A 139,739-nucleotide genomic window follows, 5' to 3' on the forward strand; every position below is an offset into this window, starting at 1 on the left:
GGACACTGCCTGGACCACCAAGCAAAGGGAGTGTCTAGGCCCAAATAGATAGGAATGAGCGACAGGGGATGGATCATTTGCTGCTTACCTGTTCTGTTCATTCCCTCTGGGGCACCTGGCATTGGCCACTGCCGGAAGACAGGATACTGGGCCAGATGGACCTTGGTCTGACCCGGTCTGGCCGTTCTTATATAGGCCCTTGTAGATGGCACGATTTGCTAAGTCACATCCTTGGTGCAGCATGATTAGAATCTTCCCGCCAAGCAGCCAACAATTCCCAGAGGCAGCAAGAACCCTAACCCCCGTCACACTGCATGCAAGGGGAGGGGGCATTGCTCTGTGCTCCTTGAGATGTGCCAGCCACCCCCGCAAGCATGCACCCCCCCCCCCTCCCCAAGTGCCTCCATACAAGTTGGCATTGAAGGAGGCTGACAAGCTTAGGACAGGGCTCTGAGGTCACTGCTGCTTGCAGAGCGCTTGGAGATCCTGGAGCAGAAGACACACTTCTCTTGCACTTCAACAGTCTCTTTCCGAAGCTTGGCCACAGTGCACGTGCTGTAGGAATCGCAAGAACGTGGGGCTCCAGCCAGTCCGAGGAAGAGGCAAGAAACCCCAGGTCAGGAAATTCTGGGCTAGCCTATCCCAGAGAAGTTTCTACCGAACCCCCCTCATCAATCAGCCTGGAAGCATCAGTTTACAGCCCATGTTAATGCAACTGTGGCTGCCCTGAGCCATCTAAATCCTTTTCTGAATCCTACCAAGCTCTTGGCTTCAAGGATATCTTGTGGCAGTGAGTTCCACCGGTTAATGGTCTGGCCCGAATGGAGCCCGCCGTTACACATCACTCCTACAGACCATTTATCTCAGACACCCTTCTTGCAGTTACAGTAGTTTTCTGGCGTGGGAAGCATAATTCCCCTGTATTCCAGCAGAGGCCAGCCCTGCACAGCTAGGGAGAGCAACATTTCTCTAAGCAGCTCGGAGGAGCGAAATCCCCCCATGAGGAATGATTTTGATTTCAGTGCCAACCCCGCAGAAGGCAGCCATGAGCCTCGCAGAGCACGAGTGAAGTCTCCCCCTCAGCCCGCAGCTTCAAGCCACCAGGGCGGAGCCTTTTAAGCAGCTCTGATCTTTGCCAAGAGACAAGCTTGTCAGGTGCTTTGGCCGTAGGGGAGTTTGTCCCACTCCCCCCATCCAAGTCGTAACTGCTCACAGCAGCCAGAACAGGCATGTGACCCTGCTGGACAGAAAACCGAGACAGCAAAGCTGCGTTTAAGCCCACAGGAGAACGCGCTGCCCTGCTCGCCATGGCACGTTAACGTAAGCACTGCCACGTAGGCCCAGGGTCGACTTCCGTAAGCAGCCAGCGCTGGAGGTGGGACCCCCAAGAACACGAGAGGGGGTCCCACATCTCCCACATCTGAGGAGCTGCTCGAAAGCTTCTCTCTCACCTGCAGTTGGGCCAATACAAGGTATCACCCTCCCCTACTGTGCGCCCCTAGCACACGTTCATGTGGTAGCCTGCACCCGAGATCCTCAGCGCTTTCCAGATCTCCGCTTCCCCCTGGGAGGCTGGTCACCACCAGGGCCCAGAGAAGGGAGACAGCCTTGTTATGGGGCAGGGCCAGGAAGAGAGTCCGGGACCCCACCGATGCTTCAGCCACTGTGCCCTTGCCCTGTGCAGCATTATCCGGGGGGGGGGGGGGGGGGGGGGCGGGGAGGGTGTCTTATTGACAGTGTGTAACCTGGAGAACATTAACCAACAGCAAAAGGGCTGGAGCATTGGGTGTGAGCTCAGCACAGTCCCTGTACTACTCTGCCCGGGGCACATGAAGGCAGAGTACTTCTGAGAGTAACAGCCCCCTTCCATGCAGGCTACACGAAGGAACAATCCCAGGCCCCTTTGTTCGGAGACAGCCGGACCAATGGAAAACCACCCCCCAAGACCAGTCCGGGTAGCGGCTGGGCCAAGTGGGGGGCGGATGCAGTTCTCTCCCTAGATCCAAAGGGGATGGATCTGAGCGAGCTTCTGGGCCGAACAGCACCATGGCTTTCCAAGCATCGCCCTCACCAGCAGCCTCTGCTCTTGAGCGACCGGCAGAGAGGTGGGAAGTATCCACACGGCTGCAGGGGAGCCCGAGGGCTCAAAGCACAGTTAGCCAGCCAGGGGGACACGTTGCTAGGTCTCTGCAGGACAATTCCCCTCTCCTCTCCCTGCTGGAGAAGGGGTCAAGCGCCATCAATTGGTTCGGTAACAGGATCCTGGAGCCCTTCACCTCTAGGTTGAACCTGATCGGTTCTGGCAAAACTCCCACCGAGCCATGGCTGGCCAGTGGCCTGGAGTGAGCTCAGGGAAGGTCTCCGTTCAGAACCCACAGCACCTGCTTCCCAATAGCAGCGGGCCCCACATGCTCTACGTGGTCTGCGGCCTGATGCTGTTCTCCTCCAGGGCTGGTTTTTTCATCTGCGCTACAGTTAGTTCGTTAAGAAAGTTGTGGCCGCTGGGGATCAAGGAGATGTGACCCCCTCCTACCCGCTGGGCACATAGAGGCAGAGCCCATCTCTGTCACCCGCCCAAGACTGCACAAATGTGCCCATTCAACGCAGTGCCAAGCCGTCACCCCCCCACCCCCATCCCTTCCCACAGCAGAAGGGGCACCATGCCGCAGCTCCAAAGGCACGGCTGGAAGCAGTCTCTGCTCTGTGCTTCACCTGGCCCTGCATCAGTACCTACGCTGGGGACATTGTTCAAGTCCTGCACCCCGTTCTCCGGAGGCCTAGTCCCCTCCCCACAGGCTGCTGCGGGGGGCTTGCCTTTCCAACAGAACAGCAAGGCAAGGCAGTCAATCGAAGGCCAGGGCAGTCCAACCCACAGAGGAGGGTCCTGTATGCTCGAGCCTGCACGCGCCCCTGCTCCGGCTCATTGCCGGGCACGAGGCTGCAGGCAAACAAACCCACCACTGCAGACACTTTTGATGGTTAAAAAAATTTTGGGTTTTATTGTTTTGCTAAACAATACTAAAAAAATTTCCTTTTTTTTTTTTTTTTTTTAAAGGCAGGGCTTGAATTATTTAATTTTGATCCATTTATTTAAAAAAAAGGGGAAGGGGGAAGATCATGGCAAAAAAAAATGATAATAATAAGAGACACTCCTGTAGCTTAGCCGCACCCCTGCCTAGCTTGGGAGGAAGCCAGTTTCACAGGCTCCATAATCTAGCTTGCCGCAGAGCCGATGGCTGCAGTCACCCATGCAGCGTGGATCACCGCGTGACTGACCCCAGCTGGGTCGGGTACAGGACAGGGGAAGGGTTGGGTTTGACAGAAGCCCGCGTGCTCTCTTAGCAAACGGAGCACAGTGCAGCACTGCTGGGCCAGACCCCAGAGCTCTCTGCACGGGCACTCGGACGTATACAAACCGTGTCCCAGCTTGTAAGGATCCCAGGCGCACGCACGTCTGGAGCGGAAACGGGCTGCTATCCAAGATCATTTGGATAATTTTAACCTTGAAAAAGACAGAAGCCTACACACGATCTAACACGCACGGTATTCGGTGGCGTGAGCCAACGCGACGCAAGAGAAAGCCACCGTGTCGCCGGATCTGCCAGCCCACCGCGGACGAGAGACGGCTGTGCGGTACCGGCCCGTGGGAGGCAGGGAGGAGTAAGTTAGCAGCACCATCCTGTGTTATTCCTAGCGCCTGTGTCTTCCCAGAGCGGGCCAACTGGCCTTCAGCACAGGACAGTAAGAAAGCAGTCAGAAGAGGTTTACGATTTAGGGAGCACCACCACCTCCTGGGGCTCTCCTGCCCTCCCAAATCCCCAGTCTCAACGGGTGTGAATTCTCCCGAATGTCACACGCAAAGCCACCAACTCTGCCAGGGCTGATTAGGGGTGGGGAGGGTTGTTTGCTTTTTCTTTTTTTGCCATGATCCCGGTGAAGAGAACTGCTAGAAGCAGAAAATATTTAAAGAACATTTTAATATATATATTCATATATATATTTAAAGATAAGAAAAATAAGACTAATTCAAGCCTTGCCCTGTGCAAACAAAATTAAAACGGGACCATGCCGGTGGCAGAAAGGCCCCGATTCAGTTAACACAGTCAGATTGTTATTTTTATTTTTATCAGGGTGTTGGGGGAAGAGCAGATTCTCCTACGTCAAAGGAGGGAGGGGAGAATGGTGGACCCCCCCTTTACAAAAATAAAAGGGGGGGGGTGTTGTGTGGGGTGGCGGAAGAAGAAAGGAAGTCAAAAATAAAACTAACAAAGTCTGACTGTCCTAGGAGAAAACATGGCGGACAAAAAGAAAGGTTGTTAGTCAAGTAATGGATGATCTTTTAAATTATTCTCTTTTTTTGTTTTAAAGTCTAAAGTTTGGAAGTGGTGAGCTCCCCGTTAAAGAGCTCCCGGGAAATAAAATATAACCCTGGCCCTCCCCCGCCCCGGTCTCCTTTGAAGAAATCATGTCGGCTTCTGCTGGATCTTGGAAGAGTGCCCCTGGTGATCGGAAGGGGGCAGGGCTCAGGATGACAGGGTGGCGTCCTTCTGTGTTTGCTGTGCTTGTGAACCTTGCATTACCTTTTGGCTTTCCACATCTCTAAAATGTTTCTCAACCTGGCCAAGGGGAAGAGAAAAAAGGAGAAGATGGCTCAACATTGCTGGGTTTTAACTGTACCATTTCACATGGCGTGCAAAAAGGGGTGATCGGGTCTCGTGGGTGCCACCAGACGGGGAGGGTGCAGGGCACATGCGCGAAAGTGGTCCCTGGTGACCAGAAGCAATCGTTGTGACCAGCATCGTGGGATTTGCAACAGCTGGGATGGGGATTATGGGCACATGCTCCATCTCCTCCAGCCTGGTGGATGGAGACGGCCAAACTCAATAGCTGCATTTGTCCTACACGTTGGTCTGCAAGGAGGCAGACTCAGGCACAGGCAGTATGGGATGGCAAGGCCAAGTCTTAGACTCTTCCCCAGAGAATGGTCTATGGGGCCTGGGGACGAGTGCCAGGGAGATCACATCTCCCCAGTGGATAAAACTTTAATATCAACCCTTAACTCCTTCCCCAGCCTGACTGCTCCGGCAGTAAAATCGGGACAGGGACCGGAGAGCAGAGTCCAGCCTTGGAAGCGGCTTGGCTCCACAGTGAGGGGTTCCACAGGAAGTGGGTACAGGAGACACCAGGCCCCTTCAGTGAACCATAAGGAGACACCTTTTAAACTATTGCCTGCTTGATTCAAAACCCCACTGCAGGCACTGACGGGAACAGTAGTTGCAACTACTGTCGGCCATAATGCACCATTCCTCGTTGGGAGCAGACAGCGCGGAGCGGGGGAAAGGGGCCTTCCACAGGACCATAATGGGGTCCCACAGGTACCTACGTCAGGGGATTCACCCTCCCTCTACTCACTATTTTGCGTACGTGACTCAGGGCACTTCCCTCCTTGCCTTTACAGTTTTCCACTTGGTACGGAGGAGCGATAACGACGTCTTCCATCACCACTATGTTCTTCTCTTGCCATTTACAGTCTTTAATGCTGGGAGAGACAGAAACAGGGCAGGATTTTACTAATACACCTCTACCCAGACAAAAAAAATCTCACCCCATTATAGGTGAGACAGCGTTATATCGAACTTGCTTTGGCCCCCCCTGTTCCTTGTTCCCTGACTGCCCCCTCCAGAGAACCCTGTCCCTAATCACCCCCAGGACCCCACCCCCTACCCAACCCCCCTGCTCCCTGTCCCCTAACTGCTCCCACCCCTATCCACACACCCCGCCCCCTGACAGGCACTCACCGGCAGCGGCGGGAAACGGAGCAACGTGGCCCCAGCCCGCTCCACTCCGCCACCTCCCAGCTGCGGCGCTCTGCTTCACGCTGCCGGTGAATGTGGGTAGGTTGGGGAAAGGATGCCCCCCGTACTCACCTGCGGCGGGAAGTGGAGCACTGGGGCTGGAAGTTGGTGGAGTAGAGCAGGCTGGGGACGGGCTGCTCCACTTCCTGCCGCCGGCGAGTGCGGGGAGGTTGGGGAAAGGACGACCCCAGCACTCACCTGCGGCGGGAAGTGGAGCGACGTGGCCCCAGCCTGCTCCGCTTTTCTTGCCCCAGCCCCAGCCATGTCATGGGGGCGGGGGGGAAGAGGGAGGGAGTTGGGGAAAGGTCCCGCACTCACCTGCGGCAGGAAGCGGAGCAACGTGGCCCCAGCCCGCGCCACTCCACCACCTCCCAGCCGCGGCGCTCCGCTTCCCGCCGCCGGTGAGTACGGGGAGGTTGGGGAAAAGGACGCCCCCCGTACTCACCGGCGGCGGGAAGCGGAGTGCAGCGGGCTGGGGCCAGGCTGTTCCGCTTCCACCGCTGCCGGTGAGTGCGGGGGGATCCGTTCCCCCAAGCCCCCTCCCCCGAGCGACACGGCTGGGGCCGGGGAAGCAGAGTGGGCTGCTCCTGGCCCCCCGCTAATCCCTCGGGCCACTCTGGGACTGCGGGGCCCCCAAAATTGCCCCTCCACAGCTCCTGCCTCCTAGATCCTGGGGGGGAGTCCCTGACCGCCCCCGAGACCCTCTGCTCCTTATCCAACCCCTCAGCCCAGGCCCGGCACCCTTAACACGCTGCTCAGAGCTTTACTGCGTTGTATGGGAACCCGTGTTATATCGGGTCGCGTTATATCAGGGTAGAGGTGTACTGCCGTGCACTCACCCCATCCACTACTGCCCAGCAGCTCCAGAGCTCTAAGTCGCCCCCTCCCACCGCCAACCTCTCCTCTCATGTGGGTTTCAAAAGGGCCCTGTCAGTTCCCAACACTGGCTGTAGCAGCTCTGAAACCAGATCACTGCAGACAGGAGTGAGCCACTGCCCCGCCCCAATAAACCAGCCTTGGGGGCGTGGTTGGGCCAGCAGCCAGGACATCACTGAAGGCACAGCCGGCACCTCCAGGGAAGGATTACGGGAAGTGGCGTCCTGATGAGAGATCCGTCTAGCGGCAAGAGGTGTACATCACTCAGAGCCGTTGTTGTGGGCTTGGAGTTACAACATCGCCTCTCAGTGACAAGTCGCTCTGCCGGGTTGAGATGCAAAGCCCTCCCGGAAGGGAGCACGTTCAGCGCGCGCTGAGGAACTGCAGATCTGATTGCGTTCCGAAGCGCGGGAGCTCTCCCATGTACCTGTAACACTAGACTGGGCTTTGGGGCTGGCACATCGGCGACTCAAACCCCTTGCACTGCAGCCCAATCGCTCACAAGGCCACAGGCTGCCAGGGTGAGGGTTGAAATGGCACAGCTCCAAGCCGTTAACAGCTCCAGCTGTAATTTAAGAAGGCTAGGCAGGGTTGAGACTCTCAGTCCCATGGGGCCATTTCCACCTACACTACATAGTGAGCGGACGTGCAGCCTAGAAGAGCAGTTGGCAGCTTGGCCAGTCCATCAGCAGCAGACCAGAGTCCATGGAAGGCCAGACAGCACACAGGGCAAAGGGAGAGGGCAGCAACCACGGACGTGGGGCCAGCCCAGAGGAGCCTGGAGGTCCTGTTACACGACTAGATGGAGACCACCAGCGAGAGGGAGGCTCTCCGAATCCATCCCGGGAAGAGTTACCCCGCCCGCTAGAGAACACAGGCGCATGCACGTACCCGAGGGTGAAGGAAACAACAAAGACCTCCCAGCCACCCCCCAGCAGCCAACTTACGTCTTATGTATAGTCTGGAAAAGCTGCTGTCCCTCCAGAGAGACACCAGCACTAATTGCATACGCCTGGCTCATCTTCTCTTCCTTCTCCGTCCGCGCTTTGTTGGCAAGCTGGAGGGAGGGAAACAAAGACCCGGAGCGTTATTGATTTTTGACCACAAACAGCAGAGTCCCGAGTGGGAGAGAGGGAGAGGCAAAGAGAAATTAAGACTGGCCGGCCTGCATTTGACAGAGGTGAATCCTGCCGGTGAAACTGGTTGCATAAAGGCAACCAGTTACAGAAATAAAACCTGGTACATGCCTTACTGAAGTAAACACAGGGGAAATTAAATGCAGCAACGGCAGGGCTCCAGCAGAAAGACTTCAAGACCATGCTAGTGCAAGCAACAACGCTCTAGCCCAGAGTTCAGATAGCCACTGGGCTCCTGAGTGTTCCAAGTATAAAGCTCACTTAGATTGTAAGTTCTCTGGGGCAGGGACCGTCTCCTCTCATGTGGCTGGCACATCTGAAGCTCCATGCATTCCTCCCTGGATTCAGCCCCACTACAAATAGTTCTGACTAGTCAAAGGAGATGTAGTCCTAGTCTCATCGCTTACATTCTGTTTTACAGCTCAGCATTATCCACTCTGCCACTGCAGCCGTAAATCCAATCAGCTGCAGGCAGGGAGCTATAAACAAGCTTTATGCTGCCTGACCTTGGATCATTTAAGTAACTGCCAGGTTTGTGAGACGGTGCCACACGGGCATCTCTGAAGAACCAAGACCTCTGGCCACCTTCGATTGTCACCTCTATGGGGCAAGGCCCATCTTTTGTTGCGTGTTCGCACGGCGCGTCGGGGGCCTGGTCCAGGACTGTCCCTTCCAGGCATGACAGTAACACAGATAATACACACTTGCCCGCTCCCTGAGCCAAGCTGGGCTTTTTGGGGGCAGATGAGTAAGATACAAGTTATTTTCACTGTGAGTTGTCCTGGTAACAGCAAGATGAGTTTTATTATCATAGTGCCCGGAGGCTGCAGCCAGGATCGGGGTCCCATTGGGCCGGGCACTATGCAGAGCTAATGTAAGAGTCCCTGTCTCACGGTGCTCAGTCTAGTAGCTTCTGTGCTGGGGAAAAAAAACATTTTCATGATCATTTTGCAAGCCCGAGTTACAGGTTCCCAGACACTGCCGGCCATCAGTACCTCTCAGGCCTGACAGGGAACCTCCAAGGGCAAGTCTTCCAGCCCATTCAGTGCTTGGCCTCTCAGAGGAGATGGCCAACAAGCCCCACCCAAAACCGTGACACAGAGGTCTACCAACTAGGTATGGGATAGACTGCCAACTCACTTGATGCAAGTCACAGAACAGACAGGTAGTAGCAGCTTGTTTGATCAGGGCTGGATTTGGACTAGCGAGACAAGCAAGAGGCCGTTGCCATCACACAGAGAAAGCCTCCTGGGAAAAAGTGTATGATGCCCGCTTGCATCAGGTACTGCACTGGAAGTTAAGTACTTTAAATGCTCATGCTATGCATGTTTCCCACACGTTAAAAATGCATCTCTGCACTTTATGGTTTAGATCACAGGTTAAGTTAGTTTGATGGTAGCAAAAAGGAGAGGATGCAAACAGGCCTTTGCCCTTCTCATCCAAAGAACTTAAAGACCCTTATGTACCTGTGTATCTGCTTACCCTGCACTAGCCCAGACAGGGTTAAGCCCATGTTATTGACAGCAGAAGTCCCGCCTCCCTGACAAGACTGGGCATGCTCCAAGTGCTCTAGTAGTATAAAGGGAGGGAGCCCAGCTCATTCTGGGCTGGAAGCCACAGGGGAAGGACCTGCCTGGGAAGCTCCGGCGGAGGGCCAGGTGGACGGCTTCAATTCCCGGTGCAATCTGCACCCCGGCGACTGGAGGAACCCTTGGAGACGACTGGCCCAGCCAAACACAGAGGACCAGACATCTCATGGGAAACCCCAGCACAGACTCTAGTAGGAAGTGAGCCAGGGAGGGTGACGGAGTGGTATCTTCCACCCGGGGAAACTCAGCGTGTTTTGGTAGGACCCCCCGCTGAGTCAGTGGCAAGCCGTTACGCCACTGTTAGGGCCCTGGGTCAGGGTCCAGTGGAGTCGGGTGGGCCTGGGCCCCCCTACCGGGGCTGCCACACCCCATAAGGGGCTCCCCAATGCTATAGACTCTGGCCACTAGGCAGCGCTGCCCTGCGCCAAAGGGTTGCTTTATGGACTCCGGCCGTTAGGCCCCGCTGCCCTGCATCAAAGGGCGGCTTTATAGACTAACCGCTAGGCCACACTGCCCTGCACGGAAGGGCTGCTTTATAGACCCCGGCTGTTAGGCCCCGCTGCCCTGCATCAAAGGGCGGCTCTATAGACTCGAACTGCTAGGCCACGCTGATCTGCACGGAAGGGCTGCTTTATAGACTGTGACCGATAGGCCACGCTGCCCTGACCCTAGGGGCGTGGACCATCACACGACTTAAGTTTTAAAAAAAAGTCAGTCTAGTCTTTTTAAGGTGGTTTTAGTAACCACCTCTGCCCTGGAGTCCCCTGACAACTTTGGGGCTTTACAGTCATGTTTTCCTATTTTGTGCCCCTCATTTCTGTGCAAAGCGCACACACGCAGGAGAAATAGATTATATATACTGTGCTGTCAAATACACAGCAGCAGAACTGCCTGTCTCCTAATCTCAGAATCGTGGTCATTTCAGGTACAGGTCTGTCGCATCTTAGGTGCATTTAACATGCGCGATTTCAGCTTTACACGGTCGGCAAAAACAAAAATAATTTAAATACTGTTTCTGTAGTGCGGGCGATTCCGCCCGCCATTACACTCAATGTAATTTTGACTATACGCGATTTTCGCTTTAGACGCTGACTGCGGAACGTAACCCCAGCGTAAGAAGAGACAGACCTGTATTAACAGCAAGTGGGTTATTGGGGTTATGAGGGCTTGTCTACACAGGGAACCAGACCAGTAACTATTCCAACATAGCTACTTCAGGACACACAATCCCACACACACACTGTGGACTCTATTCTAGAATAAGAGCAATTTCATTCTGGAATAGTTACGCCACTCACAAAGCAGAGTAATTATTCCAGAATACAGTGCCCACGTAGGGGGGTTTACTCCAGAGGAGCTAAGTTATACCAGAATAGTTATAGCCGAATAGTTTTTCCACAATAATTCTGCTGGTCAATTTCCCCATGTAGACAAGGCCTTAATGCTTGTGACTTGATGGTTTCCATCTCTCATTTCCTGCACTCTCTGCTCAGAAGTGGGGAGCTGGTCACAAAGCAGGACTATCCTCCCTCCGCTCAGGGTCATTCCCTTTTAAAAAAAAAAAAAAAAAAAAGCCAAACTGACCTCCAGCCCCATAGTCAACCTATGGGACCCAAACCAATCAGAGGTTGCTTTGCTACAAGGCCTTTTACAATGGCCAACTGCAATCAGCAATAACCCACTGCTATACTACCCAGCTGTGTAGGGCATCGGCGTACTGTAAGCCCTGCAAAACTCAAAGCCAACAGCTCTGACTAGAAGAGATCACTGCAGCGTTAGATGTGTGACCTAAAAGCTGCTCAATGTTTCTATGGAAAATGTGGTCATGAGGGGTATTTTAAGAAACAAACAGCAATGCAGTTTTAATCAGTTATGAGGAAAAAAAACCCTGTTACAAGAGGAAGTTTCCTTCCCTCTACGTCAAACTTCAATTATCAGAGTCAGAGGAGATCTGCAGAGCACAAAGCAGGCCCCCCACCCACCCCCGCTCATCCGAGGGCTTGAATGAGTCCCTTTATCAGGTCCAGTTAAACCAGTAAACTAGGATACTTATGATCTCTCTAAAGCACGCTACAGCAGTGGTTCTCAACCAGGGGTCCGGGGCCCCCGTGGGGCTGCTAGCAGGTTTCAGGGGGGTCCACCAAGCAGGGCCAGTGTTAGACTCGCTGGGGCCCAGGGCAGAAAGCTGAATCCCTATCGCATGGGGCTGATGCCCAGGGTCCTGAGCCCTGAAGCTGAAGCCTGAGCAACTTAGTTCTGCGCGGGCCCCTGTGGCATGGGGCCCCAGGCAATTGCCCTGTTTGCTACCCCTAATGCCAGTCCTGGCTTTTATATGCCAAAAACTAGTTGTGGCACAGGTGGGCCATGGAGTTTTTATAGCATGTGGGGGGGGCCCTGAAAGAAAAAGGTTGAGAACCCGTGCTACAGCACAACACAAGCGGATAAAGCAAGCCAACACCCCGCTGAGAGGGATCCATTCCCAACGCATAGAACAGGGATGAAAGGGGGAAAGTTAACAGACTGTCAGCAGAATGCAGCGGCTTCTTTGCCATAAAGGAGAAAGCATCTCATGCCAGCTGATCCCTAGAAAGCATCTTCCATAGATACAAAGCCAACTTGCAAAACAGCCCATCTTCCCAAAGGCTCACCCCAACTATCCCAAGGAAAGTCACCGCGGATGAGCTAGAAATGGCACATTTCACACAGCTATGAGATGCATTATCAAGATTCTCTGCCCCCCTCTTCCCAGTGTGAAAATCCTAAGCCCCACACAGCAGGGGAACTTTGCTACAATTCTCAACACTAGCAAATGATCGATTTCCCCCCTCTCACCCACGGAGGGAGAAAATATCTAGTCAAAAAATAGCCGGTTGTGTCTTGTTTCGGTGCTTAGATGAATGAGACTCATTGGGACACTGTTCCGATTCCTTCTCATGTGCCTCTAATGCCTTTTACTGAAGAACTGTGAAGCTGTAACACCAAGAGAGGGTGGGGGGGGAATCCTCTTGCTCATTAGCAATCCTTCTGGCTGCTGATTGGTGGTTTAGTTAAAGATCACTCAGAACTAATCTCACTTGGTAGCTTGATTAAGAGACTCATTTCAACCTAGTTTTCCCGTAACTTGCATCTAAGCAACAACCACGTTTCTATATGGCTGCTGGAAAACAGTTTCCCTGACTAGTGGAAGCAGAGATTTTTTGCCTGAGGAGTGTTGCTTTAATGGGTTTCTTTAGCAAAGTGTGGTTGGTTCACCTCATCGTCAGCAGAGAGAATGCCCCTGGCGATCGTGGTTCTAGAAGCCGCTTACCCGCCGCATTTAAACAGGATGGTAGCTTGCATGGCCTCGCTCCAGGTGAAGGCTGGACCTGTAATACATCCCCCTCTGTAGCTGAGAGACTGGGCAGCCAACGAAGAGTTCATTCTTATTGCACACAAGCAGCAGTTTATTCCCGGCTTCTTGTGTTTGACAAGACACTGCGAAGCGTTTAGCAGAAGAATCCTCTGCACTGAGAGAGCTGGATGCTCAGACAGGCTCTTTGTCCATTCGGGAGCCGACTTAGCTCAAAACAATGGCTACGTTGGATAAACGTTCCCTGTCCAATGGCCTGGCATGTAAGAGCACATGCAGGAGAGACCAGTCAGGTCTTAGCGGGGACCCTGCCTTTGCAAGAAAGGTAGCAACAATTACACTGTAGGGAGCAAATCTCCTCGGGGAGGGACTGCTACAATGCATCCTACACAGCAGCCCGCAGCGTCAGAACCAAGTGGCCAGTCACACGCACTGCCAGACTGATTGAGGGACTGCCTCTGCTGGTGGAGAGCTCATATCCCGGTCTTCACATAACTAGCCCCCCAGCCTGGAACACAAACACGGTAAATCAAAGCAAAGCACGTCTAAGACTTGTAGACAACATCCAAAGAATGCTTTAGGGATTCCTCCCCGCTAACTTAAACAGCGCTTTAGTCCACCTACAAATAAGGAGGGATCAAGGGGAAACACCTACAACTCCAGCCCTCAGCTTGACCAGAACAATGTACTTAGTCACCCGCTGAAGAATGAAACGAAGGGCAACAAACTCATTTACTGGTGTTCATTAATCCCACATATCAAGCTCCTAATCTGAAGGGTCCTTACAGAACAAGCATACGAGCTCATAGGATGTGCTTTATTACTTATCACTGCTAGCTACGAGAGAAAAATTAATTGCAGCTGCAAAAGCCTCGTTTACACGGTTTCCAATTCAAGCATTCAAAGCAGTTTCACTGTCAAATATACTCTGCTGTTCCAGCTCCCTCAGTCTCCAAAGAGCATCTGAACTTGCTACTATGAGCCTATTAAGCAGATTCAGCTATACACCTTGTGCAATAATTCTATGAATGGATGAGTCACTTCCCTTCCCTATTCACGTATGTATGAATGATACGAATACGTGCAAGACTAGAAGAAAGCCACTGAGTTCCAACAAGCTGCCTGGTCACATTCCTCAGCCGTTGTCCCCCGAGACTCCTCCTGCCCCCCCCTCCCCCCCCCCCAGTACTAAATGGCAACTAAGTTAATTAGACAAACAGACCTGTTGCCGTCTTATCCCAAGAGGACCACTCCCAGGTCAGAGCTATACAGATGCAGAGTGACATCTCATTGCACAGGCTGAAGCAGCTCACATTAGTAATGGTGTCAGTATAAACCAGCGGTCTAGTTACAACAGGCGAGGCAGACGCCAACCTCTAGCTAGCCGTTCACTGAAATGGACTTCGCTGTTTGCAGCCACGTCTCGGCCCCAGGAGCACGCTGAGCCACTGCGCCAGTCCCTGTGGCATCCGCTCTGCAGAGCGGTGCAGCCAGGGAAAAGGATTCTAGGAGGCATCTGAGGTTTACTGGTTGTATGCGGCTGAACACAGGAATCACAACAACAAAGCCCCAAAGCCATCTATTTTAAAGCCTCCCTTCACACCACTGTGTTAGTTTCTAGTGGAAATGCTACCTCCAGTAAGTCTCCATCCAGGCCATGCACAGGCCATCTTATGGCTACCTTCAAGTGTTATTCTAACTCAGGGGTAGGTAACCTATGGCACGTGTGCCAAAGGCGGCACACGAGCTGATTTTCAGTGGCACTCACACTGCCCGGGTCCTGGCCACCGGTCCGGGGGGCTCTGCATTTTAATTTAATTTTAAATGAAGCTTCTCAAACATTTTAAAAACCTTATTTACTTTACATACAACAATAGTTTAGTTATATGTTATAGACTTATAGAAAGAGACCTTCTAAAAAGGTTAAAATGTATGACTGGCCCGCGAAACCTTACATTAGAGTGAATAAATGAAGACTCAGCACACCACTTCTGAAAGGTTGCTGACCCCTGTATCTAGCTCCTTAAACTCATTCCTCAAGCCTTCAGCTTCCCAAGTGGACTGCCACCTCCTGGCTTGAACACACCAGCGAAATTAACACTAAATTAGTCAAAGGACGACAGTCGCACCCAGAGTAATAATGTTTTGTTTCACAGTTCTCCTTTCTCTAACTCCTTTTCTTTGCTCCCAAGGCCATAGATTGAAGAGTCCTCAATTCAGATCCCTTCCAGAACATCTCCCTGGTTTGCCCACCACTGCAACCACAAAGTTGTCTTCGTTCAGCCACATCTTGACCAAACATCCTCATCATCTACCCATCTTAATTCCTGGCAATTCCCTTTTATAATATTTTACAGCCCAGTCCTGTGGGCATCCCAAATACCACAGCTAGACTTTCACTGCAGGAAGCATAAGCATATCACCCTCTCTCCATCCTGCCTTCTAGCAGTATATCCATTTACCAATCCTATTCACAGTTCCCTCCTGGTTTTCAAGTTTCATCTTAACTAAAGTTTTTTCTCCACTTTCCCTGCCTGCTCACTCTGCTCATCTCAGCTCCCCTTCCCAGAGCAGAGCTCTTTCATTTGTGCTGTATCCAGGATTTCTTCTCCACGCTGCCTTAGACTTCCCCCTACAACTGATACTCCAACATCCATTCCCCTGTCCCTCATTCTTCCATTCACACCTGGGCCTGGTGTAGACGAATACTTTCTTTGCTGTTTTAAATGGCAGCTCTCTATTTCCATCTTCATACATCATTCCCCCTCTTCCTATATGAAATCTGTACTCAGTTGAGATCTTCTCTACATCCCCTAGTAGCACGATTTCCTTCCTCTGACACTACAGCTATCAGTTTGCACTATTTTCCAGTCCTGAAGCATCCACACAACACCCTACACCATCCTTTGGAAGAGGAGTTTTGTAAATGCAAGAGGTATGAAATGCTGCAGTTGTCTCAATCAGGCAAAAACAATTTTTTTTTTTTTAAATTATGGGAATACAGACAGATTTCTGGACACTTGAAATTGCCAGTGGAAGTACAATTTGATTTGGGTTTCTTGCACTGAAGAATTTCTATAGAGCCTTCCTGCCAGCAAAATAACTAACCAAATGTTTTTAATTAAATAAAAGTTTGTTAGTTAATACACTTTTAAATGTGTTATGCATACAGTGATTTCCCCCCCCCCCCCCATAGCCACGTAAGGCCTGTACGTCTATTACACCTAACTAGCAGCATTTAAAGTTACAGCAGTTGATGCAGCTACAAGGTGTAATTACATCTCTACAGTAATTGGGTCATTTGATACCTTGTCAACATGATAATCCATCAATAAGCAAAAGGAAACTCACATAAGCCACAGACAATGCCACAAAAGGAGGACACCTATGTTTAGGGACAAAGCCTGTGGTTCCTAGGTACTGTACCATGTTACCTTACTGTGGATGGCTTATATAGTGCAGGTTTGATGCTATACTGCGAACTCCACCCATCACAAATACTATCAGGTCTGTTAGAAATCATCACCATCTAGGTCAGAGATGGGGTTTTTGTTGTGCCTTTTTTTTTTTTTTTTTTTTTAAACAAACAGGAGGTCTGCCTTATCGCCCCTAAAAACTTCCTTAAAGATGGCAGCCACACCCTGCTTAAGATTGCTTCTCTCGACTGCATTTCTTGCCCTGAAACCTCCTTCCACTTTAAAATTAATCAAATAAAGCCAAACCCCAAATTTACCTTGAAGCTTCCAAATCTCTCATTTTGACCGCTTGCCCTCCGATTTTAGCTCGAAAGTATGCTAACCCCCAAAAGTCCCATCAAGCTGAGTCAGCCCTGCCAGAAACGGTGTCCATTCCCTCCCTCACTAAGAGGACACTGAAATGCAGCTGAAGGATGTATTTGTCTACCATGCAGTTACTGGCTAAAGCCTTTCTTCAACACTCCAGTGTGCCATTAGAAGACCAGCACTGATCATGCAAAACCCTAAGCTACACCTTCCCCCACACCGCTCTGTTTTCCCAGCCCAGTTGGCTAGGGCATTTAGCACACGACATCCAACTCAATTGACTGCACAAGATAATTTCCCTTTCCGTTTCTCAGACAGCACCTCCCGAAAACCAGAAATGATCTATTTTAGAGGGGAAGTTACATTCAAGTTACACAGAGATCCCCGAGATACAACTGACTACTCCATGTCTTTCAAGGCTTCTGTGTCTTCCCACCATAGGAACTCTGACCTGCTCACAAGAGCAGGAAAACTCCAATGGATGGGAATCCATTGGAGACTGACTAAAGCAAGGGCACACAGCAAACATGGGCTGGAAGGGTGACAGCTTAAGTGTTAAACTGCCCGTAGCCACTTCTATCCATTAGCATCACCTCCAATATGGGAAGCAAATACAAGCTGTTTTGACCTGTGATTTTGTAGCCAATAACATCAGTTCTTGATTACACCACCTGCCAAAGAAAACCTGGGTGCTGCAAGTAGCAGTGATGGGAGACTCAGCGGATGGCAAGCTCTGTGAGCAATGAATGCACAACCCTATATTAGCACTGTAAGGAGACAGCACTACCAAGCAAGTTATTTTTTGGCTGAGAGATCCTGACCGCTTGTGGTCACCGAAGAGCCTGCTGCACTTTATATAAGACTATGGGTGTTAGCCCTAGTGTCCTGGCTAAATTCCAGCTCAGGTGATCGTAATCCATCTACCTAGATTTCCACTGCACTTAAGACACAGGAAAGTTACTCTTCACTTCCTGCTTTGTTGCAAGGGCAGCACTGTGTCATTTTCTACTGCTGAGATACCGGGGCTTCAGCAGGAAGCAGAGGGATCTACACAGCTGCAGTTTTTCTAGAAGAAGAGATGCTAACAGAACAGTAAAACATTAGTCACTGAGGTACTGAATGCAGGAAGCCTTCGGTCACTGCCACTTCACACACCTTTAATATTTAATATTTAATATTCAGATGCCATTATTAGGCCTGGTCTACACTTAAAAGTTAGGCAGACGTAGTTACAGCACTCAGGATCTGAAAAATCCACACCCAAACACCGTAGCTATGCAGACCTAACCCCCAGCATAGATGCAGCTAGGTGGAGGGTAAGAATGCTTCTGTCACATAGCTACAGTTGCTCAGGGAGGTGGTGCTCCTACAGCAACAGAAAACCCTCTTCTGCATAGTTGGAAAGGTCTACACCATAGGTGTTACAGTGGCTTAGTACGGTGCTGCCGCTGTGGTGTCCATAATGTAGACATGGCCTTAGGCTCATAGGTCCGTATCGCCTATAAGCCTTGCTTGAGTCCAGTCACAACACAGTAAAACCCTGACAGAGTGGGGTCTTATGATGCAGAGTGGCCAACACCATGGTCCCAAATTGCACCTACAGCACTTTAGACGCCAAGGCTGTGGCACACTTCAGGATGATTAAGCCACAGAGCCAGTCTCCATGACAAGGCCATGTTGAAATCAGGTCCAAAAGCCCCCTGGATTTTGACAACGTCAACAGGACCAAAAAGTGTACACATATACAGTACTAACAGTCAACTACTGTCCAGCAACCTAGACAAGCCTGGTGATCAGCACTAAAATCATGGATGCCCTGGCTGAACAGCAAGTTGGACCCAAGACTTAAAAGAAGTTGGTCTCGTCAGTTTCCTTGTAAACTACATTAAGCAGAAGAAATGGACAATAATACATTCCTCCTCTAGCTCCATTCAGCCAGGTATGCTCCATACTATGCTTTGGCAAAACACATGCAGCTAATTAAGCATGGCCACAAGACTCCAGACCATCACATTTTCATCTGCACAATGAAGAACTCACTTGTCCATGGACTAGTTAACTTGGAAAAAAAAACCCTCCACATTCTCTACTTTAGGCCTGAATGATGATCACTAAGTATAAAGATGGCCAGACTGCCCATTAACACAGAAACTTAAATGCACATCTAAGGGCTTCACAGTATACGGGGAACCAGAATAGCACCAAGCACATGATTATTCTGATTTAAATTCATAAAAGCAGTGTCAGCTAAGCAAACATCGTGCAAAGCAGGGTATTTTAACAGTAAGAAATGCAACTGATTTTCAGCTCTTCCTGTCAATCAAATCAAGTGTAAATCCATGAGCACACAAAAGGATAAAGGGTCCTTACCTTGCTAACATTGAGTGAAGCTAAAGGAGGAGGGGTTTCCGTGCGGTCATTAATTATTTCCACTTCTGAAACATACTGTAAGTTTACGAGCAGGATATCTGCGTGGTTGGGCTTTCCACTGGAAGAGGGACATTCTGGAGGAAAACAGCATTAAGGAAAACAAATCCAGGCAGACATACTTAACAAGTCTAAAAAGACGACTGGGTAAGGAGGGCTATTTGATGGAGTTTAGAAAACAAGTCAATAGAAGAGTTAGATTTTCAGCAGATAAGTTCTTCTACCACACTAAACCCTATAACAATGAAATGATTGGTCAGCAGTAAAAACCAGAAACAGTGCTAGCAACAACTATTTAAACTCAGCTGCCGCTAGCATGGTTTCCCTGACCATGGGACAGGATCTTTTCTTTTGCTAATAATTGTTATAACTACATTGTAGACAACCTAGGATGCTAAGTATCAGAGGGGTAGCCGTGTTAGTCTGAATCTGTAAAAAGCAACAGAGGGTCCTGTGGCACCTTTAAGACTAACAGAAGTATTGGGAGCATAAGCTTTCGTGGGTAAGAACCTCACTTCTTCAGATCTACAGCATGCTTTTCAGGGGTACATACAACCTTGCCCATTCTAGTCAAGGAAACTTAGAGGGGTTCATGTCATGGTTTCGACTGTGATGGGGACAAGGCTTTGCTGATCAGCATGGATGTCAGTCAATAAACCTTTGCTTATCTACATGGAGAAACTGACCAAAATAAGGCCGTGGCTACACTTGAAACTCCAAAGCGCTGCTGCGGGAGCGCTCCCGCGGCAGCGCTTTGGAGTGCGAGAGCTCTCCCAGCGCTGCAGGTACTCCACCTCCACGAGGGGATTAGCTCCGAGCGCTGGGGCACTGTTTACATTGGCGCTTTATAGCGCTGTAACTTGCTGCGCTCAGGGGGGTGTTTTTTCACACACCTGAGCGAGAAAGTTGCAGCGCTGTAAAGCGCCAGTGTCATAGCCTAAGACACTGCGGAATAAGCTACTCCAGAACAGCTCTGTGTGGGCACTCATTCTGGAATAAGAGTGTGTGCATGGATAGTTATTGCAGGATAGCTATTGCCCTTTAATTTCATGCCCTACCTTATTCCAGAATTACTTCCTCATGTAGACAAACCTTAACAGACACATACTAGGTCTAGAGTCTCTACCAAGAACATTCCCTTACTGCAGATGCCACCTGATGCAACCTGAACATAAGTTACTCTATTAATGCTTTCACCTAGATAATAATCAGGTGACAAGCTCTAAAGATTCATATAAGAGACTTTCCCATTCATTACCACATTTTCAATAACATAAACCTTACATGCATTTGAGGTAGTTTGACACTTCTAGAATGACAGAAAAGTGTAAATTAGACACCAGTTTACCACCCCCAGAAAAACCTTTATAGAACTGACATTAATTCCTGCGCAATCTGTTCCTGATGAAGAGGGATAGTTAGTCCTCCTCTCCTTCATCTGTCTGCTAGAGTAAGCAGAGAAGAACATATCAAGGCAGAGAGAGATGGTGGGTTTATTAGTGTGAGGAGACTGCATTAGACATATGGCTGGCTCTACACTGCCTCTCCACTCCTAGGAGGGGAGAGAGACTGGCCTCATCCATATAAATGAGACACCTGCAGCTTAAGAGCAAAGAACAATCAGATCTCCCTCCCACCAGACTAAGTTAATACTACAGCTGATATGAAACCCTCACCTGCAGAAACTCACATAAAAAGGGGAGAAACTTAGGAGAGAGAAAACTGGGGAAAGTACATCACTCCCCAGAGCACTGTGTCCAGATCACATCCTTTTCTCTGGAAAAGGATCAAAACCTGGCCCACAAGCTAGAGCATCTGACCCTACTTCTCAACCTCCCTTTGCTGTTCAAATCCACATTCTCATCAAACCCAGATAGCACTGCCTCCTCCATAAAGCCAGAAAGGGAGGAACCATTGTAACATCCCACAAAGCAACCTACTCAGATTGCCTGCTCTTCCTTTTGAAGGGTTCAACACAGCACTCCCAAGGCCAGCTCAGACACTGTCCTGACATTGGCTAGCAGCACCCAGAGGTGGGGAGGTTGGAGACAGAGCTCGCACAGGCAGTGATATGGACTTTGATTCTGGAGTTTCTCTCTCTCTCACAGACCTGAGGCGCCTGAGCACACCGACCTTTGGGGCAGCTTGCAAAGCCTTTCCTGAGCATGTGGCGAGAGGCCTGCATGGCCTGTTTCAGGCTAACTTTTTAAGTGTGTCCAGAGATGAACGATGGGCTCATGTATTGCCAGTGTCTCCATTCCCCGCTTCTACCTCTATATAGCCAGCAGTGGGCCACACAGAGAAGCAAGCACATATCCCTCTTTCTCCAAGCAATCTACCCAGAGCATCTACCTCTTGCCCTTAAATCTCCCCCGCCCCCCCCCCCCCCACACACACACAAACACGTGTCCCAAGGCAAGATCAGACTCAACCTCCCCCGCCCAGCAGCTCCATTTTCCCTCCAAAGCCGGCCAGCATTGCCACCCCCAGCCTCTTCTCTCCCCCCACTGTAGTGCCCCAGGTAGATCAGACACAACACACACACCCCATGCAATCCCCAGGGTAGATCACAGCCCCTCCCCCCACCCCAAAAAATCAGCCACCCCCCTCCCCACACACCAGCCCCCCAACGCTGCTCTCCCCGCTCCGCCAGGCAGCTTTCAGGCCGCAGCAGAGCCACAGGGGCCCCCAAACAGTGACCCCACCTGAGCAGGTTCCCTCGCTCCCCGCCCGGCCCCCATCTAGGCCCGCTCCCAGCCGCGGGCTCTCCCCACCCCGGCCGGCCCGGCCCGGCCCCCCTGGGCGCCGCAGGGCACCTGGCCCGGCAGCCCCGCTCCGGCTCCCCCCGGCCCGGTTCTCCCCTCCGGGCCTCCCCCGGCCCGGTTCTCCTCAGCCCGGTTCTCCCCTCCGGGCCTTCCCCGGCCCCGCTCGGCCCGGCCCGGCTTCCCCCCGGCCCGGTTCTCCCCCGGCACCGCTCTCCTCAGGCCCGCTCCGGCTTCCCCCCAGCCCGGCTCTCCCCCTCCAGGCCTCCCCCGGCCCCGCTCTCCTCGGCCCGGCCCCGCTCGGCCCGGCCCGGCCCCGGTCGGATACTGAGCGCCAGCATCTTGCTGGGGTAGTCGAAGGCCACCACCTCGCCCTGCAGCCGCTGCTCCTGGCAGGTCCGGCACGACACCTGGCTCCCCACACTGAAGTACTCGCCCGGGGCCGCCATCTTGTCTCAGCAGCGGCCGCCGCGGCTCGGCTCGGCTCAGCCACCCAGCCACAGGGAGCCCCACGCCAGGCACGGGGGGGCGGGGCCACGGCCGGGGAAGGGAGGGGGGGCGCTGCCGCGTCGCCCCGCGCAGGCGTCTGGCGTCACGACGCAAGGAGGCGGGGCCGGGGATAGGAAGAGGGTGGGGCCTGAGAGGCAGGGCATGGGGAGGGGCGGAGCCGGCTAGGCGAGGTGGAAATGTGACCTGTGGGTGGGCGTAGCCAGGATAAGTGGGTGGGGCCATCTGGAGGGAGGAGGCGTGGCCAGCCATGCAAGGTGGGATTGTGTGACCTTGGAAAGGGATTTCTCTGTAGGATGCAGCAAAGGTTCCACACTCATCCACCCTATATACACACACACACACACACCCCTTACAGAAATGCATATATTATATATATATATACACACACACACACACTTACAGAAATGCATGTATATTATATATATATATACACACACACACACACACCCTTACAGAAATGCATGTATATTATACACACACACACACACACATTTACAGAAATGCATGTAAACTGATAAGAACAGATAGTAGATAATGTTTTCACCTCCCAGCTCAGCTATACACACACACACACACCCTTACAGAAATGCATGTATATTATATATATACACACACACACACTCAGAGAAATGCATGTATATTATATACACACACACACACACCCTTACAGAAATGCTACATTAAATAAATCCTAAAGTGGGTTCATGCAAATTAACGACAAAAAATAAATCTTGCATTTATTATTTGCCACCTTTTCTGCAGCGCTCCAAAGTAAGTCAAGCCCTTTACCGACAGTTCCCCAACCCAGAAGTGCATCCAGCCTGAACAGAGATCCCCTTCAGACATCCTGCAATGTGGAATGCATGTGATGCAAATAAAGGCCCCAATCCCTGCAAGGAGATTAGATCCTCGCACTTGCGCAAATCTCACTTTAGGATCCAGGCTAAAGTTTGCTGTGTGGCATGTGTGCAAACAAACAAACAAGTCCACAAACAACTAAAAACCAGCACACCCAAATAAAATGTCTCTGATCCTTAAAAAGATGCTATGATGCAGAATAAAATGATCAACTCCCACACAAAAAGAACAGGAGTAGTTGTGGCACCTTAGAGACTAACAAATTTATTTGAGCATAAGCTTTCGTGGGCTACATCCCACTTCTTCGGATGTAGCCCACGAAAGCTTATGCTCAAATAAATTTGTTAGTCTCTAAGGTGCCACAAGTACTCCTGTTCTTTTTGCGGATAAAGACTAACACGGCTGCTACTCTGAAACTCCCACACAGTTTCCTTATCCCTGGTGAAGCACTTTGTACGTCATCATTCCAAAGTAGCCAAGTCTGCAGCAATCTGGGAGAAGCAAATTGCACCATGACAGGATGGATTCCAAACTCAATTGTTTTCTAGATTCTTGTGAAAGTCCCTTGAGGAAGCACCAGGCATCTTCCTTACTTTTCCGTAAAGGGTCAAGAAAGGGTTTTATTTATTCTCCCTTTGTATGCAGCAGTTTAGCAAAAAGAGGATTAGTTTGTTAACACCGATGAAATTAAAGATGACCTACAAAGAATTTTTTGTTTTAAATCGGGTGTGTGCTCCTTTTTGCTTCTTAATCATGGAGAAAGGCAGCCAAAAAGGGTGGAAGGTTTACTCCCCTACCACCCCCCTCCCCGTTTAGCGATATCAAATCTTGTCTAGTTCTTCAGTCATCCACTTACATTTTTAACATAAAGAAGCAGCTGGGAGGACTTTTTTTTTTTTTTGTAAAAAGAGGTGGACCCCCCCACCCCCCCCAAAAAAAAAACTTCTTAAACATCCCAGTCCAGAGCAGCAAACAATGGCATAAACCTACTTCCCTCCTACCCCTTTGCAGGTCACCTTTAAGAGTAAACTTCTCATTGGGGCTACTATGCACTGTAGCAATACATAAATAATAGCATAGACATGCACTTCACCCAAGGTTTCTAGGATCTCCCAGTGGTTTTACAGGTTTCAGAGTGGTAGCCATGTTAGTCTGTATCACCAAAAACAACGGAGTCGTCCTTGGGGCACCTCAGAGACTAACAAATTTATTTGGAAAAAGAACAGGAGTACTTGTGGCACCTTAGAGACTAACAAATTTATTTCAGCATAAGCTTTCGTGGGCTACAGCTCACTTCTTCAGATGCATAGAGTGAAACACACAGACAGAAGATATTTATACATACAGAGGACATGAAAAGGTGGAAGTACGCATACCAATTGTAAGAGGCCAATCAATTGAGATGAGCTATCAGTAGCAGCAGAAGAAAAAACTTTGAAGTGATAATCGAAATGACCCATAGAAGGTGTGAGGAGAAATTAAGATGGGGGGGGGGAATTCAATTAGTGTAATGACCCAACCATTCCCAGTCTCTGTTTAGACCTAAGTTAATTGTGTCTAATTTGCATATTAATTCGAGTTCAGCAGTCTCTCTTTGGAGTCTGTTTTTGAAGTTTTTTTGTTGCAAAACTGACACCTTCAAGTCTGTCACTGAGTGATTAGAGAGGTTGAAGTGTTCTCCCACTGGTTTTTGAATGTTATGATTCCTGATGTCAGATTTGTGTCCATTTATTCTTTTGCGTAGAGACTGTCCGGTTTGGCCAATATACATGGCAGAGGGGCATTGCTGGCACATGATGGCATATATCACGTTGGTAGATGTGCAGGTGAACGAGCCCCTGATGGTGTGGCTGATGTGGTTAGGTCCTATGATGGTGTCACTTGAATAGATATGTGGACAGAGCTGGCATCGGGCTTTGTGCAAGGATAGGTTCCTGGGTTAGTGTTTTTGTTGTATGGTGTGCGGTTGCTGGTGAGTATTTGCTTAAGGTTGGGAGGCTGTCTGTAAGCGAGGACTGGTCTGTCTCCCAAGATCTGTGAGAGTGAGGGATCGTCCTTCAGGGTAGGTTGTAGATCTTTGATGATGCGCTGGAGAGGTTTTAGTTGGGGGCTGAAGGTGACGGCTAGTGGCGTTCTGTTATTTTCTTTGTTGGGCCTGTCCTGTAGTAGGTGGCTTCTGGGTACTCTTCTGGCTCTGTCAATCTGTTTTTTCACTTCAGCAGGTGGGTATTGTAGTTTTAAGAATGCTTGATAGAGATCTTGTAGGTGTTTATCTCTGTCCGAGGGATTGGAGCAAATGCGGTTGTATCTTAGAGCTTGGCTGTAGACAATGGATCGTGTGGTGTGTCCTGGATGGAAGCGTGGTGTGTCTTGTTTAGATTTAATCTACTGTTTTACTGGGTTTGAACCAGGGGTCAGCAATGTGTCCGTGGTAATGTTTCAAGAAACGCTGAATAACATAACCCTCCCCCCCCCCCCCCAATGTCCGTCTCTAAGTATGGTAATTTTGTCAAGGTGCCGACCCCTGGTTTGAACAACGTGAAACTGAAGGCACATAGACTCAGGCATGGGAGTAACTAGAGTGACCAGATGTCCCGATTTTATAGGAACAGTCTGATTTTTGGGTCTTTTTCTTATATAGGCTCCTATTGCCCCCCACCCCCATCCCGATTTTTTCACATTTGCTGTCTGGTCACCCTAGGAGTAACAGCAGGATATATGGGATTGAGGGCCCAGATTAGAGCATGAGATTACAAGTGCAGGAGGTGCATGGTGTGGGATTGGAGGTATGGGAGAGGAGGGAGGATGGGAGTGGGGCACAGGAGGGATATAGGGGCAGGGTTGGGGTGTAGGGCGGGAGACTGGGTGGAGAGGGGTGAGATTTGGGATACAGGTAGGAATGGGGTAGAAGGAGAAAGAGGTCTGCGGGATCTGTGCCAGTTTAGGGGATGCATCTGGAAGGAGAGGGGGCTACAGGGTGGGATGAGTGCATGGGGGGGGCTACAGGTGGAACTGGGGGGGGGCAGGAGTTGGATTTGGGGCCAGGAGCTGATTTAGGAGGCGTGGGACGGGACATCGGGGGCACAGGAGACGAGGACGGGGCGTGGCGAGGGGAAGCAGCAACGCCCAGCGGAGCTGGGGCGAGGCTGGCCACACAGCCGGGCCCTGGGGGGCAGAGCGCGCGCGTGGCGCACCGGTGTGTCCCCGCCTCCTCCCCGTAGGGCCCCGCCGGCCGCTGAGGGCTCTGGGAAATGTAGGCGGAGGGGAGGGAGGAAGGGAGCATCATCATCCGGGAGCTGCCGGTAACGGGGCGGCGGGGAAGGACTCAATGGAGGAGGGGGGTGGGGTGGCGCGCGGGCCGAGGGAAGGAGGAGGGGGAAGCTGCGCGGGCAGAGCGGTAGAATGGCCCCGTGGTTAGAGCACGAGCCGGGGGGGCTCGGGAGAGGCGGGTTCGAGTCCTGCGCCAGCCTCACGCTGTCGGGGGGGGGCAGGCCCAGTGAGCCCCTTAGAGGGGAAAATGCATGACAGGGGACGTCTTGGGAGAGGGATCAGTGATGGGGGGGGGGCTTCCCTGGCTCTCAGGTGCCCCCTGCATTAAAGGGGCAGTCTCGAGGGGCAGTCCCGAGGGGAGGGGGAGGGATCAGTGATGGAGGGGAGGGGCAGTCCCGAGGGGAGGGGGAGGGATCAGTGATGGAGGGGAGGGGCAGTCCCGAGGGGAGGGAGAGGGATCAGTGATGGAGGGGAGGGGTATCAGGCTTCCCTGCCTCTCAGGGGGCACCTGTTTTTTCATCAGCACGGCCTCTTGTTCTGCCTCAGCCCAGACACACACACACACACACTTCACTCACATCGTCACACAAACTCTATGCACAATGGGGGGGTGGGTTTAAAGTTGTGCCCGATGCCACGGCAGGTGCAGCCTTGCAGCTCCGGCGCCTGGTCGCGGGTCCGGGCCCTGCTAACGCTCTCCCCTGTCCTTTCAGCCTGGCCGCCATGGACGCCTTGTACAGCAGCGGAGTTCTGTTTGCCGAGATGCTGCAGGCCGGGCCGCCCTGGCTGGAGCGGTTCTGGCTTTCGGTGACCTTCCTGGCCGATCCCAAATGTATCTTCATCATCTTTTTCCCCCTGGCTTATTTTCTGGACCGGAAGGTTGGGCTGGCAGTGCTGTGGATCGGTTTAGTCTCTGAGTGGCTCAATATAGTGGCTAAATGGTGAGAAAAGGTCTCTTCCGAGACATTCCAATAGACACGTACACAGCTCAGGGGCTGAATCCCCTGCACGCCCCTAGGTAGCAGACTCACTGGACCAAGAAACCCATGTGCTCAGGATGTTATTACTAATGAAACCCATCTTCCCAGTGATCTGTTTTTATGGTGTTCTAGGAAAACTCAGCAAGGCACACGCTGGCTTGCCCAGCATCACTGTCTTTACGTGACGCATGAGTCACTACTCCTGCAATAAGGAAGCAGAGTGAGACAAGGCCACTCCCTCCTGAATCATGTGCTTCCCCTTAAAAAATAAAATCTGCTCACTGCATGGTTTCTTCTTCTGAAGCATCCAGAATTGGCCGCCCTCCGAGGGGGGAAACTGAGCTGGATGGATCCACCAGTCTGATCCGTTGTAGCAGTTCCTACACGCCTATGTTCTGTTGACACTTAAAAGTACCCATTCCCATTAGCCCAACTGTGGGAGAGTGAACTGGAGCCTGTTTCTGCCTCACGACAGATGCATCAGCTAAATCCCAGCCATGGGATCTTTATTACTAGCGACAATGGCAGAGGCAGAAAGATCCCAGCGTGACTCCAGATCCCAGGTGGAAAGTGCTGCAACAGCAGCTGGAAAAGCCATCGTGATTACAGGGCCCTGCTCCTGCCACCTGACCCCACTTTAATACTCGTGGACAGGTGTGTGCTAGCCAAGGAGCAAAGAGTGTGGGGATCCAACAGGCTCAGGACTTCAGTGGCACCTGGCGCTGCCAAGAGCCATGGAAGGTCTGAAGCAGTGTATGCTCCTCCTCACTTTATACATGCTCTTAGAACTGACTCAAAGCCCATAGGAATCAATGGGAGGCTGTCCATTGACTCTGCTGGGCCCGATCCTATGCCCATCAAAGTCAATGAGACACTCCATTGACTTCAGTGGGCTATGGGTCAGACCCACACAGCCCATAAATACACCTCTACCCTGATATAACGCGACCCGATATAACACGAATTCGGCTATAACGCGGTAAAGCAGCACTCCGGGGGGGCGGGGCTGCGCACTCCGGCGGATCAAAGCAAGTTCGATATAACGCGGTTTCACCTATAATGCGGTAAGATTTTTTGGCTCCCGAGGACAGCGTTATATCGGGGTAGAGGTGTATCACCTAGCTCGCCTCTACTTACCTGCGTTCCTCTTTTCTACTCTCTCTCTTTCTGCCTCTTCCTCTGCTCGTCTCCCCTCTCTTCCTACTCCTCTTCTTTTTTAACCTTCAGGCGTTCGCTTCATAACCCAGCAACTAGCAATCGCAGGGACGCCGAGCCAGATCCTGATCTCGGTTACACGGGTGCAGACCGAGTGTCGCACTGCTGCCGTGAGTGGAGTTACTCACGTGTCACTCGGAGCAGACTGGCTCACATGCGGGACCGTGTGCTGCTGGGAGATCCCTGTGCAGTGGTCACAGGCCTGCTGACTGGGCAGACTTAGCAAAACCAGGAACCAGAATCAGCTGACCCACTTCCTCAACCCTCTGGAGGGAGAAAAGGACCTGGCTGGCACTGAGGTCACATGTCAGCCCTGAGGCACCCTAAGTCATGGATCAGGCTTTGCCCTCAACTGCGTCCCACGGGACTATTGGCTCCAGAGAGGATGTGGCTTCTGGGAGACTTGGGCTTTTTGTTTTTTAGCCTTCACAGCTCTGTCTCCTCTTTCTGTCCCTAGGCTCTTGTTTGGTGAACGGCCATTCTGGTGGGTCTATGAATCTGGACTCTCCAGCAAGGAAGAAGTCCTGCTTCGCCAGTTCCCTGTCTCCTGTGAAACAGGGCCAGGTTGGTTATTAAGATGGCTAAAGTTTCAGCTTGTCTGTCTCCAGAAAGTACCACTGCTCTTAACAGCGGTGTCCTATAGTCCCATAGCACCTTCCTCCCAAAGGATTGCAAAGTGCTCTTCAGCACGTGCACATACACAGGAATCACATTACCAACCACTGACGTTCAGTCAGGGGGACGTGGCGGCTGAGTAACATTGCATAGCATTACTACATAAGAGTTCAGGAATGGAAGTGAAGCATGTGGTACTGAATTGAAACTGCAGAAGGAGTTTAGGGAAGCAGAAGGCAACACTCAGCATAGGAATTTGGCCAGGACAGCTGATTGACACTCCTGTACCATCACTGGAAGCCGAGTCCCCACATTACAGAAGGCCTGCCCACTTAAGCTCCCGGTGCGCCAGTTTCCCCATCTGTAAAATGGCTGTGAAGATTCCTACTCTCCTTTTGTAAAGTGCCTTGAGATCCACAGATGAAGAGGGCAATAGATGAGGTCATTGTTGTTGATGGTTTTGTAACAGGCAGCCCTAAAAGGAGGCCAGAGGGGATTTCTAATGGGACACTCACAAGCTCCTTCCCTTCTGGTCTCTCGGGTGGCTAGTTACACAAAGGCAGCCTCAGATCCACCTTGATTTCTAAGGACTAAGCGGAAATGGGCTCTCGGGGCCTGATGCGACTCCCACTTGTCATCAGAGGGAAGTGGCCTGATGCTGTCCGTGAGGACATTGCCAGGCCCTGGGCATTTATAGAATGTGGCCGTCTGCAGGCCCTGTCTGCACTGCTGGACTGACTGTGCTCAGCCCACTTTGTCCGGGCCTTTGGGATGGGACAGTGCGGACAGTGCCTCAACCTTAAGTAACCAGTCAGCTGGGGTCATGGCATGGGAGAGACAGAGCTCAGCTGTAAGGCAATTAATCAGCCTGTGATTCTCAGCAGAACACATTAGTGAACGGTGGGAAGTGAAATCTGTGCCACCGACATTGGCAAGTAATAAATATCACTGCTTGCTTCTAGGCCAGGAAATCCCCGGGAAGGTCGGCTGGCTGACAGCAGGCAGTGGGATGAAGGGGAATCTTGCTTGACCTTTCCAGCCCGGCTTCCCCCTTGCCTTGAAAGTCCAGCCTCCAGCTCCTTTTCCTGGGATCACCATTCCTTCCCCTCTGCCCCGTGACGCCCCAGTCTCCTGCCCTGGTGGCTGAGTGCCAGCCCACGAGGGCAGATGGCTCCAAGGAAGGTTCTGTTTCCTCTCCCTGCATCTGGGGTGTGGATACTCATGCAGTGAGTGCCAGCAACCAGAAGAGCGGGAGCCCCGAGGCCATTCTTGACCACCCCTCTCCCATGATATTATAGTGAGGAGGGCGCAGGGTAATGCACAAGAACCCAGCAGTCCGCCCAGATTGAGGTCATAGAAACAAGGCAACATGAATGCAGCATCTTATAGGACCGTAATCTCCTTGATACTGCCACCCTTCTCTGGGCTCAGTTCCCCTCTCATGCCAGGGTAACGCTAGCCACTTCCCTGAAGCTACTCCCTGTTTACACTGGTGTTAGGTGAACAGAGAATAAGACTGAGGGCCAGCCCCTCTGTTGGGGAGCTACTCCAGTTTTCACCAGCTGAGGATCTGGCCAGGAGTCCCTAGCAGGGGTGGTTTCTGCACAGGCTGATGGATCTTACTGGGGGCCAGACTGGCTGTGACACTTTTGGTTACAAACACTCTTGCCAAACAGGTCAGTAACCCTTCCTTCCACAAGCAGCCGACTAACACTTAGCTCTTTCCTGGCACATGTCATCAGTAGATCTCACAGCACCTTACAAAGGAGGTCAGTGTCATTCTCTCTTGTTTCATAGATGGGGAAACTGAGGCACATGGTCCCCCTGCAGGCCAGTGGCAGAGCTGGAAACAGAATCCAGATCTCCTGGTTCTCAATGCCCTACCCACTAGGCCATGCTATCTCCAGATCCTAACTATCCTCTCACAGAGACAGGCAGGAAAAATATTTAACCCCTCGTGTTCCCTTTACGCAGGTAGCCCCTCCGGCCATTGCATGATCACAGGGGCAGCCTTGTGGCCTATCGTCACTGCTCTCACGGCATTGGCATCCCGCCACTCCACTAGGTAGGTACCGCAGGGGCCCTGGGGCGGACAGTTCCCTGACACCCCATTATTGGTGGGGTGGGCATTTGCATGGAGGCTGTCGTAACACAGCTGAGCCACGCTGCACAGATCTAGCCTGCGGCATGTCCTATTCCAATGGGTACAACTATTACCCTATCGGTTATACTTCTAATTAGTGTTATTGAAGTGCCCTGAGACCCCCGATCAGGATCAGGCCCCCAGGGCCTGAGCTTTCATTGCCCCCAATGTTGTGTCATCCTTTACATATAAGTGCAAAGCAGGTAGAAAGCGCGGCCATTCAGATCTGGTAGCATCTCACACCCAGCTTGTGCTGTGCAGGCCAGTGCCGCCCCCCGGGGTGTCTAAAAATGCGATTGCTGGGGTGAGCGATGCAAAGCGTTGGAAGCACAGAATGGTCAAAGACGATTATCTTGAGATGTGACAGATGGAATATTCCGAACCTGTCGTGTATCTTTATCGGCTGCCTAGCGATTGTTTTCCTGGCCTCACGGGAGAGCGATGGTGCTATATTCCGTGCTTCCGAAGCATTGCATCTGTCACGGCTAGTCATAGTCAAACCCAACATGTCTGAAAGGTGTTAAACCCGGTCTTCACTAGGTGCTAGGAGGGGCTTAATACCATGTTAGCTAATTGTAGTATTCAACTAAGCCCCGATTCAGCAGGCGGTCCCTAGTCAGCAAAGCATTTATACATGTGCCTAGCTGTCCACTGAGCACTTCAATCTACTTAAACGTGCATCTACAGATAAGCATGTGCATAAGAGCTTTGCTGAGCAGGGACGGACTTAACCAAGGGCTTAAGGCCCAGATATTTAACGGTGTTTAGGCATTGCTGCGCTCAGTGGTGCGACGCCCAACTGATTTAGGAGCCTTAAGCCTGGGCGAAGTGCCTAGACCCCCTTTGAAAACGAGACGTAAGGCTCCTAAATCAGTTGGGCATCGCAGCACTGAGCGCAGCATCACCGAAATCCCTTCCAAAGCTGGGCCTTCATGTTTGGCTGGCTTGGGGCCCAAGACAGGGTTTTAGTGAGCGACTGGGAAGCCCCTGGCAAAAATGGGCAGGGTCCCATCTAAATGGGACAATTTCCAGGAAATGTAGCGCTTGGACTTTGGCCACGCGCCCCTGTCCCGCTGTGAGCAACTATTGCAAAAAAGGAAACAATCCTCTGAAAAAATTGGAGGAAGTTCCCACAAACCCAAGAAAAATCTCTGCAAAAAAATTCACCCTATTCTGTTGCAGTTTTCGGCTCCCCTTCGACTATCTTTTTTTGCCTCGCATCTAAGCGTTTTTGCCCCAGTTCTCCAGCGCCCTGTACCTCCCCCGGTCACTCCCGCCAGCACAGAGCGTTCAGACCGGCGGTCACAGTGCAAGTGACTGCTCACGGTGCAGGGCAAAGGGGATCAGACTCGCTGGTGACCAGGACTGAGCCGTGCAGTGCTCAGGTACCCCGGTGGTACGTACCTGGACGGATCAGTAGGGTGGGGTGGCTGGACTGGTAACGCTGAGGTGACAGAGCTGCCCCTTGTGCTTGGCAGGCAGGAGGGCTTGTGTCTTTTCCCACCCAGCTGTATAACTCCCATTCCTTTCCCCCCCCCTAACAGCCGGCTGGTGAAGCTAACCCCCTTCATGGTGTACTTTCTCCTCCTGCTGGCTGTGGGCCTCTCGCGCATCTTCATCCTGGCACACTTCCCCCACCAGGTGCTGGGTGGCATTGTGGCTGGTTAGTAGATCTGGGGGAGGCTGGGAGGGCGGCGGGCCTGGCAGGCAGAGGGAGGAGGCTGTCCGGCTGTCACCCAGAGGAAAGGAGGTGGTGACTGCGTTCAGACACTGGCCCCCATCTGGGCTAGGGGCTGTGCTAGCCGAGCCGCTTGGCAGGCCATCATGGCTGGCCCAGGTCCCAGCACGGCTTCTATACTCGGTTTCCATGTGATCTGGCCCTGGTCGCACTGGTCTGGCCAAGTTAGCCTGCAGCCTTGCCGTGAGCCTGCGTTTAGCCCCAGGGTGGAGGGTAGCCACCGGGGCCTCATGGGAGGGGAGGCAGCCCAGGTGGGAGACTTGTGCCTCTCCCGCTGGGGCGCATCCATCTGCCATCAGGCTCGGGTAGGTCACTGCAATCATCCGCTTGGGGCTGATGGGCCCTAAGTGTCCGCTAACCCTCCCCTCTCCGAGCCCACCCTCTGTGGCCAGCACAGCCCCACCGGCCCTTGCTCCCCATGGCAGGCAGTGGGTTACGGTGACCCCTCCCTGTGTGAGCTGTCAGCTGGAGCCCCAGCTGACCCAGGCAGTGGGAATCCACTCCTCAGGACCTGCGCAGCTGGTGGCGTCGGAGCCCTCTTCCCCCCCTGTGGCCAGCACCCTCCTCCCTCACTGCCGGGCAGCATCAAGCTACAGCCCCTTCCTCACCCTCCCAGTCCTCAGGCTGCTGCCTGCCAAGACTCCCTGCCCCTCTGCCCTGTGTCTCTTTGCTGCCTAGGAGCCGCCCTGGGCTGGATGCTGGAGGCCTGCGTCCCAGCAGAGAGGAAGCTGAGTTTCTACCTTGCCACTTCGCTGGCCCTGCTGCTGAGCGCCACTGGGCTGCACTGGAGCATGGTCGCTCTTGGCGTGGACATCGACTGGTGAGCTTCTCATGGGAAGAGGGTCCCTTTGCACGGCTTCCCGATCGGAGACACCCAGGCCCAGCATGGCCTGACCGGCTGCAGGACCTGAGCAGACAAACGCTCCGGGTTCTCACTCCTCAGGTTACTGGCAACTTCCCATCCTGTGGCATCTTCCTTCCCCTGGGGCTTTATGCACAGGAACCCCACCCTTCCTCTGGGTGGGACACAGCAGATTCTACAGTCACTCCGGCTGAGGGAGGCAGAATTGCCCAAGAGAGAACATGCCCAGGGACCGGGATAACACCCACACTCTTGGAAAGTGCCTTGGGGAGCGGCGACAAGGGGCCCCTGCCCGGGCCACCCCACGGCAGGCGGGCGCACCACCGGTGTGTCTGCCTCAGCATCCCCTTGGGCCAGGCCTGAGAAGAGCACAGCTCTCTCCTGGCCCAGTTCAAGGAGCCACCTCTGGGCATAATTTATTCAGAATACAGACCAACAGCTCAGCCCTTTTCAGCCCTCCAGCTCTGGCTCTTCAGGGCAGCAGGGTCATTCAGCTAGCCACTCCGCTGATCTCCTAGCCCTCAGCCCCCGGCACTGGCTCTGCCGCTCAGGAAGGTCAGCTGGGGGCCCCTCACCTGGTCTCAGCAATTTCTCCCTAGTCCCAGGAAGGGCTGGCAGAGCTTTCCGCTCTCTGTAGCTTCCCTGTCTCTCCCGGGCGGCTCTCCCCTGACCCTTTCCTTGCTCTTCCCTGGCAGCTCTGACTCTCCAGAACTCCACCCTCTGGGGCCCAGGGGCCCCCTTTTAAGCCCATGTGGGAGGCAGCTAATCAGTCATAGGTTCACAGAACCCTGCATCCTCTTAAAGGGCCGGTTACCCTCTGGACCTTTTATGACCCCAGAGCCCCTCCCTAGCACTGCCCTAAGGCCCGGGTTCAATGTGGACTCCAGCGGTCCCCCTCAATCGCTCACAGGAGGGCTGGCCCGTTCCTCAGGGCTGACAAGCTCAGAGCTGGGGCGGCAGGGCCGCTCAGTTACTGCCAGGGCTCTTTGTGAAGAGCTGTCAGGCGCTGACATTTCTCCACCGCTCGTCTAGGTCGATTCACCTGGCCACTAAGTGGTGCTTGAACCCGGAGTGGATCCGCGTAGACACGAGGCCCTTCGCGTCTCTGTGCCGAGACACAGCCTCTGCCGCGGGCCTGGGGCTGGCCACCCACTCCTCCCTCTACACCCAGCTGAGGGACGAGAGACCCGGCTGGAAGCAGCGAGCCGTGGGCGCTGGCCTGGCCCTCGCCGCCCTTCAGGGCCTGAACGACGTGGGGCAGCCGGAGAACATCGTCCTGTGGTACGGCCTGAACTTTCTGAAATACGCCAGCTTCCCGTGGGTGGTGGTGGCGCTTGTTCCATGGCTGGTGCGGTCGCTCCCTCTCACGCAGACCCGGCCACACTCCGAGTAGCACGTCCAGTGCATCAGTGAGCCAGACAGATGGCGGGTCACTCACCCTAGGGGGCATGGCTGGAACTACCCGCATACACGTAAACTAAACCTCCCGGCAAGTAGCAGCATCCATCCTCCCAGCTTCCAACATCACTAGTTGCAACACAGGCCAAATTCTGTTCTCCCGTCTGCTGGTCCAGCCCCCTGCGCGTCAGTGCGGCTGTGCGTGAGAGCAGCTGGCTCTGGGCTAGAGGAGGATTGCATTGGCTAGAACGCCTTGCTGGAAAGCAGTTACTTAGCCCTGCGTTGGCTAACGCAGGTTCTCCTCTGGCTTAGACAGGGGGCCTCACACTAGAAGGATCCAAATAAACCAGTGGCTTGCGTCTGTCCCCTTGAGCATTAGCACCAAGGAGATTTATCTGTGCTGGGAACAAGGGCTCTTGGGTAAGCTCCGGACACAAGGCAGTGTGTTGCAAGGTGGACTGTTTGGAGGACCAGCTGGACCCCTGTAGCTCCAACATTGGTAGCTTCCGGTCCGGACTGCAGAAAAACTGTTCTGCCTGGTACTGAAGACCGTGTCCTGGGCATCACACCATCCCAATGCTTGGGACAGTTGTGTGTGGATGCAGTGGGTGCATCTGCACTAGAAAATGTGGTACTCTATTCTCCAGCTGCACTGCTACTACTATAGGCTCATAGAAATGTGGGTCTGGAAGGGACCTCAAGAGGTCATCTAGTCCAGTATTTCTCAGCCTTTTTGATACCAGGGACCATTTTGCTGCCTTCCTAAAGGCAGAGAGCTCGCAGGGACTGGCACCAGTCCATGGACCGGGCATTGAGAAACACTGATTCTAGTCCAGCCACCTGTGCTCAGAGAGGACCAAGCACATCTAGACCATCTCTGACAGGCATTTGTCCAACCTGTTCTTAAAAACCTCCAGTGATGGGGGCTCCACAACCTGCCTTGGAAGCCTGTTCCAGAGCTTCACTACCCTGAGAGTTCGAAAGCTTTTCCTAATATCTAACGATCTCCCTGGCTGCAGATCAAGCCCATCGCTTCTTGTCCTACCTTCAGTGGACATGGAGAACGATGGATTCCCATCCTCTTTGTAACAGGCCTTAACCTATTTGCAGACTGTTATCAGGTCCCCCTCAGTCTTCTTTTCTCAAGACTAAACTTGCCCAGGTTTTTTTTTTTACCCTTTCCTCACAGGTCAGGTTTTCTAACCTTTGAGCATTTTTGTTGCTCTCCTCTGGATTCTGACCGGTTTAACCACATCTTTCTTAAAGCGTGGCCCCCAAAACGGGACGCAGTGCTCCAGCTGAGACCTCGGCAGCGCTGAGTAGAGCAGGACAGTTACCTCCCGTGTCTTACATACGACTCTCCTGTTCCTACAGCCCAGAATATAGTCGCCTTTTTCACAACTTCAGCAGATTGTTGCTTCATATTCAATTTGTGATTCACTACAGATCCCAGCTGCTTTTCAGCAGTACGACCACCTAGCCAGCTACTCCCCATTTTGTACTTGTGCATTGGCTTTTTTCCGTCCTAAGTGAAGTACTTTGCACTTGTCTTTATTGAATTTCAGCTTGTTGAGTTCAGATCAAGGTCACTGATGTAACAAGGTCCTTTTGAATTCGAAGCCTGTCCTCCAGAGTGCTTGCCGCCCCCCCCCCCCCAGCTTAGTGTCAGCTGCAACTTTTATAAGCATACGCTGCACTCCACTATCAGAGTCATTGGTACTGGCCCCAGGACAGATGCCTGCAGGCCCCCACTATACATCCTCCCAGTTTGACAGCAAGCCATTGATAACTACTCTTTGTCTACAGGTTTTTAACGAGCTTTGCACCCACCGTCTAGTAATTTCATCTAGCCCACATCTCCCTAGTTTGCTTACGAGACTGTCATGCATATCTGTGTCAGAAGCCTTCCTAAAATCAATATGTCTCATGTCCCCTCGCTGTTCACTAGGCCAGGACCCATCGAAGAAGGAAATGAGGTTGGTTTGGCATGATTTGTTCTTGACAAATCCATGCTGGCTAGTCCTCATCCTCTAGCTGCTTCCAATGTGATTGTTTAATACGTTGCGTCTTTCCAGCCATAGTCTCTAGACTAACATCTAGCGCAGGGGTCGGCAACCTTTCAGAAGTGGTGAGCCGAGTCTTCATTTATTCACTCTAATTTAAGGTTTTGCGGGCCAGTCGTACATTTTAACCTTTTTAGAAGGTCTCTTTCTATAAGTCTTTAATATATAACTAAACTATTGTTGTATGTAAAGTAAATAAGGTTTTTAAAATGTTTAAGAAGCTTCATTTAAAATTAAATTAAAATGCAGAGCCCCCCGGACCGGTGGCCAGGACCCGGGCAGTGTGAGTGCCACTGAAAATCAGCTCGTGTGCGGCCTTCGGCACGTGTGCCATAGGTTGCCTACCCCTGATCTAGCGCTTTGCTAGAGCGTTTTATAAAAGGCCAAGTCATCATCCCCATTTTTCGAGCTAGGGAAACTGAGGCCCGGAGCCATGAAGTGACTTGCCCAAGGTTACCCAGCAGACTAGTGGCAGGGCTGGGAATGGAACCCAGGGCTCCTGAATCTCCAGTCACTCTCTAGCCACTAGGCCACACTGCCAGGAAACGAGCAACGTAAGTGCTGGTGCAGACTAGCTGGATACCAGGGATCAGTCGTGCTGGCGGAGACAAGACCAAGGTGTTGGACAAGGTCACGGTGACCCAAGCAACGTCTCATCACTTAGGCGTGACAGGGCCAAAGGCCTTGAGTGACAAGGCCACAGGCCAGCCTCCCTCTGGTGGTAGTGGCACTCCCAGGCTGTAGCTAAAATGCTTCTGTTCACGTACATTGTCCGTGTCATTGCAAATCCTCTGTGACTTGAAACCTTGGGGGGAGGGAGGGAAGATTGTGTGTGGGGAGGGGGGGAGTGATTCAGTCATGTGTTTGTCCAGCACCTAGCACAGCGGGGGCCTGGTCCGTGACTGGGGCGCCCAGGTGCTACAGGGTAACGGCCAAGTGCTGGCGGCGCGTATTTATTCCTGGTGTTGAGACCCAAATAAAGGACCCTGTAACTGCCCGTGTAACCCCCCGGCACCTCATTCAAAGTGAGCCGCCCTTCATCCTCCCCACCGCTGGGCGGGGATTTGAAGGGGCGGGGAGCGTCGCCCCGTCTGGAGGAACTGGCCGTGATGAGGGGCAAAGGCTCCCTGCTACCCCACCGGAACAGGCAGTGCAAAGGGGGCTGGTTTTCTGCTAGCAACGCATCCCATTTCCGGGTCTGGGTCGTTCTCTACAAAACCCTTCTAAAGAACCAGCCCTGGACCATCATGCAGTTCAGGCCCCTGCCAGAGGGCTGGCCCCTCCCATCGAAAACTGGAAACACTTTTAAAGCCTTTCCAGGGCGAGGCGTTTGTGGGTGTGGCTTTGGCACTTCGAAGGCTGCCATCCCTGTAGTGCCTCTACTCATTAACCAAGCCCCAACCCCTGTGGGAGCGAGGGCAGTATCAGGTGGGAAACTGAGGCCCAGCCAGTTGAAGCAACGTGCCCCAGTCCACACGACATCTGGGGCAGAGCTGGGATGAGCACCCAGGTGGCTGGAGTGCCTTCCAGTGTCCTACCGACTAGACCAGCCTTCCGACCCAGCGAGTTGCCCCACAGCCTCTTTCTGACAGCATAAAGGGCCGTCATATCCCCTTTATGCTACGGGAAACCTCTGAAAATCAGGCCAGTAATCAAAATCCAAGGGCGGCCCCCAACTCTGCTGCGGGAGCCTTAACGGAAGTGAAACTCAGGGCTGGTGCGTTCGGGCCCTGGCAGGCTAGGCAGAAAGGTAAAACCCCAAACAAACCCACGCACGCCAGCGCCACCAGCGGGTATTGCCAGAAACAGTTTTATTTACACAAGGACAAACATTGTAACAGATTACAAAATACTCAACTGAAAACCATAGCGAGAGCGAGACAGAGAGCAGGGCAAAAAACCAGAAAACCAAAACCAAACCCTCAGACAGAAACAGTTCCCACCCCGGAGGGGGGTGGTGGCATCTTGCAGCGTCCAGGGGACAGGAACAACAAAAACGGCACAGACCACCCCCAACAACGTAATACTGCCGAGACGGTGTGAAACTCAGAAACGAGACCATGGGACACAATCCACCCATGGACAAACACTTACAGGTGTCCAATGGAGTCATGGCTTGTTTTTTTTTGCAAATGAAGAACAGTGCCCTGGCAGAAACTTGACACCCCCATACTGCAACCGAGACAGACTGCAAAGGGGTGGGGGTGGCTCACTACCCTCCCCCCCCAAAATAAAGAAACTCATTACCATGATGAGGAACAATGTGATCAAGGGGAAAATGCTTTTCTTCTCTCGGTTTCTTTAAGACTGGAGGGTTTTACGAGCAGAAAGGTGAAACATTCCCCCCTCTCTTCCCCCCGATCTCTAGGATCAGTGTTGGATTCCAACACAGTTGAGAACAGAGTTTGGCTTTACTTGGGCAGAGGGGGCTCAGCTGTATTCAGGTGCTGAGATCGAATGGGCCCGACTCCCCCGTGCCAGTCGTTTGCACGAGTGCACTGAGGGTGTGAAACAGGCCTGGTCTGATCCGGTAGCGTTTTACACCCAAATGACTGTGCGAGGTGCAGGGTGAGGGTGAACAGGGCCCTCTGGTTACTGGTACATCAGACAGTCGAAGGGTCCTACCGATACAGCCATGTCCGGGTGACAGTTCCAGATGGCTGGTCCCTGGGCCGGCTACACCCGGACTGCGTTGCGGAGTGGAGATGGGTTTCGGCCAGCGTTTTGGAACTGGGTTAGAGCGGTGCCATAGCGTGGCTAGAAAACAAGCCTGAGGTCCCGTCTACACTCCGGAACGAAACAGGGTTGTAACCGTGGGGGGAGGGGGGGCAGTTGTATCTCTAGAGCAGACGGGGCAGATGAAGGGAACTGTGCTACCATCGTGGCAAGATCAGGGCAACATTTAGCCAAGGTGGGTCGGAGGGGAGGTTCCCCACCCAAAGAAGAGGCAGGAGCAATTGCTGCTGTTGGCCTGTGGGGTCTCCACTGAGCGCGGGATGGCTCCCGGGGGCAGCCTGGTTTAGGGAGGGGCAATTAAGAACCAGCTTGAGCCTTTCAAGGGGCTCAGCTCCCGTGATAGTGCCGTGTTTGGGGCCTGCCACTTGGGAGCCAGCTGTGGTGGCCGAGCTGAGGGCGCCTTGCTTGGTATTGCAAGCGGTTGGGATTAGAGCAGAGAACTCAGGCTCTGCCTGCCCAGCGGGCAAGCCACAGCCAAGCCGTCCCAGGGAAGCGGGGCTCACATTTGGACAGGGGTTCTTGGCAGAACGGACCTAGCGTGGCTTCTAGGTGGGCCTTTAATCAGGAGAGCTAAACCTTGTAAACCACCCTGCTCCCGGATATGCCCCCTGGAAACCTGGCAACGACCTCCGTGCTGGTCTGGGAAGGGGATCTGGGAGCTCAGTGGAGACAGGGCCTCGAAGGGACCACCCATGGCTTCGAATGACCCATCGGGGCCCTTCCTCCAGTGGGTTTGCCCAGCGAGGGGCGAGCAGAGGGCTGAGATCCCTGTTCCAACTCCCTGAGTGCTGAGACGAGCTATACTAGACCCTTCTGTGCCGAACGTCTCCCTGCCTCCGGGCGAGAGCCCAGCCGAGAGCAGCGAGCCCCTAGTCTGGGAAGCCCTGCCGGGGTTTCCACATCTCCTGCCTTGCCAAGAGGAACTGAGCCGCTGAGCATGGGCAAGCTTCCGCAGGGCCAGCTCTGCCCTGAAGGGGGCCACCCTGGCAGGGCAAAGGGGAATTCAGTCCTGGACGTCTCTACCGAGACAGAGGAGTGGCGCCAGGTGGGAAGGTGGGTTTTGTCACATGGGCAAAATCCACCCCCCCGTATTGGCCCCCCGGGGCCGTGCTCGGAGACCCCGCCTCACTGCACGCCCGCCCGACTGGGCGACGTCTCCACTAAGGGTGGGCAGCTCAGAACCGAACGGAGCTTTCCAACGTACAGCACCTGCTTGCTTTGTATGTCACGCCTCAGCGCTGCTCGGTGCCAGGCCGGGCTGGCGAAAGGCGGAGGTGAAGCTCTGAGCCAGGACCCTGGATGACCTGCTCAAAAGGTATTTAGAGACGAATCTGACATCCAGGCCCCGCAGCTAAACCTCCATCACTGGGACCCTATCGAGCACGGCTCTGCCGCAGTGCGTCACTGGGGCCCTACCGAACACGGCTCCGCCGCGGTGCGTCACCGGGGCCCTACCGAGCACGGCTACGCCACGGTGCGTCACCGGGGCCCTACCGAGCACGGCTACGCCACGGTGCGTCACCGGGGCCCTACCGAGCACGGCTACGCCACGGTGCGTCACCGGGGCCCTACCGAGCACGGCTACGCCGCGGTGCGTCACCGGGGCCCTACCGAGCACGGCTCCGCCGCGGTGCGTCACCGGGGCCCTACCGAGCACGGCTACGCCGCGGTGCGTCACCGGGGCCCTACCGAGCACGGCTCCGCCGCGGTGCGTCACCGGGGCCCTACCGAGCACGGCTACGCCGCGGTGCGTCACCGGGGCCCTACCGAGCACGGCTACGCCACGGTGCGTCACCGGGGCCCTACCGAGCACGGCTACGCCGCGGTGCGTCACCGGGGCCCTACCGAGCACGGCTCCGCCGCGGTGCGTCACCGGGGCCCTACCGAGCACGGCTCCGCCGCGGTGCGTCACCGGGGCCCTACCGAGCACGGCTCCGCCGCGGTGCGTCACCGGGGCCCTACCGAGCACGGCTCCGCCGCGGTGCGTCACCAGGCCCTACCGAGCACGGCTACGCCGCGGTGCGTCACTGGGACCCTACTGAGTATGTCTATGCTCCATTGCAAACGCGGGTCTGTGGGACCCAAGGCTTGTGGACTCAAGCCCGTGCTTGTGTGTCCACACTGCGTGGTAAACCTGGGTTTACAAGTGCTGGACCTGGGGCTCACAGCCATGCTAACGGGCCCACACTGCACTGGGCAGGACTTCTCACTCGTGGCTGCAGCTTGAACTGCATCCGCACTGCAAAATGACAGGGCTTGGACCCGAATCGCAGTGGCACTCCAGCTCACACTCCTCCCCCAACCGCCCCAGGTAGGTCCTAGGACCAGGGTCCTGAGTGCTTGCTGACCCACCTCAGACTGATTTGTGTGTGGATGGGCCCAAATGTGAGTCTGAGCCTGGGTTTACAGTCCAGTGTAGACAGACCCATAGTCACGGCCAACCTGAGCTGCATTTGAACCGACAACCAAAGGGAAACACGCTGTACCCTAGAGTCCCTGCTACACGGACCCTGCCACCGCTGCAGGTTTCCTCAAGAAGCCACCAGGGAGAAGCTGCTCAGCTACCAACAAACCAACCCCTCTTGTTTCTACCCCTGCTCCTTCTGCCTTTAACCGCTCCGCAAGAGCCTGACTAGACCATCCGACCTTCGCCACACTGCACTCAAAGCTAATGGCCAGCCCCGTGCTGGAGAGAAGGGATGGGACGGGGAGCCGGATAAGCAGGGACGGAAGAACAACCCGCATAAGTCCCCCCACTACCATCCCATGCTAGGGAGGATCAATGACCCATCTCTCTTTGTTTCACCCGAGTAAACTCCACAGCTCTCTCTAGGGCACTGGTTTTTGGAACAAGAGAGCTGTGTTTCTTACCCACGCGTAGCCAGGCCTGGAGTCCGGCCTACAAGTGAGGTGAGCCGGACAGGCGCTGCCCCTGGCAGGTTTAGCCACATGCCAAACGGCACGGCCCCGGCTAAGGAGCTGTTGCGATCTCGCCAATGGAGCAGCACTGGAGAGGCCTCTGCAATGGGCCAGGATTGGAAATGCCCGGCAGCTTGAATGGCAAGGCAGCTCGGCCCTAGCACGCCCGTCCTTGGGACAAAGCTATCCGAGCACGGAGCTCTTGGGTAACCAGCGCTGTTTGGCTAGGTCTTGCTTTGCTACCCGTCTGCCAGAAGCTGCTGGGGATCCCAGGGGAACTCCCTTCAGAGCCAGCCAGGAGGAGGCCAAGGTGCATAGATCCTTCTCCCCTCGAAAGGTGATCGAGTTGCCCTACAGGGGAAGAACCAGTTTAGTGGCAAACCTGGCGGTACTGAGGGTGATATGTGCAGAGCTCTAGGGAGCAGACCACCATCTAGTGTTCACAAGTATGTATTGCACTAACTCTCCCCAGCTCCGCTCAGTTAGTGTTGGGCACAAGAGACAAGTGGCTGGCTTGCCTCTGTTTCAGTGTCGGGCACAAGAGACAAGTGGCTGGCTTGCCTCTCTGTTTCAGGGGCAGGGTGCTGCAGCTGGGCAGTTCGACGCTCCCTCTCGTCCGCACACCCTTGCGCTGGCCTGGGCTCGTGCCGTTGGGCCTGACGGCTACGAAACAGTTTGGGGGAAGGAGGCAAGTAAGGCCATGAAAGGGGCCCAGCACTCAGCCAGCCACTCGGGGACGCAGGGGCAAAGTCTGATCCCCACACGCAGGCTGGAAGGGGCTTGCACTGGGCTGTGGGAGCCTTGTAGGGGAGGCCACAAAGGGTCTGAAAATCAAGTCTAGCCTGCCCTAAGCACCGCAACCTGCAAAGGGGGGTGATGCGTCCCAGGGGTATCTCTGGGAGGGGCAATTGGCCCTGTCTGCTGTCGGGGCTTGAACCCCAGCGTAGACAGGGCCTTCGTGAGGGGAGTTCAACACAGCTACTCCCACCGCGGTGTCGGGGAGAAGGGATCTGAGCCGGGGAGAGGAAGACAACTGACGACAAAGAAGGGGCCTCTGGCAGCGGGACAGTCCACCCCAAAGCACAGAGCGGGCTGGATCCAGGGCTCAGGTTTGCCTCATCAGAGGGGCCAGCAATTGCCTCTGGGGCTGTTTGGATCTGGGTCTAGTACTGAGAACCCGACGGGAGTGGCAAACTGCAGCCCCCACAGCAGCCAAGGGTTCTAGATCCACCCTGCCACTTCCCAGAATGCCTCGCACAGCGGCGAGCGGCACGGAATCCTCCCGCATCACTTCCTGTAGGCCGGGGTAAAATTCACCCCCCTGCCAATGCAACATGTCAGCCCCTTGCCGCCCTGCGCGGGGGCCCAGCACCAGACCTAAGCACCACTACAGTCTCCGGTCAGCTGACGGGTTTACATGGCATTGTCCTATCCCTCCACACCAGGACAAACCTAACCCCCCCCCCTCCCCCCAATGACTTGTATCTCCTCGCTACACAGCCAGGACACGTGGGTGTCTACGAACAGGGCAGAACAGAAAGGTGAATCCAAATGCTGAGATGATCAAAGAGGCCATTCCACAGGGAGTCCCTGGGAGCATTAAACCCGAAGGGAATGGTGACCCCGACAGACCTCATCAGAGGTTTCAACCGAAGAGAAAAACCACACGACACGCAGGCTGACATCACCCGAAACTTAGAAATCCCGCCGCCGAAGAATCATTTAAAACAAAACCACCCAGCTCTGTCCTTGGTGCAAATCTCCGGCCCCCCACCACCCGACTTTCCAAAGGAAAAGCATGTGCGGTGCATTTAAAAAAATACTATTAAATAATACATCTGTAATAAAATTATATACCTTTGTTTTTTTTTCCTCTTTTAAAGCTAAAATCCTTCTAAGTTCTCTTAGGCTGGTGAAGTAACAGGAAAAGAAAAATATTTTTTTTTCCTTTTTTTTTCTGTTTTTTTGTTTTTGTTTTTTTTACGAATGGACAACGGTTTTTGTGCACACGAGACGAGAAATCAAATTATTTACAGCGAGACGAGGCTTTGTGAAAACAAAACAAAAAGAACTTCCAGAAAGCATTGGTCGTGAACACGGATGCACAATGGCTCTCTTAATTACAATGGGATTAATTACACAGTGTGTGTGGTAGGAGAAGGGAGGATTGGTTGGGGAGGGAGGGGGTGTTTGAGAATCAAACAAAAAGTGTGACTCTCTTCCCCTGCCCCGTATTTATATATGTATAGCTCCCTCTGAAATGGTAACTCAAAAGAGCAAAATGAAAATCACAGGGAAATTAAGGCATTAAAAAAAATGACTTAATTAAAGGCACGAATATTTCCTTTCTCCTCCCCCAGACACCGTCCTCAGTTAGCATTCAGAGTCACTTATGTCTCAGAAACACTTCAACACAATTGACAGAAAGATGAATTCAGGTGTGAAGGTTTAAAAAAAAAAAAAAAAAGAAAGAAAGCAAGTCACAGAGCTTGGATTTCGGTGTGAGCGAACCAGGGGAACGAGAAAAGAAGAGAGAGGGAGAGAAATCAGGACGGTGTTGCCGTTTGGATTTGAAATCAGCCGGGTCGTCTCCTCTCTCCTGAGCACAGAGCGTAAAGGACCCCAAAGTGAAACAGTTTCTTGTTTCGCTGCTACCGTGTGTCGCCAAAGGGAAGAACGACGGAGAAGTAAGACAGGAGAGGAGGAAATCAAAACCAACCAAACCCCTGAATCCCAAAGGTGCGGGGACAAGACTGAGATGCCGGTGGGGTCAGCTGCTTGGAGACGGACACAATCACACACACGGCTTTGTTGTGGAGTCGAGTGTGACTTTTTTTTTTTTCTCCTCTTTTTAATAGAAAAAAATTCCTTTTGGAGGGGGAGGGGGAGAACGAAATCACAAATGACCAAAAAACCCACAAAAAAGTGACAGCTACACGACGGCTTGGCACTTCACAAAACAGGCTCCGCCTCCATCGGCTCATCCACTTGTCTAGGGGCAAAGAGAGAGACACGAGCTGTTAATATGGGGGGGCTTGATCTTAGGCAGAAGGCCTGATCTTAGGTTGTGTTCCAGGGACGGATGGTCCCCGGCATTCAGCGCACGCAATTGGAGCCCGGACCGTCCGAAGAACCCAGCTCCCATTTAGGTACCTAAATAAAGGCCTGATTCTCAAAAGGCCTCATCACCCTGTAACTCCAGGGGTGACACAGATGACTGGGTTTTCCAAATAGCTCTGCCCCCAGCATGCTGGAAAATGTGTCCCTCTTGCAAAGGAGTGAGGCTGGGGATAAGTATCTGTATTTGCTGACTGTCCATGTGTCTGTCTGGCCTTAGCGACTGTATGCTCTTTGGGGACAGGGATGGGCTGTGTACTATATGTGTACAGCAGGGGTGAAAGTAACTTAAGGGACTTACCGGTACACAGGGCCGGGGTCCTGAGCAGGGGGGCGGGTCCTCAACCGAAAGGGGCAGGGCCTCAACAGGAAGGGGCAGGGCCTTAAAATCGCCGCCGGAGCCCTGGGGCTCGCAGCCGCGACCCCAGGGCTCCGACAGTGCCCTTTTAAATTGCCAGCCTGGGGAAGCTGCCCCCACCAGTACGGTCGGCTGTGTACTGGCTCTTGCCGGTACGCCGGACCAGACCGGACCGCCTTACTTTCACCTCTGGTGTACAGCGCCTAGCGCCACAGGCTCGTAGGTGCTACAGGAACACAAATAAAAAGGAGACGTGCCAGGCGCAGGGAGACTGCACGCACTGGGGATTAGCTCCTGATTTCACCAGAGTCTGGCCAAATGCAGCCAAGGATAGCTGAGCTTTGCGGCCCTCGAGCTGACCCCAGGCCAAAGCTCCGCCAGCATCAATCCCAGCCCTGCCTCTGTGCCTGGGGGTCTGCACGGTGACTGAAACTGGGGCTGATTCTCCCTCTAGACCAGACCAGGAGTCTGAGCCCCCTGCCTGCTCGCTCCCTTCCGCACAAGGCGGGTGGGGGGAAAAAAGGGGCAGAGGATGGGTGTGTTGGAACATGAGCCTCGCCATGGTACCGCTTCGCTTCCTGCTGCCTTCTGTCCTGCGACCGGGCAGGAGAACATGGCCCATGATCCCCTGTCCTCCCCGTCTCCCCCAGCACTTAGCCCAGACACGCCGCAGCAGATCAGACCCTGCAGTGTTTGGTTGCTGGGACATGTTTCCCACCGTCCTGGCTCCGCCAAAGACCTGAGTGGTTTTGGGGCACCGGGATCTTTCCTCTGCGGCGTGTTATTGATCACTAGCAATGTGAGCGGGCAGGAGCTCAGCCTGAATCCACAGCAGGACAACGGACCCCACGGATTCACTTTTCCAAGGGGCCTCAAGCCAGCCACAGCTCCCCTGGGCCATAGGTGCTGACTCCGTGGGTGCTCCGGGGCTGGAGCCCCCACGGGGAAAAATTAGTGGGTGCTCTGCACCCACTGGCAACCAAGCTCCCCTCCCCCCGGCCCCTCCTCCTCCCCTGAGCGTGCGGTGTCCCCGCTCCTCCGCCTACCTCCCAGCGTTTCCTGCCCGGCTGCCGCCAAACAGCTGTTTGGCGGCGTTAGCACGCTCCAGGAGGGAGGGGGAGGAGCGGGAACGTGGCACGCTCAGGGAAGGAGGCAGGGAAGAGGCGGGGCTGGGGCGGGGATTGGGGAAGAAGTTGGAATAGAGGCAGGGAGGAGGCGGAGACTTTGGGGAAGGGGTTGGAATGGGGGCGGGGCAAGGGTGGGAAGAGGCAGGGCAGGGGCGGGGCCTCATGGAAGGTGTGGAGTGGCGGGGGGGCCTGGGGGCAGAGGGGGCGTGTCGAGCACCCAGGGGAAAGCGGGAAAGTCAGTGCCTATGCCCTGGGCCGAGACTTGCCCAGGTGGTGTAAGTGGGCGAGTAAAAGGTGGTGGAGGGGTCGAGCTGTCTCACAAGCCAGGGCGTGCAAAGGAGAAATGTCCCCTCCCCTAAGCCCCCCCACTCTGAGGTGCCAGCGGGAGACACTGTCCCAGTGACACGCTGCCTAGGGTGAATTTCACCTGCAAACGCAAATCCCTCGGCACGCGCCGAGCTGGGCAATGAAGCAGCAGCAGCAGGTGCCGCTGTAGCGGCTCTGTGGGATGTTTCGGAAGGTTCACACTGCAGCGAGTCGGCCGGATTGATCAGTTCTGCACCACTGCCCTCTACTGGATGGGTGCAGAACGGATCAATTCTGTGTCATAGGCCCTGTACAGATATGGGCTAATGGAGATTGTCCTTTAGCTCAAGGGCCTGTTGTATGGATGCAGGAGGCTTGGAGCTCTATCCCCCTGCCACTGCGAAGTTTAGAGCCAGATCGAGACCCAGACTCAAGTACACCTCCAACAAAAATGCTATCAGAGCATGGCTCAATGAGCCAGCCGAGGACCGCGCTCGGGCCTGTATTGCGGGGATACAAGCCAGGAGGCTAATCCGAACCGTAAGCAACAAGGTACAATACATCCAGGATGCCGAGGACGCACAAAGGCCGAGGGTGCCGCGGGGAGGGGGGGTGGCCGTACCTGGGGCTGCAGTCTGTGCTTCCTTGTTCGGCATCGACCGAGAGCGATGCCATGGCACTTACTGTCTCTGCTTCCTCGGCTTCTCCCTTCTGCGCCTCCAGCAAGGAACAGCTGACCACCGAGGCACAGCGCTTCACAGAGCTCCAGTGCTTGCCTGCAGGCCCCGGGAGGGAGTTATTAGGGGCACCTGACAACCCCACTCGGCCCTGCCCCACCCCCCTACAGCACCCCCTGCTGGGAGAGGCTGGGGCTGGCGTAGCTGGGAGCTCCCCCCACAGCCAGCGCTCCTGCCCCACCTCCTACAGCGCCCCCTGCTGGGAGAACAGCTAAAGCCTCCTCATCCTATGACCCTTCGCCCACCCCCAGCACATCCGGGACTCGCTTTTCCTATCCCCATCTGAACTTTTGCCCAGAGGTGAAACCAAAGGGCATCAACTGAAGGGATTCCCCCAACCCCTCCCCAGACCCAGCGCCCTGAGCTGCCCCCCCCCCCGCCCCGCCCCACTTACTCTGGATTTCAATAACCTTCTCCAGCGTGGCCACGGCATTGACATTTGGCTTTTGCTGCAGGAGAGCTTGATCCAGGGGGTCCAGCTGGGAGAGAGGGGGGTGGGGAGAGAAGAGAGTCTCAGAACGAGTCGGGGGCATGTTCTGCATCCTCCCCCTCTCCCCACCCTTGCTTCCTTCAATTCTACTTCCCCCGAGGTGGTCCCCCCTCCCCGCATTATTATTATACAGTGACATCATCATAGAAAAGCTACAACAGTCATAAGATGGGCCCCGCCCCCGGGACTGGGATGGGCCCTCGATCCACAATGGCCTCCCCTAGGGAGGGCTTTTCCGATCGGCCTCAGTTTGCTCCTGTTGAAATCAATGGGCGTTTTACCAGCAACTTTGCTGGGAGCGGAGTGAGGCCCATGCTGAGCGCTTCTGAAAACCTCGCCCCTTGATCGGGCGGCGGGGGGGCAAGGGCTTCTTAGAGGCAGACGGGACCCGCCTGGGCACTTCAACTGCAGGATCAGGACCATAATTAAGGTATTTTTAAAAGCAAGTGCCCTTCCCAAATGCCCCCTTCCCTTGGTAACACACTGGGAGGGTTTATAGTTCCAGTCTCCTGGCTGGCTCTGCTGTCTGTTCCCTTTTTCCTACTTCCCTCCCCATCCATGGGGATAGTCAGTTTCCTGCTTGTTTCTAGTCAGTTTCACGGTTCCTGCTCTGGTACCTGGCTGAGCTGGGATCAGAGGTTTTATGGCCAGACTGGAACCAACCTGACCTGTGGCACAGCACAGGCCCTTATCTTTCACCCAGACTCCCCTGTATTAAGACTTTCGTTAGATCAAATCCACCCTCGAGAGGCTAAACTCTTAGGTGCCAACAACAGGCAGGGAACTGGAGAGACCTCCGGGGCCGCCGATGGCAGGGAACTGATCAGGTGAGAGACACCCAGAGGATCCCAGCCCGTAATCCACACCCCGCGCTGCAGAGAGAGGTGAACCCCCCACAAGTCCCTGCCAATCTGAGCAGCGGGGAAATCCTTCCTGGCCCCAAATCTGGGGCTCAGGGTGATCCTGAGCATGTGCGCAAAACACCCCAGACAGGCATCTAGGAAGAGGATTCTCTGTCCCCCCCGCCACTCCCCCCTCCAGTTCAGTGTCCTGTCTCTGATGCTTCAGAGAAAGGCAGAAAAGAATCCCAAAGCACCCAGGGTACATCCAGCCGGTTGTCAGACACGGCAGGATTCGATTGCAATCAATAAAGGTCGCTCGGCGCTGATTTCAGCTCCCATTCAGCAGCGCACTTAAGCGCGCGATGAAATCCGTCTCCGGTCAGGACAGCACTTAAGCACGTCTGTGCAGCGCCTAGCACCCGGCCCACTGGGGGCTCACAGGAGCCCCTGTAAGAACAACGAGAAGCTATTCGGCGCACGGGCCAAAGTCCTGCTGAGTGAGGTGGGTGAAATCTCACGCCAGTGGAGCCAGAATTTCACCAGGGGATTGAAGACCTGTTTAAAGTTAACTGTCCTGAAGAGAGATGCTTTCCTGAACGGGGGCTTTCGGGCCCAGTCTGGGGCCCACTTTCCCCTCTATTGCAGTCAGCTCTTTGGGGCAGCGACGGTCTCTTTGTTTTGTGTTTGCACAATGGAGGCCCTGCGACCGGGGCTCCTAGACGTGGCTGTCATGCAGATACTAAATGATCTTGATTAATAATAAGATTTATTGTCTGTATCACATTAGCACCTCGCGGCCCACCCCAGCCCAGGTGCTGCCCAGATACAGTAAGACACAGTCCCAGCCCAGAAGCGCTTGCAGGCTAAACAGCAGGCGGGAGGGGAAACTGAGGCCCAGAGATGCGCCCGCGTGGGCTGCGCCGGGGGGGAACTCCACTGACCTCCACGCCAAGCAGGGCGGAGACACAGGCTTCTGAGGCGTCGCAGATGGCTGTCAGGTCGTGACCTCCCTCCAAAGCCAGCACCACGCGCCCGCCAGCCAGCTTCATCAGCTGCTTGGTCAGGTGTCCGAAACCTACAGGGAGGGGGAGAAACTGCCGTGGTCAGTGTGGGACAAGACCCTCCCCTAGCAGAGTCCTGCAGCACCCAGGGGCACTGGGATAACAGGGGCCAGTGAGAGAGAGGCGTATGGATGGGGATAAAGAGACAGGTAGACGGACAGACAGGTATGCCTGTATGCATGGAGATAGACAGACTAACCGTTGCTCACAACTTGGGGATTGCAAAGTGCTTTGTCAGTGGATTAAACCCCCATTTCACAGATGGGGAAACCGAGGCACGGAGCAGGGCAGTGACTCTCCCCCTGTCGCCCAGGAAAGCCAGGTGGGAGCGCAGTCAGGGTTACAGCCCGGGGAACCCCACCCTGCGGTGCGTTTAAACCATTGGGCCCACGGTGCCTAGAGCACTTCTCTCTGTATTAGCACCACTGCTACGGGGGCCTGCAGGGAGCGCAGGAGAACCAGGTGCAGCCCAGCTCAGAGACCCTGGAGCTGCTGGGTCCTAGCAAGTAGAGACACCCAGGGCTAACCCAGCAGGGGAAGAGCCTGACCTGGGTTGGCTCCCGCCCCCACCTGGCTCCAACAACCATCCCCAGGCCAGGCCTGGGAATCAGAGCTCCCACTTCAGCGCTCAGGGTCCCCCAAGCCACCGAAGCTGGAAGATGAAGTGGGAACGAGTGGCGCCCGGACCCTGTGTCAACCCTGTGCCCGGGGGCATTTCACCCTCCAGGGGCTTTCCCGCCAGGGGAACCAGCACTTGGATCGTGGACAAAAAGCCTGACGCGTTTCCCTCCGCCTGCAATTTTAATGGTTCTCGTGTCTCTGCTCCAAGCCATGACTCCAAACGCAGGCCCTTGCCCCAAGCCCCATGGGGCAACCCAGCCGGCTCCCAAAAGCAAGCCCTCAACCCCCACGGGGCAGACCTGCCTGCCTCCAAACGCAGGCTGTTGCCCCGATCCCCACGGGGCAGCCCCACTGGCCCCCAAACGCCGGCCCTCGACCCCCCTGGGGCAGCCCCACTGGCCCCCAAACGCCGGCCCCGCTCTCACATTTCGCCGTGACGGAGTAGCCGCCCAGGGGAGACAGATGTCCCTCGACTGCGTCGAAGCCGGCAGAGACCAGGACCACGTCCGGGGAGAACTCATTGGCTATCGGCATCACCACCGTCCTGGGGGAGGGGAGACCGCGAGTGAGGCCCCCGGCAGAGCACGCCAGCCTCGAGCAACCCTCGGCTGAGTCCCCCGGGGCTGGGAGACCGGCTCCCCGGCCAGCGAGAGGGCACAGAACATCTCAGCACCTGCGGGGGAGCGTGGCCTGTCCCGGGCAACCCTCCCCATGCCCCCCTCCTGCCCTGAGCTCCTGGGAACTCCTGTCTCTGCCCCCCTTCTGCTCTGGGATTTCCCCCCCCACCCCGCCTGGCTCCCCACAGCAAAACAAAAGCACTTTCTGGGCCCCAAGAGATTAGGCATTCCCCAGCCCCCTCCCCCAGCCCCAGGGAGGGCTCTCTGCAGGCCCCCTTCCCCGCAACAGGGGCTCACGCCCTACGGAGTCCTACGCATCCATGGCACACGGAGATGCTGCAGCCGGAACAGGTAGGAGGGCAACAGGACGGGCACGCAGGACTCCTGGGTTCTAGTCCCAGCTCTGACACTGGCCTGCGGGCTGACCTCAAGCAAGTCACGTCCCTGCTCCGGGCCTCAGTTTCCCCCTCTGTGAAGTGGGGATAATGCTGCTCGAAGGGCAGAGACACGCCACCGCTGCTGCTAGCGCTGTCCACTGGGGCTGCGGTCATCCTGGCCTGGCCCAACTGGGGTCAGTGTCACTCCAGTCCTATTAGCCCCGAACCTCTTCCCAGCACCAGCCCCCTCAGCCAACCCCTCCTGGATGCCCCCCCCCGGCCCAGATGGATGGAGACCGAGTGACTGGCCCAAGGACACCCAGAGAGTCAGTGGCAGGTCCCGTCTCTCCTTCCTCTCGGCCGAAGCTACGGCGCTACCTGCCAGCAGGGCGCTGAGGCTAAGGCCGTGGAGAGGAGCCGGCGGTGCCCCCTGGGGGAGCCCTACCTGAACGCGGCCAGGTACTCCACGTCTCCGATAGGGGGGTCCACTCCGCCTGTCCAGGCTATGTTGACGTTGTACCCCACCCCCATCCCGCTGCCAACCTGCAACAGAGGAGACCTGCATAGGACGTGCCTGGATCCGTGGGCCAAACCACGAGTAGGGGCCCGGCCCCCACCGCCCCTGTGGAAGAGTCTGGCGCGGGGGGGGGGGGGGGGCGGCCCTTCCAGCTCAGGGCTCTGCCATCCCAGCCGCTCTGATCATGCCCCTTCTCCATTAGCTATTTGGGGAGCGGACGGGGATCACGGAGGGAGCCTTACAAGGGGATTCAGGATCCTCCCCCTTCCCCCAGCACTGTATAACCCCCAAGCAGGGAATGCCCTTGGGTCAGATCCTTGGGAGCTGTCACATCCCAGCGCCACACCTGATGGCGGAAGGGACCCACAGCCGCCCCACACTCCATAGGTCCTGCCTCAGATCCCCCCCCTCTGCAACCCCCACCCTGATGCCTCCACCTGCCTTGGGACAGGCTCCCTCGCTGGGGCCCACCGGCCCTCGGACAAGAGACCCGGCTCCCGCGCTGAGCCCCGTCACCTCCCAGCGAGACGCCGCCCAGATCGCACACACTGGGCCTCCCTGGCCAGAGACCCCGCGGCCCCGCGGGCAGCTCTGTACGGCCCCGTGTGGCTCCCGGGCCCGCACTCACCTCCTCGGGGGCCCCGCTGCCTGGGAAGAAGTTGCCGTTGTCGTAGCGGTGCAGGGAGATGTACAGCACGTTGGGGTCGCTATAGAAGGCTTGCTGGGTGCCGTTGCCATGGTGAATGTCCTGCAGGGAGCACGGACGGTTAGGGGGCTCCCCCGCTGATGGGGGCAGGGGGACTGGTCAGGTCTGGCCAAAGGCCTCCCTGCGCTGATGCAGAGACCGGTAGATACAAACAAGCCTCCATCAGGACTGGGGCTGACTGGATCCCAGCGGCCACCCTCCCTCCAGCCCTTTTCAGCTGACCCTTTATGGCAGCGGTGCCCAATGCCCCACTGGCAAGCTCTGAACCTGTTTCCACGGGAAACAGCGAGCGACTTTCCAGCCCTTAAACCCTTCCCGATGAGGCCACGGTGTAGGGCAGCGGCCGTGACCAGAGACCCTTTTTGTCTCCGGGGGGGCGTTAACTCTGGAGGCTAATGATGGCAGCAACCGTGCACACAAACGCAGCCGCCCGTGCACTGGCTGCAGCCGCCCTTGGGAACGGTCGGTGACCTCGGCGCAGCGACTCACTCCTGCAACCTGCGTTCTTAGCCCTCCCCGCAAACATCTTCGTACCAGGAGGGGGGAGCTGACGGGGGCCAGAGGAGGGGGTTTTGGTGGATAGAGAAAGCCGCTACAGGGATTCTTTTGCCACATACTTTGCTTGCCACGTCAGTGTAGTGCAGCGAACCTCCTGGGTTTATTTAGCTGAGGGCCTCGTGGGTTTGATGGCCATGTCAGTTAGGGTAACAAGGTGTCTGGTTTTCGCCCGGAACACCCAGTCGAAAAGGGATCCTGGCGGGTCCGGTCAGCACCGCCGACCGGCCCGTTAAAAGTCCAGTCGGCGGTGCTGTGGAGCTAAGGCAGGCTAGTCCCTACCTGTCCTGGGGCACCGCGCTGCGCCCCGGAAGCAGCCAGCAGGTCCGGCTCCTAGGCAGGGGGGCCACTGGGCTCCGCGCGTTGCCCCCGCCCCGAGCACCGGCTCCGCACTCCCATTGGCCACGAACTCGCCAATGGGAGCTGGGGGGGCGGTGCCTGAGGTCAAGAGCAGCGTGCACCGCGGAGCCTCCTGCCTAGAAGCCTTCCGGGGCGCAGCGTGGTGACCCAGGACAGGCAGGCAGCCTGCTTTAGCCCCCGCGCTGCACCGCTGACTGGGGGCCGCCAGAGGTAAGCCTGCACCCCAACCCCCTGTCCCAGCCCTGAGCCCCCCCAAACCTGGAGCCCCCCCACACCCCAAACCCCTCCTCCACCCCAGAGCCTGTACCCCCAGCCCAGAGCCCTCACCCCTCCCACACCCCAACCCCCTGCCTCAACCTGCAGCCCCCTCCCACATTCCGAATCCCTCGGCCCCCAGGGCTCCCAGCCTGGAGCCCCCTCCTGCACCCCAAACCCCTCATCCCCATTGTGTGTGGGGGGGAGGGGAAAGCATCGCTGGTGCGAGTGGTACAGAGAACGGGTAGCTGGCTGTCACCACCTGCAAAGGGAAAGCCACATACTGGGGCTTGGGGTCTTTAGCTTGTGAACAGAGAAAGCCGGGGGGGGGGGGGGGGGGGAGGGAGGGGTTCTGCTTGCGTTTTGAATGAGTAACTCAGCTCATCTCGCGCAGGACAGCGTCTGGCCGCCTGGAGACAGGGAGCCCGGCTGGCCTGAGAGGAGGCGGGGTTTTATCGCCAGGGTTTGAACCAAACCAGGGTTTGAGATGTGCCTAGAGCAGCACAAGGGCGCTTTAACCCCTTGAGAGAAAAGTTCTTAGTTAGGGACTCGGCCGCCCCATCCTGTCCACACGCCTACGGGCTCGTCTGCACACAGCAGTTGTGCGGCTTTAGCCGGGGTTGAGGGTGAGGTGCAGGCCCCCGAGCGTGGGCACACAGCTGCCGGTACAGCTAGTCCCGTAGGAGCACCGTTATACCGACCGAACTGCACCCACACTAGGGGCTGCTCTGGTATCCCCGTGTCAGGACCAAAAAAATCACACACGAATGGACAGAGCTGGCTGTGGGACCAGGCCAGGGGCTGGGCCTTCACTGCAAAGCAAGGTGCGGTTCCACCCCGAGATGCTAACTCGTCAGCTGTCCGATCCCAGGCATCCTAGCTCTGACCTCGGGGTAGCTAGTCAAGGTGAACCCCCAGGGATCGGGGAGAGGACTGACCGGATCTAGCCATGGCCGGGTCTGCACTAAACCCCTTTGCTGGCGTAACTGCGGCAACCAGGGGCGTGAAGAGGTGTGAAGCCCGCTTGACAGAGCTGTGCTGGCTAGAGACCCTAGTGTAGACGCAGCTATACCAGCAAAACTGCAAGGATAAGTTACACTGGCCACAGCTTTGCCAGCATAGCTGCATCCACACTGTCAACCCCCCAACCTCCTTCGTTCTCCGTCACTTGGGGCAAAGGCAAGCCGAAGGCGGGGGGGGGGGGGGTTATTTTCTCTTGCAGGGCTGTCTGGAGAGAGAAGGACCCAGCCCCTGCAAGGGGAGCAGGAATCTGGAGGTACGTTCTGGCCGGCCTGCCCGCCTTCCTTACCCAGTCCACAATGAGGATCTTGCCGACGCTGAGCTTCTGCTGGAGCAGTTTGGCGGCGATAGCGACGGAGTTGAAGAAGCAGAAACCCCTGAGGAGGCAGGAGAGGAGAGAGATGTGGCTACCGCTTCCCAGACCAGTGTGAGCGCCAGGGCAGCGGGGAGCTGGCTCCACTGATCTGCCTGCATCTACGCTAGGGCTCCTCTGCTGTCCGTGCCCCCCACCGCTCCGCCGGCTCAGCGCCACGCCACTGGGGCAACCCTGGCGCCCGGACAGCCGCAAGCGTCATTTCACCCTGCTCCGGGCAGAGCGCCGGGACATGGTGGGTAAAAGCCGGCAGCAGGGCGGCGCTCCGGGAATGACGGCCGGGGGAGACAGGCCCCCCGAGATTCACGTCACAGAACCGCTCCGGCAACCATCTAGGGGGTTGGGGACTGGGTGTGCCGGGCATGGGGAGGGTCGGTGACGTGCTGGGCTGGGCCAGGCCCCAGAACACACTCCTTGCCTGCACTGGGCAGAGAAAGCGGCCTAGAACCCCAGCTGCTAGAACTAGAGATGGGGCCAGAGCCGAGCCCTGATTCTTTTCTGCGCCAACATCCCTCAGCTCAGTGCAGGGGGCCAGTTCCACCTCCAGGGTTTCCTGGGTGCCTCTGCACTGGTCGCCGTCTCTTGCCATCACTTAGAGCAGCTCACGGGCTGCTCTAACGTATACCAGCTGGTGAGGTGTCCGGGATCGTATGCCAAGTACGAATCAGCGGCTGCTCCACCCTATCCCCTGTGCCAGCTGATGGGCCCTCACCCCACGGGAATTCTCAGCGGGCCAGTGAGGGCCAAGAGTCCACTGCTTTGTGCCAGGCGAATGGGACAAATTGGCCAGCACAGGACTGAATCCAGACCCAGATTTGTAGCTTGAGCCCCCACCTCTCGTTTAAACACAGCTGCTGCTACCCCAGGTTCATCCATCGCCCAGACAAGGCCTGGACGGCTTCTACTGTGACACTGGCAGGGGTCCCTTCTTATTCCTGCCCCCCGGTCCCGAGGGAGGGGCATGCCCTCCTCTAGCCATGCCAGCCACCACCCCCCCGGGACGATCCTCCGCAGATCCCCCGGGACAGAACGGATCTAGCCTGGCTGGTGGAGATGAGATCAAATCAGGTCCTAGCCCCTTTGCTGAATCATGCTGGAGCCGGGCAAAGAGGGATTCTGAGTGCGCAGCTCAGGACACCTTCAAAGGGGCTGGCAGTCAGAGGGCCGGTGCCCAGCACTTCCTGAGTACCGGGCCCCTTGGTGGCATCTCAAGCGGGGCGCCCCAAATCTCATCCCAGGGCTGGCGTGGGACTGATCTCGGTTAGAACCTGATAGCCCCCCAGCCACGTGACGGGGCGAGAACTCCAGGCTGGAACTGGGCAGACGCCAGCCCTTCTGGGTCACTTTGCCATTCTCCCCTGTCCCCTGCCCTTACTTACATGGCCGTGGATTCCTCCGCGTGGTGCCCCGGGGGCCGGATGACAGCAAATCCATTCTGCACAGAGAACCAGAGAGGCAGGGGGGTTAAACGAGTGAGCCAGGTTCGAAGCTCCCTCACCCCATTTTAACGGCGCTCAGGAAAGGCAGGGCCAGACCCGGGGACGGCCGGAAACGTCAGGAGGGGACATGAGATCAGAGATGCTATTTTCACTTCGCTTGTAAGAGCCGGGGGGCAGGGACTGACTTTTTGTCCTGTGTTGAGACCGTGCCCAGCGCCTGGGTCTATCACTGGGGCTCCCAGCCCAATACAGATAATAAACGACAACAGAACAAGTCACTGCCAAGCAGAAGGGTGACCCACAACAGTCCCTCGAGCGACACTGCAGGTGCTCCCCCCGCAGGGAAGCCGCCGTTCCTGTTAGCCCAGCTGCCAGTCTACCCTGCCTCTTCCATCAGCATCGTTATCCTCAGCTGGATTCCAGCGGCAGAGTCTTGCTCACGGAAGAGGCTGGATGCCAGAAACGGCAGCGCCTTTCACGGGAGGAGATCGGTGCCTCGGAAGCGGTAAAGGGACTCGCTCGAGGCCACACGGCGAATCGGCGGCAGAGCTGGGAATAGAACCCAGGAGTCCTGCCGCCTGCTCTCTTGCGCTAATGACAAGACTACACACCTCGTTCCGAAGCTGAGACGAGCCCCCGGGCGGGCTGCTGCCCTGCTCCTCCCTGCTCTAACCCCTAGACGATACTGTGAGCCCCGGAGGCCGGTCACGGGGCTGCGACTCCTCTTCATTTCCTGTAGCTAAATATCATTAAAAGAAGCTCCGAAGACCACGCGGGGCCTGATTTTCCCAGGCGCCTCTTTCTGGAATTCCTTTCCCAGTTGCTGCCACGGGCGGGTTCCGTGATCGCAGGCGGGAGATGTCCCTGCGTGCTCCGTGCCATGGGAATATTGGACACCTCCCGTCCCAGGCTGCGTCCCCCCATCTATTGGTTCCCGGGGGAAAGGGGAACTCAGCAGCAGCCGGCTGATAGAGACAGCCTCTGATCAAACCCGCTGTGTTTGATCTGGACGGGACTGAACCCTGAGACACCACTTTGACACCGCCCCGGCCCTGATTCTCCCTGACTCCCGGCGATGAATAATCCTGTGCCAGCAGGCCGGCGGTAAATACACGAGCGACTGCGTTCGAGGGAGCCTGTCCTTTGCCGCCCCGTTTCTCCACTGCCACCACAGCCAGAATCCCCAGGGCGGGACGGGCAGGGTCACGGGGGCAGGTTGGCCAGATCCCAGCGGCATCAGCAAAACCACGCGGGAGACGCCGACGCAGGCATGGCCACTTGCTGTATGGCTCCTCTGACATGGCAACTGGCCCCGGAGTGTTCTCCCCATGGGTGACCCCAGCAACATCTGCAACCCCCCCCGGTGGAGCCCCAAGGGGAAATGGGCGGAGCAGGGGTTAAAGCAGGTTGGGACAGGGATGGGGAGCTCTCTGCCGCAGTCAAGGAGGAGGGAGAGTGTTGGGGGAGTGCTCTGCTCCCCCCTTAACGCCTTCTGATGGCCCCCTACACGGATCAGTGAGGACCCATCTACACAGCATAGCTCTCTTCCCGGAGAGCTGAGGGAGAACTCCCTGAGTTGCTAACAGCAGTAGGTTGTTATCCTCTATGTGAACCAGCTCCATGTGAATTCGGGACCTCCAGCACCAAAAATCACAATCCCCTACTCCCTGAGCTAAAGGGACAACCCCTCCAGCTACGGCAAGCCCCTGGGGACAGGGAGAGTCTTTTTGTTCTGCATGCGTACAGCGCCTAGCACCATGACTTGGGCCCCTAGGTGCTACAGTATGGCAAATAACAGACAGCAGCAGGCCGTTGCAGTGGCCATGCTCCGCCACTAGAGGGAGACGTGATGGAGAGCCCCCAAACCCCTGGCTGCGCGCGGGGGACTCACCTTGAGCTCTCCAGAGGCCACCTTGAAGGCTAACTCCACCAAGCAGCCCACGGCCATGCGGACGGCACTGGACGAGTGCATCTCGTTCCACACCGTGTCGCTGTCCACCTGCCCAGAAAGCAAGCCGGGCCGTTACCGGGGCCGCCCTGGGGGCGTGGCACAGAGCCCCCGAGCCCCTAGCCCTGCCCCCGAGGAGCTACTCACCCCGATGCCGCCGCAGGGCAGGACCGCATACATCTTCTGGCTGATGGGACCTGGGCAGAGCAGAGGAAGCAGTGACAGACAGCCAAGAGCCCACGCCCCTGGCTGGGGAGGGCACGGTCCCCCTCACCCCGCCCCTCGAGATCTGGACTGGGAAGAGGTAAAAATGGGGGGGATCTGGACACAGGGGCGTAGGAGTTGCCATGACACATCTCCCCACTGGGCCCACTGAGGTTGTGTCCCAGCTGCTGCCGTAGGAACGGATTGAACCAACATCCAATCGCTCACCATAGCAGAAAGGGTCCCCAGTCCCCACTCTGCCCCCCAGGTCACCCTCCCTTTCGGAGCCAGAAAAAGAACCCAATGCCCCTGCTCTAACCCATAGGGAACACTCCCCTCCCAGACCCAGGAAAAGAACCCAGTCCCCCTGACTCCCAGTCCCCCCCTGCTCTAACCACTACGATGCACTCCCCTTCCTGAGCCAGCGATAGAACCTAGGAGTCCTGACTCCCAGTCCCCACTCCCGCCGCCCTAACCAACAGGCCTCGCTCCCTTCCCAGAGCCAGGAAAAGAACCCAGGAGTCCTGACTCCCTGTGTCCCCGGCTCTAACCAACAGGCCTCGCTCCCTTCCCAGAGCCAGGAAAAGAACCCAGGAGTCCTGACTCCCTGTGTCCCCGGCTCTAACCAACAGGCCTCATTCCCTTCCCAGAGCCAGGAAAAGAACCCAGGAGTCCTGACTCCTTGGTCCCTGCTCAAAGCATTAGGCAGTGCTGCCTCTGCTAGATTAAAAAAACCCACGCAGCCACCGTGAAGAAAACGTTGCCCTCGCCACGCACACTAGGCAGGGAGCATAAACAACCCCATCCGCCTCCCGCCGTAGCCAACAGCTAAATGCCCAAGGACGGAGTGGGAGCAGGCAGGGCTCTAAATTGCCCTCAGATGGGGCACTGCCAGGGCCACCTACCTAGCAGCTTCTTGCTGTCGAGTTTCTGCCGGTTGAGGGGGCTGGTTCCGTAGAGCAACGTGTGATGCTCCGAATGGACGGTCTGGATTTCGTCCAGCGTCGCTTTCCTGCCCCGGATCCGCTAGCAGAGAGAGAGAGAGAGCGGGGTGAGGGGGGCTGTGCCTGGCCAGATGGTCCCAGGATCGTCGCTTTATGGAGGTAGCTGGGCTGGGAAACCTGTCTGGGTGCTCGGGGCACACGGCCAGCCGCCCACTTCGAGGGGCTCAGGATCAGCCCGGGGGTCCTGGGGTTTTGCACCTCAGAGGTGACAACCCTGGTTCTGAAGTGAGTGAGCTGCAGCCAGGGGGTGGCTGGATCGTGGATGCTTCAGCCAGGAGGCATTTACCTCTGGTGCTGGGGACCAGTCAGCCCCGTGGGGATCCACGCAGCAGACTGGGGTCCCTTCCCATGGGGCAGGGCTGCAGTGGGTGTGCTCCCTGTATTCGGAGGCTGTGCAGAGCCCTCTCCAGCCCCTGCGGTAATTCGGAGCCACCCCAGAGCTGCTTTAACCTATACTGCACTTCCTATCGCCCCCTACAGGCCCTGGGCAGCAGAGAAGAGCAGCAGCACAGAACACTCCAGCCACACCCCCACCCCGCCATACCCCTAGGCTGGGAGGGGCGGGGGGTTTTCAGTGGGTTATTGCCACCCCCTTTGCAGGGCAGGCTGCTCCACGCGGGGGGAATCCGATCTCACTGACACCTCTAGCAGGCAGCTGGCCGGGCTGGATGAAGCTGGGGAGGGTTCGTCCCCCCCCAAGTCTCCTGCGCTAGGAAGGGCTACGTCTGCACTGCACAGTGAATCTGGGCTCTCACCCCGCCCCCATCCACACCCCAAACCCTCTCGCCCTGATTTGGTGGGGCTTCCAATCCCAGCGGGCTGGCACAGCTGGGGCTCAGAGCCCAGCTGCTGCTTTCACTCGGGCTGGTAACCTCACTTCGCAGCGAGAACGCAGGCTAGATCCTTTGCGCGCTGAGTCCTCCAGCCGTCTCCCACGGGCCCAGATGGACAGACGAGTTCTCCCACAAGGCACCGGGGAAGAATCAGAGCGGCTCCGTGGAGGGCAGCCCCAAGAACCAGGGACTGTGCCCCCAGAAGTCCCAGCGACACACCCGGGGGAACGCAGTGCCAGCGAGGGCCCCGTGACTTGGCCAGGGCACTGCCCCGAGGCCGATCACCGGGCTACCTCTGCAGTGGAGATGTAGGAGATGGTGCTGGGGCGCCGCGGTCGCCATCTCTGAGGTGGGACAATAAACCAAGGTCCAAGCCACTCATGGTCCCTTGACACTTTCTGCATGAGGTTCAACCCCTGATAGCTGCCTCCTGAGACCCCACGTTCCTCCTCCCTAGGATCCTCACCTCGCACTTGCTCAGCAAGCCGGTCTCCTGGAGCCTGGACCAGATGCTCTGGATTCTCCCAGCATGCTCTGGGTGAATGTTAGTGTTCCCGCACATACACTGGTGCTTTAGCATGAACGTGTCGTAGATCACGCCTGGGGGAGAGACAAGGGAAGGGACAGGAAGTACGGGCTGGATGGCAGGAACCCTATGGCAGCAAGACCCCCTCTGGCTGTGGGGCAGCCCGTGGCCTGGGGCACAGCCCTGGAGGCTTTCCTGGGGGCAGCGAGCGGGCATGCCCCGCTCTACTTAGCGTGGTGGCTGGGAGCAGACACAGGTTGCTGCGCTTGGCTAATGGAGCTGGGCCGTATCCCCACGGGCTTTCGGAACCAGAGGCCCTGGGGTTCATTCCCCGCCATAGGTGCCAACTTTCCCCGGCGCCCCCCCGCCCCGATTCCACCCTTTCCCCACCCCCATTCCAACCCCTTCCCCAAAGTGTCTGCCCCAACTCCACCCCCTCCCTACCCCTATTGGACCCCTTCCCCAAATCCCCGCCCCGGCCCCGCCTCTTCCCCGACCGCGCCGCGTTCTCCCTCCTCCCCCCTCCCTCCCAGCCGAGCGAAACACCTGTTTCGCGGCGCAAGCGCTGGGAGCTGGGGGGAAAAGCAGGCACGCGGCGCGCTCAGGGGAGGAGGCGGAGGTGAGCTGGGGCGGGGATTTTTCCCCGTGGGTGCTCCAGCCCCAGAGCACCCACGGAGTCGGCGCCTACATTCCCCGCTGCTGCCCCAGAGACGGGCTGCGCCATCTAATCACCTTCTCTGGGTACCGCTACGATGCAGTAAATGACCCGCAGCGCGGCCAAGGCTGGTCCAGGCTTGCAGGGCTATAAAATTGTAGTGTAGATGTGTGGGCTTTTCCCGGGCTCCGAGACCTGCGAGCGGGGAGCGTCCCAGAGCCCAGGCTCCAGCCCGGGCCTGAACCTCAACGCTGTAATTTTATACTCGCAGCCCGAGCCAGCTGCCCCGGGCTCTGTGACTTGGTGCTGCGGATTTTTTATTGCAGCGTAGTCCTGGGTCAGCAATAGAGCAAGTGGACGTCTCTTTTCTACGGCAGATCGTCTGGAAAAGCCAAGAGAACTGGGCTGCCTCGGCCAATCTAGGCTCCTCCTGCCAGATCCTGCTCCAGGATCTGAAATTTTCATTTTCTCAATCATTTAAAAGTTTCTAGGCCTGATGGCTGCAAAAGAAACCGTCCAAAGCTGACCCGGGCGTGAGCCACACCCCGATGTCCGCCTGACCCTGCAGACAAGCACCCGAAGAAGGCATGAGCTGCCTCATTCAGCTCGGCGGGACGTTCACTCTGAAGTCTAATGACGACGGTTTGCATTAGCGGTTCCCCGGCTGATCAAAGCACTCGCGAAAGGAGAGGGATGATCACGTGATGCGGTTCTGCCCAGGTTACTGTGAGTGGCGCCCCACTTTGGCATTGTGAGGGTGGAGCGTGGGCTGTGGGCGTGGCTTGGGCTGTTTTTCCCCCCAGGGGACCTCGGGGCACATGACTTCTTACCAGTAGTGAACAGGTGTTTGACCGGGGGTTCAGCCGCCGTGTTCTTGATGCCTGCGGCGGCGGGCGAGGACTGGGTCCGGCTCAGCGTTTGGTGAGGCAGCGTGGTGATGGTCAGGGAAGCTGGGAAGAGCTGGATGGGATGCAGCTGCTGAGCATCGGGGAACACCTGCGCGGAGAGGGGATGTACACAGGGCGGGAAATTCACCCACGGCCGAGCCCTCCACAGGCAGCACGGGCCAGCGGCAGGGCAACAAGCTGGGACGCAGGTTCTGTTCCCGGCTCTGCCACTGACCCGCCCTGGCCCCGCTCTGTGCCTCAGTTTCCCCTCCCACCCTTTGTCTGCTCTGCCTATTAAGACTACATTCTGTAGGGCAGGGGCAGGGTCCGTGCAGTGCCCAGTGCAGCGGGGCCCTGAGCCTCTAGTGCCACTGCAATATAAGGAATGATTCAGTGCAGAGGCACGACCGGCTGGCAGGGGGCCCAGCGCACAGGGCGAGTGGGCGCCTTGAGTCCCTCTGAGCCAGCTCTGGGCACCCACACGTATCCGAATCTGCCCCATCCCGCCTCCCGCTGAAGCATCCGTTTGGCTTTCGATGCCCCACAACACCCAGGCTGCAGCATCCGCGCTCGCCTGGCGGCCAGGCTCCCCCGACCCCTTTCCTCTGCGCTGTGTCTATAACCCTCTAGGACCCCAACCTGCAATGCCCCAGGCACCCCGGTGATGAGGTTAAGAGCGTGGGCTGGCAGTTCCCAGGTCTCTCCCTATCCTCGTGCCGGGCCCCGACAGCACCACAGCGCGGCGTTGGCACTGCAGAGACGCCAGCGGCTTCCCACCCGCCCGCTCTCCTTTTACAAACCCCGTCCCGTCCGGGGAAAGAGACTCATCCCGCCTCGCCGTGCGTCCCCACGCACCCCCGCCCGCGCAGTGATCAAATATTCAGCAGCCGGGACGCGAGAGGCTTTGGATGAGTCATGCCCCGGAAGCCGCAGCAGCTGGGTATGATGCGGGGGGGGGGGGGACTGTGTGGGGGCTGGAAGAGGGGAGCAAAGAGGGCGATGCGGGGGGGGGGTGGATGAGTCACTCGCCCCTCAGAGCCGTCTCTGATGAATGGGGAGCCGGCTTGGCAGGCTGCAGACGCGGCAGAGGCGGAGTTGAAAGCCGCAGAGAGCTGGGAGGAGCTGGAGCTGGGCAGGGTGGGAAGCGGGCGCCGGGGCCGTGCCAAAGGGCGCAGGGCTTTGGGAGGGTGTGATCAGGCATGAGAACGCCCCGGGGGCGCGTGCGGCTGGGCACGCGACGTGGGCATGCAAGCGGGCTGGTACTGCGGCCAGGTCTTTGCCCCTCCGCCGGCTGCGGCTCTGCTCATGCCCCCAGCCCCACGACTGGGGCCACTTGCCACTGCCGGCCCGGGGCTTTCGTCAGGAGCCAGCACTAGCCGTCTCCCAGGTGCCCGATGATCTCACTAGCCCGTTTCTGTGTAAGCTGGACCCAGCTGGCTGGGGCGAGCGCCTGCTTCCCTGCCCCGCCACAGCTGGCTGGCCGGGGCGAGCACCCCACCTCCCAGCCCCCCCGGTTCTCCCAGCAGCCCGGTGGGGAGCCTCTGGAGAGAAGGACGCCCCCTCCCCATCAGCTGTAAGGGTGACGAGTCCCCAGCGCAGCCCGCCATGGGGGATGGGGAAAGCAGGGATCCGGACCCACACGGTGCTGGGCCAAGGATACACGGCTGGATCAAGGCGGGCTGGAAGGATCTCCAGGGCAGACAGCTGCCCCATCCCTGGCTGGAACGGCGTGACCCCGGCAGCCACACCATGCGGGCGCTACAGCTAGAGTCAACATTTGGGGCGAGCATCTCCCACTGCTGCTCCCTCCTCCCAGGGGTCACACCTGTGGTGGCACATCCCCCGCTAGCACAGTGTCGCCCTCTGGTGGCTGGGGCGCAGAATAGGATAAAAGCCTACTACAGGTGCCAGCTGGGGGAGTCACTCCTTTAGACCAAGCAGTAGAGGCACAAGGCCTTAGCCCTGGGTTCGAATCCGCCTGTCAGCCTAAAGAGAGGGGCTGTTCTCCTGGCAGATGGTGAGTAAGGTAGAGGAGACCCTGGTTCATTTAGGGGAGCAGTGGGAGGGGCTCACCTGCTTGTAAGCCACGCCCAGCTCCTCCACCTCCGGCGAGTCGATGTGCTCTTCTTCGTCCCCGCTCGCACCCCCCTCGTCCTTCACCGGCTCGCCGCCCTCGTCCTCCTCCAGCTCGTCCTGCGTGCTCTCGCTCTCCGGCGAGCCGTCCACCACGAAGGCCACCGGCCCCAGGGGCACCGTGTCCTCCAGCAGCGCCTCCTGCTGCTCCGTCAGCTCCTCCTCCGTCTCCTCTGGGTGCGTGGTGGGCTGGCGGGGCAGCTCGCCCGTCTTGGTGATGATCTTTAAAGAGAGGGGCAAGGGTTCTTTGCGGCATCTAGGGGCACAGGGGGTTGGCGCCCGGGCCACGTACAGCAGATGATTTGCCCCCCACCCCCCCAGGTGGCACAAGGGGAGGGGGGTTTCTCTGGTGATTGACAGGTTCAATCCACCCATGCCCTGCAAGCCACCCGCCCTGCCCGCCCCATTCCCCCTGCCAACCTTGCCAAGCTGAATCTGCTGCTGTTGCTGTTGCTTCTGCTTCTCTAGGAACTGCTGGTGCTGCTGCTGCATGACCAGCTGCTGCAGGGCCTGGGGGCTCTGGGGCAGCGGGGACGACTGGGTGCGGCTCAGCGGGCGGTGCCGGGGCAGCTTGTTGACCGTCCGCATGTTGGTGGAGATGCGCTCGCCCGTCACCAGCGGGGACTGGCCGTGGAGCGGCACTGGAAGGAGAGAGCACCCGGGCTAGCGCAGGAAGCCTGATCCAGCGGTACGGGGGCTGCTGGTCAAGGCACTGGAATGGGAGTCAGGACTCCTGGGTTCTCTCCCCAGCTCTGGTCACTGCGTAGGTCTGGTGCTTACGTTTCCCCTTCTGCGCAACGCGGAGAGCCACGCCGACAGGGGTGTAGCTAAACACGCCAAGGGCTGTTCCAGGCAGCAGGACGGCGGCACAGCCGGTCACAGAACCCTCCGCCCCAGCCCCCTGCTGCAACCTCACGGCAGCCTCCCTTCCCAACAGGCCATCCATCCCACGAGCCCACTGGCTTGGCCCTCCCAGCCTGGCGATTCTTTCACAGAGGGGTGTTGTCTAGTGGTTAGAGCCGGGGACCGGGCGTCCGAACGCCGGGCTCTGTCCCCGGCTCAGGCCCAGTGGTTAGAGCCGGGGACCGGGCGTCCGAACGCCGGGCTCTGCCCCCGGCTCAGACCCAGTGGTTAGAGCCGGGGACCGGGCGTCCGAGCGCCGGGCTCTGTCCCCGGCTCAGGCCCAGTGGTTAGAGCCGGGGACCGGGCGTCCGAGCGCCGGGCTCTGCCCCCGGCTCAGGCCCAGTGGTTAGAGCCGGGGACCGGGCGTCCGAGCGCCGGGCTCTGTCCCCGGCTCAGGCCCAGTGGTTAGAGCCGGGGACCGGGCGTCCGAGCGCCGGGCTCTGTCCCCGGCTCAGGCCCAGTGGTTAGAGCCGGGGACCGGGCATCTGATCAATACCGAGCCCCATCTCAGGGCAGCTGTTTCCAGGGTCCCTCGGTGATGGCCCCCTGCCCTACTCCAGCATGGCCTGGGCCCCCCGCCCGCACTCACCGGCGATCAGCGTGTTCTGCTGGCGGGCCTGCTCCAGGAGCAGCACGTGCTGCAGCAGGGAGGCGTGCCCATGGCTGTTGGTCTCGCCCTCCAGGGCGACCCCCAGCAGGCAGCCGGGGATGGACGAGGTGCTCATGAACTTGCCCGTGAGCGCCCCGCCCTGGCGCAGCGACTGGATTGCCTGGCGCTCCGCCTCCTGCTGGGTGGAGAGCTTCGGGGAAGCCTGCGGGGGGAGGAGAGAGAACGGAGAGTGTCTGGGGCGGGGGCTGCTCCTCTGCATCCTCTGAATGCTGGCCAGGGATGGGGGGGCACGATCACGTCCCCTTCCCCCCCCCCCCCCCCGCAAACACACCTCTGGCTGCCAGGGCAGTGGGCAGCAGGGTCTCCTGTGGACCACAAACCTGCTGGGGTTACCAATGGGGAAGGGGTGTATTAGGACCATGAATGAAGTAACCCCCCCCCCCCCGGCCGCATCCAGCTCTGTCCCCAGCTCTGCCCCTGTCCCCAGATGGCCGCAAGGCCCTGCCCCAGCGAAGGTGGAGCCGACAAAGATGAGTTACTCAGGGGCTCAGTGCCAGGACGTGTCCCATGCCCTGCGCACCTTGGCTGGTGGCAGCACGCCCGCCCACGGCTGCCATGGGCTTGCAGGCACGCCCGGCCCTAGATCCATCTGGAACCGTCCGCGTTATCGAGAGTTAAGCCCTTGGGCTGACACCCCCAGCCAGAGCTGAAGGGCACGCTCTGCCGACCGGCGTCACAACCACTAACACCACCAGGGAGGCCCCCGCCACCTCAGAGCCACGCCTGGCGTGCCCACGTTGCCGCCCGCCTGAAATCTGGGCTCTCGACGGTCCACCCCGGGCGTTTTCAGCCTTTCTCAATGTGGCCCCCTCTGGAAATCTTAAACATGGTCTGGGCCCTCAGGCCTCCACGGACCCCAGGTTGAAAACCCCTGTTCTAGACAGACCCTGGCTGGACTCGGCTCAGTTACTCTGGAGTGACCAGCGGCCTCTTGGCTCCAGCCCCAGGAGCTGGCTTTACCTCCGGGCCGGACGAATCCCCCTCCCGCCAAGCCCCTTCCCATCCGAACAGCTGCTCGGTCCCTCGGCTCCCGGGGACGAGATCTCCACTTTGTCTAAGCTGCTCATGGACGCAAAGGGTGTGGGACGCACGCAGCAAACTCTGCCAATGCACCTTCCCACCAGCCTCCAATGCTTCCACATGCCCCTCCGCACAAACCGCTCTGCCCACGCACCTGAACCCTGCCCCGCAGTCCCCCGCCCCGTGGCTCTGCTCTCTCCCGGGAGCCGCCCAAGCATGGGAGAATTGGAGCTGTGGGCCGACCCCCACTAGAAACGAGACAGCGAGTGCCCCTCTCCTCCCAGCTGTGAGCCCAGGACCCCTTCCGCAGCCAGGACCTGGGCCCACCCTAAAGCCGGGCTGTTGTGTTTTCGGGGAACAGTCCATTTCTTTAGTATTATTCTTTGCTCGGATTTGTTAATTACGGTATAAAACCAACAGTGCCATCAGCAGCTAAGGAAAGACAAAGGTGACGGACGCCCCCGTCTGTTTGATGGGCTGCAGACAGTAACAACAAGAAGCAGGGGGCTGGCTGGAAGGACAATCACTTCCAAACCAGGTGGGGGGTTTAATCAGGCCATACGAGGCATGGTTAGGGATCTTTGGGCCAGACACAGATCTCCAGCCAGGAGAACCCCGCTACCAGGAATCGGAGCAGGTCTGGGGTTCACAGAGCCGCCAGAGGAGACCATCGGATCATCTGTACAGCCCGGGCCAGAGAGTTTTACCCACTTACCCCCGGACTGAGCCCAATGATCTTAGGGCCCTAAATACCACCGAGACGTAGGCTCCAAAGTGCCAGGTTTGCAAAGGCCTTTCCGCGCCGGGTTCTTCAATAGCACCTGTGTGGGATGGCGGGTGTTTGGTGAGGGCAGCGTGATGGGTGGGGCGTGATGGCTGGGTGTGTGTGTGGGTGTGTGTCTGATGGACCTGTGTGTGTGTGAGACAGAGAGAGAGATGGATGTTTGTGTGTGTGATGGACCTGTGTGTGTTTGTGTGTGTGTGTGAGATGAACCGGTGTGGGTGTGTGTATGATGGACCTGTGTGTGTGTGTGATGGACCTGTATGTGTGATGGACCTGTGTGTGTATGTGTCTGTCTGATGGACATGTCTGCGCGTGTGTGTGTGTGTCTCTGATGGACGTGTGTGTGCGTGTGTGTGTGTGTGATGGGGGCCATCGGGGGGCGGTGAACACTCCTCAGCCTCCCCGGCACAGCTACATTTGGTTTGACCCGCTGTCGGAGGCAGCACCCCAGCGAGGGGAGCCGGTGGGACCAGGCCAAGGGGGATGGCGCAGGCTCCGGCCGGTACCAGCACCACAGAACTGAAGTCGGCCCCTCAGCCCAGGGCGTGCGCAGGATCAGCCGGGTCAGAACTGGGTCCCCAAAGCAGCTTGGCCTGTCTGGATAAAGTGCCTCCCTCCCTGGGGGATGGAAGCAGCCTGACCCCCCGGTGGGACAGTGGGGTCCCAGCGAGACGCTGGGCTTTGCAGAGCAGCCAGACACGGCCAGTCGCAAGGGGCTTCTCTGTCTGGAGCCCAGCTCACCCCTGAGGGCACATCCCCAGGCCAGGCGAACAGCCCCACACCTCCCTCTGGCTGCACGGGGCTGGGTCAAGCCCATGTTGCGAGCTCACCCCTAGCAGGTTCCCAGACCCATTCGCGGGCGGCGGTGGGCGATCAGAAAACTCCCCACCCTGACTGGGCTGGAAGTCCCCACACCTCGGCCCGCTGGCCCCACAGGCCCCCAAACTACGGTCCCAGTTCCAGGCTGCACTGAGATGCCAGGGTTTGCAGTTCTGCTCTGGGAGCAGGGCGGGACCTGGCCGTGCACGGCGGTCTGACCGCACAGGCCGGCGGAGGGCCGGGTGGCAGATACAGAGACAATCGTTTCAAAACCACCCCCAACAACAATGAGAAGAATAAGCAAATTAAAAGATTTCAGGGTCCGTTCAAAAGCATCCGGCGGTCCGGATTTGACCCCCGGTCTGCCTATTAACGACCCCCGCTGCAAGGTCAAGCTTATCTCTAGTGGGGCGGGGGCCCAGACTCCTGGGTTCCTTGCCGGGCTTCCCCACCGTCCTTTACCTCCGTGCGAAGTGGGTGCGAAACGGCTCAGACTGGCGACACGCTGCCCCCGCCCCATGCCGGCGCACGGGCCGACGCAGCCCTGGTGAGCCCCGAGGACGCACCCCCCCGGCACGGGCACGGTCTGCCTCGCTCTCCCCAGCGCCAGGCACTGCCGTCCTGTACAGAGCGCTGCTCCTGGTCCCCCTGCTGCCTCCATCCTCGCTTGGAGCCGGGGAGGGGGCGGGTTGCCGCACGAGTGCGCCCGTACTCACGTTGAGGTGCGAGTTGGTCACGGTGACCGTTGCCTGCAGTCCGAGGGAGATGTTGGGCAGGGACGGGGAGGTATAGAGGCTGAGCTGGCTAGCGGACCCGTCCATGGCCAGGGCTCTGTGCTGGGGGAGCAGCTGCTGCAGAAAGGAAGGAAAGAAGGAGGGAGGGATGGAGGGAAAGAAAGAGACAAGGGTAAGAAGCTACATAAGCGAGAGAGGAGGACGTGGCAGCAGCTCAGGTGCGGCGGGTCAGCCCCAGCCCGCCAGGAACAGGACTTGCTAGGACAGCACTAGCCAGCAGGGGGTGCTCTCTTCTACCGCAGGCGTCAAACAAGCAGATCAGCCCAAAGCTCGGTCCTGGCAAGGGGCTTGGGGGGTGGGGGGGAAGCAGCGTGTGGCGGGCGACTGATGGTCCCTACAGTCTCAGCTCTGCTGCTGTTAGGGGCCACGGAGGACAGGATCCCACGGGATGGAGCAGCCGAGGGGCAGAGACGCTGCTCACGCTAATGACTGTTGCTCTGGGCCCCTGCCCCGAGGAGCTTGCTGACCCCCATCGCAGCCCCACAGCCTGGCACCTCTCGAGCTCCTGTCCTTGTATTGGCTGGGATCCACCCCCCAACTCCCACTACTGAATTCAGATACGGTGGGTAACACGTCAGCTCCAGCACCCCAGGGAGAACCGGCCCGGCCCTGGCACCCCAGGAGGCGCATGCCCCGCCCCTAGCACCCCAGAAGAACCTCCCCCTACTGCCACCTCTGCTCAGCTCTAGCACCCCAGGAAAGGGTGCCCCCAGCATGCCCTCTTCCCCTCACCCCAGTGAGCACCCTCCCTGCTCAGCGCTGACACTCCAGGACTCAGACTTCGTTCCACGTCCAGTGAGTTTCACGGATTTGTTCAGCCCACGTGTCCCCTCAGCGCTCCCAGCCTCGCCCCCTCTGCTGGGCACAGAAGCCCCTATCCCCACAGCAACCCGCGCCGGGGAGCTGAGCCCCACTGCAGAAGCCGGGGGCAGCAGCTCAGGCTGATCGGGGATAAGAGACGTCTCTGCCGCGGCCATGGCTGACCCCAGCAACTTCACAGTTAAACCCGCCGGATGGGTCCCCTGGGCGGGCACACGGCCAGCCCTGCCCCGTCTCTGTCTGTGCCTTCGCTCGCCTCTTACTCCCATTGTCCCTCGGGTTTATACTGGGCCTGGCTGCGTTAACGGAGATCCTGGGTGTGCTTCCCGCTGCTCCACCTGAGCGGGGGAGAGGAAGCGTCCCCGTCTCTCCCAGCAAAGCGCCTGGATCACGACCAGCTACGCCAAGCGACAGCCCAGGGACCACCGTCACAGCAGTGCCCTCTCTGACGTTTGGGGAGGGAGGGAAAGAGAGATGCAGGGACCTGAACAAACCTATGGCACAAGTGGGTTGTATTTGGGTTCGGACCTGGATGTTTGCAGAGGATCTGGCAGGCTGTGGGACCAGGACAGGGAACCCCATGACGATGAGCAGCAGGGTCTAGCTGACAGGCTGATGGTGGGAGCCTAGAACCCGTGTCCCCCTGAGATCCGGCCCTGAGCATCACCAAAGGGCCCGTGGACACAAAAAACCGCTAGTTGTGCTTCGAGGCCAGCGCAGGGCTGCGTGCTAGCGAGGAACTCCGTGGCCGCAAACCAGAGCACGCCCAACCCCGCCCCATGTCCTGTGAGTGGAACGCCCCCGTCCAGCACACACATGGGGGGGCCCAGCTCGGCCGCCCCAGGATGGCCCCTTTAACTATTTAAATCAGGGCCTTCAATCTACATGCGGCGACTGCACCGGGGACCTGCCCATCGAAAATGCCTCGGAGCAGGAAGGGTAACTGACCAGCTTCCAGCTGAAGGAAATGGAACAAGTAAACAAAGGGCAGCAACCAGGGAATGAGATTTAAACGACCTCCCGACTTTACCGAGCTCATGTCACTCAGGTCCCGAGGAAGGTATTGGGGGGGGTAGTTTGGTCATTGGCTGTTTTGTTTTATTTTTTAGGCAACATATGTTTTGTTTTCTCCAATGGCAGCATCCCAAGTGCAGAGGAAGAAAAAGCCCCAGACACTCTCCCAGCCCCAGCTAAAAATAACCTCAAAATCCCCAAATCTCTTTCCCCCCAGCCCTGTGGGAGTCACCCGAGCAAGAGAATCGGCGCCGTTTCCACTAGAAATTCCATCGTCCCACTAGCATCCACCCAGACACACGCCTCGCACGCGCGTGTGCTTCGCTCGTGGAATGCGCCAGCGACGTGAAGCCCCCAGCGACCCCCACCACACAATATTAGCCCTTTCCTCCTGGAACACTGCAGCCCTCCTGTAGCCAAAGAAAAGGTTTAGAGACAAGACAGAAGAGAGGAAAACGTCGTTGACGTTACAATAGCCACAAGTTTTGCCTGGAGATTGCGGATAAAAAGGAAAGGGCCCAGCACGTGTCAGAGCAGCGTTGATGGAGACGGGGCAGTTCCACTAAGGAGATGAGTTTTCAGCTCTTTGGTCAGGGCTCGTGCTGAAGAAAGCAAGCGAGGACTGGGGTGGGGGAGGCCCAGCGCCCCCCCGGGGGGGCTCCCTTACCTCGGTGTGGATGTTGGGGGCGGAGCCTGTGAAGCCATTCTCGGCGATGGCGCTGTTGGAGCTGTTCGGGGAGCTGGGACCGGACCCCGGGGCGCTGTTACACACGGAGGAGACTGCAAGAGAAAGGGAGAATTGCACACACGGCCCAGACGCCCGTTCCCCGCAATGCTCCCGATGGCCAGGCCGATCCAGACGTCGTTCCCGTGGGCCAGGAGCTAAACCCTGCAACCTTCACTGCCCTTCCCAAGCGGGCTCGCCCTGCCCTGGGCATCCAGCATGGACCCAAACCAGCCCTGAGGGCCAGGCTGGCAAAGGCATCGATCTGCACCAGCAAATTTGGCACAGACGTCTGCACAACTGACCCGCCGAGGGTCTGGGAGGAAGGGACGCTGCCTTTCCCCAGCGTCAGAGCACTCCTGCCACAGTGGGAGAGGGGTGCAAGAGTGTCGTCTAGTGGTTAGACAGGAGACGCCGCAGGAGTTCTAGTCCCTGCTTGGGAAGCATTCAAGTCACTGCCCGTCTCCATGCCTCAGTTTCCCCGACCATTGCTTCTCCTCGCAGGGGTAGGGCTGCAGGGGCTACATTCTGCAGTGTTCGTCAAGCACTTTGCAAGCCCTGAGTGGAAGGAGTTGGAAAGGATGAAATGTAATTACTATCAGCTGACCCCAATTCTTGGGCCCAAAGGACGGGCACAGAGCTGGGCTCAGGGCGTGCGAAATCCCTGACCCAGGACTCATTACAGCGAAGGCGGCTTGACAAGTGTTTGCTAGTATTATCGCTCTGCCCGGCTCCCTGCGTGGGCCGGGATCGGGGGGCTGGCCACACAAGCGGTTGAGACCGTGAGCTCTGTGGTCCCGCACAGCTGGAACAAGATCACCTTCCCTACACAGGCATGGCCCAGATCCCCCGGGGCTGTGCCCTCGTGGGCCCCAGTGCAAAGCAGGGATAAGCTGGTAGCGGTCGGAGTCAGTAGCGTCTGGAGCAAATGACTGCGCGGGGGAGACGGCGGGATTTTAACACGACCCCAGATGCAATGCACCAAAAAGAAAAAAATCCCATCTTCCCACATGGCAGGGTGGGCCTGCCCCCCCCCCCCCCACGAGTCTCCCCGTTCCCCGGCTGCGGCTGCCCCAGGCCATCGGGCACCCCAGGTTAGAAACCCAGGTCAGCACAAACCCCCATCCAGACAGGTACGAAAACAACCGCGGGCTTCACGTCCCCGTTCCCAGCCTGCTCTGCCCCAGCCCCGCCACCGTCACTAGATGGGCGGAAGCGGTTCGCCCAGCACCACCTACATGCCAGGGTCAGCAGACAGGGGGCAGATCCTCCATTGGCTTCAACGGGATGCTGATTTACATCCGCTGGGATCTGGCCCGTGGCCATCAACGGACTTGCCCCGGCTGCGGATCTGGCCCATTGACGCTCTGCGGATGGACCCCACCCTGTATCTCCGGCAGACAAGTACCTGCCGCTGCCCTTGACGGCTGCCACCGCTCGCGGCTCCAGAACACGTCGGATGTTATGTAACAGCGGCTCAGAGGCGGCTGCTGTATCTGCCCCCGCCCCCTCCCCTGCCAAACATTTCCTTAGAGAGCAACAACAGATGCTCCTGGATTATCCCCCACACACACACACACAAAATGGCCCCGCACAGATTACAGGGCCTCTGGATTAATTTCTTAATTCGATATGAACACTTGGTTGCATAGCAGCGAGCGGGCTGCAGTCCCGCTAGAGGAGCTGGGGCGACTGGCTCATCCCTCGTGGAGCCGGGATCCCGTCGCCGGAGGCAGGCCGGCCTGGGTTTCAGAGGAGATGGACAGGCAGGTGTCAATCAGGGCAGCGCTGCCTGCGTCTGTGCAGACTCCAGGGGGCCGGGCATAATATTCAATCCAACCAGGAAATCAAATGCAAGAGGGGAAGCAGCAGCCGAGCCCACAAACCCCAGCCCTTTTGCAGAGACCATCCCTAAAAATCCCCATCACAGAATCCACGCCCCCCGCCCGCCCACCGTTCACCCCAGCCCAGGCGAATGGGCTTTGCAGCATGCCATGACGGTCCCCAGATTTAGGCTATTTCCAACCAGGGACGGGAATTTCAACCTCCAGGGGATGCCCTGTCAGCCTCTCCCTCTCTCATAAACCTCGGGGGGGTCAGTTCGCCCAGCACGGCTGGTGGCAGGCGGCCTCGGACAGACAGATTCCACGCCACGCAGGGGACAGATTTTCACAAGAGCTCTGGGCCACATTTGTAAGTCAGCAGCAGCCGCATGCAGGGCCAAAGCTCAGTTCTCGCTCGGGCGCTGATGTCAGAACCAGGGCCCAGCACCCAGCAGTTCCCATTGTCACTCAACCGGCATCTGACGTGCTTTGGAAAATCCAAGCTCAACGCCAACATCAGGACACCAAGGCAGCCCATCAGGGCCCCAGAGCCTTGCTACCATCAATACTCTCCACTTCTCAAGCGGGGTTTCCATCTTTGCTCTCCAAATGGAAATTCACTGCCATGCTCTGGTCTGCAGGGAAACAGGCAGGCGGGGGCTGGATCGGTCACCGGCTCTGGGCCAGACATTTACCCTGCAAGTAGCAAACGACAGACGCCCACGCACAGTCAAAGGGATCGACGCCGCCTATAATCCGTCCTCAGATCTAGCAGCGTCACCCAGGAAAGTTTCTTTGCTATAAACTAAGACCTGGTCTACTCTTAAAATGTAGAGCGACCCAACGCCGTCGCTCGGGGGTGTGAAAAAATTCACCCCCCTGAATGTCGTAGTTAAGCCGACCTAGCTGCCGCGGCTCGGGGAGGTGGATTTCACCTCCATCGATGAAAACCCCCTTCCGTCGATGTAGGAAGCGTCTGCGCTACAGGCAGTGGTAGCGACCGTAGCGAAGCTGTAACCTACAGTTGTACAGGTACAACCCCCGTGGGGACAATCTTATTCCAGCATAAGAGGATTACGTAGGGAACCACGCTGAGAAAAACCACTCAGGGCTGAGAAGGTCCATAGAGGGATGATACTGGTATAACTAGACCTGTACGATATCGGTATAACTGGGAAAACGTACCCACGTAGACCAGCCTTTAATCTCCTGCAGGCCTGCTCTACTCTGGAAAGTTTCACTAGCGTTCACAACCGACAGAGACTTGCCAGCACCAGCCCTAGTGTGGACACGGGCCAAAACATCCTGCCAAAGAGTCCCACGACTGGTTTAAGCAACTCCGGCAAAAGAACTCTCTTGCTGTGTCTCCGCTAGGGAAGTTTGCTCTACCGGTCTCTCCCTTAAGGGAGCATCAGCTAGCTTGCCCGCATCCATGCCCCAGGAGCTAACGGGACGCTCCCAAGGCAGAGCTGACTGCGCACACAACACCCACCACCGCGCACGCCAACCAGAGGTTTCTCTATTTGGCCTCTCCGGGGCTCCAGGCAGAGACCAGCAACTCTAACGGAAACACACACACCCCCACATCCCGAAGCTCAACAAGGCGAAATGACACCAGAGAGCCCCCCCTTCCCAAGCAAAAGGAGCAGGCACACAACTGCGGCTTAGCGGCTGTTTGCACGCACGCTCACGGGATTTGCGCGTGCATTCCCAATGACTGCGAGTTCAAATCAGGCGCGTGGTTGTGCACACAAGCAGTCGGCGATCTCGCTGGACGCAGGGCAGCGGGATGATATTCAGAGACCCACAGCAGGCCGTGATTCCCCCGCTAGGAGCCGTGCTCCACCCACCTGATGTTTGTGGGTAAAGCAATGAAAGGACACAGTCTATGTACTTCTCTCTGCTTAGGATCTTCCCTGTCCTGTCTGAGCCCCACCCAGAAATTCAAGGTCACCATGTGGGTCTAATCAAAGGCGATCTCTCCCTGCCCAACCATTCCTTTCTGCACGTCACGTTCTCACCCCTTTGGGGTTCAGGTTTCTTGCAAAGTACCAATGGACTGGAGCCCCGGCTGCGAGCACCCCCGGCCCCCAAAGACTTGTTCCGCACGCTGGCTGTTTGCCATGCGTCCACAGAACAGTTCGGCTGGAGAACACGCTGCACACCAATTAGTAATACTTCTACGCTGCAGCCGTTTTCAGCCACTGACCCCCGAGTGTTTTACAAAGAGAGGCGGCAGCAGCAGCATCCCCCCCACACATGGGGAAACTGGGGTATGGAGAGGGGAAGTGACTCACGGCTAGAGTAAATCAGTGGCACGGCTGGGGTTAGAACCCAAGAGTCTGGGCTCCCAGCCAGATGCTCAAGCCACTGCTCAATGCCATCCCCTCTCCCCTCTCTAGACCACATCAGACACAACTTCCGTTTAATCAGAATCAAAGCCCCGTGCTGAATGATCAAGGGGATCCCGCGTGCCGACGAGCAGCCCCCGCAAGTCTGTCCCACAGGCCTCGCTCACCCGTGATTTCGATGGCTCGCTTTTTGAACGTGCTGATGACGGTCCCGTCTTTCCTCCGCAGCAGGGGGCTGCTCCTGCGCTCGGCCACCTTCTGTTTTAACCGCGAGCGCACTTTTAAGTTGGGTTCCGAGGCTGGAAGGGGAAAGGATAAGCACCATGAACGGGGCTCACCCTGACTCGCTGCCCCAGGCCCGCCTCCCACTGCCTCCCAGCCCCCCGCTGGCAGCTCCGGGCCACTGCCCTGCCCCTGTGGCTACAAGCTAGAGGGGCTGTGGCTGAGATGACAGCAGCTCGCCCTCCCCCCCCATCCCACATTCCTGCCAGAGCCTGGAATATCCTTCCTCCCCCTCCGCCCGTCACGCTGACCCTTTCCCCAGCAGGACCCCGGGGTGTCCATTGCACCCCCCAGTCCTCAGGGGCCTTCTCCACCCACAACAGCAGGCCAGCCCCTTCTAGACACCAGCTGTTTGGACTGGATTGGGGCACGCAAGCGACTTTGCCTCTGGGCGGGCGGGTCAAATCCAGCCTGGGGCGGTAGTGAGCACCAATCGCTGCCCTCTGATGGCTGTTTGGTGGGTCTCTGGGGCAGGGGTCTGGTCCGTAAAGCACTTAGCGTCCTACCCTAAGGGCTTTGCAAAGAGGTCAGGGCCAGGTTTGCCAGGGCCAGATTTCCAGATGAGCTCAGCTCCCAAGGTGCACCCCGCGTGCTGGACTCTGATGAAAATTTGGCCTCCGATTCTGGTGCCTAAATGAGAGCTGGGCTCTCGTGAATACTAGGTCCTATATTGATAATTACAGCCCTCCGCAGGCTAGGGTGAAGCTGTGCTAGCTACAAGCACAGACCCTCCCCACCTCCCTCCAGAGGGCATCAGTCTTCATGGCTTGTTCAGACCTTGACCTCTCTTCTGACAAGGGGGCCAATTATGATGGTCATTTTTGTGACACCGGCCCAGTGGGAACTGTCCTGAGATCCGCCCAGCTCATTTCACTCAGGCTCCCAAACAGCCAGCAGGTGGCAACGCGCTGCAGTCAGCTAGCGCCCTGGGTTGGATTCGAACCCGTGGCCAGGAGGCAAAGCCGCTCCCGATCCAGCCAGCCAGCCCCACCGTGGCGGAGTGTAAGTTTCCCTTCCCCTCCAGCGGCACTGACCGGTTTTCCGGAGCGGAAAGTCGTCTCTGCTGTCGTATGTGCCGAGTAGGGGTAGTTTGTAGGAGGGCGGCGTTCCCGGGCTGCCTGTCTGGGGAGGGGAACTCTGGTCCAACGACGTATGATGGGCTCCCCTGCGGAGACAGGCCGAGAAGCAAAGCTGTTAGAGACCCACCCCGTTGGCTGGTACCTGTGCACCCAACTGGCCAGAGAGAGACAGGCAGCCCCGCGCCCCAGCCCGAGTGCAAACCCTCTCTGATCCAGCCTCTGTCCGTCCTACCCATGCAGGGAGACGGGTCTATTTGAGCCTACCCATGACCCCGCTCTCTCTGCCGAGCCGGGAATGCCCTCCAGGTGACACACAGCGGACAACCCTAGCGGGGGACCTAAGTGACAACCCAACCCCCTCCCCGGGGCAGAGAAGAAAAATATATATATATATATATATATATATATATATATATATATATATATATGGAGATAGACCTATCTCATAGAGCTGGAAGGGACCCTGAAAGGTCATTGAGTCCAGCCCCCTGCTTTCACTAGCAGGACCAAGTACTGATTTTGCCCCAGATCCCTAAGTGGCCCCCCTCAAGGATTGAGCTCACAACCCTGGGTTTAGCAGACCAATGCTCAAACCACTGAGCTATCCCTCCCCGCTGCCTGGATGGGACTGAGGCATGTCTCCTCTGGGCTCTATATCCTTAGGCCGAGCAGGGGAGCCCCAGCGTCTAGACAGATAGCGCTCTCTCCAGCCAAGGGTGGGACAAGGACACAATTCAAACCCAGCCCGGTCCTGGCTCCGCTCCAAGACCCAACCACGTTCCAACCAGGGCAGGGGGACAATTGGGCTGTGACGGGGTGGCAGAGCTCGGGAGAGGATCAGGAGAAGTGTGTGTGTGTGGGGGGGGGGGGTTTAATCTCTGTGGGATCCCGGAGGTCCCTGGGCAATCCCGGGCCAGGGTGCAAGGACCCTGGTGAAAACACAAAATGTTACTGGTAAGCAGGAAGGAAGTGCGGGGGAGGGGGACGGCCAATCAGGGATCTGTTTTTAGCCGGCTAAGTGGATTTATCCCCTAAGCATCCCTGGACTCAGGAAGTGGAGTAGGTCACTGCGATGCAATTAGCCGCCGCGCGTGCCAGCCCCTTTTTAAAGCCAGAGGCGAAGAGAGACGTCACAGCCACCTCCCAGCCTCGGCACCGGGCAGGGGTCCCTCCGCGGGACCCAGAACGGGGCCGTTTTGGTTTGACTGGATTCGTGTTAACCGCTCACGTCCCTGAGTGATGCCCTGTTCTCCTGGGGAAGCCTGGCGCATCCACGCACCACCCAGAGACTCCCCATTGGGATGTTACGCTGGACACGCCCCATTACCCACCCCAGGGCTCCGACAAAGATACACCGCAGGAAACAAGGGCGGGGGGAGCGTGTGGCTTAGCAGCTAGAGGGCCTGCGAACCCGGGCTTGCGTGGCCCACCAGACCACAGCACAGGAGAGAACCCCGGAGTCCTGACGCCCAGCTCTAACCACTACACCACACTCCCGCCCAGGGCAGAGCAGAGAACCCAGGAGTCCGGGATCTCAGTCTTTTAAGAGAGGCCCCAGCCAGTTCACCCGGCCCTGCCCTGCTCCGCCGAGCCCGCCGGCCAACCTACCAGCATTTGGGGTGCTGTGGGAGGGAATGGTTGAAGCCGCCTGCGGTCAGCTCTTTTGACTTGCTGAGTAGGAACTCCTGGAGTTTTAGCTTCACTTCCGTGCTGGCGATGGCACCTGCAGACAGACGGGACACGGTCCACGGGGGAGGCACAGGCCAACCACGCGACCGAGAGCATGGCTGGGGAGAAGGATCCCCCGAGCCCTACGGGCTATTGCTTCCCGGGCCGGGTGACCTCTGGACTTGGGCGCTGAGCGGGGCGGCACCAATGCCACCAACAGACCCCCACCAAGCCTGGCAGACAAGGGGTTTGGGTCTTTTATTTAGACGTGGGTCAGGACCGAACGCTCAGACCAGACCCAACATGAGTCTCACGGGCTTGGGCCTCCCCCGTGGCCCCTGGCGCAGTTCTGGTTCCGGGTCACATGCAAAGTGGGCCCCTGCTGTGGGCCATATGCCCCCTGCAAAGTTTTATCCTGTGTCCCTACGGCCCCCTGGAGACACCTTCCCCCAGCATGCAATGCTCTCTCTTGAGCCACACTCCCAGCATGCAACGCTCCGCCTCGCTCCGCCAGGATCCAGACGGAGCATTGCTGGGATCTGCGCTCTCCCCGGGCCGAGCCCAGCCAGACCAAATATACAGCCCATGAGGCTTTCAGTCCCCTAGGCCAGGCTTTGCCCCAGTTGGGCCCAGGCTCCGCAGGGCAGGGGCCGAACGCCTGCCCCCACCCCCACCCCCCGGCGGGCTCTTACTTTCTTTGCTCTTCTCCTTGTTCCGGAGGATGAGGAGCTGCTGCTCCAGCCGCTGCTTCTCCAGCTCCTCCTGCCGCAGCTGCTCCTGCTTGCGCTGCTGCTCCAGCTCCTGCTGCCGCTTTGCTGCCAGCATCTCCTGCTGCTGCTGCCAGGCAGAGGGGGACCGGGTTAGCGGGCAGAGGGGACAGAAACCGGCAGTGGGGGGATGACATCAGGTAAGAGCTGGGCGGGGGGGGAGGGGAGAGAGACTAGGTGGGGGAAAACCAAGTGAGAGCCGGAGAGGGGACTAAGGAGGGGAGGGAACACCAGGTGTGAATGGGGGGGGACAGGTGAGCGGGGGAGGGAGGGTGAACCCAGGTGGTAAAGGAGACCCTCGTTTGGGGGACCCAGGTTAGCATGGAGGGGCCCCCTGAAAAGCACACGCCCCCTGCCTGCGGGGCCCGGTCGCAGCCCAGGCTGCCGGAGCGCGACTCCCCAGCTCCGGCCCTTGGCGCGGGGCTGGCACGGAGGGGAGACCCGGCTGGCTTCCCAGAAGGCCCTCTGGTGGCTGGTGCAGCGGGGCTTGTTTCAGCTCAGAGGCCCCCTCCCGCAGTCCAGGGGGGCACCTGAGGTGGGGCAAGGAGGCATCAAGCCACTCACCTGGGGTCAGGCAGCGAGCAAGCGGCTAAGCCGGGATTAAACCCAGGACCTGGCCGGCTCTCGCACGGGCTCCTTGAGGAGAGGGAGCTGCTCAGAGCAGCCCGGCTAGGAGCTGGCCAAGAGGCCCCCACTGGGGCAGCGTGCATGGAAGCCCCCGCACATCCTTCGAGAGCCAGGCCTGCACCACCAGCATCGGGGGGGAGGGGGGAGCTTCAAAGGGGCAATGAGATGGAATAGGGGACGGCTGGGAGACATCGGAGCCCTAGGCAAGGCAGGGAGCCAGCAAGGGATGCTGGGAAAATTTGCCCATGCATCCCTTGCCTTCCGTGGCTATAACAGGCCGGGGGGGCGGAGGGGCTTTGGGTTCTCAGCCTCCGGTCTGAAACCGGGACACTCCCCTCCTACCCACCAGTGCAGCTGTGTTGGCTTCAGTGGGTGAACGAGCAGAGAATCAGGCCCTCTGCACCTAAAGTCCACGGGCCGGCCCCGACGGCTCAGCCTGCTGCAGTACGTTCCACCCCATGCAGCGTGCGGGCCCTCTGAACGAGACCTCGGCAAAGCCAGCTCCTGTGGGCTCTGCCGGGGAGCAGCAGGGGGTTGCCCTTGTCTCAAATTCTCTTGCCCCTTCCCCGGGCATTGCCACGCTATGTGCAGGTGAGATACCACCCCAGAGGTGGCCGCATCTCAAGGGAGTGATCTGGGATCCTTCAGGATGAAAGGGGCTATAGAAGCTTGCAGTACTCCACAGGGGAGAGCTCCCTCCTTTACGCAGGGTGGGAGGGGAAAGGAAGGACAATTGTGCATTACTGTGGTTTTTGCGCTGTGTTTGTACAGCGCCTAGCACGCTGGGGTCCTGGGCCATGACTAGGCCTCCTAGGTGCCATGGTGATACGAATAATAATAATAATAATAATTAGTGGCTGATTTATTTAGCGCCTCTGGACGCCTCCAAAGGTCTCCCACAGGAATGCAACCTCTGCCCACTACTGCAATGCAGCCACTTCTGGGGTGGAACGGGGCCGCCACTCTGTGCTAGCAGCTCAACAGCAGGTTCGGGTGGGAAATGAGGAGGAACACGGCCCGCAGCTACAGCAAGAGAGGAATCTTGGGCTGGTGAAGTGTAGTCAACCCCCCTCCCCCCAATCAGAATGCGGCAGGACGCCAGGGTCCTCATGAAAAGGGCCAGGGGATTTCAATGATCAGAGACCCTTTGGCTCTGGGGCTCAGCTGAAAGCCAGAGCCCCCTCATGCCATGGTAGCAGCAGCCTGGCCAACCCCAGGCCTTTAAAGCTCACCCAGTAGTCTCTCCCCCCCCACCCTGAATGATGAGATTTAATAAAAATAGTAGGGGGGGGGGTGTTTCTTTTTTTATTCCCTTTCCACTTTTGGAGCCTTTCAGAGTTGTGTCTCCCAGCCTCTCTCCGCAACCCGGGGTGGGGCAAGAACCATTTGTATTTTTTAATGAAAGCCACGATTCTCAGTCCTCACCTGACTCCAGGAGCTGGGGCTTTCAGAAGAGCACCCAATATCATGAGACACTCCACCCCGCCCCCCCCCAAATTCAGGATAGGCTGGGCAGGAGCTGGCACCCCTCTACTATGCCAGCCCCAGCTCTGGAGGAAGAGCAGCCCCTCCCGTGCCGAGTCACTAACATCTCCCACTAGGCATCGTTAGAGCAGCTGACCCCAGGTGCAGGGCTGGTTCGACTGACTCCTGCAGCATCTTGCCTTGCAGGTCTCCCCTCCAGGTACCAGCCAGGCTCAAGCCTCCTTAGCTAGGCCAGGGTCTCAGCCTGCGGGGCTATAGGGAAAGCCCTGCTAGCAGGGGGAGCTGGGCAGGGCTCTGCGATGCCCTCCAGGGAGCGCGGCGGTGGCAGCCCCACAGGGCATCTCACCTTGAGGTGCTTCTGCAGCTGGACCTCGTGCTGCCGCGTCAAGTGCTCGTGCTGCTTCTGGAACTCGGCGAACAGCAGCTGCTTCTGCAACTGCTGCTGCTGCTTCAGGACCAGCAGCTCCTGCTGCAGCTGCTGCTCCCGCACCGCCGGGTCCACGCTGGGCCCGCTGCCCCGGGCGTCTGTCCGCAGGTCCACCGGGCTGCTGCCGCCGCCGGAGTTCTGCATGGCCACGGGCAGCACCGGCTTCACGTCTACCGCTGGGGAGCAAACAGAGACAGGCCTTGGCAAGCAGCCCCCGCCAGGGACCAGCCAGCGGGGAGGGCGGGAGGACTCCCCCTCTCAGCTAAAAGCAACAGAGAGTTCCCCTTCCGCTCTCCTGCTGGCTCGCTGGGCACGGAGGCAGGGAGCAGCTGGGGGCCCACTGGGCCCAGCGCCCCAGGAACAGCCGGGGTGCCCTGGTGGGCCCGGCGTCCCGGGACCGGCCATGATGCCCCAGTGGGCCCAGCGTCCCGGGAACGGTCCGGGTGCCCCGGTGGGCCTGGCGTCCCGGGAACGGCCCGGGTGCCCCGGTGGGCCTGGCGTCCCGGGAACAGCCGGGGTGCCCCGGCGTCCCGGGAACGGCCGGGGTGCCCCATTGGGCCCAGCGTCCCGGGAACGGCCACGGTGCCCTGGCGTCCCGGGAACGTCCGGGGTGCCCCATTGGGCCCAGCGTCCCGGGAACGGCCGGGGTGCCCCGGTGGGCCCAGCGTCCCGGGGTGCTTTAGAGAACGGGGCCAAGTCAAATCCATCCAGGTCATGGAATCTCCTGCATTTCCCACTCCCACCCTCCCTCTGTCTGCCCATGGCCCGGCACTGCCCCCTAGTTAATGGAGCCCCAGAGCCTCCAGTCAGCCAGCCCGTCTCGGAGTGTCACACGCTGGCTAACCTGGGGGCTGGGCTGGATCAGGGTTAAACAAGCAGTAGATTGAGCTGGCTGTGTCCAGCGTTACCCCCGTTGGACCCCTCACTCCTGGCAGAGACCCTGCAAGGGGGCCATGGCTGCACACCCAGCAGAATGAGGTGAGCTCTCACTCCCTGGACACGATGCACGGGCATTGGGGGGGCGCCTTCTCCCCTCTCGGCCAGCCCTTCACTCTCCCCGCGCGGGCCAACGTGCGCTGTGGGATCTGAGGGAGACCCTTGCTAGCAGGAAGCGGCCAGCGCTCCAGACCTGATCCTCACAGAGTCACTTCTACTGGGACCCGGACCGGCTGTGCAGAGCCGCTTCCTGGATGCAAGAGCCAAGGCAGAGATCTGAGTCTGGGAGGCAGCTCCCAGCGCGGGCGGCCTAGCCAGAGCCCAGGGTAGGAGACGAGGGATATTCCCCATCCCCCTACGACCCTTGGGGCTCAGCAGATCCAGAGTCCAGCTCCCCCAGCCTCACTGCCCAGCAGGACGCTCCTGTCATCGCCCAGGGCACCGTAACCCACCGTGCAGCCCCTTGCGCGCCGTAGGCCCTGCAGGCATGGCTGCGCCGGGGCTTTGGCAAGCTGTGAATGAGTCGAGAGCCGCAGTGACTCAGTCGCTCACTCCTCTGATTGTCTCCCCGTCTGTCGTAAAACCATGTGCGCTGTCATTAACCCGCACAGGCCCAGGGTGTGTGTGTTCTTGTGTGTGTGTGTTCGTGTGTGTGTGCGTGTGCGCGTTCATGTGTGTGTTTGTGTGTGCATTCGTGTGTGTGTGTGTTCGGGTATTCGTGTGTGTGTGTGTTCGTTCGCGGGGCACATGGCAGCGCCGGCTACTCCCACCTCTCCTGCAGCGAGGGGTTTCTCCAGGAAATTATCCCCTTTCTGTGGGTTTATTGTAACGACTACTAGGTAAATTAGGGTAGTGCCTAGCCACTCCAGGCATGGACCAGGCCCCTATGGTGCTAGGAGCGGTACGTCTTTGTTACTACTAGGTAAATTAGGGTAGTGCCTAGCCACTCCAGGCATGGACCTGGCCCCCATGGTGCTAGGAGCTGTACAAACACAGAACAAAAGAAAACGCCTGCCCCAAAGAGCTCACAGTCTAAGGTAGATCAGTATCATTAACCCAATCCCACAGGCGCGGGGAAACTGAGGCACACTGCTCTAGGTCAGTGGCGGAGCTGGGGAGAGAACCCCCCAGTTCTCTGGCATCCCTGTCCAGCCACAGCAGCAGCCCCCTCCTGGAGGAAGGCAGACAGCCCCGGCAAGCCAACTGCATTTCCAGGGGGTGTTCCCCATGCGCCATACAAACCAGACGTCCCCACGTTGCGACAGCCGGAGAAATACACAGCAGAGACTGCGGAACGAGCGAGTCACATTTTCACTTTCCTGCCGGAATCATCCCCGCCTGCCCGGGAACACGATCGCGTGTGTGCAGCGCCCGACACAACAGGGCCCCGAGCCCGACTTGGGCGCTACCGTCACGTCGATATTTTCAGCTACGAACGGCAATACTGTCACATCCCGCAGGTGGAGAGGAAGCGAGGGATTTCCAATCCCCTCTTCCAGCTCTGCGCTGCTGGGGGGGGGGGGGGGGGGACTAGAAAAAAACCATGGCAACCGCCAGGCAGACCGGGAGCTGAGGCCAATGCCCCTCGTCCCAGCCAGTATGATCTTCGCCCCAGTCTGAATCCACCTGTTGGCCTGTGTCTTATCCTTGGATTGTGGCCCTCTGGGGCAGGGACTGTCATCGTAGTCTGTGTCTGGACAGCGCCTAGCACAACTGGAACTCCCAGGAGCTACTCCAATACAGCTAATAATCAGGGGCAGGCAGAGGAAAGATGCAAGAGGAAACCGGACCGGCGCCCAGGTACTGCAAGGATGGGCGCTTTAGAAGTGCCAGAGAGCGGTGCCAGCCCACCCCAGGAGAATCAACCACCGAGCTGAGAACGCCAATCAGGGGACACAGTCTACACAGCTCGGTTTGGTAGCGAAAGGCCGGCCAAGGCTCAGCCAGTTTCCCACAACCCCTTGCGCTTCCCCACGGCGAGGCGGGTGGCGAACAGCTCCCGTCTGCTGAATGACACAACACCCCCGCCAACTCCCAGGCACACACCACAGCCGAACCTTTGTGTTCCTTCGCCATGGCAACTGTGCTGACGCGGCGGTGACGCGGTCCCAGCCCGTGCGTAGAGCGAGTGACACACACAGACGACCCTGCTTGGTTCAATAATTTGACATCAAATCAAGAGTATTTATCCTCTTGTCCCAGCCCCTCTGCGGAGGTGGGCCCTGCCTCGGGCTTTTGATCTGACACTCCCAGCAAATGAGGGAGATTAAATCTTTATAAACCTGGCTGGAGGGGGGCGGGAGGTGGGATTGCTTTAGGGTCGGTTTATACAAATCGTTTGGTTGGGAAGGAGTAGGACTGGCTAGACGGCAGGGGCAGGGGCCGTTGGGATCAGTTTCACAGCACAATCTGCCACGCGAGGGGGGAATCAGGCCCCAGATACGTCATATAGCAATTCAACCGCTCCCTACGGCACCTGCATGGCCCCCATTACCACAGCGTCTAAGCCCCTTACAATCTTTACTGAGTTTATGCTCAGGGATAGGAGTATCATCCCCCAGGTTACACGTAGGGAACTGAGGCCACGATCCTCAAAGGTACTGAGGTGCCTAACTCTCCTTGTTTGTACAGCAGCTAACACCAGGGGGTTCTGGGTCCCTGCTTGGGGCGCCAAGGAGCTACCGCAAGACAGATCATAAGCAACAACATCCCCGCGCGTCCAGACATGGCGCAAAACAAGAGAGAAGCCGACTCATCTTGTAGCTGCGACACAGGAATGGGTGCCACCAGGCCGGCGGTCTGTTCCCAGCTCTGCCACTGACCTGCTGGGGGACCGTCAGCAAGTCCCGTCACCGCTCCGTGCCTCAGTTTCCCCTCCTGCTCTTTGTTTATTGAGATTGTGAGCTGAGTGTGTGTAAGTAAAACGGGGCCTTGATCACAGCTGAGCTCTTCAGAGAATGTCTACTCGGCACTGTAAACCAAGCTCTGTGGGACCCAGGCTTGTGGAGTCGGTATTTCAACGCACACCTTGAGCATCCACACTGCACTGTAACCTGGATCTCTCAGCCGTGCTAATGCGTCCACGCTGCACTGTAACCTGGATCTCTCAGCCGTGCTAATGCGTCCACGCTGCATTGTAACCCTGGATCTCTCAGCCGTGCTAATGCGTCCACGCTGCACTGTAACCTGGATCTCTCAGCCGTGCTAATGCGTCCACGCTGCACTGTAACCCTGGATCTCTCAGCCGTGCTAATGCGTCCACGCTGCATTGTAACCTGGATCTCTCAGCCGTGCTAATGCGTCCACGCTGCACTGTAACCCTGGATCTCTCAGCCGTGCTAATGCGTCCACGCTGCATTGTAACCTGGATCTCTCAGCCGTGCTAATGCGTCCACGCTGCACTGTAACCTGGATCTCTCAGCCGTGCTAATGCGTCCACGCTGCACTGTAACCTGGATCTCTCAGCCGTGCTAATGCGTCCACGCTGCACTGTAACCCTGGATCTCTCAGCCGTGCTAATGCGTCCACGCTGCACTGTAACCTGGATCTCTCAGCCGTGCTAATGCGTCCACGCTGCACTGTAACCCTGGATCTCTCAGCCGTGCTAATGCGTCCACGCTGCACTGTAACCCTGGATCTCTCAGCCGTGCTAATGCGTCCACGCTGCACTGTAACCCTGGATCTCTCAGCCGTGCTAATGCGTCCACACTGCTTTGTAATCCTGGGTCTCACAACCATGCTAACACGTCCACACGGCCCTGTGCAGACCTTCTGACTCAGGTCCGTGGCTTGAGTTGCGCCCACACAGCAAACTGACAGGGCTTAGACCCGAGTCTCTGCAGGACTTGGGCTCTGACCTACCCCTCTAGCAGGGTCCTAGGATCCGGATCCTGAGTGCTTGCTGACCCAAGTCAGACTGATTTGTGTGTGGACGGTAGGAGGGGTTGGGCTCAGACCTGAGTCAGAGCTGGGCTTAGCATGCAAGGCAGACAGACCCTTAGGCGGCACTATCAGAAATGTATGAATAACCGTCCGAGGAGGGAGAGCTTCCCAACAGGAGTGGGGCAAACGACCTGGATTAAGATGGAGCTCGATCAGTGTATGAACAGGAGGTTATGACAGGGCTGCCGTGAGATAACAGGGGCCTGGTCTCATAGTCCCAAGGAATCTCCCCCAGTCCTATGTTATTGAGGGACAGCATGAAATATTATTATACATATGTGACTGACTATATATAGCGTGCGACATACGGGGGGGAAGCATGACCTTTCGTTACAGCACCGCACTGGATATCAGAAGAGGTAGAGTCTATTCCCAGCTAGGTCACTGCCTTGCCGTGTGACCTTGGGCAAGTCACTTTCCTCATCGTGTCATGCCTCAGTTTCCCCATCTATAAAAACAGGACAATCCTCTTTGACCCAGAGCGTTTGACACTTCGTTCTCATCGGTGATAGCCAACGCCATGGGCATGAGCCCCCTATCTCTCTCTCCCCCCACTCCCACGTGCGCCAATCCTCAACCCTGCGCGACTCAAAGGAGATTGAACCTCTGTCCTTATTCTCTCCCCTGCTCCCCCCAACGTTGCTCTACTGACTGGATGACATTCTCCTCCCCAGCCAGGAACAGAACCCAGGAGTCCTGGCGATAGATCGCACGCGGCCGGCTCTTACCCACACACCACAGCCCTTATGCAGAGAAGTAAGCCGACTGAAGTCAATGGGGCAGATTGCGTGAGTAAAAGATACTGGATCAACCCCGCCGCGCACCCAAGCGAGTGTCATTCTGAGGCTTTTTCAAGGTCTTCTTAGGACTGCCCTATATTGGGGTTTGAAAGGATTCCAGAATCCAAGGGTCAGAAGAAAGCTGATCCCAGCCCACGTTCTCCCCTCCCACGGAGCCAGGAGCCAGCGGGGCCTACCGGGCAATCCGGGAACAGCAAGGGGGTCAGACCCCTGCCCCCGAGTTGAGAACCCCTGCCCTAGTCCGTCCTCATGAGCGTTGAAAAGACCCACTGCATTCACTGGAAGTTAGCAACCTAAACGCCTTTTAGGCCTAGATACCCTCTGGCCTGTATTTTATAAAGCGGCCCATGATTTTGGGGAGTCCAAACTGAGACACCTTATACATGCCCAGGCCCCCATCAGCTTCTGACGCCTTCAGCCGGAAAACATGGCCGCCCGGTCTCGCCTGGAAATCAGACCCCAAGTGCAGCCAGAACGGGGCCGTGCCTGGAAGCGACGGCCAAGACTTTTAACCAGAGGATCCTAACGTTAAGCGCTTAATTTCCCATTCCAGCCCTTGGGGACGTGGTCTGTTCTGCAGAGAGGCCCCCTGCCCCCGCACCTCCTGCAATTCCCTGCGAGTTCTATGGGATTTGCGGGGCCCTCGGCCCTTTGCAAAAATCAGGTCGTTTATTTAGAAGCCTCCCTGAGGATTTAGGAGCCAAACCTACGTCCAAAAATCTCAGCCTCAGGCACCAACTGAGAACAGGGGCACCAGCCTTTTGTGCTGTGTCCATCCAGCGCCTAGCACCAGGGGGTCCTGGGCTAGGCACGGTGCCTAGGGGCTACTTCAATGCATCATCATCACCAGCACCCCAATCATTAATAACTGCTTCCCCTCTCCCCTCCCGTTTCCCAGGAAATCTGCAGCCATCAGGCCATCGGCTCCTTCTCCCTAGTGGGTTCCAAAAAGGGGAAGCGGAGACCCCAAGAGGGTGCCGGGTTTTCCAGTGGTGGGCTGCACCGGTGCCCACCATGGCACTGATTCTCCAGTGCCCTGGCGCAGCCATTCCGGAGAACCCTGGTCTCCAATCTGAGCGGTAACCTTGTGCCTGGCTGGGAACGGCCGCCCGTGGTGCAGGGCCACGGGGGATTGGGCCCAGCAGGGCAAGTCTAGCGCAGACACCCATTGTGAAGCCGTCTTCTCTGCCTTGTGACGAAAGCTCTCCCAGGGCTGTCTTCCCCGTTCATTTACTGTGCTCGCTCCTAGGCCCCGGCACACGGCCACACCCAGGCCGTAGCAAAATTACCCCTTGCTGACAACGGGTGCGGCTGCCCAGGGGATGCCGCTGCGGCTTGGCAGGGCTTGGGGCAGACGGCCAGCGGCAGGTCCGGACTCTGCCCACGCCTGCGCCAAGCGGCACGTAGCCGCTGTTCTGCGGGACGGCCAGGAGGCACCAAGCTGGCTTTGGAAGAGATGGCCGAGGCGGAACCTCACCCGTCTGCCCCGCGAGTGCCCCGCACCGGAATAGGAAGCTAGGACCATGGGTTTGGCTCTTCCCAGCCGTGAAGACACCAAATGCACCGTCAGCTCCCTAACCAGCTGTATGGGAGAACAGCCCGGCCTCCGACCCACGAGTCTGTGCCCTCCTTCGGCGGGGGTGTGGTCGCTGGCTAGGAGCAGCCGGCTCAGCGGGACCTCCCTCTGGCTTTCCTGACCCGGCCAGTGCATCTCCCTACTTGCCACAAGAGCTTCGGTGTAATGAATTGTCACATTTCCCTCCTTCACCCGAGGATCCCAAAGCACTTTCTGAGGCTGGGAGACAGGACTCCTGGGTTCTATCCCTGACTTGGGAGGGCAGCGTGGTCTAGTCAGGGGAGCAAGGGGAGTCAGGACTCCTGGGTTCTATCCCCAGCTCAACCCCGACTTGCTTACTCAAGTCCTGGTATCCCACTTTCCCCAGGCCACCTAAGGGAAGCCCTTTTAAGGTGAACAGCCCGACCTGTGCGCTAAATGTCAGTGCAGACGGCGTAAGCCCCACGCAGGGCAGAGAAGCCGGGACTGAATTCCCCTCTCCCCTCGGGGCCATAGGCAGGGCTGACCCCACGCTGGCTAAAGGCAGGCCCCAGCCTGCAGAGGTGCCGAGAGAAGCAATGTTCCCTGGCACAGACTCCCACACCAGATGCCAGGGAGTCGAAGGGGCCGCTCAGCCGTGCTGTCCGGTGACGTCACCAGAGCAGTCCTCCGGCACCCAACCGCGACGCTATGACGATCCAGCCCTTCGCCGAGCCAGGGGCCGAGCCTGCTCTCCACTGTGCCGGCCAGTCACGTGGCACCAACCCCCTGCCAGGAGCACAGACGATTCCAGCTTTGCTGGGGCAGAAATCTCCGCCGTGTGCTCTGCTGCAGCGAGGGGGGGGAAGGGCAGCACGGAGCTATGGGGGGGGGGGTCTTGGAAAAAATGGGGGAAATCAAAACTCACTCACGTTTTGTTCCTCATTTCATGAGCCAATTGGGCTGGACGTTAGCAGAGAAACCTACCTGGAAGCCACCGGGCATAACCCCCCCACCCAGCTCTCTTCAGCAGGGGACCTCAACGCACATTAAAGTGGAGGTCGGGATCATTATCCCCATATTACAGATGGAGAAACTGAGGCACATAGAGGCAGAACGAGTTGTCCAAGGTCATCTAGCAGGTCATGGGAATAGAACCCAGGTCTCTCCAATCCAGTACTCTAGGCACTAGGCAACACTGCCTTAAGCATCTGTAACACCCTTATTCGTATGGGCATCGGTACGGGAGGGAGCGCCCTCAGTCAGTTAGAAGGGTGGGGAATGGGAGTCACGACCCCCGTTCTAGGAGCACAGCCCGGCAGCTAGAGCAGCCCTCTGGGAGTCCACGGTTCTCTTCCCGACCCTGCCCATGACTTGCCATGTGCTCTGAGGCACGTTACTGCCCCTCTCTGTGCCTCAGTGTCCCCTTCCACTGCGGATCCATTCAGAGAGGAGACAGTGAGTGGTAGTAAATCTCGGTGCAATGCTCCGGGCCCTTTCGTGACAGGGCAGCATTTCAACGGCAGCGTGCATCTGACTGTCCGTTATTACTATGACTAGTGTGGCCGTGCTTAAAAGCGCCAGCCGAGATCAGGGCCAGTCCGGGCCCTGGCGCGCTCGCAAGCGGACAAGGCAAGCCCGGCAACAGGCTGGCTGTTCGTTACACCCACATCATTGACAGGGAACCAAGGGCACAACCAAGGGAGATTAAGGGATCCGCCCAGGGCCATGCAGGGAGTCGGCGACGGAGCCGAGAACTGACTCGAGCTCACCAGAGCCCCGGTCTGGGTTGCGGGGTCTGCCCCGGAAAGCAGCAGCGGCGATGGATGACGGTCCCGAAAAATCTGACCCAGCTGCCGTAACAAGGATATTCTGCGCCCCAAGCCCTCAAGAGGCATCCATAAAAACGCCCAGCATAGCCCTGCAGGGACGGGAGCCCCCTTTTCCAGATGGGAAAGCCAAGGCGCAGAGAGACGGGAGGCCGCCTCCACTTCTGGAGAGCCAGTGTGGGGACGCCTCTGGCCAGAGTGTTCGCAGCTCCCAGGGACTTTGGCATTCAAAGCCCCTGGAAAACAGGTCTAAAGAGTCCCGCGTCAGATCCCTAAAAAACGACCAGCCACTGCAGCCTTGATCTCCCGCCCAGGGGGGCAGAGTGAGCACAATGCAGAACCCAGGCGCCCGGGCTCCCAGTCCACCCCCACAGCACCAGCCCTCACTGCATACCACATGTGCTAAGCCCGTATGTCCCGTTGCAATGGGGAGAGAAGGGCCCCGGGCCAGCAGGCGCTCTGCAATGCCCCCTTCGTCTCCCCCCGGAGCCGAGCCCGGCCCGCGCTGCAGGTGAATGGAGCTGCGTTGCCGCCGCAGTCGTGAGTAACCGCCTTGCAGACGCAACCCCATTTGTATGCGAGCGGAGGGGCCTGCACACTTGAATGAACAACCTGTTCTAATCCGAACAGGAAGTCGGGGGCGGTGGATTGGGGAGGGGAGGGGAAGGGAGGATGGCCTGGAATATTAATGCGCCTTTTCCCCCCATCTTGGATCATTCCTCAAGGCGTCCGGACACTGATGGATGGAAGGATGGACGCGGCTCGGATACCACGCAGCCTCCCCCTGCGCCCGCCAGCAGCAGCACTGGCTGATTGGCACGCTGGGCGCATCCGCAGCTCCAGCCCTGGCGCCAGCCCGCACTTGGCAGAGGGAGGGGCGGGAGGCAGCCGAGCCTGTCCCTCTTGGGGGCACTGAGCCATCGCGGGGCTGCGGAGACCGCTCGGGCGTCCAGCAGCCGCACAGAATGCTGCGGGGGGGTGGGGGGGTGTTTCCACCGCCCTCGCTTTGCTGCACAACGTGTGTGTGCGCGTATGTGTACTACACGTGTGCGTTCCCAGCTACCCTCGCTTTGCTGCACAACGTGTGTGTGTACTACACGTGTGCATTCCCGGCTACCCTCGCTTTGCTGCACAACGTGCGTGTGCGTGTGTGTACTACACGTGTGCGTTCCCAGCTACCCTCGGTTTGCTGCACAACATGTGTGTGCGTGTGTGTGTGTGTGTACTACACGGGTGCACTCCAGTCACCTTTGCTTTGTTGCACAACATGTGTGTGTGTGTGTGTTTGTGTGTAATACAGGTGCGTTCCAGTCACCTTTGCTTTGCTGCACGTGTGTGTGTGCGTTCCCGCCTACCCCCCCCCTGCTTGCTGTGCGATGCATGCATGGGGTGTGCACGTTCCTGGCTACCCTCCATTTGCTTCACCCTCTGCATTCGGGGCTGACTGGGAAGAGGGGGGCCGGTGGGCTGGTTCCCAAGCCCAGCAGCTGCTCTGGCAGCACCCAGGGGTTACCATGGGCCCAGGGCAATTCTCCAGGTGCTGGGTGCATGGGGACAGACATACACCGTCGCCAGGGCGGAAAGGTGAGCCAGGAGCAGCTCCAGCGAAGCCCAGAATCCAGATGGTGCTTTGGTGGCCCTGCAGCCTTGTGGCAGCCCAGAACCAGGGGCAGCAGCATGAAACACCGCTGCGGCTTGGCCCTCCCCCTCCCCAAGGAGGACAGCTCCCCCTTTATTGCAGCTGAAGCCCATCACAGGCTCCCCGTCCCCTCTGCGCCCACCGTCCCCTCTGCTCCCGCTCCCAGATGCATGCATCCATCCTGGGTCTCTGCTGCCCTACGCGCCTGCTCTACCCAGCTGCACGAGGGGGTCCCCGAGTGGCCGGCGTTTCCAGCCAGGCCGGGTCACGAGGGCTGAGCGGAGACTGGCCCCGAGGAGGAGTGGAGATTGTGCACCTGGGTGTCGGCTTGCAAGGAAGAGGGGAAGGGGCAGGATGGCTCAGTGGTTAGGGCGGTAGCCGGCGACTCTGGAGCCCGGGGTTTAGCGGGCGGGGAGGATAAACCACCGAGGACACGATGGGAATGGGGGGCAGATACCCTTACACCGTAGTGGCTGAGATCCCACCCCAAGTCGGGGGAGGACTCTCCCTTCTCTCAACAGCACCAGGGCAAGGAGTCTAAAAATAACCCTGACCTTGCAGCAGATGGAAGGGGGCAGCCTGGGCCAGCCCCTGCCAAATGCGCACTGAGACCTGCTTAGAAGTGGCTTTCTCTGGCCAGAGGGTGCACTGCCTGGCTGGCTGCCGCAGGGGGAAGCTGCAAGGGGTGGCAGCTGGCATCCCATGGCGGGAGGGTGGGCCGGCCAGCAGCAGGGCGTATGCGGTGGGGAGCCGCCCAGCCCACAGCTCCATCGGACACTAGCTTGGGGTGGGGAGGCAGAGAGGCTGGCCGGCCCAGTGGGTAGGGCACCACTCTGACTCCAGAGACAGAGTGATCGGTGAGCTGCTCTGATCTACGGCCAGGGAGCCGTATAACCACCCAGGGTAGACATCCGACACGCTGGCTCCATGGCAGGGCAGACCACGCTGCCCCCTTAACCTCCGCCAGCCGCACGGGGCAGCAAAGGATTCTGGGCGAAAGGACTGACCGCCAAGGGGCTCAAACCAAACCACAGCACAGCCAAGGCCCGGCTGCACTTCAGCTCCCGGGAAGTCGCTTCCACTCCCAATGCCGCCGTGAGAAAAGTACTTGGCACCTTGCCGACCCGCGCCATGCTCCGACCTCCTCCACTCGGAGCCCCTCTGGAACAGGGCTGGATGGAGACCCCCAGAGCGGGCCAGGCTCCAATGAGCTCTGGGGGGAGCAAGGTGACTAGCTCCGCCTCCCTATACCAATCACAGCGCCTGCTCTTCTAGAGATCCCATCCTGATCCCTAGTCAGTTACTCCCCATCTCCCAGCCATGGACGGTCCAGTCCCTGCTGGAGCAGCAGCAGGGCTTAATGTGTAATGAAAGAGAGGCCGGGGCTCTGAACGGCCAGGCCCAGAGAGGCCGGGGCTCTGAACGGCCAGGCCCAGAGACACCAGGGCTCTGAACCGCCGGGGCTCTGAACCGCCCAGCCCAGGGGCGCCGGGGCTCTGAACCGCCCGGCCCAGAGGCGCCGGGGCTCTGAACCGCCCGGCCCAGAGACGCCGGGGCTCTGAACGGCCAGGCCCAGAGGCGCCAGGGCTCTGAACCGCCGGGGCTCTGAACCGCCCGGCCCAGAGACACCGGGGCTCTGAACCGCCGGGGCTCTGAACCGCCCGGCCCAGGGGCGCCGGGGCTCTGAACCGCCCGGCCCAGGGGCGCCAGGGCTCTGAACCGCCCGGCCCAGAGACGCCAGGACTCAGCCCTGGTACTGTACAAATTAAGCACTGGGCAGCAGGAGTCCTCTGCTGGAGGAGAGTGCATGTATTTGCTGAGATCCGGTGTCCGTCCCTGAGCAAGGCTCCTTGGAAAGCGTTTGCCCCGATACACATGGTGATCGGGTGCTAATCAGAAACAAGTCCCGCCCACACATCACAACATCCGCGCTGCACCTTCATCCCCAGCAAAAACAAACATCCCAGTCGTCGGAAAGTGGGCTGAACCAAAACCCCAGGTCAGAACCTTGGGAACTTTCATCTCAGGCGCACAACTTGGTGACCGGGCATCATCTTTACACCTAAGTACCGCTGCCCCCTACTGGATGAAATAGGACTGTTTATCTGTGTGTCATTGGCCCTATATGGCTAACAGAGAATCTTCAGCTCCAGGGCCTGTGCTTCTGGAGCAGGAGGCTCTGAGTTCTAGCCCCGCAATCCCCAGTGGCCACAGAGCATGGAACAGTGACAGCTGTAAAGCCCTAGATATCCCCTGATTTACTATCATCCTCCCCTACCACAGGGCAAAGCCTGCAGTTTGGTGGCTCACAGGGTGCAAAAAGCTCCGAGGCCCTCAGAAGTGGGGTCTGCACATGCTGCCTCTGCTGTCACTGGTGCACCTTTCTGCCTGTCCCACGTGCAGCCGGCAGGAGAGGGGGGACTGACACCCAAAGTAACCCCCCCCCCCAGCCTCTCTGCAAAGGAGCCAGGTTGCAGGCTGCACGGGTCCGAGAAATTCATTTGTATACTAGCCCCGCAGCATTTACATGGCATAACCAGCGCTCTAGGGCACGCGTCTGGGATCCTCCCTACACTGGGTACTTGTGGCACAACCCTGGGCACTAGCAGGCTGGCAACCTGGTACAACCACGCAGTCACAAACCACGTTTCGTGTGTAGCTGAGCCCTGCAGAGGGGCTGGCGTCGCAACTGCCTCCATGGCCACTTCCCCCCCCACCCTCAGACGCCTCCGGCGCCCAGGTCAGCGAAGGGCAGGGCCGACCCTCCCCCATTGCCCCCCCAAAAGGGGAAGGGAAATTCCACGGCAAAGCCCCAGGGAGCCGAGAAGGGGCAGGAGCGGCCTCTCTCCCCAATTAGACGCATGTAAAAATACAAGAGCCGGCGTTTGTGGTCGGGGAAGATGATCCACCCAGGTCCGTGCCTCCCACACACACCCAGTCATTTTCCAAGGGTGTGACAGCAAAGCGTGCGCTGCCCTCAACCATCTCCCTCTTTCACTGGGAGGGGAGCGGGGACACCGCGGGGCCAGAGCGACGAAAGATCCAGGGCCTTCCATCCCTTCTTTCCCGGTATATCTGACGGCAGCACCCAGGGGTGCCCCGGTGCTGGGTGCTGCAGAGACAGGCCCTGCCCAAAATGCCGGCAATAGTCAACACAGGCGGGACACTGAGGGGCAGAGAAATTCTGTGGTTTGCCCACGGTCACACACAGGGAGTCAAGCAGCCAAGCAACAAAGCTGGGAATAAATCCCAAATCTCCTGGAACCACACCCCCATCTCCAGGCCCCTAACTTCACCCCTCACCGTCCCAGTGGGAGAGGTGGGTGCAAATCTCTGCTCAGTCACAGACCCTGTGATCCTGGGCATGCCACCTAGCCTCTTTGTGCCTCAGTTTCCCATCTGTACAATACAGATAACAGCCCTGCCCTGCCTCACAGAGGTGAGTGAAAATAAACACACTGAAGAGCGTGAGGTGCTTGGATATCACAGTAATAGGGGGCCAGCAAAGTACCCAAAACAAGAGTCACCCCAGTCCCTGAGCTGAATTTCAGCTGGGCAAAAACAGATTACCGGACCCCTACCCCGGCGCTCTACCCACTAGGCCATGCTACTGCTGCAAGGGAATGTTCAAAGCCAGACTGAGGGGGGTAGCAAAACGGCCGGCAGTTTCGTCCTGCACTGAGTCTATTTTCAGGAGTTTTACAACCCACCTCAAAACTCCCCAGCGGCTGGCGTTTGCCAGCCTCTGGTTTTGCTGCCATGACTCTGGGGTCACCAAAAACGCTCTGTGTATTTATAGCCTTTGGGCCCGACTCTCCTCTGCTCCTGGCCGTTTTGCGCCAGTGGAGTGACTCCTGATTGATGCTGCCGGGAACGAGAATCAGGCTCCGGAGTCATTCAGTGCGGCGCAAAGGGAGCGCCATATGCTGTCCGCTCAGCACGGCCGCGTTTTGCACAGGGGTAAGGTGCAGGGTGACAGAAAATCCAGGCCCGGCGAGTTCAGCTTCGCTCTAATTTTAGAACGGTGTCTCTTTAAAAGAGCCCGGGAAGGTTTGAAGGGGAAGAAAACAGCTTTGTAAACAAACCATGCAATCAAACCACTGCTGTGGCCAGGGACTGCGGTAGCCACGGGTCCAGCTGAGAGTGGAATCTACCTCCCCCGAGCTGGGCCAGTCCCTTCTGGAGACTACCATCAGAGCCAGGTCGGCAACCTCGGAAAGCAACAATGGTGAGATCATCGTGGTCAAAGGAAAGGTTGCTGGGTTGTGGAACATCTCAAGGTGATGGAAGTACAGGGCGGGGGGGGGGGCAGATCCCGAGGGGTTCCTATGCCCCCCTCGGGAAACCAGGGCAGTTGCTGCCACTCCTATAACTCCAAAGCCCTTGGAGATATTTCCCCGGTTTCTTTAAGGGAAAGGAATTCGTCTCCGACCTCAGTCTTGGCGTCTGTATTGATTCAATCCCCCCACCGAGAAAACCCCCCAGCCAGGAGAATAATAGATTTGGAATTTTGTCCAAAGGTCTCGAGAGCGCTTTGCAAATGGGAAAGCCCGAGCGGCGCATCGGGGTTACCCCACCCTACTGCCCAGTGGGATTGAACCACAGAGTGGGGAATGGACTTGCGGGCCTTGGGCAAAGCTGGGACGAGAACCCAGGAGTCCTGCTTCCCTGGCACCTGCTCTAAGCACGAAATAAAACCCGGGAGTGCTGGCTCTCCGGCCCCGGGCTCTAACCCACTAGCTGACCATTGCACCCTGCTTTTGAAATCCAGAGCGCTCCAGGTCCTGCCCCCTAAAAGCCCAGGGAAGAAATCCAGCCTGCAAGAGGCGTCAGGTGCAGGATCCCGGTTTTTAAAGAGATCCCCACTGAACAGCCACCTGCTGAAACCTGTACTGGCGCTGGGCATAGACACTTCTGCACTATCCCCTACAGTGCCTCCTGCTGGGCCAGGCTGGGAGCTCCCCCCATCAGCGCTACCCTCCCTCCCACTGCGCCCCCTGCTGGGGGGAGACAGGGACTGCGAAAGGACGAGTTTACAAAGCTCAGATTTTCTCGAAGGAAGGTGCATTTAAATCCCTCCTGCGTTTCTCCTTCCCAGGTCTGCCCCACCCCTGGGCAGTCAGAGGCACAGGGAAGTCTCGGCCGCGCCTGGACGCGAGGGACACTCCTCAGGGCTGGCAGGCGCTCTGGGGAGAGAGATTTACGTAGGTAGGAAGCCCCTACAAATAGGCTCCCACCGCTTTAATTGGGACCAAGGGGACCTCGCACCTGACACTTGCAAGCAATTAATTTTCCACTCCAAGGAGATGGTGCAATTCTTCTTGAGCAGCAGGGACACTGCCAGCTGCAAGCGCCCAAGGAAGCAGCTCGGAGGTCTGCCCAGAGAGGGTCTGCAAGGCCAGGGGAGAGGCTGCTGGCAGGCGCCTTCTCCCCAAGGAGCAGGGCGAGCCCCTGCAGGGAGGGCTCAGGGCCAGAACCACGCTGGGCAGGGGAGCGAACCAGGATGCTCCGTCCTCCTGAAATGTCCCCCTCCTCTGAAAGAGCTGTGAACATTGCAAACCCAGCAGAGCCTGCTCCAGCCAGGCAGGCCTGGGGGAGGTGGCGGGGGGGGGGGAAATGGGGAGCAGATAAAGACACACACAGCATTTCCCCCAAGGACAAAAGCGTGAAAATATTATGCACAGAAAGGGACTTGTCCAAGGTCACACAGCGCATCAGTGGCAGAGCTGGGAAGAGAATCCAGCAGTCTTGCTGCCTAACTCTAGCCACTAGCCCACACTCTCCCACATCCTGAGTCCCAGTCCCTCTAGGAATAAGGTCGCTTATTTCGGTGCTTAAACGGGAAACTGACCTCCTGGGGGGGGGGGGGGAACTAGCCCCAATTGTGGGTGCTGAACACTTAAGAAAATTCTGGCTTGGATGGCCCCGTGCCTCGGTTTCTCCACCTGTAAAACAGAGGTGACACCGTGCAAGGCAGCTGCGAGGTGCTCAGATACTACAGCAAAGAGAGCCAAATTCCTAGCCAGACAGTGAGTCTCATGTCGCTCAAACTGACCTGGATGGGAGACGGAGCAGGCCCGGAGAGCCGCTCGGCCATTTTAGCTGCGGCGGGAGCCCCTCCCCACAGGCCCAGAAGCACAGCTGGGATGCTACGTCAAGCCGCAGATGATCAGGTTCCCACTCAAGAAAGGGGGTTTCTTCCCCGCCCTCGCAGACGGGCCGGCAGCGGGCAAGGTCCGCCATGCTGAGCATTCCCAGCAGCCCCCAGGCCGCAGGGCCACCGGCCGAGGTGAGCCACGCAGCCCCATCAACGCTGCGTCCCAAGCGCAGGGAGCGAGAGCAGGCTGGGGAGGGACGCCCCGGGGCACGGGGGGAGCCTCTGGTTGGAGGCAACCACCCAGCGCCTGGGCTCCCAACAGCCGCTCAGAGGTCACCCAGCTCCCCAGCCATGTAGGTCTCCAAGCACCCACTGCTGGACGCCAGCTTCCCAACATCCCTGTGACGGAGGGGAGTGGACCCATCAGCTTGCCCAAGATCAGGTCCGGCCCAGGGCCCTCTCCTCCCTCACGGCTTGGAAGGCTGGCGCCAGTGAGGACTAGGAATCTCACTACAGCCCCAGGGCCAGCTCCCCGGCTGGTGGCCAGGAGCACAGATTCACTGCAGGGCGACTTTAGCCTCCGCCCGGCTGGGCTCTCCCCGGCCCCGCTGCTCTGCCATTGACACGTCTCCCCTGCTGAGAGAAGGGCCCAAACTAAACGCCCTGGGAGCTTCCCCGGGGCCGAGCCAGAACCCCAGCCTCCTCCGGGCTCTGAGCGAGACAGCAGGGCGGCTCTGCTCAGAGCAGAGCCGACACAGCTGATTGCCGCACCACCAGCGGGGTTTAAAAGGAAGTTTTCTCCAGACCACAACGGGCCTTGAGGGGCAGCCGCTGGCTAACACTGGACCTGTCCAGTTCCCTCCCTGGCTAGGACTGGATTCCCCACCCATCACGTCCCCTGCAGCAGCCACGTCTGAGAAACTATCACACCTTCCCCCTGGGGCCTGGAGCCTTGTTTACACAAAAATCACAGGATCTTACTGAGTCGAATTGGTTTATAAACTGGCTGGCTAAGCAGGGCTGCCCTGCGTGGACACTTCCCTCCGGTGAAGAGCCATGTAGCTAAGGCTGGACGGCAGGGAGGCAGTGTATAAAGCGTGGCTGGCCTTGTGGTTAAAAGCCCTGGCCTCAAACTTGGAAGACGGTGCATCCTATCTCTGCCACAGACTCCCTGCGTGTCCCGGGGCGAGTCACTTCACCTCTCCGCTCCCCGTACAACGGCTGGTCCCTTCTCCCACTGTTTAGATCGTAAATTCCCTAGGGCAGGGGCTGTCTTTTGCCAGGCGTACGTACAGCACCAGGCACCCGGGGGCGTGATCCCGGCTGGGGCGCTAGACGTTACTGTAGTACAGAACACCCCGGGCGAGGACATGGAGGTTAGCGGCCCGGCACGGGCATTCTTGGAGACCGGGTGGGCTCAGGATCTTGGGATGATTAACTGATCTGTGCCTCCCAGGCCTTTACAAAGGGCCAAAGAAATAACCCGTATAGCTAAGGCGGGTGAGACTGCTCTACCTCTCCTTCCCAGCCGGCTGCCTGGCAGGGCCATGGCACAGCATGAGCGCAGCTTCCTTCCCGCAACACACCCAGCTGCCAGGATCCGCAGCGGAGCGGGATTAGAGCGCTTGCTGGAGGGTGTTAAAGCCAAGCTGGCAGCGAAAAGCAGCTTAAAACTCAGCTCTAAAAATACCGGCCCGGTATTCTTAGCTGTTGGCATGCTTTCGACAGCGCCCTACATGATCACGTCGCCACCGGGAATAGCCGGACTGAGAAATCAGAGAGCGGAGCTGCAGCCACCAGCGCGAGCCCACTGCTGCCGCTGGCACCGGCTGCCCACGGAGCTCTGGCGAGGAGCGTAGTATACCTGGCCACAGAGGGCCCACTTACACCAGTGTAAACCAGGAGTGAGCTCCACCCAGGCCTCTGGACTCACGCCGGGGTGAGCGACCGGGGAACCACGCTCGGGGGATCGGTCTTTGCCAATCCCACCCCAACTGCCCCAGGAGTGCTCTTCCTGCCAGCAACAGGGGGGAGTCTGGTGGGATCTGATGTCTGTAAGACACAAGAGGGTGGAAACTCAGGCGAGGAAGGGGGCTTGGGTCTCAGGAGACCTGGTGGCCCTGACCAGGAAGGCTGGTGCCAGTGAGGATCTCACTAGAGCCCCAGGGCCAGCTCCCCGGCTGGTGGCCAGGAGCACAGATTCACTGCAGGGCACGGGGCGACTTTAGAGTCACACGAGGGTAGATTTTCAAAAGGGCTGGGGCCTCATTCCCCAGAGAACAGTGCCTGCTGGTACCAAAGTTGTCACCGTGGCTGCCGCTGGGGGCTGAGGATTTCTGAAAATCTGGGCCCAATTGTGGGGGGCCGAGTCCTTGAAAACCCAGCCCTTAACCTCTCTGGGCCTCCGTGTCCCATAATCCCTCTCTGCTGTCCGCCCGGTCTCTCTAGACCGTAAGCTCCTGGGGGCCGGTGCTCTCACGCTACATCTCTGCAGTCCCTGGCACGCTTTGGGGGGAGGCCCTAGGGATTGCTTTGGTTCAAACCCCAATGAGAGCTAGTGAAAATCACCACGACGTCTCTGCTGCAGAATGCTCTGAACTTGTCTGGCGTAGCCCAGAGACTCCAGCGGAGAGTCCTCAATGAGGACTGGTGCCTTGGGAGTGTTTTTGGGAAAGGCAAGAGGCGCTGTGACTGGTTTCCATTATAAATCCAAATCTCTCTCTCACTCACACACACATGCTAGACCAGGATAAGTGGGCTGCCCTAGAGACAGCCTGACTTAGACAGGCAAGGACTGTCTCTCACGCCGCGCTGGTACAATGTGGCCCCGATCCCTGATCGGGACCCTGGGGTGGCCCCGAAATATAAATCGTTAACAGGTCAGTGCACAGGTGGTTTTTCTCTCTCTCCCGTCTCTGCTTCTTCAGTCAGTCTCATCTCTGCATTTCTCTCTCTCCTGTTTTTGGATCCATTTCCCCTCCAGCAATTTTTCCCCCTTCCCCTACTGTCACAGACCCCCTCTTCCCCGCCCCCGAGGACAACGTGAGCCCAGTAACATTCAGGGTGGAGTCACAAGTACCCAGCCTGGGCTGGCTTTACAATCCAGCACCCCGGGGTGGCCGGTCCCTCGCTCTGACAGCTGTTTGGGGGGGAGAAGAGACATTTCAACCTGACTGGCAGCACAGTGAGAATCAGCAAGTGAAAGCGTCCAGGCTCCAGCCTGAAATAAATGAGATACAACATCACCCCACTCAGGGCAGCCTGCAGAGCTGGTGGGCTATTGATCCACCATGAGCCACACAGATTCCCCAGTTATCGCAGCCCTAGCTGGACAGATCTAGGAGTCGCATGACTTTTATTCCAGGAGCACTGCGGTGCCAGTCAAAACCAGGGCCCTCCGTGGGTCTGGTGAGAGAGAGCCCTGCCCGGGAGAGCTCCCGCTTGAAAACAGAGTGGGCACGGAGAGGTTAAAGTGACTGGCCCAAGATCACCCAGCAAGTCAGTGGCAGAGGTGGGAATGGAACCCTGGTCTGGTTACCCTCCCGCTGACATGCCCACCTTTTCTCCCTTAAGGGCAGGGCTGAACCTTGTGTCCTGCGTCCAGGGGACACACCCAGACAGTCTGCGGAGGGGCTCGGGTTGGCCTGCCCCAGCCCTGAAAAGCAGCGAGGATAACAGCAGGCCGGACGGTGTGCCCACTGCAATCCCACCGCTTAGCAGGCTGTGAAACCAGCGCAGGGCTTTTCCCAAGCCAACAGCCCCACACACATTCAGCAGCGGAAAAGCCAGCCGGGTTTTCACAGCGACGAAAGTCACTGCTGTGCAATGCAGCCCTTGGCTCCCTCGGCTGTGACATGGGAATTTCATCAGCTGGGAGGGTGGATCTTTCAGCACCGCCCGTTATGGTTTGGTTTTTTCCCCTTTGCATCCACTAGCATCTCAGCTCCCCGGATGCTGGGAGAGAGCGGGCTATCCCAGGATACAAGCTAGTAGCCACCCATAGTTTAACCCTCTGCAGTCTGTGCACACGTCCTAAATGCATCTGTCTGTCTGTCTGTCTGGAAATTGCCATTATGAGTTAATTCCCTGCTTGCAAATTTCAATACTTGGCACTTCTCAGCGGCAGAGCTCAGAGCACTTTAGACGGGTAGCTCAGTACCACTAGCCGCTATCAGGCAGGGGAGAGAGTACAGCCTAGTGGATGGCGTACGTCCGGAGACCCAGGGTCCATTCCCAGCTCTTCCACTGAGCTGATGAGTGACTTCCAGCAAGTCACCTCCCCTCCCACCCCGCAGCTGTCTTGTCTACTTAGCATATGAACTCTCTGGGGCCGAGGCCACCTTTCGCTGTGTGTTTGTACAGCACCGAGCACAATCACGCCTTTAGGCACTTCTGTAACATAAACAAGAGATGGGGAAACTGAGGCACAGAGAGGCCGAATGACTTGCCCAAGGCCACACAGTGAGTCAGTGGCCAGGAATGGAACCTAGGTCTGCAGGTTTTTAGTGCTACACCCCAGGACCCAGTTCCTGGCCTGCAGTACCTCTTATTGTGCACCATTCCCATCCTCTACCGAGACACTAACCCTGACCGACAAGATGCTCTGCTATCCCAAACCTAGGTCTCGGCCTCGCGTGCTGTCTGCTCCTCCCAAACTAGCCCCGGACTCTGCCAGGAGCAGCCAACACACAGTGTGGACCAAGATTCGGTGGGAGCCCTCAGATCCAATCCCCTTCCGACACTTGTGTGTAGTGTGCCAAGCGGCCTGCTGCCCTCCACCCCAGAGCTGGCTGCATTTTAGTTTTGATCATTTCTGAAGCAGTTTGGAGCAAAAGGCTGTAGAAACGCCGTCTCAAAAGTGGCTCTAGTTTTGGGGGCCTCGGTTCTTGGGTGCCCCGATTTAAGATACAGAGGGTATGTCTATCCTGCACACTGGGCCAGGGTCTGTCTCCTTTGCGTTTCCAACCCTGTGCCGGAGCGTCCACACTGCATTGTAAACCTAGGTTGGCAGTTGCTGGGTCTCTCAGCCGTGCTAACACGCCCACACTGCACCACACGGACCTTCGGCCTCGGGTGTGACTGAAGCTGCGTGCACCCTGCAAAAGGACGGGGCTGGGACTCGGGCTCTGACAAGCCCCCCTAGCAGGGTTCTAGGCCCCCCCGGGTGCCCGCCGATCCAAGTCAGCCTGAGGTGCGTGTGGACGGAAGGGGAGCTTGGACTCAAACCTGAGTCTGGGCTTGATGTGCAGCAGACGAACCCCAAGGGGGAACCAGGGTTAACTCTTTTGCCATCTTTCCTTTCACCTCCACAATGAAAGGGGAGAGGGGCGGAATATCACTTGAAACGTCCCATGTGAAGTCTCCGGCCTTTCCCCCGGCCGCGTGACGGCCTGTTTATCCCAGAAGGTTACAAGGTTTCTATTTGAAACATGTGTTTACATTCCACATTCCTCCCCCTCTAAAAAAAAAATCCTTTATTAGCAGCCGTGGCATGGGCCGGCGATGCTGTGCGAGCGCCCTCGGAGATGCCAAGCCGGTGAGCTGGCCGGAGCGGCCCTGCATTCCCAGCCCTATGGTTTTGCAGACAGGGTGACTCACGGCTGGCGAACGGCGACTCGTGCTCCTTTTAAACATTCCCACCGAGGGGCCGAGGCGCGGGCTTCCCTTGGACACAAGCAGCAAGACAGGGGGTGTCTCCGTGCCGTCCCCCCGCCCCCGGCCAGCACTGCGTGATCAGAGGCACCGCGTCCGTTACCATGACCAGAGGGAGCCCATCCGGGATACGCTTTGTAACTTCACAGCTTAGCAGCGCTCGGAGCCCGAACGCGCCCCGTTCAGCACCTCCCCCGGGTGACACGCGCCGACCAGACCACAATCCAGCGCCCGCAGGCCGCTGTGCTCTGGGGAACCGCAAGCTGAATGGTTACAGAGCTGGACAAAGGCCGAGGCACAGTGCGTGTGTCAGAAGCTGACTGCTGGAGGCAGCGGTGGGGCAGGACAAGGCAGGGGACTGGGAACACAGACCTAGGTTTAATCCCCAGCCCTGCCACTGCCTTGCTGTGTCTCTCTGGGCAAATCACTTTCCCTCCTTCTGTGAAAGGGGGAGTAGGGAGCTCTGCCTCTCTTTGAGGCCTGTGGATGGGCAGGGTCAGACCGTATTGACCAGCTTCTGTCTAGAGGGCAGCATGAGTTAAAGGGCAAACGCTGCTGTACATATGTGAATAGGGGGGGACAATTAAACTGTTTGCTCCGATTTTGTTGTCCCGGGAACGTGCCTAACTGGTGGCTACTAACATTCTATCCAATAAAGACTCCAGCTGGGACCACCTCCGTTCTTGGGAGAAAACCGGGGACTGTGCGTTACCCCTGAGCTGGCTGTGAAACCACATTTGATTAGAGCCCCCAAGCCAAGCGTCACTGTGACCTGGCGCACGGGGTCGCTGGGCCATTCTGGTTTGGCCCATCCACCCCTCCATAGACGGAGAGGCAGATGGGCCAAACCTGACACCATGTGCTAGGTCCCAGAGCAAGGAACCGGGACCAGACTCGTGGGGCAGGAGCTGCCGCTGTGAGGTGAGTGCAGATCAGTTTCGCTCACTTTTCAGCACCCTCCACTACTGTCTTGTGTATATTGATGGAGCAAAAAACAACATTATTTGGTGACCTTTCTGTGGCTTATTGGTTCCCCCCGCACCTCTGCCATGAACTTTACTAAAAAATTCAGTGACAAAGTCTTAACCTTGCCCAAGATGGATTTCTAGGCACATCTTTGCGTTTGCCTGCAGACCAGAACCGTCCCACTTTGAAAGGACCAGGATCCTGCCCATGTCCCTCCCCCAGCCCGTCCTGAGAGCGTCTCCAGGCGAGTCCAGCGATAACAGAACACGTGGCCATGGGATCACTGCGTCCGGCCTCTTGCACAACACAAGGCCACGGGAACATCAGAACAGCCACACTGGGTCAAACCAAAGGTCCATCTAGCCCAGTATCCTGTCTTCCGACAGTGGCCAGTGTCAGGTGCCCCAGAGGGTACGAACAGAACAGGTAACCATCAAGTGATCCATCCCCTGTCACCCATTCCCAGCTTCTGGCAAAACCAAGCCTAGGGACAGCATCCCTGCCCATCCTGGCTAATAGCCACTGATGGACCTGTCCTCCAGGAACTTATCTAGTTCTTTTTTGAACCCTGTTATAGTCTTGGCCTTCCCAACTTCCTCTGGCAAGGAGTTCCACAGGCTGACTGTGCGTTGTGTGAAAAAAGCTCACCCTGCGAGTCCTGCATCAAAACCCATCACCTCCCACGGAGCCACAGCATCCAAGCAGTCAGACCAAGTCCCAGACAGGCTGCATTACAACTTGTAGTAAGCAAGCACCCAAATCCTGACGCGCACACACACACCAGCAAATCCTCCCAAAGCCAGGGGATCCAGCCAGCTGCAAACTCCACCAGGATTAGGTAATGCTGACATAGCTACCTGCGCTTCATCCAGCCCTACATCCTCTCACTTGCTTCCCCTTGTTACACACCCTCGCTCATCCATTTGCCACGCCGGGCACGGACGGGCCAGCGCGTCTCCTAGCCCGTTGCGGACGGTTCTGCGCCATCACAAGGTGACGGGCTTCTGTGTTTCTCTCCCGCACCCCCACACCCCTCTGCTGCCCCTCCCCCCCATTTCCTTCGCCCTGCGAGCGCCAGCTCCCAATTCCACGTCCCGGTTGACACAAGGGCATGGCTGCTGTTTGTGAACACGGAGCCCTTCTTTGGGATGAGAGGGGAGGGCAGAGAAGTGGGGGGGGGCAGCTACAGGAGGGACGGGGGCAGCCCAGCGGTTCGGAGGCATCTCCCAGTCCAGGGAAGGAAGGAAGGGAGTCAATGCTATTAAGATCTCAGGTACCCGAAGGCAGCGAGCCGGGGCTAAAATGGAAGCTGACGCTGTCCACTTGAGATCCCGCGCTGCAGGGGGCTCTGTCTGCAGAAGCCACTTGCCAACGGGCATTGAATGGGGCTGCAGACCAAACTGGAAGAGGGGAGGAAATATCTCCCTTCTGCCTTCAGAGGAGGATCGAAGATCTCCGGGAGCCAGAGGTGGGGGTGGTAAATCGGGGCAGAACGTCCCGGCATCCACCCCCTGCCCCGGTCACTGACAGATCAACCCTCCCTGCTCCCAGGGGCCCATGCTGGAAACTGATGCTCCAAGCGAGCCTCATTCCTCAAGCGCTGCCGATGCTAACAGCGCTGGAAAGTTAGAAAGCCAGAGCCCCTCGCCCTGAGGTGGCCGGCAGCTAAATGAATCCCTTCCCGGGGAACGCCGGACAACGAGGCGCCCGCATGAAGGGACGGGAGCCGCGCCCCGCCGAACGCGCCGAGCCCTGGGCGCGTCGTCCCTCCGCGCAAGGTCGCGCGTCGCTCCCACCAACAAACTCAACCTCAAGAGACCCAGCCCCCTCCGCGGACACGCCGCGACGGAGCGCGCTTCTCCCACCGCAGGGGAAACCGGGCTGCCAAAGGTCATTTAGTGACCCATTCTGCAGCTGCCCGCTGTGCCATCTCAGAGCCAAAACCACGGCAGTGGGCACTGGTGCGGGCCGCCACCCAGCAAGGTCCCTATCCAGGCCCAGCTGTGTCCTGAGGATCCAATCCAAAGCCCACTGCAGTCACTGGGGGAGGGAGGGTGTCTTGCCATACCCCTTGGCTCAGGCTCTGAGGGGCAGCGGGGGCTGCTCAGTTGTAAGTACTCAATGGAGCTACATCGATTTACAGCAGCTGAGGATCTGGCCCAGGCTGACACCGCAGCTGGCTGGCTCAGGGACGTGGCAGGAGCTGGACTATCACGGGGCCGCCATCAAAATCAACCCATGCGCTGCGTGCTACGGACAGGGAAAGGAAAAGGCTGCTTGGCAGAAACACCTGCTGGCAGGCAAGTCCGTCCCATATTCCCAGGCTTTTATTCAGCTTCCGAGCGCCTTAACCCCAGAGTGAAGACTAAAAGTAGCCAAAGAAAAGCCACATGGCATTATGAAACCCTGACCATCTGCCTGGCTCCGCTAAGCGTAAACCCAACCCTGAGCTACGCCTGCATTGCCGGGAGCCGAGCGGGGCTCGGCATGCATGGCAGGATCGTGCCCTAGGATTAAAATTCCCACGAGAGCTCAGCACCCAGAATCAGGGCCAGATTTCCAAAAGGGCACGTGGGGCAGAGTGGGGCTCTGTCCCGGAGCACCAGCGCTGAGCCCTCGAAAACCAGCCCCCGGGCAATTTGATAAACCCGGCTCCACGTCTGCAACATTGCGGGCCCAATCCTACGAAATGCACGGTGCCCTGCACCAATGGAGTGGCCCATTTGCAGGATCGGGTCCCCACCGATGCCAGAGGCGCCTCCCACTCCGTTCTAGAAGCTCGGGGCAATCGACAGCACTGACAGGGCCGTATTAACGATCGCGCTGCACTCACCTGCCACGGGAAGGCCATGGAGCGGAGTCCGCGAAAGGAGCTCCAGCGACTGCTCGCGTCCGGATACCCCATCTGAAGAAAAACACGATTCGCTCTCGTAAATAGTCTGCAACATCGCCGGCAGCCCCAGTGCCCTGGGCATGAGCAGCATGCCAGGAACAACTCTGACACCAGCTACCGCAGGGCCCGGCAAGGCAATCCACGCTGGCTCCCTTCCCTGTCCCACCTTCTCCTTACAAGCTGGCGCAGGGCAAGGGAGCTTTCCTTCGCAAAAGGAGGGAGGGGTCCGTTGTGCCGAATTTCAGCCGAAAACCATCAGACATCCCCCCTCACACACCCCCACAAAGAGCAAAAGGCGGGGGTCTCCTAGAAAAAGTTAAAGCATCCGAGTCAGCGAGCAGCATTCGACAGCAACCCCAAAAAGATTCATCTGCTGGGCCAAAAAATAATAATATTCAAATCTTGCAACAACAACAACAAAAAAAGGTCACTGTTTATGCCAACTGCAGATAGCAGAGGCTGGGCGTGGGAAGGGCCCGCTGTTCCGGAAGGGGGTCCAGCCGCTAGTCTAGAGAAGAAGGAGGGTTTCACATCTCAGGCGCTGTCTGATTCACTCCGGGAGGCAGCTCCCAGCTCCCAGCCCGGGAGGAATGGCAGGGGGATCAGGCATTTACACAGGAACAGAGATGGAGCCGGCTCCCAGCGTCACCGAAACAATTAGCTAAGATGTCCTGCGAAGCAGAAGGGGCTGGGCTTGCCCGCGAAGCCCTCTGCTAATTGCGCCACCGACAATTCCCTTTATCTGATTTTTCTTCTCTCCCATCCTTTCCACCAAGTGAGACAGCAACTGCCCAGGGTGACCTGAAATAGAACTGGAGGGGAGGAGCCAGCTATAAATAGCCCAATGCTCAGGGAACTGGGATTGTTCCTACAGAAGGGGGCTGCCTAGCAGATGAAGCCTTTACCAAGGGGGTCAGTGGAATAGCTTCCCTGGGGGGGGCTGAGAGCACTGCCAAACAGAGCCAGGAGAGAGACAGATCCGGGGGAGGGGAGGGGAGGGGGACACACACGGGGGAGGGGCAAGGAAAGACAGGGGCGGGGAGAAAAAGTTAATTTCTATTCTTAAATTGACTAGATCAGCGGAAGGTCTACGGGGGATGGCTTTGAAACAGCCGTTCCAACCCTAGAACAGCATTCGCTACCCCCAGACCCCAACACTCAACTGTGACCCCCACCTTCCCGCCCCCAGACCTCAACCCCCTCCTCCGCCCAGACAACCGTGACCAGCCCCCCTTGCCCTCAAACCCCAACCTTCAACGCTGACCACCCCCCCCCCCACGACCCCCCAACCTGACCCCCACCCCTCCCCAGACTGGAGGAAATTAATCCAATCAAAAAAAAATCCCCAAAACTAAACCCTCCCCCAGGTTTGGAGCCCCAAAAGGGAGAAGGGGCAGAGACCCCATGAAATGCACCAGGGGCTTGGCTCTTGATTTGATGCGGAAGGAGCTCAGATACCACGGTGAGGGGCAGCAAGACAGACCCAGCAGCCAGAGAGCACGATCTAACCATAGCCAACGGGACTGGCTAACTAACCCTAACACGGCTGCACTCATGGGCGGTGGGTATCGTAGGCACAGGAAGGCTGTGCCTTCCCAAACAGCCTAACGTCCCCCCGCCCATGCTCCACCCCCAGGCCCCAACCTGCCTGCTCTTCCCTTTGTGCCAGAGGCTGGGGAAGGCAGCCTGGGGGCCGTGGTGCACCCCCGGGGCCATGCCACGCCACCCGTCCTCCCAGTGCACCAGCCACACCTCCTGCCCATCCACCTGCCCAGCACTGAGGTTGGGGGCACTCTGGCCACCTGCCCACCCAGCGCTGGGGCTGGCAGCTGGGCCGGGGGCGCCTCCAGGGGTTGGGAGGCCAGCCGGCCGGGGGTCAGGCCTGATGGCATGGCCCAGGGAGGCTGGGGCATGCCAGCCAGGGGTAGGGCTGGGCAACGTGGACCAGCACTTCAGGGCCAGGGGGACTGGGGCCGCGTTGCCCGGCTCTCCAGCGCTCCAGGGGCGCTGGGCTCGGGTGGGCATGGAAGGGGCGGGGCCTCGGTGGAAGGGGCGGGGCTGGGGGTTCACCCCCCCCGCCCATGGCTGCACTTTGCTTACTTTTCTGCCTGTGCAGGTCAGCCACCCAAAGAGGACCCGGGCTAGCGAAGGGCAGAGCAGGGCAGTAGCTAGGACCCTGGCCCTGGAGTTGGGGGAGGGGGGTTTGGTGGGTCTAGGTTGCTCGTTCTAAGTGATCGTCTGATGGAACAGAAGCAACCCTTGACAACGGGCGGGGAACCTCCGGCCCTAGCTGGATCTCCGGGCAGGCACCCACAGCCAATGGCTGCTACTGAAAATGTAGGAGCCCGGCGCCCTCCCCCCCAGCCAGGATGCAGGGGCATAACACAGGGGCTTTGCCCCAGGGACAGGCGGCTTTGCGTTCACTCCTTGCTCAGCAGGCCGACCCCGGAGCCAAGCCCCTCCCGGCTTCGTTAAGCCCATGGCCGGGCCCTCTGCCAGCGAGCGGACCCAGACGCAGGGAGCCTAGGGACGCACCTGGGAGACTGAGGCTGCCCCGGGCCGTGAGGGACGCAGCTGCTGAGCGTGGGAGTTCAGGAGCCAGCCTGGGGGCAGATCTGGGGCTCCAGAGCGTCCCCCACCCCGCGTGGGGCTCAGAGCAGCAGCAGTGCCTCCCCCATTTAGCCACAGGGAGCACCCCGCAATCCGCTCCATGGCTTAGCCAGCACCCCCCGGTCCTGCCTGCCTAACAGCCTAGGAGACTTTCCCCCTCCACACCCAGACACCACTGCACAGCGCAGCCTCTCCCAGAGGCCTTGGCCAGGTCTCCCACCTCCCGCTTCTCGGAGCCCCGGGATTACTGCAGCAGGAACAGCTCACGCCCTTAGAACGGGCAGAAGCCCGCAGAGCTCAAGCAGTGCGCCCCCACCCCCAGGCCCCTTCCTGACCCGCTGTCGTGGCGGGCAGGGGTCTGACAGCGAGTTGTTTCTTCTTCCTCTGCTGCCAGGGCTGTGCAGGGGGACAGGGCCAAGCCTGCACGGGACGCCCCAAATGCAGCTCCCCCCAGACTCCACCTCGACGCGGCCTCTTGCATGGAAGGCCAGCCCGGCTGAGTAACTCAAGCCACCGAGTGAGGCTTGCGAAGGCTCCTTCCAAGAGGCCCTAATTGCCCCGGACGTTAATCCGCATCAGCGCTGCCAGAAATAAACCCCCAGGTTTTGCCGGGAAGGGAAAATCTCTGCGTGGGAATTAGGGGCCCCGGTAAGAGCAAGCCGGGAAAGCAAGCGCGCGGCTCTGGCGGTGGCTCCCACTCGGCACCGGGCCCTGCCGGCAACCTGCCAGGGTGAGCTGAGAAGCATCTTCACCTGGCCCCCCCCCCGTCTACAGAACCCGGAGAGGTGCATGATGGGAAAATTCCGCCCCTTGTTTCTCAGCACGCCTGAGCCACAGGGCCAAAACTACTCACAGGGGTCAAAAAAATGCTCCTCCCCGCCCCAGTCCCAGGCTGAGGAGCGCCTGCAAAGCATCCCCCGGGGAGGAACGCGTGGGGGGCTGGGCTCTAGCAACATCTCTTCTCCAGGGGTGAGCTAGTGGCCCACAGGGTCCTGGGAATGGGGTGGGGACCAATTCTTTGCTGGAGCAAATTGGCGCAGCTCCGTTGATTCTTGTGGAGCGGCACGTGTTTACACCAGCACTGAATCTGGACTCCTGGGGGCTTGTCGTGGGGACGGACTGGCCGTAGGGGTTGCGATGCCGTACCGGGCCAAATGCACCATGAATGAAGCGGTTAGCGCGGATCCCGGCAGGGCAAACGCTGGGATCCTTGTGGCACTCCCCGCAGGACCTTCCCGTGAAGCCCGCTGGGGACTGGGCCGAGGCTCAGGGGAAGCCGCGGGGACTTGGTGCCTCTCTCCTCTAGGTCACCGCTCCGACTCCAAGCCGAAGTTGGGAGGGACTGAAAATTGTTACCACGCGCTGGCCGATGCGGTGTGTGAAACTAACTGAGGCTCTTAGCGGACCAGCATCATGAAAACCAAAGACGCCCCGTGCCCCCCATTGGCCAATGACTGTATGGGACAGGGAGACTTCACTCCCCTGCCATGCACTTGGGTCCCCGCCAGGACCGAGGGCAGATATACTGGCGGGGGAAGCTTGCTGCCCCTGCTGCCCCCGTCCTGGGGGACGCCGCACGCCACGCTGGCGGGCGGTCAGCACAATGCAATACTCCCACAAGGCGTTGAGTACAGCAAAGCCAACCTCAAAGCGTCGCTCAGATCGGGTTTGTACAGCGCCTAGCGCCAAGGGGGCCTGGCTCCACGACCGGGGTTCCTAGATGCCCAGGGTAATACAAATCAATAATAGCCCTGGGCGAAAATCTAGGTTGCCTACATCAGTACAGACAACCCATCACCCTCAATACCCACGGATCATTCCCATCCCCCGCCCTGTCTTCCCCCCCACCCATCCCATGTTTACTGCCCCAGGCAACTGCCTAGACGGCAGATCCAGCCTGTGGCAAAGGTGCCCATGGAAACAGACTCAGGGATCACCTTTCAGGGCCCCATACCCCGCGTCTCCCAGGCCTGCTCAGGCTCTACGTTCTGCGACGGGGTTTAAATTTCTGACCCGGCGCAGCAAAGGGGACGCTGGTTTATTTATCAGTGTGTTAATCCGAACCCTAGACTTTTAATAGCAGGGTTATTTATGGGCCGTTGGCCCCCCCCCCTCCCCCAGCAGTGCACTTTTGGAGTTGACGTCAGACGAGCTATTCCGGCGGCTGCAAGCGGGCGGGAGGCCACAGGATATTTTCTCCCCTCGGCGCAGTTGACCCCGCGGATCACGTCAAGGTCCAGGGTTGCAACGCAAGCGGCAGGCAGGGCGCTCGGGATCGGCCCACCCACCAGCTCTGGGGGGGAAGGGGACGCCCTGCCCGCCCCACGGCCACGCTTTCCACCTCAGCGGAGATCTTGGTCGGTTTCTATCCTAAACTGCTGGTTGGCAGGGCAGAGCGGCTCCAGGCTAAACACTCAGTGGAGGGGAGTCTCGGTACAAGGGGCACCATATGCCGGGGGGGGGGGGGGGGGGGAATAATGCAAATCAGACCCAAACACCAGCCTCCATGGCAGGCTGCTCTGTTCAGCGGACTGTGCGTAACTGATGCGTGCAGCTCTGGGGCTGGCTGCGTTCCAGGAGCTCAGGGGCAGCGTCCACTCTTGGCTCGCCCCATCGCCACGTGCTCGGAGCGTCCCAGAACGAGCCCAGCGTGCTCGGGCGAGCTGCGGCCACGGAAGCTATGTGGCACTGGCCTTTTAAGGGGCGCTGCCTCTGGGTGACGGGGCTGAGGCCAGGGATCCGGCCCTAGCCGGCAGGTCAGCTGGTCCTTGGATAAAAGGCCAAGACGCAGCCCAGCTGGGAGTGAGCCAAGCAGGGAAGGAGCCCGGGGCAGGGCAAAGGAGCCGATGGACGGGGAAAGTCTTGTGAGCTGGAGAAATAAAACTCAACCCTAAAGAAAAGGGCCTGAAATCCAGCTGCCGCTGAGGGTGTGATCGGTGGCTCTGACCGGCACGCGGGCCTTACCGCTTTCCACCACTTGCCACCCTAGGACAGAAAAGCACCAAGCAAACCCACAGCTGCCACCGACATCAACGCCTCAGGATCAGGCCCGGGTGCCCACCTGGCCTAGGGATTTTAAAAGCTGCCCACCAGGACTGAGGCACAGCTATGAAGGGGTTAAAACATCCCCCCGCCCCCGCCCAACTCACTGCAGAGAGACCAGCTGTTACTGGAGGCTCCAAATGCTAGTTCCTTGGAGCTGGTGACTTGAGGGGTATCAGAGGCCCCCTGATGGTTTCACCCATCCCCACGGCCCCGTATGCTACTTCTCACATACGCTCCAGGTCTGCACATCTTTTCCCCCCGGCCGGCCCCGCCCCATCCTAACCAATTCCTCCCGCATGCCAAATACCCACCGGCCAGCTCGTCGCCCAGTCAAAACGCGCTCTCGCACAAGGCCCGGTTGGCCTGTGGAACTCCCTGCCACCGGACCCCACTGCAGCCGACCGCTGAGCACGCTCGCCAAAGGGATTCCAGAGGCGTATGCGGGAGGACAGGAACAGCGGGAGTCATCACCGTCCATACCGAAATAATCTGGCGAGTTTGGGAGGGGGCTGCACACGCTCCCGCTTCATGGACGAGGCGTAGCGGTCAGGAGGAAAAATTCCCCGAGGGCAGGTCTGCCTCCTGCACCTCTAGGCAGGTGGCACCGCTGTTGAAGATGGGCTACTGGGTTGCACGAACCACTGATCTGATCGGGTCTGGCACTTCCCATGAGATTAGAAACACAACCCACCCAGAACTGCAACAGGCTAATCCCACAGCGAAGATCGGCGCGCCCAGGTGGGTAGGTGTGGGGCTCCTAGTTTCCACTGGGATGCCGCAAGGCTCTGGCTCTCGCAGCTGGGGGGCTAGAGAGCTCACCCCACGCCGCTCCCATCTGCGGCAGGGAGAGGCGGCTTTCCAGACAAGTGAGATTTGCCTGTGAGCGACGAAAACAGTGTTCTAAAAATACAGCGCTGCGTTGAAAGGGGGAAGGGAAGAACCCAAACAGCCCTGCCAGGCAGCAAAAGCCATAGAGGACGTCGGCATGCAAAGGGGACCAGCCCCTGCTACATCGACCCAGCCCTCCCCCCCCCCCAAAAAAAAATACCCTGGAACTGAGGGGCTCGCTCAGCCTGGCGCAGAAATATGGGGCCGTGGGGTTTATTTTATTTTTTGCTCTTTTGTGGTTTTATAGAAAAGCAACCAAGGGTGCGAGCCATCAAATCCGGACCCTGAGTTGAGTTGTTCCAAACTTCAGAGGGGTTTGGATTGGAGAGCTGGCGTTCGTGGGGTCCAGGGGTGGGAGGAAGGGGGACTGGGAGTCAGGACTCTTGGGTTCTAGGCCCAGCTCTGGGAGAGGAGTGGGGTCTAGCAGTTAGCACAAGGCTCTGGGGTTCAGGAATTCTGGGTTCCCAGAGGGGAGTGGGGTCTAGTGGTTAGAGCTAGGGGGCTAGGAGGAAGGAATCCTGATTTCAATTTCCAGCTCATGGAGGGGAGTGTTGTTTAGTGGTAGAGCAAGGTGTTGGCCTTATGGAGCCCTGAATTCTATTCCCAGAGGTCGCAATAGCCTAGTGGTTAGAGCAAAGGACTGGGCATCAGGACTCCCGCACTCTCTTCCTTGCTGTTCAACCTTGAGCAAGTCACTTCACCTCACCTCAGTGCCTCAGTTTCCCCCAAAGCGGGGACGATGCTGCTGACCCACCTTGGTGAAGTGCTTTGAGGTCTACATCTCATTGCTGGTTTGGCGATACTTGAGGAGACCAGTTAGAACATCAAATGAACGGCAGTGCTCGGAAACATCTGACACGCACGTCTCTAATGCACACACCAGAAGGAAAGCATGTTTGTTTCTGACGCTTTCAGGGAAGTAGGATTCGTAGGTGTCGGTTCCTATTGGTGCGGGCCGAGTCTTTATGTTCCTAGACTACGCCATCCCAGGCCCCGCTTTGAAGTGTGGGTCCCACAGGCTGTCTCTCTGGCAGCCCAGATGTCACTGGAATTCCCACTGGACAAATTACAGGGTGGGTTTGACGACAATCCAGTAGTGATGAATATAGAACGGAGGACAACAGCTGGAAAAAGCCCGCAGCTAACAAAACAACACACGTTAGCAGGGGCTGGCTTGGAACCTACAGATCTCAAGAATCACTAGCTGGCACAGCCAAATCTTCTGCAACATAAATTACGCCAGGACAGATTCTCCTGCATGCTGGGGTGGATTGAAAACTGTTAAAATGACCAGCTGTCGCTTTAATTTGGAAGGGGTTACCTGGTCCTGCTTGCAGGCTAGGGCCTCTGTAGGGAAGCAGCCGTGTGAGCAGAGTCAGTTTGCAGAGAGCCAACCTGACGTAAGATGGTGGGAGCTGCGCCTCAGTGCTTTAGGGAGCAGCCTGCTTTGTCTCCCTCTGATTGGGCTCTTGTGTGTTATCATTCTGAATTCTAAGAACTAAAGTTGTGTTCTGTTCTGACAACACCCAGCAGCTTACAGGGGCGCAGAGAATTCCCTGCATAGAAGGATGTAGAGCCAACAACTGGCCGTATGCTCCCCCAGTCACCTGCAGCTCCCAGTTAGGGGGCATGCCAGAGGTGGGGCCAGGTCACAGTACATCAGAGCCAAAAGGGGACTCATCCTTAGAGCACATCACTCTGGAGATTCTAGGCAGTGACACAGCCACAGGCCGCCCTTGGGTCTGCTCTAATCTACGCCCAGACTGACCCAGAAATCCAGGTAGGGCTGAGATGACAAAGCGACCGCCTGCTGCTTTGCCTCTAAGAGGCGCTGCACAGAATCGGGGCCCCTTGACAATGGCAAGGCTGGGAGGCTCAAGGGGATGGGAAGAGAACGAACAGCCTCTCCCCTCTAGCTCACGGGCTGGAGTACAGCCCAGCACGGGTCAGCGCCTGAACGCTGACCCTCGTCCTCCAGAAACCACCTGCGTTCAGTCGGAACGGCTCAGGAGCAAAACCAGACCGAATCCGTCCCCCTGAGAGTCATGCCTCACGGTCTGGGCGTGAATGCAGCTAGCAGGATGCAGAGCACACAGCATGCGTTTCAGTGCAAGCTAGAAGGCCCAGCGTGGCTCCCGGGGTGCGTACCCGTCTCTCTGGCCCGCGCTGAGCTGTTTACATGGCCATTGTTAGCCACGCTCGCTGGATTCAAGCTAGCTCAGGTAGGGTAGTCCATGGCCAGCTTTTGCTGCGGCGCCGTACCCTAAACACCCCACGCTGGTGGCACACCTTGCCAGCACTTCCGGCACCAAGGCCAAGCAGCGGACGGGCCAGGAGCAAAGGAGACTCCTCTTGCTCCAAATCCGGGCCTGCAGGGAGAGTTTGCCCTGCGGCTGCCCACGCTGGAGCAGGCTGGCACCTTTCAGCTCCCGACACCCGCCCCTTTGTGGTGAGACAGAGACCCTGGCACCTGCCTGCCTGCTTCCAGGGCACCTCTCCCCACAGCTTTTCCTTCACGCCCTCCCTGTCTGGGGTCTCACAGGGTCGTGGCTAAGACAGGGGCCATCCAGAAGGAATGGGGGTAGGGGGGACGGGACACCCTCAGACTGGGGGTCTATTTTCTGGTCTCTCATCCATTCCTGAATCAGGGTAGAGTTCCTGCAGGCAACTCCCATTGCCTCCTTGAACTGATCCGGCGCCATCCAGGGCTCACGGCGCAGAGGCCAACACTGGATCCTTGCTTTTGTCCCTGTGACCGGCATCCTGGTGTCATCATTTGTCCTTCCCCCCCTACCCCCGTTTAACCAATTCCCCATTTGAGGGGGCGGGCCTTCGGCTTTGACAGGCTCCACCGACCCTCCCAGGGTTTGTCAGGCCTGCACCTTCCACCAGCACGGAACGCCCACGGAAACGTACCAGACAGACAGAGGGGACAGACCAACCGACCTCGGAGCTGGCTGGCCCTGGGCAGAGTCCCGGGCTGGCTGATCAGGTGGGGGCTTAGCCACGGTGAAGGATTTAAAAAAAACCCATTCAAATAAAGACATTTTGCAATGTGATCTGGGTGTTGGAGCCGAGCTCAGAGGGTGCATCTGAACCTCAAGCCTCTATGCACAGCCCTACAGCAAAATCTTTCTTCCCCCCACCCCCCACTTTTTAGATCCAATTACAAAGCTAATTGGCTTAGCGTAACTACTGCTTAGACAAGAGTCTCTCCTCTCCGGCAAAGCTCTGTCACTCACACACACAGCCCCCAGCCAGCTGCTCCAGTCCCGTCCGGACTCCTTCACTACCCACACAGGGATGGGGGCCCCATCCTGCCCTTCCACAACCCCCGGGGAGCCAAAGTCTCGCGATGGCCCCTGCCCAAAAGAGCTTCTGCTCTGATGGATGCACACAGAGCGGACGGGATGCCCTGGGGCTCCCAGGGGGAACCAACCCTACCTCAGCCGCTCCGGTGCCGATCTGGTGAAGCCAGCGGAGCCGCAGTGGTGTCAAACCAGAGCACGGTCCTCCTGGCATAATTCACAGCATCACACGGCCATCGCCAGACGAAAGTCGTGCCCTCTCCCAGGTCCCCAGATGCCAAGGCTCACACGATCTGGTGTTTTTCCTTAAAAGCCCCAGCTCCCGGAGTCTCAAGAGTCTCATGGAATCACGGCTTTCCTTTTAAAAATAAATACGTTTCTAGCTCTCGTGAGTGTGGGAAAAGGCTGGACAATAAAACACTCCGGAAGGCTCCAAACCCAGGAAGCTGATAGAGAAAAAGAACCAAACGTTTTTTCATTTTTAGAAAGAAAAAAAAATCTGGTTTTGAAGCCAATCGTGATTTGTATGGAGCCTGACTCTGAAGTTTTGAAGCCTGGGGTAGATGCCGCTGAGTTTGCCCCCTTTTCCTACCTAGGGCCTTGTTCCCCATGGCCTTCCTCCAGGTATGGGCAGCATCGTCCCACTGAAGCCAACACCGACCCAACTGGGGTAAGACCTTGGCTACACACAGATGTAGCATCTCAACCAGCCAGTGCACGCTAACCCTATGGCAGTCAGTTTTAAACCAATATAAGCACCTCCCCCCAGGGGTCAGCATCAGAGACCCCAGGTCCCCAGAGAATTCCTACCAGCTGGTGGTTTGAGCTGCCCCAATCCCAATTCCTCCCATCTCTGTGTTTACCCTCTGCTCCCTTTCTGCTTCCTTCGGCGACTCCTACATGGCCTTTTTAGCTCTCCCGCCTTCTAGCCCCTGTGGGTTTCCTCCCGTTCTCACCTCGTGGTGTCATTGAGGTGTGCAGGGCAGTGGGGAATCAGACCCCGGGGGCAGCTCAGGCTGGTGGATTTTGGACGGGACCGGTACCGCACAGAGCCAGACACAGCTGCAAAGCCGACCCCCGGGCCCGGTTCGCCACAGGCACTTGGTGACCCAGCGGCCGTTTCCCGTTGCCCCTCAACAGCGACAGGGATTAGCCGGCCTCAGAACACCGCCTGGGCTGTGCGACGGGCCCCGCTGCACGAACCCTCCGCACTCCTAAGGCCGCGTGCCGAGAAAGTCGGGCCCGGCGAATGGGGGATTCTGTTCAACAAGCCAACGTGGTTCGGGCTGCTCGGCGAAAGAAACGGGGATGCCTAACTCGAGCGAACTAACTCCAGTCACAAAGCTAGTGAAGACAAGGCAGTGGGTGGTTTGCACACGGTCAGCAGGTCGAGTCCCCCCCCCCCCCCCCCCCCCGCGTCCCTCCTCTCCGTAGCCTTGAAATTGACCCGTTAACTGGTGTGACACCACACTGCCTTGTCTTCACCTGAGTTCCGAACACACCCGCAGAAGCGGATTTAAATCACCAGGTGGAACGCCTCAATGTAAAGAACTGATTTTAAATCAGCACTAAAATACAACCAGAGCTGTCCGGGGGGGGAGGGGATCGCGAGCTGATTTCAGGAGGTCCGCAGGGCCCCGCGGCTGAAACTCCGAGCCCTGGCGCCATCCTCCCCCCTTGGAACTAAAGCCCCAAGCCCTGGCACTGGCCCCCCCCCACCCCCACAGGGCTAAAGCCCTGAGACCCCGCCACACCACAGCTGAAGCCCAGCACCCCAAATGGGGGGGGGGCACGGAAGAGGGGCTCCAGGAAATAATCGATGAGAATTTAAGCCTTGATTTTAATCAACTTTTCCATTTGTACTTCAGTTATTTGCTAAAGAAAGATGCCGTCTCAGTGATTGTAATAACCATTAAAACATGCGGATTTACAACCACAGCCTTTGCACTAGTTGTGGGACATCTTTTCACAGGCCAGGCGGGTCCCCTGTAACTCCAGACCCATTTCTTTAAGCAATTATATTGCTTCACATTTTCAGATTCGAATGAATTGTACATGTTTTGTATGGTTGACCATGGTGAGATATTGCTTATTTACTAGGTGATTAACTTTGTGCTCATGATTGGTGTCACAGGGCATCAGGATGGTAACTGGAATTTAGTTACCCTTACAAAAGTGTGTGTGTGTGTGTGTGTGTGTGTGTAAGGAGTTTAGGCCTTATCTTTTGTATTACATTCAGATTTCATTTTAAACAAGAAAAAATATAATTTAAATAAACAAAAAAAAAATCTGATTTAAATTTTAAAAAAACCCTCAATCTTTCTCCCCCTGGAGCACACTGTTACTAGCGAAGACAAAGTCTGAGACACCGAGGGCCTGATTCTCACCCACAGGTCCGACTGACACCAGCAAGAGTTGCGGAGGGATCTCACGTCGGGTTTCTAATGGAGCCACCACTCTTGAGAGATGTTGGCCGGTCCCTTCACACTGCAACCAGGATTCACGCTGGAAAGGGAGGTCAACCCTGAGCTCAGAGCGTGACCGTCGCAGTGTAGACACACTTCCGATGGCTCGATCTAGGTCGTACCTCTGCTTGCAGTGCAAACATCCTTGCTCCAGTCGTTAAGGTGCTTGCGTGGGACCCTGGAGACGCAGGTTCAGTTCCCCACTCCCGCTGCAAGTCACGCAGCGTATGCGCCGGAGTCTGTGGAGCCGGTCTCGGAGACTCGCTGCTGCTCGCTGTGTAGACGGACCTTAGTCTCTCTGGCCAGAGGGCCCCATGTGGAATGGGGAGAGACTAGCCCGCCCTGCCGGCAGGGCTGCTGGGAGGATTATAGGTTGTTGGGTGCTGCAGTGCGATGCTCACTGGAGTCTGGGCCGGTTTCATGTCACCCACTAGGACGGTTTCTGGAGACAGGCTCAAGCAGTTGCAATCTAGGCTCCGATCCTAAGGTCAAGGATCAGGCCCAGCGCGGTGGTTTTTGCCCGTCCCTAGCTGCCCCCGTGGTTATTTGTAATGGTTTTCTAGAATTTAAAGGCGGTCTCCCACGTGCTTTTCTTTTTCTCTTTCCCGGTGGCTCTCGCATCTTTTCCCGAAACGCAAACCCGCCTCTTCGATCCAATGTGGGTCACTCAACCTAGGAGCTCAAAGCAGTGCAGTGTCTCCCCCTGCTGGGGAACAAGAGATACTCCAGTCCAAGGAGATTCTTAATACTAAGCGGCATGCCCAGATTGGAACCTGAAATCCACAAGGCACCTATAACCCAGGCAGTGCGAATATCCCCGGCTCTGTTCAGACCTGGGAAAGCCAGCAAGGGGGTGCTCCCAAGTTACAGCAGCCAGGGAAGCTTGTAAGTCTATTGGCCTTTCTGCTGAGATCAAGATGCCAACACCTCTCCGCTGACGGGCTTCACAGCCTAGCCAGGCCTGATTCAAACAGGAAACCCACAGGAGAGATGCTCTACCGCCCAAAGCGTGCTGGAAGGAAAATCTTGTGGCTAAAACCCTGCACTGGGACTCAGGAGCTGTAGGGTCTATTTCCTGCTCTGCCACTGACTTGCAACAGGTCACTTACATCTAGCTGTGACTTTATTGACCCGTCTCTAAAATGGGAATACAATAGTCACCGACTGCACAAGGGGTTTAATCCAAGCACTATGAAAAAGCACATCACGAAAATAAGTTACGGTCCCTACCCCCGAGACATCCCCATTCCCTTCCTTGCATAATACCCAGCACTTACATGTGCACTTCCTACATCCCAAGCACCCTACAAACGCCAATGGTTTCCCACATTGTGAGGGAAGGACTAAGCGTTAGTCCAGAGGGGTAAACTGAGGCAGGGTGCATGGAAGTGACTTGCCCCAACATCACACTATGCCCGTGGCAGGGCTGGAGTTGGAACCAAATAGTTCTCGGCTTCTGGCGCCACGTTCAGACCACGCCTCCCTCCACAGCAGAAAGACGTGACGTAGAGAACTAGATTTCCTTCCACCCTTATCCAGCGTACACAGGGACCAGTTTGAACATCCAGCTTTCACCTCACTGCCCAACTGCCCCTAGACTTCCCAGGGGAGCGCCGGTAAGGCAAGAATTCACTGCTCAGCAGAGACATGCCAGGCAGCACCTTCCCATTAAACAAGGGTTTTTCCAAAGCCCAAAGCTGAATCCCTCACCCACATCCCCTATCCTGACAGGCCAGCAGCAAACCAGCCACCGTCTTCCCCAAGGGCCTGATCCAAACTCCACCCAAGTCAATGGGAGCCTTTCCTCTGACTTCCAATTGTCTTTGGATCCGGTCTCGGAGGCGGGGGAGAAGGTAACGTGCCCAGCTCAGAAGCACAATGGGGCCTCAGTCTTGGCTAGGATTTCTAGGTGCTTCCATAATAACAGTGATAGAGCCAATCTCCTATTAACAGGAACCACTCCAGAAGGAACACACAAGCCTAATCTCCGATCACATGAGCTGCTTATTTAAGCAGATTTCAGTATTAAATAGCCAAAGATTAAATGCCAAAAAAATATAAAGAGTTCCCGCATGACTTACTCTCTGACCAGATGAGTCACGGGAACAGTGAGGAAGACGAGTGGTTAGAGCCAGAGACTGAGGCGGGTCAGAAGTTGTGTGTTCTGCTCTGCATCCAAATCATTACGGCGTGACCTCAGCCAAGTGATTGCGCTTCTCTGCCTCAGTTTCCCCATTCGCAAACCGAGAATAATCCTGATTAACATACCTCCCAGGGTTGATACAAGCCTTTAATTAAATGTCAGTAAAGCACCTTCAAATCCTGGGATGGACGATGCTTTAATGAAAAGCCGGCATTTTATAATCATGAATTTGTCTTGGATTTAGCAGGGCGCGTTCAGGCTGAGATTTTACAAGTTCACGGAGCCAGGAAACAAAGTCATGTGGCTCCCAGCAGTCGTAACTTCACTGAGCGTGTGCGTTTTAAGGGTTTTCTATTGCTAATTATAAAGAGGAACTTCTCTGCCATGATCTATGAGCATTGCAGGAGGATTGGGGTTGCTGTGGGAAACAGAACTTGGCTCTCAGTGTTGTTTGTAAAACCTCAGCCACATGGACAGGGCGCTCGGGGTCTCGTTTCCTTGTTCTTATTATTTTTTTTTAATAAAGGCAAACAAGGATTTGCCCAGTAGGCCAAGGAGCCCAGGGTCTCCCCTCTGCCTCATTCTTTTCTATCAATAGTTACATACATCTATTGGATCAGACACTCAGACCAAACATTCAGAAACGGGGGCCGACACTTGGGCCTCTAGTTAGAGCTCCCCAATGGGAGCAGCTGGCTGCTTAGCATTTTTTAACCTTACAGATGGGGAAACTGAGGCACGACTTGCACTCAAGGTCATACAGCGACTCAGTGGCAGAGACAGGATTAGAACTCAGGACAGAGCACTGGACTGGGACTCTGGGGACCTGGTTATCTAATCCCAGCAGTGCTACTGGGTGACTTGGGCAAGTCACTTCCCTGCTCTGTGCCTCAGTTTCCCCATCTGTAAAATGGGGATAGCGATACTGAGCTGCTTTGTAATGCACTTTGAGATCTATGGAGGAAAAGGGCATATAACAGCCAGGTATTTGTAGAACCCCATGCTCAAAGCACTAGACAAAGCCTTTCCTGCATTGTTTCTTAATTTTTTTTTTTAATTAGTGAAAAAATGACAGGAAGATCAAAACTGCAACTTTCCAGGTGCAAAGCAACTCTCTGAAAATATCCAGGACCTGATTCTCCATGGCTCTGAACCTGCACGTGGTCGTTTACACCAGCGCAAAGCGGGTGTGAAATGCAACCAAATCCCAACGGCAGCGGTTTGCATCCATTCCCTACTGGTGCTATCGAGGTGCAGGGCCCTGGAGAATCAGGCCCTAAGTGCAGTGGGGGACCCTGGATGGTTTAGGGAACAGCTACATCCAGAGATCAGCAACAGGAGATCCCAGCCCACCAGGCTCCCAGAAATCGAGGAGGTCGGAGAGCTTGGGTGACGCAGCACAAGGCGGGAACAAGCCGCATTTCCCTTTCTGGCTTAATTCATTTCTTACGACTAGCCGCAGGGCTCTTCGATGACGCTCAGGGAAGGGAGTCCAGAGCCAGGAAGGGGAAGGGAAAGCAATGTGAACTCCGCCTAGGGAGGGGGGGATGGAGAAGATGCAGTGGCAATTCCATGACACTTCCTTAATGCAGGCAGCCCAACTATTCCCAGCCCGACCACTGGAGAAGAGCCGGAAGGGAGCCGAGCAGCAGTGTTTATATAACCTACTCTGCTTTTGAAAGGGAGGAGGGGGCTGGGGACACTTGGTATCATCCGGATTTCTCACCCCCCAGGATGGTAAGAATCCATGGACCCTGTGAATTCCGAAAGCTGACAGGCTCCCCCGCCCCCCCGACTCTAAAAACACCAGGCCCATCAAGTGTCACCTTGCCTGGCCTGCTGAGGCTAGGTTTCCAGCTGCAACTGCTGATGTGTTGACTCTGAACCCTAATGATGGCCGACAATGTCAGTTTCACTGGTATGTTTGTTTGTACTATGGAAGCCCTATTGGTCAAGGTGCTGTACAGAGAGTCTCTACCCCAAGGAGCTTCCAATCTAAGTAGACAAAGGAAGGATTTTTCTCATTTTATACTTGGGGCACTGAGGCACAGAAAGGGCCAGCGACTTGCCCACGGTCACCCAAAAAGTCTGTGGCAGAGCTGAGATTGAACCCAGATCTCTTGAGTTCTAGGTCAGAGCTCCAATTACAAGCCCACCCACTGCTCATTTGCACCAGCTATCACGGTGGAGCTTGAAGCTGGGGGAGACACTTGACAGGAATTCCATCCCTCCCCCCACCCCAGCAACCCTTCCAGCTGTGACGATGGTTTAGACCAGGGGTACGCAAACATCTGGGGGTACTCAGAGGTCTTCCGGGGGGGAAAATCAGCTCACCTAGATATTTGCCTAGTTTTACAACAGGCGACATAAAAAAGCACTAGCGAAGCCAGTACAAACTACAATTTCATACAGACACTGACTTGTTTATACTGCTCTATAGACTAGCCACTGAAATGTAAGTACAAGATTTATATTCCAATCGATTGATTGTATAATTATAGGGTAAAAGTGAGAAAGTCAGCAACTGTTCAGTAACAGCCGGCGGCGGTGACACTTGCGTATTTTTCGGTCTGATTTTGCAAGCAAGTCGTTTTTAAGTGAGGTGAAACTCGGGGGTACGCAGGACCAATCAGACTCCTGAAAGGGGTCCAGTCGTCTGGGAAGGTTGAGAGCCACAGGTTTACCCGGTAAACGACTGGTGAGCGATTGTCCCTTTTGCCTCTTCCCAGGGCCAAAGCATCATCCCCCAGGGACACGTGAACTTTCCCCAGTCACAGGCGGTTAGCTTTAAAGCCGAATTAGGACCACTTAAATGCCAACTTGGTTAGCAATTGCACTGCCGTCTGCAGAACGTAATGCCCAACGCCTCCCTCTAAGCACCTGGCTTCAGAGTTTGAAGGTTCCATACAGAACAGTTAAACAGCCAGTGCTCTTCCGGGTACTGATACCCACTGCCTTAGTCCGACAGGAAGAAAAAAAGTTCCAGCAGGGCTGATTTCTCCGATGAAATAAACTTACTTCGGCAGCAGCAGCAGCCGGGGGAATTGGGTTTTCACAAGCTAATAAGTGCAGGTCAGCACCTCTGTATTTCACTAAGAGAGCACTCCCTCAGGAGGACCAGACAGAAGGGAAAACTAAAGGATCAAATGATTAGTGCGGGACGAGGAGCCCTGACCGAGATCAGGGCACCATTGTGCCTGGCGCTGGATGAACACATAGTAAGAGCCAGTCCTGGACCCAAAGAGTTTATAAGCTAGAGACAAGCCAGACAAAGCGGTGGGGGAGGGAGCGAGTGGTATTATTAGTGCCTGGCAGCCTAAAGTCTTGATCCTCGACTGAGATGCCCAGGCACGATTGCGCCTTGGTTCCCCATCTGTAAAATGGGTCTGGCACTCATCCCCAAGGTCACACAGAGTCTGGAGCCGAGGCAGGAATTTTCTCCAGCCATCCTGAGTCCCAGCTCAGTGCCTCAGCCACAGGGTCATCCTTGGTCAGTTTCCCATCCAGCGGGGGAAGCCCACAGGATCCTACCGAACGTTTTCTCGGAGATGGAGCCCTGGCGCCGGGGCAGCCTGCCCGGTGGGCTGCTCGGTCGGCCCTGCTCCTGTCTCCCACGCTGCGTGTACAGCACCTGGCACGCCAGGGCCCTCAGCTGAGTTGGATGGGGCCCTACTCAGAAATGCCAGCAAGGGGCAAGCAAAGGCTCCTCACCCCAAGCAAGCCGCTCCCCGTCCCACGCCCTCCACCAGCCCCCACAGCTTGGTTACAGCACAATGCAACAGCCCGGGGGGGGGGGGGGGCGGGAAGTGGGGGGGCTGAACACAAAAAAGGATCGTCCCACCCTGGCCTGAGCATTTCCAGACACATCAATTAGGCCTGCAGGGATCACAAATTCAACGGCAACACACACAGCAGCGGCTTTCCAGGCACGTCTTCCAGAACCGCCGAGAGGCCTGCTCCCAGCCGGGGCTCCAGTGCCCACAAATGTGCTGTTGCCAAGGAGACCGCTCGGCTGCCATCTCGCTCCTCGCAACCTTTGTTTACAGCTTGCTTTTGCTTTCTCTTTTTTTGTAAAAAGGACATTCAATTACTTCGAACGAGCCTCTTTAGCCAGCTAAACTGCCTGGCTCTGTCACCACAATCCAGGCCTGGGAGCTGCGTTCCAAGGTCCTGCGGTGCCCCCCCCCCCACACACACACCATTATCTGTGTTGCACTCGAGCCAAAGGGGAATCTTCACGAGCACTCTGCTGTATAGGTCTTCTGACACACAGTCAAGCACTCCCAATTCCACCCAGTAGAGGGTAGGGGGGACACACACACTGCAGCAAGCAACCCAAAATGTTACAATACAAGGTACACCAGGCACAGAGATCAAAGAACCTCAAAACCCCAACAGATTCCCCAACATATCTGCCCACATCTCTCAGAACCACGGAGCTAACAGATCAACAGGGGGTGTAACTTCACCCGGGCACCCCCCGGGCAGAGGAGACACGTGCTGTGCCATTCTCAGCCTGCACGGACAATGCAACCCCCCAGGACCAAACGTGAAGAGGTTTATTAAATATATACTGGGCCGTACTGGGCACTCAGCATCTCTGAGCACATATGTTCTGGGGAACAATCGAGCGCTGGCAGGAGCAGGGACCAGAGGACCGAATGGGTCTTTCCCACTGAGGATACTCCCCCGATCCCCAGCAGGGACAACTGATGTGTCCCTTGGTACCTCGCCGGGACGGAGATGCCCTGGCCCCGGAAGCCTGTACGCCCACGGCAGGATTTCCCCAACCCGAGCCTCTGACACCACACTGGCCTCCCTGCTCTTCCACAGAAAGTCAGCACAACACGTGACTTTGCCGGCCAACGAGGACAGGAGACACGTGGCCTCGCGGTGAAAGCACAGGACGCCTGGGTTCTCTTCCCAGCTCGAACACTGGCTGGCAAGTCACTACCCGTCCCCGCGTCTCCGTTTCTTCAGGGGTAAAACAGGGAGAATACTCCAGGCCTGAACCAACGCCAGCCTGCCCGGCACCATGGGTCAGCCCCCAGTTAGCACTATACCAAGCCCCAGGTCGACCTGTAACTTCCCAGCAGCAGAGGGGAGACCCTGGGCTGGAAAGTGCCCGCAGCAGAGACGCAACATCCCTTTACACTGCATGCGACAGACATGAGATGAACAGAGCTCCCGGTTCCCCCCGGCCCGGCTGGGCTACGGGGGCGGACAAAGGCCTGCTCTTTTGGGAACTGGAAACCACCAGTTCAGAGCTCTGGGGTGGAATGTACGGAGAGCAGGATCTCAAACACACACCCCCTGAAGTGACAGGAGATTGCTGCCTTTCTGCTCCTTAACAACTTTGCCACCCGAACAGGAAACCCCCGTCACATCAGCTCTCCAACTTGGCTTCTGCTGCTGGCAAATCTGCCACTCCATTAGGCCTGTTCCCCCAAATCTAAGGCTCCCTCGCTGCAGTGCTGGGCCTGTTCCCATGGAAGCGGACATCTGGTGGGGGGGGGGGGGGGCAGCTCCCCATCCGTATAGGTTAGAACCGGTCTGTGGGCTGCCCGACGACCGAGAGTCTGGCTCCCCACCTCCTTCTGCCAAGCCACTAACATAACCAATGCGAGCAGAGCAAGGCACGTTAGGTGACATCTTTTATTGGCCCAGCTTCCGTCGGTGAGAGAGACCAGCTTTCGAGTTATACAGCGCTCGTCTTACCTCACCCACCTCGTCCCTCTAATAGCCTGGGTCCAACCCAGCTACCACACTGCAAACAACGACGCCAGAGCAAACAGGGACTCGCCCCAGTCGACAGCATTTCCCCTTTCATCCGGGCCTAGGCCAAAGAACTTCGTTTGCCCCAACAGGCTCATTCACACACAAGTAGGGGGCTGCAGATCCCGGCACCTGCGTCTCTGGAGCACCCGCTGAAATGCAGCCACTTCTGGGGTGGATGGCAGCAGCCACCTCACACACACTCCCTCCCCCCCCCCACTCAGAGCGAAGACTTGGAGAATTTAAGAGAAAGCCGCCTGGAAGCCAGTCTATAGCAGAGCCGTTCCTGCTAGGCGATGACCCATTGGTTCCAAGTAGCTGGAAACCGCATACTCAAAGCACGCCCCTCTAGGCCGCCTCCTGCCTCCCCCAGCTTAGAGCCACGAGCCGCAGGTACGAACCACAACCCTGTCCCCGCCCAGGGCAGGGAGCCGACCGAGCTCCCCGCTCACCTGACTCGTTCTGGGAGTTCATGTTGTCCGGTAGGCAGGCGGCGTCCTGGCCAGAGACCGGTCGGCGAAGGGTCTTTGGGAAGCAAGCGGCTTGGCGGGCGTCTGACAGCGTTCCCAGGAGGCGTGGCTGGTTGCAGCTCTATCGCCAGCCCAGGGTCTCAGGCATCCCTCGTGGCCAGCCTGTCGGAGGAGCCCTGCTGGAGAGCAACAACAGTCAGAGGCTTTGGGTCCCTCCCAATTCCAGGGCTACGAGGCAGGACACCCTAGTTTTCCCCTCCCTCCTGCAGAAGAAGGGGCAGGGTGATGGGCCACCTCCTTCTGCGGATTAGGCTTCTCCCCAGAACTGGCTAGACTGAGCCGGACCCCCAGGATCTGCCACTGGAGGAGCCCTGGGCACGTGGGAGGGAGATTTATATATCTACAGGCCCATGCGCCCGGCGGGCTCGATTCTCCCCTTGCGCTAGTGGAGGGCCGGAGTCAGCGATGCTGTGAGTCGGAGGAGAACGGGGCCCTGTACAGCATGCGTGGCTTTGCTGCCCTCGAGCACAGCTTCCTGTCTGCCTAGCTGGAGAGAGCCAAGCAGGTGCGAACTAAGCTACTGACCCAGCTGACCAGGAACAAGCAGGTGCCTTCCACAAAGCAAGCCCTCGCCACCGCAGACAACCTGGGGGTCACTCAGCACTCGACCACGAGAGCTGGGATCCTCCTCTTCCAAATGCAAAGGAAGCAGCGCCAACAGCTATCAGCAGTATAGGACTTCTGACACACAGATGAGCAGTTCCGATTCCCTCCAGTAAGGGGCAGCAGTGACATTCTAGTCCAGTGGTATTTCTATGACCCACCAAGACCAGGGCCCCGCTGTGCCAGGTGCTGGGCAGACACGGCAAAAGACGACCCCTGGCCCAGAGGATTTACAGTCCAAATAGACAAGACAGAAACCATGATGATCCCATTTTACAGACGGGGAACAGAAGCACAGAGAGATGAATGACTTGCGAAGCGAACCCAGGCCTCCTGAGTCCTAGCACTTTAACCACAAAACCATCCTTCCACTGACCAGCTGGGTGACCTTGGGCAAGTTGGTGCCCCTCTGTGCCTCAGTTTCCCCATCTGAGGGGTAGTGATACTGACCTCCTTTGTAAAGTGCTTTGAGGTCGACAGATGCAAAGCGCTCGAGATTTACAAATGATGATTATCCGGCACCCAGAGCAACAATGGAAAGTCATTTTTTAACTCTGAACGTTTCTCTATGACAAATCCATCCACACCGCTCCAGGATCAAGCCCTGCTCCCCATCCAAGCCTCCCTTGATTTCAACAGCAGCAGGATCTCACCCCTTCTCCCTGTAGCGCCAGGCCAGACGCTCCCCTGAAGGCAGAGCACACACACAGCGATGCAGGGCTTTACTGATACCCAAACACATCTTGCATCTTCTGAGCTAATCCTCTGCTAACGGGATTGCCACCAGAGACGGAGGAGACCGAGCTAGCCAGGCAGCCCGGCCGCGAGTCTCCCATTCGGACAGGGGAAGGTCCGTTGACAAACGGACCGAGATTCCAGGGAAAAACGATTTCCCGATGCACTCACTGCACTGCTGCAGCATCACGGTCCGCAGCTCGCGACAGTCGGCCCAGATGCCAGCCAGAGAGGGCCCTGCCAGCGCAAGCCAGCCATTTCAGGGGATAGCCGAGGAAGCAGGCAGCATCGTCTAGTGGGTAGAGCGCCAAAGATCTGGGTTCTAGTCCCGACTCTGCCACCTGCAGCCTACAATTGGCTTCCCCATTCAGGGCCTCTGGCTCCCTTGCCCAGTTGGATGGGCCAAATGTCTCTCTCGGACGCGGTTCATGCAGCCCCCAGTGCCAGGGGGCCTTCAGGTACTACTGGCATAAGAGTGAAGACTCCAGATGTAGATTCTGGATGGGCCCCCCAAGGAGCCCTGGTTTCCCCAGCTGGGATTAAACAGGTCCCTGCTGCCCTGGGAGCTCCCCTCCTTGCTAAGGCAGGGAAATGGGTTCCCCAGCATGGGGAGGGGTGGCGGGTTAGGGGTTAGCTTGCAGCCCTGTGCAGACAGATGGGCCGAACCTGTAGCAGGCACCCGGGCGATGGCTCTGCACCAGCCCCGCTGCATGTCTTGCCTCCAGGGGCAATTTGTGGGGGGGAGGAGGGGGGTGATTGGTGAAGGGAAAGATCCATCCCCATGTCCCCTGGGGGCTTGAGTTAGTCTCACCCGCTCCCCCCAGCCCGTCCATGGCTCCACAGCACCAGATCGGTGCCTTGCTGCGGGAAGCCCACGCCCCGGGTTTAGTGGCTGGAAGAGAGGACAGCACGGAGCCGAGCCGGCCTGCAAAGGCGTGGGGATCGGGAGGGGGGGGATGAAGGAGCAGGACCCGCAGGGCACATCCTGAAGGCAGTGCCCCACAGCCCGCACGTCTGCACCTTCCCAGCTGTGACTCTGCCCTTGCCAAAGGGGTCCAGCCCCCCGACCTCTGTCAGGGGAGGGGGTCACGTCGGGGCAGAGGGAGCATCTCTGCCTGGAGAGGCCGTGTGCAAAGGCGGTGCTGGCCCCACAAAGGCAGGGAGAGCCCCCCGGCCAGCAGAGCAGAGACAAGGCGGCTGGGGAGCTGACGGGGTGGCCGTCGGAGAGCGAGGAAGGCTGACCTAGAAATCTCACTCAGCAGGGCCTGCTGCACTGCGATGGGCATCTGCAGCAAAGGAGAGCTGGGTCAGAGGGGAGCCGCGGCACAAGGCAACGGGGTGGGGTGGGGAGTCCCCCCAAGGGGGTGTAGGAACCAGGAGGAGGGGCAATAAGAGAAGGTCCCAATCTGCACATCACCCAGGGCCTGGGCGGGCAGGGTTCCCACGCTGAAGCCAACAGAGCTTTGCACCCTGCAGGATCGGGCCAGTGGAGAGGCAGCGTTCTCTCTCTCTCTCCCAGGGCAGGAGGAGGATCAGCTCAGGCCAGGCTCCCGGATCTCGCCCTCCGAATCAGAGACGCCAATAACTCCAGGAAGCTGCTCACGGGGGCTGGGAGGCCTCACTGGAAATCCCCAACAAGTTCAGCCCCGCTAGCCACGCCCTAGGGGATTGCAAGGATCCTACCCCTCTCCCCAAAATGCCACACTTCCACCTCCGAGCCCCTCAAACGATGGGACAGGAAACCCAGACAGCGGCTCTTGCTCAGAGGGCCAAGCGGGGGAGGGAAAGAGACAGACTGGGGCTCGCTTTCACCGGGTTTGAGCCACTGCCTACGTGAGGGAGATCACCGCACAAACCCACCCCCAAAATCAGCACCGGGGGCTGCTCCGGAGGGGGCCGGGGCTGAGCGGCAGAGGGAGAGACGGGGGGGAGCTGGCATTGGAATAGCAGTGGGTGCTGTGGGTCAGGATAGTGGGGCGTCGTGAAGACTGTGGGTAGGTGCCCAGGGTTGGATGAGGAGGGAGGGGCGGCAGGTGGGCAAGGCCTGGGGCTAGGGGATGGGGAATTTGCACAGGATTACACCTGCCTCTCACCCAGGCAGGGCTGTCATGCTGGTTTCCATGGGCCAGGGAGTCTCAACCTCTTCCTCCTTTGCTAGGTGACTGTACTAGGGAGATGGCGGTGGGAAGGCGTTTGGATCCTTTGGAGGAGCGAAGAACCCCTCCGCCCCAATGCTGTCCTCGCCTGCATCCCAGGCTCGCCACCCTACAAATCAGCCAGCCAGATGGGGCCGCGCGGCTGGCCGCTCTTTTCATTAGGGGTTTGTGCTGAAAGCCCATCTGAAGAAACGCAGCCTCCCCACCACCGCCCTGCCTGCCAGTAAGAACGGCGAGTATCCCGTCCCAGCAGCCAATCCACCTCACGCTGGGATGCTGCCAGATCTCACAAGCTAAGGGGGCTTGGCCTGGTGGTAAGAACTTGGATGGGAGACCTCCAAGGTGCAGGTGGGCAGTTCGGTAGTGAATCAGCCAGTACTGATCCCCCTCAAGATTATCCTGGTCATTTGGGAGTGCCATCTGTTTAGACAGATGTGGCCCTGACTCCCTGTGATCCTCAGGCACTTTTTACTAGAGCTTGGTGGTCCCCTCTGGCTTACCTTGAATTCTTTCCTTGCACTTTCCATTGGACAGAGCAAGCTTCTCTGCTCTCCAATCTACGCTGTTGCTGTGTGCTGTTAAACAACTGCTGCAATTCCACCCCAGAGGTGGCTGCATGTCAGTGTTGGGTGAAGTGAGCCACAAGGAACACTTACCTTGCACTTTCTATCAGAGGCCCTCAAAGCACTTCACCGGCATTCATGCACAAAATAACCTTACATCCCCCCTCTGAAGCACACGCTTATTTCTCCCCATTATACAGAAAGGCAAAGTGACTTGCCCAAGGTCATACAACAAATCAGTGGCAGAGCTGGAAGTCCCAATGCCTACGGTTGCTACATGCTCTCCCCTCTAGAGAACACCCTGCTGTATATAATCCCTGACCTACTCCGCAGCGGGGTTGTCAGGCTTAATCAAATTACCGTATGTCTGTGAAGTGCTTTGAGATCCTCAGATGACGAGCGCTAGAGGAGAGCAAATGGTTACCTGTTATTAACGCTACTGGACCAGATCCTCCAGCTGGTGTAGATGGGTGCAGCTGCCACAATCCCTAACTCTGCACAGGAGACACCAGAGTTTGCCCTGCAGTTTGGGTAGCCACATGCCCCAGCGCTGAGTGAGTGCAGATCACGACCACTTGGATTTGGTGCAAATGCTCGTGGGGCAGGGCGGTGGAGGGCATCGCTCCCGGCACGCGTCTCTCACCTGGACAGATTGATTGCAAAGAGCGGAAGGAGCTGGACTAGCAGGGCTGGCTTGTAGGCTTGAGGACATCAGCAGCAGAGACCTGTCTGACAACCAAAGCCTATTTCAAGACTTCCCAAGCGTGATGCAGAGAAGGTGTCTGACCAACCGCAAGCCACAGGGGAGGGTTCTCACTTAGGGAGAGTTGAGGAAAGCTCTCTGGATTAAAGCATCTTCCAAGCTACTATGAAGCCCTAGAAAACTCTGCAGCTCAGATAGAAAGTGCTTTAAACTCTACACAGCCAGCCGTGTGCCAGACACCGCTAGCAGCCGGCCTGGGCACAGAGCTGTAAGCAAAAAGCTCCTCAGCTAGCGTGAATCGCTGTGGCACTGTTGAAGTCACTGCTGTGATGCCAATTTACACCCCTGAGAATCTGTCCCAAAGTTTGCAGCATCTGTCTTAGCCGGCTACAGCCTGAACAATGCAGAGGAACTGAGTGTCCTTGTCTGCTCCATCTGGGGTTCAAATACCCCCGGGCAGAATTTGTGAGAGGCAGGGTTTGCCCCAGTAACCTTGGTCAAATTCTCTTCCTGCCCACTGCCGGAGTAGCATGCTCTGAATTGGCTGCTGCCCTCTGCCCAGAGGGGGCTGCATTTCACAGCTGCTCTGTGGGGTGACGGGTGCCATAGAGAGGCTAAGGCTCATCACAGGGGGAATTCAGCAAGGCTGCTCCCTTTCACCTTCTGCGGCTGGGTATCAGCTGTTAACAGGCGGACAAGGGGAACGGCTCTCTAGACAGGCAGTGCCCGCCCACCCACACTGGAGTTGGGCAGTCAGCGGCTGCTCGCTCTCAAGAGCGGATCCAGATTAAAAAAACAGATCTCCCCCCCCCCCCCCACCACAGCTAATAACTGCCAGTGTCATGAAGCGGCTGCCGGCCCGTGGGCACAAGCATTTAGGAAGGCAGAAGGCTCAGGGATTAGAGCCCTGGCTCCTGGGATCTCTTCCTGCTCCTGCTGTGAACGCATTTTGTGATTTGGGGCAAGCAGCTTCACTTCTCTGGGCTTCGTTTTCCCCACACACGGAACGGGGCTGACGTTAGCCGGCCTCAGAGGGAGCAGCCAGGCTCCGTTCATGGAGGGAAGCTGCATAAGCTAGAGGGGGCAAAGCATCTTCATCTGGTACCACCCCAGCCTGCTCGGAGCATGCGGCAGAGACAACAGCCAGGCCCTTGGGAAATGCTCCGATAGCTCCTAGTGCCAGGAATTTACCATTTACAGGGCCCCTGGCTAACCAGGGGGGAGAGCAGATAGAGCGGGGAAAACGGGGTGGGGAGTCACCTTCCCACTAAGGTTTCGTCTACATGGCATTGGAAACTCTGGTCTGTGGGACCCGGGCTCCTGGACTCGGCGCTCCCAAGCCTGCACTTGCTTTACAGCTACCGGATCCAGGTGCTAACACGTCCACACTGCACCGCGCAGACCTGCTGACTCGGGTCTGCGGCTCGACCTCCGCCCGCACTGCAGACTGACAGGGCTTGGACCCAAGTCACACTAGGTCTCCCGCGCTGGGACCCAGGTCCTGAGCGCTCTCTGAGCCGAGTCAGACGGAGGTGGAGGACAGAGGACCCAGAGGAGATCACGCCTCAGGGCAGGGCGTGACTGTCCATCCCTTGTGTTCTCTGCAGACACATGCTCGCTCCTGTAATGACTCCGCAACAGGCAGGTTGGCCCAGGTCTCCCCTTTCCAGTCCCATAGCTGTAATCTACCCTAGTGACCCTGGGGAGGGGGAGGGGGAGATGGTGCGAACACACAGATAAAGCCACCGGCTCTGCACTGTCACCAAGGGGCTGAAAGTGACTAATCAGTACGCGCAGCCAGGCACGGCCACACTTCAGCGACACAGGGCCGGACCTAATGGCTCCGAGGCTGCCCGATACCCATGAGCCTACGGGCACTGAGCAGCCAGGAACATACATGTTGGACTGTGCTGCACAGCGGCAGTGCAGTCTAGTGGGTAGGGCACTTGCCCGTGACTCAGGAAACCTGGATTCTACTCCTGGGTGACCTTGGACAAGTCACGGCACCGCCGTGCCTCAGTATCCCCCCTCCCACCTTTTGTCTCGCAAGTCATTTGTGGCAGAAACTACCTCCCACTAGGTGTAGGAACAGCGTCCAGCACAGGAAGGCCCCGATCCTGGAGGCAGCCTCTAGGTGCTACAGTATCACGAACAATGACCATTGTCTCCGTCCGATGGCAACGACACACCGCCTGCCTCATCTTCGAACCACCGAGTAAACATGGGCTCATTAAGTCCCACCTGCTCCCGGGAGAGAGGCAGGACGGCCATCCTCATCTTACGCACGGGGGAAGCCGAGATGCAGAACGAGGTTAAACGAAGGCCCTGATTTCACTAGAAATAAGTCAGGCAGCTCCAAACCTACAAGGCCCATCAGAGGCACGGCTGGCCCCACACACGGACACAAGCCCCAGATCTCGGTGCACAACGGCGGCGGTCACGCACGGACGGAAAGCGTGGCAGGCCGGACCTGCCCTTTCAAAACTAAACAGACCCCGAGTGACCCGTGCAAGGGGAACGAGCGACACGGCCAGGATTAGGAGCTGGGCAGCTCTGCCTCCCGCTCTTGTTCGGTAACCACTAGGCCTGGCCAAGCGCAGCTGGGCGGAGAGGTTGCCTCCATTGCCGCTGGCAGGGAAACAGCCCATGGCAAGCACACGAGAGCCAAGCTCTCCACTCCCCACCTCTAGTGTCAGAACAGTCAGGAAAATAAGGAGGCCTGCTCAGGCCGGGTGACATAGTTACACCAGTATAGCCCCCCGTGTGGGCCCAATTATACCAGTATAAAGGTGGCTTATACCAGGATAGCTGGCTTCCTTTCCCACACAGGAACAGCTCTACTCACGTAAGCACCTTTATACCGGTGTAACTGCACCCACCAGGTCTACACGACAGATCTAGATCGGTAGAAATACGTCACTCGGGGGGTGAAAACGCCACGCCCCTGACGCCGCCGGAACACTGACCGGACCCTAGGCGGAGACGGCGCTAGGGCAAGGGAGGCCTTCTCCCGTCGACGCAGCTACCGCCTCTCGCCGAGGTGGATTAACGCCGCACAGGAGCGTCCTCGCTGGGGCATTTTAAGCGCCAACCAGCCCTCCGGGGTCGCACAGCTTTCGTTACACTGGGATCACTGGAGCCATCCAGCTTTCCCGCGGATCCAAGGCCGGAGCAGGGCGGTGGGTCCAGGGCTCTGCCCCGGCGCTACTCCCCAGCTCAGAGGGCACCAGGGTAGGGAGGGTGGGGCTGGCATGGAGCGCTCACAGCTCCGATGGGTGTTGGCACCTCGCCTTCTTCCTCCCGGGGCAGCTACCGAACAGGCTGCAGCGGCGTTTCAAAGGAGCGTTCTCAGGCAGGGACTTGGCCTCGTCCTGCCCCTCACCTGCCTGTCTGGGTCTCCTCCCCACCCGGCTCCTTTCCCCGCCGCCCCATTTCCCGGATCTCTGGTCCCACCTGCACCACCCCGACCGACACGCCTTTCCCCCCGCCCGCCCACCCCACCCCCACAGGCCGTTCCAACATGTCTCAGCCTGCCTACACGCATGGCTTGGGCCTGCCTACACGCTTTCACACCGTGGCACGGCTCAGGGAGGCAACCCGGTCCCGTGCTCACCGCCAGGCCAGACCACGCTCTAGCAGTGTCGTGGGACAAGCAGGGCCGCCTGACTCAGTGGTTTTCGCAGCACGGTTGAGTGCTAAAGCAAATACAGCCGGCAACCC

At 57.6% G+C, this 139,739-nt stretch overlaps 3 protein-coding genes and 1 long non-coding RNA gene across 4 annotated transcripts; 1 reads left to right on the plus strand and 3 right to left on the minus strand.

Moving 5' to 3' along the window:
* Window positions 1–3,054: 3,054 nt before the first annotated feature.
* On the minus strand, window positions 3,055–22,273 carry LSM12 (LSM12 homolog). The gene is made up of 5 exons (XM_065422442.1): window positions 22,105–22,273; window positions 18,958–19,091; window positions 7,679–7,788; window positions 5,413–5,539; window positions 3,055–4,616 (listed from the first exon to the last, which is right to left on the minus strand). The coding sequence occupies exons 1-5, from the start codon at window positions 22,223–22,225 to the stop codon at window positions 4,524–4,526; spliced, it is 585 nt and encodes a 194-aa protein (XP_065278514.1). The 5' UTR covers window positions 22,226–22,273; the 3' UTR covers window positions 3,055–4,523.
* A 4,145-nt stretch (window positions 22,274–26,418) lies between these two features.
* On the plus strand, window positions 26,419–36,957 carry G6PC3 (glucose-6-phosphatase catalytic subunit 3). The gene is made up of 7 exons (XM_065422695.1): window positions 26,419–26,446; window positions 27,128–27,355; window positions 29,067–29,173; window positions 31,199–31,289; window positions 32,912–33,030; window positions 33,784–33,925; window positions 35,000–36,957. Exons 2-7 carry the CDS (start codon window positions 27,138–27,140, stop codon window positions 35,358–35,360), a joined length of 1,038 nt encoding a protein of 345 aa, XP_065278767.1. The 5' UTR covers window positions 26,419–26,446; window positions 27,128–27,137; the 3' UTR covers window positions 35,361–36,957.
* A 10,966-nt stretch (window positions 36,958–47,923) lies between these two features.
* Window positions 47,924–110,505, minus strand: HDAC5 (histone deacetylase 5). Its single transcript, XM_065422728.1, has 24 exons — window positions 110,436–110,505; window positions 84,122–84,383; window positions 81,594–81,760; window positions 80,842–80,956; window positions 79,189–79,319; window positions 78,001–78,171; window positions 73,642–73,754; window positions 71,064–71,195; window positions 67,644–67,866; window positions 66,572–66,792; window positions 66,092–66,373; window positions 63,962–64,127; window positions 62,417–62,550; window positions 61,019–61,139; window positions 60,057–60,106; window positions 59,853–59,960; window positions 57,902–57,957; window positions 56,439–56,526; window positions 53,882–54,001; window positions 53,182–53,279; window positions 52,168–52,286; window positions 51,002–51,135; window positions 49,123–49,207; window positions 47,924–48,767 (listed from the first exon to the last, which is right to left on the minus strand). Exons 2-24 carry the CDS (start codon window positions 84,349–84,351, stop codon window positions 48,520–48,522), a joined length of 3,312 nt encoding a protein of 1,103 aa, XP_065278800.1. The 5' UTR covers window positions 84,352–84,383; window positions 110,436–110,505; the 3' UTR covers window positions 47,924–48,519.
* Window positions 110,506–131,185: 20,680 nt separating this feature from the next.
* Window positions 131,186–136,044, minus strand: LOC135894630 (uncharacterized). Its single transcript, XR_010562380.1, has 3 exons — window positions 135,960–136,044; window positions 135,677–135,718; window positions 131,186–131,375 (listed from the first exon to the last, which is right to left on the minus strand). It is a non-coding gene; the product is annotated as an uncharacterized LOC135894630 (long non-coding RNA).
* Between the last annotated feature and the right edge of the window lie 3,695 nt (window positions 136,045–139,739).

The sequence above is a fragment of the Emys orbicularis genome, chromosome 25 (genome assembly GCF_028017835.1).
Source record: "Emys orbicularis isolate rEmyOrb1 chromosome 25, rEmyOrb1.hap1, whole genome shotgun sequence".
NCBI classification, from domain to species: Eukaryota; Metazoa; Chordata; order Testudines; family Emydidae; genus Emys; species Emys orbicularis.

What these genes read in the sequence shown, in the direction of transcription:
- LSM12 (XM_065422442.1), bottom strand. Translation starts at nt 22,225, where the DNA reads ATGGCGGCCCCGGGCGAGTACTTCAGTGTGGGGAGCCAGGTGTCGTGC. An exon ending in CAGCAAGATGCTGGCGCTCA is followed by an intron (nt 19,092 to 22,104) that starts GTATCCGACCGG and finishes GTTTTCCTCCAG; the next exon opens with AATGTCCCTCTTCCAGTGGA. An exon ending in CTTCACTCAATGTTAGCAAG is followed by an intron (nt 7,789 to 18,957) that starts GTAAGGACCCTT and finishes CCCTCCCTCCAG; the next exon opens with CTTGCCAACAAAGCGCGGAC.
- G6PC3 (XM_065422695.1), top strand. Translation starts at nt 27,138, where the DNA reads ATGGACGCCTTGTACAGCAGCGGAGTTCTGTTTGCCGAGATGCTGCAG. An exon ending in GCATCCCGCCACTCCACTAG is followed by an intron (nt 31,290 to 32,911) that starts GTAGGTACCGCA and finishes CCCCCCTAACAG; the next exon opens with CCGGCTGGTGAAGCTAACCC. An exon ending in GCTGGGTGGCATTGTGGCTG is followed by an intron (nt 33,031 to 33,783) that starts GTTAGTAGATCT and finishes TTTGCTGCCTAG; the next exon opens with GAGCCGCCCTGGGCTGGATG.
- HDAC5 (XM_065422728.1), bottom strand. Translation starts at nt 84,351, where the DNA reads ATGCAGAACTCCGGCGGCGGCAGCAGCCCGGTGGACCTGCGGACAGAC. An exon ending in CAGAAGCACCTCAAGGTGAG is followed by an intron (nt 81,761 to 84,121) that starts ATGCCCTGTGGG and finishes CTGCCCGCTAAC; the next exon opens with CCGGTCCCCCTCTGCCTGGC. An exon ending in CCACAGCACCCCAAATGCTG is followed by an intron (nt 79,320 to 80,841) that starts GTAGGTTGGCCG and finishes CTGTCTCCGCAG; the next exon opens with GGGAGCCCATCATACGTCGT.